Source organism: Myxocyprinus asiaticus, chromosome 3 (assembly GCF_019703515.2).
Source record: "Myxocyprinus asiaticus isolate MX2 ecotype Aquarium Trade chromosome 3, UBuf_Myxa_2, whole genome shotgun sequence".
NCBI classification, from domain to species: Eukaryota; Metazoa; Chordata; class Actinopteri; order Cypriniformes; family Catostomidae; genus Myxocyprinus; species Myxocyprinus asiaticus.
This window is the reverse complement of record NC_059346.1, coordinates 39762852-39907030: the sequence shown is the minus strand read 5'-3', so window position 1 is coordinate 39907030 and position 144179 is coordinate 39762852. Positions and strand designations below refer to the sequence as shown.

The following is a 144179-nucleotide window of genomic DNA, read 5'->3' as shown; positions in this document are numbered from 1 at the left end:
TCTCTTTTGATCTAATGAACTTTAAATGTTGACAAGTTTGCTCGAGTACTGCATCATTCCACACTCTCACAATTAGTCTGCACTTTTTAATGGCAAACTTGCTTCTCCAGAGATCTGTTACTAAGGATCCAATCAACTATTGCAAACCATTTTAACAGTAATCAATTTTGATATCTCATTACTTTTGTTTTGATGTCAGGGAAATCTGGTGTAATAAAAATCATAGTAGGGTCTTTGTCTCCCATGCTCCAGTGGGATCCTTTGAGGTGTCCACACGTCACAATACTTATTCATGAGAGTGGTGCCTGTGTTTGTAATCATTATTTCATATGAGCTCATGTTTCATGAGTCACTGGTCACATCTCAAACTCTGACACTGCTGAAAGGACATTTAATGCTGCCATGGAAAGATCTACTAACTTCTTATTTCATTCGTAAATTGATTTGTGTTGTTAAAGGGATAGTTCATCTCAAAACGAAAATTCTGGCATCATTTACTCGCCCTCAGATTCTAAAAGACAATTTTATCCTCACTCACCATTCACTTTCATAGTATAGAGAAAAAGAAAGAAAAAAACAATGAATCAAATTGAATGGTGACTGAGGCTTACATTCTGCCTTTTATCATTCATCTCCTTTTAGATTTTCGCACAGGTACTAAAGTCATACAAGTTTGGAACAACATGAGGGTGAGTAAATTACAGAATCTTAATTTTTGAGTGAACTATTCCTTTAATGCGCATTAATCTAACAGTGTATTTTCTAGTGATGTTTCGTTCATGAACGAATCTTTTAAGTGAACAAATCGTACTCGTTCACCTCCATACATTGACTCATATTCAGTGGTCGACCAATATATCGCCCACCGATTTCCAATGCGCTCTAGGTCCTCGTGGTGGCGTAGTGACTCGCCTCAATCCGGGTGGCGGAGGACGAATCTCAGTTGCCTCCACGTCTGAGACAGTCAGTCCATGCATCTTATCACCTGACTTGTTGAGCGCGTTACCGCGGAGACCTAGCGTGTGTGGAGGCTTCACGCTATTCTCCGCGGCATCCATGCACAACTCACCACATGCCCCACTGAGAGCGAGAACCACATTATAGCGACCACGAGGAGGTTAACCCAATGTGACTTTTCCCACCCTAGCAACCGGGCCAACTGGTTGCTTAGGAAGCCTGACTGGAGTCACTCAGCATGCCCTGGATTTGAACTTGCGACTCCAGGTGTGTTAGTCAGCGTCTTTACTTGCTGAGCTACTCAGGCCCCATTTTTAACTTTCTTGAAGGCAAATTTCAATACAACTTCTATTATATACCATCTGCAAATATGCAGATATCTAATTTAAACAGATGTAATTCATGTACCTCACGAAAATCCAGCGTTTTCTCCCCGTCTGCTCATCGCCAAGGGTGTCCCCCTGCGGTGACAACACCGGCTCCACCGCAGCCCGGGCCAACTGCCCAGCCTCGACGTAGAGCCCCCCACAGGAAGCTGACGCCCCCCGTCCCACGATCCGGCGCCAAGAACCCTAGGAAGGCTTTGAAGCACCCCTGAGATGGGCGACCCAGGGACGAGGAAACCCGCTGTAAGTTTGGAGGTGGTGGACAGACCACTTCATCCCCCAGTGGAGGGCCAAGAGGAGAATGTTTTGTTCCCTTTGAATTTGATTTCATGGATCACGCTCGCGCTCCTCGTGCTAGTCCCTCCCTGGCGAGTTCCCCTGAGGGAGGACCTCCTCTCTCAGGGACGGGGTACCATATGGCACCCGTGCCCAGACCTCTGGAATCTCCATGTCTGGCCCCTGGACAGGACGTGGAAGACCTAAGTGACTTACCACCGGCGGTGGTAGACACAATCTCTCAGGCCAGGGCTCCCTCTACGAGGCAGCTGTATGCCTTGAAGTGGCATTTGTTTACGAATTGGTGTGCTTACTGAGGTGAAGACCCCCAGAGATGTGCAGTCGGGTCGGTGTTTTCTTTCCTGCAGGAGAGGCTGGAGGGGCAGCTGTCCCCCTCCACCTTGAATTATTAAATTATTAATGAAGGTGTATATGGCTGCTATAGCGGCACACCATGACACGGTGGATCCTCCTAGGCCGCGCCTCATTCCCTCATGGGATCTCTCCATGGTCCTGCTGGGTCTGCGGAGAGTCCCATTTGAGCCCCTAGAGTCAGTTGAGCTATAGGCTCTCTCAATGAAGACTGCCCTCCTGACTGCGCTCACGTCCATCATGAGGGTTGGGGACCTGCAGGTGTTCTCTGTCAGTGACACCTGCCTGGAGTTTGGTCTGGTGTACTCTCATGTGGTCTTGAGACCCCGACCAGGCTATGTGCCCAAGGTTCCCACGACCCCTTTTAGGGATCAGGTGGTGAGCCTTCAAGCGTTGCTCCTGGAGGAGACAGACCCAGCCTTGTTGTTGCTGTGTCCGGTGCGTGCTTTTCACATCTACTTGGACCGCATGCAGAGTTTTAGACGCTCTAAGCAGCTCTTTATCTGCTTTGGAGGACAACAGAAAGTGATACCAGGCCCAGGGCGTGCCTTTGGGACTACGAGCACACTCACTAGAAGTGTGGCAGCCTCCTGGGCCTTGACCAACTGCACCTCTCTAGCAGACATCTGTAGAGCAGCAGGCTAGGCGACACCAAATACCTTTGTGAGATTTTATAATCTCCGGGTTGAGCCAGTTTCATCCCGTATGATGTCAGGTATGAACAGGTAAGTATGCGGGACAGCTTTCCAGGTGTACCACTTGCATACAGCGCCTTTACCCTCCCTGAGGGGAAGACGTGTTCTTTTCTCCCCCATGTGAGATCCCGAGACCGGTGAACCCTGGATGTCTCTCCTCCTCGGCCCTGTGGCAGGCGAATTCGGCGGAGAGATTCAATGCCGGGCCAAGTACATGTGCTAGTATGCCCTATACTGGGGTAGGTGCTCCACATGTGCTGGTTGCCTGTGGGTAACCCTGTGTGATGTATTTTCCACAGTACGGTTTCCCCGTTGGTAACCTACGTCTTCCTTGGGCAGAGCCCCCTCTGCCACCAGTCACCATGATTGTAGAGCTCCTCCCCTCCAGGTAGGACCTACGTGGGGGTCCGGTGCACTTGCTACGGGGCACTCGGTAGCTTGCCCGCACCTGCACCACCAGTCCACATGACACAGTTCAGCTGGTTGTGGCATTTTGTATAGGGACCCCTAGTGTCACTACATCGACACAATGTCGAGTGAGTGACAGATAGGGAATGTCTTGGTTACTGTCGTAACCTCTGTTCCCTGATGGAGGGAATGAGACGTTGTGTCCCTCTTGCCACAATGCTGAGCTACCTGCTGAAATGGCCGGGACCCTGTCTCGGCTCCTCAGTGCAAAACCTGAATGAGTGGTTGCGAGCCAGCTCCTTTTATACCCATATGTCCAGGGGAGTGGCATGCAAATTTCACTCGCCAATTCCCATTGGCCTTTTCTCAAAGATCAGAGGTGTTTGGAGCTCCCAAGACTGACCCCTAGTCTCACTACATCGACACAATGTCTTGTTTCCTCCATCAGAGAATGGAGGTTACGACAGTAACAAGATGATTTTGTACAAAACAGTGATCTGATGACAAAATACGGTAAGTGGCAATATATCGGTATTGGCCAAAAGTTATTTGTTAAAATCGGTATCGTATTTAGATAAGATAGATATGCTTTGTTGTCATTTGTGGGGAAACGCTTATGATGCTTAAACACTGCAGTGCTGAAGTCTCTTAGTGGAACTGTAGGCATGCAAATTTTAACTTGTTCTGGTGACTGGTCATGAATGGCTGCTTTTGGTTCAATGCAATTACTTAAAAGACGATCATTTGGCGCCATCTACAGGCGCAAAGGCATAACTTGCAGAAATGGTAAATGAATGAATCAATGAACTACTACTACCTCTAATATTTTCATGTCCACCAGCTTTGTAAAGGAGATGCTAGGCAGAATTAGAGCCTCAGTCACTGTTCACTTTCAGTGTTTGAAGAAAAAAAAAGATACAATGAATGTGAATGGTGACTGATGCTAACATTCTTCCTAACAAAGTCCTGCAAGTTTGGAAAATGAGGGTGAGTATACTGTATAATGACAGAATTAAATTTTTGGGTGAACTACCCCTTTAATGCATACAATCTTACAGTGTCTTGTTATGTCTACCAGCTTTTGTATGTTATCAAACCTGCCATTGCACTGTTCTACATAAGCATTGTCTTGTTTGTGCATGTTTTTAGCTTTGTTGGCTGTGCTCCTAAAGTCTTGGTGGCAGACAACCAGAAAACGTAGATGGGTACTGTACCACCCTGCCAAATGCAGGAAGCGCAGAGCATCTGTATGATATGGAAACGTCTTGGTTACTGTCGAAACCTCCATTCCCTGATGGAGGGAACGAGACATGTGTCGATGTAGTGACACTAGGGGGTCGCTCTTGAGAGCCCCGATCACCTCAGATCTTTGAGAAAAGGCCAATGAGAATTGGCGAGTGGAATTTGCATGCCACTCCCCCGGACATACGGGTATAAAAGGGAGCTGGAATGCAGGATTCATTCAGGTTTTGTGTTGAGGAGCCGAGACACGGTCCCTGCCATTTCAGCGGCTAGTACAGCGTTGTGGCAAGAGGGACACAACGTCTCGTTCCCTCCATCAGGGAATGGAGGTTACGACAGTAACCGAGACATTCCCCTTCTGTCACTCACTCGACATTGTGTTGATGTAGTGACACTAGGTGTCCCTATGGAAAAACACCACAACAGCTGAACCGTGTTACGTGAACTGCCGATGCAGGTGCAAGCAAGCTGCTGCGTGCGTAATAGCAGGTGCATCAGACTGCACGTAACCTCCCCCAATGCCCCAAAAGACGTCATGTAGTTCACCACATCCCTGGGGGGGGAAGTGACATAACTAGCATGGGAGCAGGCCGAGCCAGCCGTGGCCTTTTCTTTCTATGTTTTCTCTCCACAGAGTATTAGATTCAGCTGGGGCCATCTAACGCTATCATACGCATCGGGGAAGTTGTTCTTTTACTTTCCTATTCTTTCAGGGGGAAAAGACCCCACGGAGACCACATCCTGCCCAAAAGGGGAGGTCAACATGTGGCAATATGACACATGGGCTCAGCAGCCGCACATGGAAGAGGTGCGGTGGTAGGTCCCGCCACGATGAAGGGGGGGGAGCTCTGCAAACACAGCGACCGGGGGCAGAGAGAGCTCCCTGCCCAAGGGAGATGCGGGTCCGCCGACAGGGAGACCGTACCGCAGAATATACATCACAGGGGTTACCGGAGTAATCGGCACCTGTGGAGCACCTATCCCAGTACAGGGCATATTAGACCCTGTAGTGGGGCTGGCTGCGAACTCCTCCACCGTGAACCATAGGGCTAGGGAGGAAGGACATCCAGGGTCCACGACTTAGTGAACTCGACTGGGGGTAAAAGCGCACGTTTTCGCCTCAGGGGAGGGGAAAGGTGCTATACGCAAACGATACACCCGGCCAGCTGTTCCGTATTACCGTACTCTACCTGTTCGTACCTGAAAGAACACGGGATGAAAACCGGCTCAATCCAGAGATTGTAAAATCTCGCGAAAGTATTGAGTGTTGCCCAGCCCGCTGCTCTGCAGATGTCTGCTAGAGAGGTGCCATTGGCCAGAGCCCACGAGGACGGCACACTCCTTGTAGAGTGTGCACTAACCCACAAGGGGGTGGGCACGGCCTGGGTCTGGTAAGCCAATGCAATGGTGTCCACGATCCAGTGGGCAAGCCTCTGTTTGGAGACTGCATTCCCTTTCCGCTGTCCACCAAAGCAGACAAAGAGCTGCTCAGTGCGTCTAAAGCTCTGTGTGCGATCCATGTAGGTGTGCAAAGCACACACCGGACACAGCAATGACAGGGCTGGGTCTGCCTCCTCCCGGGGCAGCACTTGCAGGTTCACCACCTGATCCCTGAAGGGGGTCATGGGAACGTTGGGCACATAGCCCGGTCGGGGTCTCAGGATCATGTGAGAATCTGCCGGACCGAACTCCAGGCAAGTGTCGCTGACAAAGAACGCTTGCAGGTCCCCCACCCTTTTGATGGAGGTGAGCGCAATCAGGAGGACCATCTTTAAGGAGAAGGCTTTCAGCTTGACTGACTCTAGCAGCTCAAATGGGGCTCTCTGAAGGCCCAGGAGAACCACGGTGAGATCCCATGAGGGGAAGAGGCATGGCCTGGGAGGAACCTGATGATCAGGTCGTGCTGTCCAAAGGACTTACCGTCAACTGTGTCGTGGTGAGCTGCTATAGTGGCTGCATAAACCTTCAAGGTGGAGGGGATAGCCACCCCTCCAGCCTCTCCTGCAGAAATGAGAGCACTGACCCGACTGCGCATCTCTGGGGGTCTTCGGCTCGGGAAGAACACCAATTCGTGAATAAGTGCCACTTTAGGGCATAAAGCTGCCTGGTAGAGGGAGCACTGGCTTGAGTGATCGTGTCTACGAGTCCTGGTGGTAGACTGCTTAGACCTTCCAGGGTCCAGACATGGAGATTCCAGAGGTCTGGGCGTGGATGCCAGAGGGTGCCCTGTCCCTGAGAAAGAAGGTCCTTCCTCAGGGGAATCCGCCAGGGAGGTGCTGTCATGAGGAGTGTGAGGACCGAGAACCAAGTCTGAGTTGGCCAGTATGGGGCCACGAGGGTGACTTGTTCCTCATCCTCCCTGACCTTGCACAGGGTCTATGCAAGAAGACTCACTGGGGGGAATGCATATTTGCACAGCCCCCGGGGCCAGCTGTGTGCCAGCACGTCTGTCCCGAGGGGGGCTCCTTTCAGGGAATACCAGAGCAGGCAGTGGGAGGATTCCCGGGAAGTGAACAGGTCTACCTGTGCTTTGCCGGATCGACTCCAAATCAGCTGGACCACCTGGGGGTGGAGTCTCCACTCTCCGCTGAGTGTTGCCTGCCATGACAGCACATCCGCTGTGGTATTGAGGCTGCCCGGGATATGAGTGGTCCGCAGTGACCTCAGCTGCTGCTGACTCCAGAGGAGGAGATGGCGGGCGAGTTGCGACATGCGACAAGAGCGTACGCTGCCTTGGTGATTTATATATGCTACTGTCGCTGTGTTGTCGGACCGGACCAACACATGCTTGCCCTGGATCAATGCCAATAGCCTCCGCAGGGTGAGTAGTACAGCCAGCAACTCTAGGCAGTTGATGTGCCAACCCAGTCGCAGTCCTGACCAGGAACCGGCGATTGTGTGCCTGTTGCACACGGTGCCCCAGCCCAGTTTGGAGGCATCTGTGGTGACCACGATACGTCTGGACACTTGCTGTAGGGGAACTCCAGCCTGTAGGAACGCAAGGTCTGTCCAAGGGCTGAATAAGTGGCGGCAGAGCAGCCCGATACTCACTGCGGACAGGGCAAGCATGGCGGTCAGCTCTGCGTCGGCATCAGACTGGGCGGGCAGACCCGAAGGTGGCAGCTGGTCTCATTTCGGAACCGGATGGGAGCAAACGAGCGTGCTGGGGAACGGGAGGTCCGCGGGGAATTACCTGGCGAGACCGCGCCCATTGAACTCCCCAAATCGCCTCCAGCGCCAGCCGGGCCGGCCTCACACCCGTGGGTAGAAGGCACAGCATGGGGGGCGGCTAGAGTGACATTCCCTCGGAAGAAGGAAAGCCGCGACTGCAACGTTGCCATGGTCATATCCTCGCAATGAGAACATGAACCATCCACAAACACTGCCTCAGTGTGATCGCTGCCCAGACATGTGAGGCAGCGCCCGTGACCGTCGGAGGCGGAGAGATAACGACCGCATCCAGGAATCACACAAAGACGGAAAGGCAACTTTAAAAAGACGCGTCTTTAAAAAGATGTTCAACATCAATGTGTGTGCTCTAATAGAGAAAATATACTCTTTAGCAGGAATATACACACTTTTAGCACTGTCGAAGTGCCCAAGGGCGAAATCTGCACTTGTCATGCAGAAGGAGAGAAAGCCGCTGGAAATGTGTCGTATATCCAACAGCATACACTTCTTAAGAGGTGAATGGAACAGCAGTAGTATTCAGCTCACTGATAGTACAACCGCTCAGCTCTGAAGAAAAAATCTGAATGAATCCTGCATTCCAGCTCCCTTTTATACCCGTATGTCTGGGGGAGTGGCATGCAAATTCCACTCGCCAATTCTCATTGGCCTTTTCTCAAAGATATGAGGTGATCGGGGCTCTCGAGAGAACCCCTAGTGTCACTAAATCGACACAACATCGAGTGAGTGACAGAAGGGGAACTGCTGGTCAGCTGTTAATGTGCTCAGAACTTCAGACACTTGGCTCTGAAATATTGCTCATTTTGTGAAGGGTCCTGGGTGGGGCAGAAGAGGATTAGCTCACAGACGTTCATTGGTTCTTTATACACAGTACCATTACAGCTACACATATGATGGTTACGCTCCCTTACACACATACTCACATACTGAGTCAGAAACAAATAAAACAAATCCACAAATGATGACAATTACACACATGTATTGGGATGTATGTTGCAATGGCAAAGTTACAGGACTTTCCTCCACTGTTGGCCCAGACAACTGCCCTACATTCAAGAGCCTTGTTTGTTTTGGGATATTTCCCATTGCAAAGCACCGTGCAGCATATCAAATCAGGATCTCTTGCCATTACTTATCAAGAATAATCTGTGCACAAATCCCACTTAACTATTTGGAGATCTGTACTTCTAAGGGAAATGGGGCCAGCTTGGGTTTTATTTTAACCCTCCTGTTATGTTCGGGTCCTACAGAATAATGACTGTGTCGCTTGTGTCTATGATGGCCAGTGGTGGTTAGGCTTGGTTGAGGGCATCTTCGAGGAAAACATCGTGGTTACTGGTGTAACCTCCGTTCCCTGATGGAGGGAATGAGACATTGGTGTCGATGTAGTGACACTAGGGGTCACTCTTGGGAGCCCGAGACACCTCTGGTCTTTGATAAAAGGCCAATGAAAATTGGCGAGTGGTATTTGCATGCCACTCCCCCGAACATATGGGTATAAAAGGAGCTGGTATGCAACCACTCATTCAGGTTTTACGCTGAGGAGCCGATATAAGGTCCGGCCATTTCAGTGGGTAGTTCAGTGTTGTGGCAGGAGGGACCAAGGTCTCATTCCCTCCATCGGGGAACGGAGGTTACACCAGTAACCACGACGTTCCCTATCTGTCACTCACTCGATGTTGGTGTCGATGTAGTGACACTAGGGGTCCCTATACAAAACGCCACAAGGCTGAACTGTGGGCCGCCAGGTCTAGTCGGGGGGTGTTCCTCACAAGGGGAGGACACCGCGGAGACCACACCTCGCCCCAAGGGGGGGATATTTAAGTGGAAGAATACGTCACATGGTCTTTACAACCATGTGGAGAGCCTTCAAGGTAGATACTGCCCAATGGGGGAGGAGTTACTACAACATGGAGACTGGGGCAGAGGGGCTCTGCCCAAGGAAGACGCAGTTTGCCAGCAGGGAAATGAATTAGCGGAAGATATAGATCGCATGGGGTTAGCCTTACAGGGAACCGCCACAGGCGGAGCACCTACCCCAGAACCGGGCTCTTAGTTAGCGTGTGTACTGGGCCGGCAGCGAGTCTCTCCGAACACTCGACTGCCACAGGGCTCGGAGGAAGTCAACCAGGGAACAAATTTTGTGAACACTACTGGGAATTAACAACGCACGTCTTCAGCTCAAAAGGAGGTGGAAGGCGCTATGTGCAAGCGATACACCCGGCCGGCTATCCCGGGCTTATCCACTTATTGCGTGCCACTACCTGGGACAAAACCGGGTCCACCCGGAGGTTGTAGAACCTTGCAAAGGTGTTGGGTGTTGCCCAGCCCGCTGCTCTGCAAATGTCTGTTAGAGAGGCACCTCTGGCCAAGGCCCAAGAAGCCGCTACACCACGGGTAGAATGGGCTCGTAGCCCTACCAGGGGCGGCATGTTTTGGGTGAGATATGCCATAGTTATGGTGTCAACGATCCAGTGGACGATCCTCTGCTTGGAGACAGCGCTTCCTTTCCGCTGTGCACCAAAAGCAGGCAAAGAGCTGCTCAGAGATTCTAAAGCTCTGCGTGCGATCCAAATAGATGTGTAAAGCACGCACCGGACACAGCGACGACAGGGCTGGGTCTGCCTTCTCCTGGGGCAGCACTTGCAGGTTCACCACCTAATTCCTAAAAGGGTGGTGGGAACCTTGGGCACATAGCCCGGTCAGGGTCTCAGGATCACGTGAGAGTAACCTGGACCGAACTCCAGGCACGTTTCGCTGACAGAGAATGCTTGCAGGTCACCTACCCTCTTGATGGAAGTGAGCGCAGTCAGGAGGGCAGTCTTCAAGGAGAGTGCCTAAAGCTCGGCTGACTGCAAAGGCTCAGAGGGGGCTCTCTGTAGACACTGAAGAACTACAGAGGTCCGATGAGGGAACGAGGGGTGGCCTGGAGGGATTCAGCCTCCTGGCGCCTCTTTGAAACCTGATGATCAGGTCGTGCTTCCCTAAGGACTTACCGTCGACTGCATCATGGTGTGCTGCTATGGCAGCAACATACACCTTCAAGGTAGAAGGGGACAGCCTCCCTTCCAACCTCTCTTGCAGGAAGGAAAGCACTGATCTGACTGCACATCTCTGGGGGTTTTCCCGATGGGAAGAACACCACTTAGCGAACAGACGCCACTTAAAGGCATACAGGCGCCTCATAGAGGGAGCCCTAGCCTGAGTGATCGTGTCTACCATCGCAGGTGGGAGACAGCTTAGGTCTTCCGCGTCCCATACAGGGGCCAGACATGGAGATTCCAGAGGTCTGGGCACGGGTGCTGGATGGTGCCCCTTCCCTGAGAAAGAAGGTCCTTCCTCAGGGGAATTTGCCAGGGGGGAGCTGTCACGAGGAGCGTGAGGTCCGAGCACCATGTCTGGGTGGGCCAGTAGGGTGCTACCAGGACGACCTGCTCCTCATCCTCCCTGACCTTGCACAGGGTCTGTGCAAGCAGGCTCACTGGGGGAAACGCATATTTGCGAATGCCAGGGGGCCAGCTGTGTGCCAGCATGTCTATGCCGAGGCGGGCAGCGGGGAGGATTCTTGGGAGGCGAACAGGTGCACCTGTGCCTGTCGAATTGACTCTAAATCAGCTGGACCACCTGAAGGTGGAGTCTCCACTCTCCCTTGAGGGTAACCTGTTGTGACGGCGCGTCCGCCATAGTGTTGAGGTTGCCCGGGATGTGAGTGGCTTGCAGCGACTTGAGGTGCTGCTGACTCCAGAGGAGGAGACGGCAGGTGAGTTGTGACATACAACGAGAGCACAAACCACCTTGGCGGTTGACATATGCTACCGTTGTCGTGTTGTCCGTCTGAACTAACACGTGCTTGCCCTGGATCAACGGCCGAAACCTCCGCAGGGTGAGCGGAATTGCCAGTAACTCGAGGCAGTTGATGTGCCAATGCAGTCGCGGACCCGTCCAGAGGCTGGCGGCTGCGTGCCCGTTGCAAACAGCACCCCAGCCCATTTTGGAGGCGTTTGTCGTGACCACGACGCGCCTGGAGACCAGTTCTAGGGGAACACCTGCTCATAGAAACAAGAGGTCGGTCCAAGGGCTGAAAAGACGGTGACAGACCGACGTAATGGCCCGTCTCGGGACTCAAGTCTGGAGCCAGTGCTGAAGTGGCCTCATATGCATCAACCCGAGTAGGGTGGCCACCGCCGAGGATGCCATATGCCCCAGGAGCCTCTGAAAAAGTTTCAGTGGAACCGCTGTTTTCTGTTTGAACGCCTTCAAACAGGCCAGCACCGACTGGGCACGCTCGTTCGTAAGGCACGCCATCAAGGAGACTGAGCCCAACTCCAAACCGAGAAAAGAGATGCTCTGAACCGGGAGGAGCTTGCTCTTTTCCCAGTTGACCCGAAGCCCTAGTCAGCTGAGGTGTGAGAGCACCAGGTTCCTGTGTGCGCACAACACGTCTCGAGAGTGAGCTAAGATTAGCCAGTCGTCGAGATAGTTGAGAATGCGAATGCCCACCTCCCTTAACGGGGCAAGGGCAGCCTCTGCGATCTTCGTAAAGACGCGAGGAGACAGGGACAGGCCGGAAGGGAGGACTTTGCACTGATACGCCTGACCCTCGAACGTGAGGTCTACCGCTGCGAACCAATCTTGATGCCGGATGCTCGCTAGAATGCGTTTTTGCGTCAGCATCTTGAAAGGGAGCCTGTGTAAAGCCCGGTTCAGTACTCGCAGGTCCAAGATTGGCCGCAACCCACCGCATTTTTTCGGTACGATGAAGTAGGGGCTGTAAAACCCTTTCTTCATCTCGGCTGGAGGGACAGGTTCTATCACGTCCTTCCGTAGGAGGGTAGCGATCTCCGCGCAAGGTAGCAGCATTTTCGTCTTTCACCAAGGTGAAGTGGACACCGCTGAACCTGGGCGGATGCGCTGCGAAGTGAATCGCACAGCCGAGTCGGACGGTCCGGACCAGCCCTCATGATGGATTGGAAGGCGCAAGCCATGTGTCCAAGTTCCAAGCAAGGGGGACCAAAGGGTCAACGTCATCGAATGTACCGGCAGGTGGGGCCTCGCGGCGGGGCGGAGCTCGAGGTGCCACACCACGTCGTGGCCGTGCTGAGTTTAAGGACATCGAAGCACTTACCTGGCTCCTTGTGACCACCCCCGGAACAGCCTGGGACAGGGGAGGAAGAGGCCTGTCCTCGTGACCCGTGGAGACTGTCACATCGGGGGCGGATTTGTGCCACAGCTGGGCGCTCAGGGGTGGGAGACCGCCGCTGGAGCGCCAACCTGCCAAATGGAGTGGTGGACGGTGGTCATGATGCCAGCCGTACACACCGGATACGTGACCCAGGGAACAAGGAAACCACTCTTGCTGAGCTCTTGAGTACTGCAGCCACTTGGGCATGCAGCGCAATTAAATGCAAAAGGTAACAAAAAGATGAAGATCTGCTTACCAGCTCCAAAGCAGCGGGTTTCGTTGTCCCTGGGTCGCCCGCCTCAAGGGCGCTTTGAAGCCTTTCACGGGTTCTGGGCGGCCGTGAGACGGGTGGCGTCTGCTTCCTGCGGTGGGCTTCACGCCGGGGCTGGGCCGAAGGGGCGGGCTGCGGCGGAGCCGGTGCAGTCACTGCAGGGGGATGCCCTTAGCGATGAGTAGATGGGGTGCAGGATCTTGAGCCGCGCCGGGGCAGGATATGCCGGCTAGCATCCATCTACTGCTCTACCATCGAGAATTGCTGGGCAAAGTCCTCGACAGTGTCGCCGAATAGGCCCGCCTGGGAAATGGGGGCAGCAAGGAATCGTGTCTTGTCGGCCTCACCCATCTCGACCAGGTTGAGCCAAAGGTGGTGCTCCTGGACCACTAGTGTGGCTATCGTCCACCCGAGAGACCGCGACGTGACCTCCATCGCTCGGAGAGCAAGGTCGGTCGCCGAGCGCAGATCCTGCATCAATCCCGGGGCGGAACTATCCTCGTGCAGTTCCTTTAGCACCTTGGTGGACTTGCAGGAGAGCCATGGCGTGCAGGGAGGAGGCGGCTTGTCCAGTGGCACCATAGGCCTTGGCTGTCAGAGACGACATAAACCTACAGGCCTTGGATGGGGGCTTTGGGCACCTGCGCCAGGTGGCGGCGCTCTGCGGGCATAGGTGCACCGCGGGTGACTTTATCCACCGGGGGATTGTCGAATAACCCTTGGCCGCCCCACCATCGAGGGTAGTGAGGGCGGGGAAGCTGAAAAGATCGGGACTGGGCAGTAAAAAGTGCCTCCCGCGACCCTGTCAGCTCTTCATGCACTTCCAGGAAGAAAGGAACGGGGGCGGGGCATGGCTTTGAGCGGCGCCGCGATCCCAGGAACCAATCACCGAGCCACGAGGGTTCAGGGAAGTGCGGTGAAATCCAATCTAACCGACGCTCGCGGCTGTCCGGGAAAGCATGTCGTCATCTCCGCGTCAGCCTGTGACTGGGCGATCGACCCCGAAGGGAGGAGCCCAGCTGAGGCTTCCGACTGGACGAGCCCGCTCTCCGATGCTGCGCTCGAGAGCTCATCACTTTCGCGGGCTCCGAATAAGAGGTCGAACTCGCCGTGAGACGAGCCGGCGGACTCACCCGGCAGACGAGCGTGCTGGGGAATGGGAGGTCCGCGGGGGGATACCCGGCGGAGGCGGTCCCATTGGGGTCCCCAAATCGCCCCCGGTGCTAGCCGCGCTGGCCTCAAACGCGTGGGTAAAAGGACCGAGGCGGGAGCCTCTGGGGTGGCTCACTTTCTTACGAAGGCGAGCCGCGACCGCAACGTTGCCATGGACATATTCTCGCAATGAGAACATGACCATCCACGAACGCTGTCTCCACGTGAGCAGCGCCCAGACATGAAAGACAGTGATCGTGACCATTAGAAGGCGAGAGATAACGAGCACAACCAAGAATAACACACAATCGGAAAAGCATCTTTAAAAAGATGCGTCTTTAAAAAGACGTTCCGTGTGTGCGCTCTTTTAGAGAAATTTTTACTCTTTTAGAGGGGAAAAATGCTCTTTCAGAAAATATATTCTCTAGTTTTTCTGCCGAAGAGCCCAGGGGCGTTCTCTGCAGTGCACCAGTGCAGAGGAGGGAGAAGCCGCTGAAACGCACTGTCAGATCCAGCAGGTGAATGAACATTAGTATTCAGCTCAATGAGCATGACCGTTCGGCTCCGAAGAGAAAATTTGAATGAGTGGTTGCATACCAGCTCCTTTTATACCCGTATGTCCGGGGAAGTGGCATGCAAATACCACTCGCCAATTTTCATTGGCCTTTTATCAAAGACCAGAGGTGTCTCGGGCTCCCAATAGTGACCCCTAGTGTCACTACATCAACACCAACGTCTCGTTCCCTCCATCAGGGAACGGAGGTTACACCAGTAACCATGACGATTTCCTGTAAAGCTGCTTTGAAACTATGTGTGTTGTGAAAAGTGCTATACAAATAAAAATTACTTGACTTGAAATGACTAGTCTTATCAATGGGATAGGTTGTGCCGAAAAGGAGATCAATGTTAGCAGCAGGTTAAGATAGTCAGTTCAGTCTTCTTCTTCTTTCGGCTGCTCCCTTTGGGGGTCACCACAGCGGACCATCCGTGATCCACATATTTGACTTGGCACAGGTTTTACGCAACCCCCAGTGGCTGGGGGGCTATCACTCATACCTACGGGGCAATTTAGAGTCTCCAAATCACTTAACATGCATGTTTTTGGACTTGTGGGGAAACCGGAGCTCCCGAAGGAAACCCATGCGAACACGGGGAGAACAAGTAAATTCCACACAGAAAGGCCCCGTTGAGCCGGGACTCGAACCTGGGACCTTCTTGCTGTGAGGCAACAGTTCTTAAGATAGTCAATTCAGTCTAATTTGCCTAAATGTTTGCTAGCCGGATAATGGGCTAGCACTGCTGTGGAGGAAGCACCTGCTGAGAAGAGAATCTTCACTAAAGACCTATTTTGCTGTCAGCTATTCACCGGCTGATGTTTGATGATATACTGTGTTAGCAGTTTAACCTCTCTGCTGTTTATTTTGGTTTTATGGTGGATTTTGAAGTTATTGCATTTTTTTACACTAATTTTCACACTTTTCCTCTGAATCTGAGCCTACTGTAGCTTAGCCAAACTCTCCTGTCACAGGACAGATTATAGTCTAAGAGACCCAAATTGAAGAGACCCAAATTAACTATATATTTTAGTTTCTCCTTGATCTATTGTATTACTTTCAGTGCTGTTGTGTCCACTGTGTTACTGACTTAACATTAGGTGAGTCTATGCGTCACCCTTTAAACACTGGGATGCTCTTTTGGCAGGTGTTACTGTAAAGGCTTGTGTTTTTATCATGTTGCCGTAACTGGGCAGGGGCATTTTAAGTGTAAAATATGTTCTTGCTGCACACCATGGCTCTGCTCAATGAACTGAACCTGAATTAACTTTATGGCTACATATGCCATAAATGTTCCAGATGTGTACTATGGCTTATAGCCACATAAATCTAGACATGGTTTCAACTCCCAACTTTGGTTACTAATGAAATTGAACAGAGGGATTTCAAAGCCAAACCTGGAATTTCAATGTTCTGAAGAACTATACACATTTTGTCTTCAATATTAAAATGACATAAAATGCCTTTTATACACCTTATATTTTGTATGCCAAGCCTGGATCTATTCTAGACTGTTAAGAATAAGGGGGCAGTAACATACAATGAGGGGGAACGTAAAGATTGGTGGAGAAGGGGAGAACTACAAAACTTTTTAAAAGTTCTTAAGCCACATAGAATGATGACAATTTGAATGTAAAGTAAAACTGTCCTGTCAAACTAACTTTTATCTGAAGTGAATTGCCAGCTCCTTTTGTCATTTGAGATCATTAACATGGTTGACATAACAGACTGTCTTATATAGACTATCACTACACAGGGCACACTAAAACTTTAACATTTTACAGATCAAAGAAAATAGGGTGTACTAGGATCTCCTCAGTGTTGGGCAAGTTTTGTTCACTGTTTTACTGGGTGAGAAACTACTCCAAATGATTAAGCAAGTGAGAACAGAAGTGCTATGACGACAATGATTTTTAGTCTCTTTCACACAAATCAAGAGTAAAACGGCAGATTATCAGTTTATAAATACTTACTTTTTATCCTGTTCCTCACACAATGCTATCTTAAGACATATAAACACTTTAATTATAGTGCACATAGAACTTTTCTATTGTGAATTGTGACTGAGGCTAATATTCTTCTCAACATCTCCTTTTGTGTTCCACGGATGAAAGGAAGTTATACAGGTTTGGAACAACATGACGGTGAGTAAATGATGACAAAATCATTGGGGTGAATTATGCCTTTAAGAGCTTGTGCTTTCTCTTGCCATTAGACAAGTCAAGTTATACTTCAAGATTTTAGAGTGCAAAAAAGGCCTGGGCCTGTATTCACAAAGATTTTTATCTTACCACTAGGAGTTCTCCAAAAAGTTTAGCTTAAAACCTATTCACAAAACTGCTAAGAGCAAGTTTTACTAAGGAAATTTTAAGATAACAGTAAGGCGGATTGAATGCTATGGATGACATCATGTTTTATGAGCCCGCTCTTTTAAAATGTCCACAGTGATTGGTAGACAGGGAACCGCTATTTGTCAGCGAAGATAGATTGATAGATAGACAGACAGACAGACAGACAGACAGACAGACATAGATAGATAGATAGATAGATAGACAGACAGACAGACAGACAGACAGACATAGATAGATAGATAGATAGATAGATAGATAGATAGACAGACAGACAGACAGACCAGAGATGGATAGACAGACAGACAGACAGACAGATAGATAGATAGATAGATAGATAGATAGATAGATAGATAGATAGACAGACAGACAGAGAGAGACAGACAAACAGACATAGATAGACAGACAGACAGACATAGATAGATAGATAGATAGATAGATAGATTGACAGACAGACAGACAGAGATAGATAGACAGACAGACATAGATAGATAGATAGACAGACAAACAGACAGCGATAGATAGATAGATAGATAGACAGACAGACAGACAGACAGACAGACAGACAGACAAACAGACAGAGATAGATAGACAGACAGACAGAGATAGACAGACAGACAGACAGACATACATAGATAGATAGACAGACAGACAGACAAACAGACAGCGATAGATAGATAGATAGATAGATAGATAGATAGATAGATAGATAGATAGATAGATAGATAGATAGATAGATAGATAGATGCCCACAGTGATTGGTAGACAGTGAACCGCTATTTGTCAGTGAAGATGGATAGATAGATAGATAGACAGACAGACAGACAGAGAGACAGACAAACAGACAGAGATAGATAGACAGACAGACATAGATAGACAGACAGACAGACAGACAGACAAACAGACAGTGATAGATAGATAGATAGATAGATAGATAGATAGATAGATAGATAGATGCCCACAGTGATTGGTAGACAGTGAACCGCTATTTGTCAGTGAAGATGGATAGATAGATAGATAGATAGATAGACAGACAGACAGACAGACAGACAGGCAGGCAGACAGATATAGACAGATAGACAGAAAGACATAGATAGATAGATAGATAGATAGATAGACATACAGACAGACAGATATAGACACACTATACATTGTTGAATGATATGCGGTCTGGAGAGTTTGTTAGATGATTCTGCTGATGGATGACAGAAATTCCCAATTCATCTATGCCAGTATTTCCCAAACTGGGGTACGCATACCCCTGGGGGTTTGACGATGGGGATACACAAACAAAATTCTGAAATTTACTGTTCTTTTAATTTCATCCCAGTATAAAATAACATTCAAACCAAGATAATGTATTTCTCACTGGCAAAAAAATATATTTTGTGAGCCCTCAAGTGTAGAAACACCAAAATGGCTGTCATAAAGGTCAGATAAACAGCATGCAATGAAATAACCCTATCTTTTGTGGTTAAAAAATGCATTTACTCGTCTGTCATCAATGAGAGTGCAACATACGTAATGTAAGTTTCTTCTTTCATCAGCCCAGCCCCAAATGATAGCTAGTAAATTGGATACTTTGCTGTTTTACCAGACACGCACTTGTCAGTCATCCACGATTTTAGTTTTGCTTCTCTTGCACACCGGCAGCTCTTACAAAGTTCTGGTGCTGTGTCCTGCTCCTGTGACATGATGAGGGGGTAGTTTGTAAGTTATGCAGTTATGTCATATCTAGCACACCCATCTTAGTAATTCAGCCATTTATTCAATATGTATATGATAAATATAACATGTACAAAACATGTACAAATATGACATGCTTGAATTAAGGGAATTGTTTTACAAAGCTAATTGTGTGAAATATACATATTTTCAAAATACCTTGTGTGAATGTTATCTATGCGTTAGAGAGGGGGTACGCAAAAGGATGTTGAAGGTTTGGAGGGGTACATCACTGTAAAAAGTTTGGGAACCACTGATCTACGCTACAGTTTCATTTAGCCTGTGGCAGGGAGCGCAGAGTTGTCAAAACCTTTATTTCCGGTGTAATTGGGTTGTTTCAATTCATGGGAGAGGTAACTGCAACTCTAACTAAGTTTACAATAATGAAAACACACTCGCAATTCAGCCAATACCTTTTTTAAAGGTCAATGTCAACATTATAAAATGTATAATATTATGATATTATATTATTAAAATGCATCAACTCAATTATGATTCAGGCAACACCTTTTTAAACTGTCAATGTCATAAAAATATTCGAATACATTTTTTATGTGGATTGACGACAATAGCCATGATTTCGGATCATTTGTGAGTCACTTTTAGAGATTTACAAATCCTGAGAATGACTTCTAAGGTGTCCTGGGATTAGGAGCTACTTTTAGCATTAAAATGCTTCATGAATTACTCTTAGATGAAAATTGCACAAGTCCTAAAATTAGGAGTGAGATGCCCCTAATTTGTAAGAGTTTCTCCTAAATTTCCACATTATGAGCTACTTTTTGCCTTAAGATTTTTTTGTGAATATGGGCCCTGTTTCCTTTAAAGCTTACAACTATGTTACACCCTTAAGTACAGTATAAATAGCCGCAATTTCATGAATAAACCAATCATGAGAAAGCAGATAAATTGCCCAAACTAGCTGTCATAAGTTCCATGATTATTTTAGCAAATTGGATGCTTTTGTGTTTGTGTTGCAGTTTTGAACGAAATAGTACCCAACTCATGACATCATATGAGGTAGTCAAATACGTGTTTAAAACCCATAATATTACCATTTGGTACGTAAGTGCAAACCAATGAAATGTAAATGAAAATGAGTCATCCCTTCTGAGGTAAAATTTCCAGTCAGTTCAAACCAGAGACCCTTCCTCAAATTTTTTTTTTTTTTTTTTTTTTTTTGTGGAAATCATTCACCATGATGGTGTTTGGCTTGCATAACAACCCCTGTCTTATGTGTACTTTTTTTTCTGGGTGTGGAGCATATGACTCTGTGGTGCTTTAGTCTATGCAGTGGGGCCCTGTGGGGATGGAGGGTGTCTTTCTCACCTAGAGTCTGGGAATTGCCACAGCTGAGATAACTGTGACGGGGGAGTGTAAATCATCATCTGCCATGAACAGGTTATTCCCTTACCATTTCTCCCAATTGAGACTGCTAAGAAAACATCCTTAATGGACCACACATTCTCCTTGCACATCCCCATCCCTAATGCCTTATCTCTCTGTTGATAATGAGGTCTTTTTAAAACCCTGAGATAGTTTCATTTAGGTGAAGTGGGTTATATCTTTACCATGTTCCTGCCTTATCAATACAAGCTCCCATTAAGTAATCTGAAAAAATGGGTTATGCTAAGTGATGAACTGGTTTAAAGAGAGAGGGGGAGAAGGGAAAATTGTGGGTGTTTGTTGGATTGTTAGCTGGCCATAAATCTGCAGACAGCCTGATAGGTAGTCTGGCAGGCTTTGACATAAAACATCATAACACAGCAGGTACAGCAAAATGAAAAATCAATCAACATATTCAAGTAGGGTTGCAATACACTGTACTGGCCATGTATTGCAAGCAGGTGGAGAAGTTGCATAAGATGTTTACACTCAGTTCAACTCAACTTTTGTAGAGCACATGAATGCCGTTTTAATTTAATACTGGCTTGGTGGGAACGTCTGAGACTTGGTCACTGATGGACAGATTCATTTTGAAGAATTACAAGCTTACACTACATTTTGAGAAAGTAATATTTCCAGTCTTTTATTGCTTTTTCTCATTTTAAAGACATTTTAGATAATCTTTGTATAAACCTTGCTATGCATAATGTAGCCGGAACAAACAATACATTGCAGTCCACACATGCCACATCTCCTCTTAAATCTAAGCGGAGAACCATTAATGGCAGAAAAGGGCCGCAGTTCTTAAATGAGGGAGTCTGCACACAAAAAAGCAGGGTGATGGGCTCGCTCTCTAAGGGGAGGGGGAGTGGCCACAGTTGGCCAAGACTTCAATATAAGCCTTTTGTATGGACCTCTGAGGAGCCCAAAATTTCTTGTGGCACAGCTATCAACACCTTCACCTCTTCATCGACAACAACGGGAAGAGTGTTTTGTCTGTACTCTCCATTTTTGTTACCTGATTTCACTTATTTTTCCCCCTTTTTTAAATTTGTTTTTCCAGTCAAGAGGCCTTTAGGCAAGAAGATAAAAAAGAAGATGCTTGCCCTGCTTTTCTTGGTGTTACTTACTACTAGTCTAAATCTGCATATTGAAGCACAAGGTAAGAAAAACTTATGATGCTTTTGTGCATGAATAAATGGATGGATGGATGGATGGATGGATGAATTTACAGTTCAGCATTCATATGAAGCATATGAGTGTGGTGGATGATTTTAATAAAACTCAAAGATCCACACTGCACAGAAGAAACTGCTCATAACAAAAAAAAAAATAATAATTTAGTGTAACAGTCTGATGAGAATTAATAATAAGACAAAATAATAATAATAATAATATATTTATTATTTATTTATTAAAAGGAAAAACTATTTACCGTGGATGAATGTACTAATTTCCTCAATGTGATCACTTCAACAATGCAATCCCAATGAATCCCATTGAATTGTAAAATACTCCAAGACACCTCCCTTTATACACATGCACACACACACACACACACACACACACACACACACAAAGATTCTCATCAGCTATCCATTGGTTTTGCTTCAGAACCCAGATTTTACATTGGACATCAAGTGGTAACCCAACACAGTACCAAATTGTATAATTCACCACACAAAACACATTGTGGTTGTCACAAACCATGTTTATTCTCGCTGCAAGTGAACCCGTATTTTATGTAATCTTTTTGTAATTTTCTGGTGGTGCCTTACTGGGCTATATGCTAAGTGACAGAGTTGCACCAAAATTCAAAAGAACTTGATTCGATGCACAGCCTTTGAGGTCAAAAACAAAAAATAATAAAGCATTTTCTCCTCCCTTTTACAAGTTTATAAGCCTATTTATTTTGCTCTCCTAACTATTTACAATTAGATGTTTAGTTGCATTTTATTATTTGCATTTAGCATTGTTTTTTTTTGTGTGTGTTTTTTTTCAGTAGTTTGTGACCCTATTAGAACATTTTCGGGTCACGACCCACCAGTTCCGATCTAAACCATCTGACAAAGGTAATTTAACAGTTGTTTAATGGTATTTAGCAGTTGACAGTTAGTGGGGGAAGGAAGCTGTCACAGAACTGAGCATGAAATCTGGTGCAGATGTACAGTAATACCTTTTCGTTTGCTTCTGTTGGCCAATGATGTCAGCTCGCACTTAGGAGCCACACAGTGGACCTTTTTGTGCCCCGTTTGCAGCTGCGTGTTTGAGACTACGGGCATTGCCAGATCCTCTAAATTCACACAATTCATTTAGGCAAACTGAAGCCACTGAGTGTATGTAATCTGACAAGAACCAGGGCAAGATTAACAGCCCCTTGCTGAACAGTCCAAATGACTCTATCTTTTCCCTCTGAGGTAATGGTCTGTAAAGTCGGTGGGTTTGCTTGGATTGGGCTGGATCTGGGCTTGGGCTCAGGGAGAAGAGGTGGGGACAGGAGGCAGGAGGGAAAGTTTTGTATGGTTTAGAGCTCTTAGCGACTGCTCAAGACAGGCCTGATTCATGGATGCTCTGCTCAAGGCATAATGCAGCCATTAGTCAAGGATGGCTGAGTTTGTGTGGGGGGGGGGGGGGGTGATTGAGAAAGAGAATGGCTTTGTGTGTGAGGGGAGAGAGGAAAGGAGTGATAGTGAGGGAGTGAGAAAGAGGCTTTAAAATAAACTGACTTTAACACATAAAAGAACAGAAAAGAGAGCCTACATGTCAATGCACAAGTAGGATGGTTATGAGAGAGGGGGTCCCATCCCAGCTGTGTGCAGTAACTCATGTTCATGCCTCATGCTGACCTCTGCTTGCTTAGCAAAGTTTAGGAAGTAAATGTAGCCATTAGGACTGTTGGACTCATCTGGGAGGGAGTGTTTCCATGTGAGGCATGTATACACAGATGTGGAGGCCTAATCAGTGTATTTCCATGCATTTAGGATTGTATACCTCACAAAGAGGATTTTGTTGCATCTTAAAGGGCTCCAAAGCCACAGTTTATAAAGCAAATGCATTCAAGCTGCCAATGGGCGCCAAACATATATATTAAATTACCATGTTGAATGACTGTGTTAATGTAAATTTATGTCAGCCTCACTGTTTCTGTTGCAGTTTACAGCTGTTTCTGATGACTTGGTTTTATAACCAATTTTTCCCTACTGCTTTTTGATCTGATATGAGTCTTGCCTGTTTTTCACTCTGCATCACTATCTTGTCTTACTCTCTTACTTTATAAGCATAATTTCTTTATAAATATGTTTATTTCAGAAATTTAAAATCAGACATCAAATTATTTTTTCCCTAAAAATTATTGAATTTTTATGACACATGGTCAATTTAACCAAATATCTAAGGCAGCTACAGTATTGTGGTTACACCAAAGACATACACACACACATACACACACACACACACACACACACACACACACACACACACACAAACTTTTCATGATTATTCATTCTCTAGTCAGTCCAAATGTTATGTATGAGTGCTTCTTTTGTTCCATATGGTCTGTCTCATTTATAGTATTTTCAACTAAAAAATATATCAATTTCATAATCTATCCTGTCTCACACCAAATTGATGTGTACTTGGTGGTCGGGAAAGAGGCACCTTTAAATATTTAAAACACCGCAGTGCTTCCATTCTGCCAGGCAAAAGTAAACACTTTCCTTCTATTTGCTTATGAAAGCGGGAATAATGGGTGGGTGGAAATGGGGGATGGGGTGCCACAGGGATTGGTAGGAATTGGGTATATGGAGAAGTTTATGGGTATGTGGGTTTGGGTTGAAATTTAGGAGTTTGCAAAACTGATGCAAAATCTCCCTATCAATGATGTTTTGTATATTTTCTGCCAAAAAAAAAAAAAAAAAAAAAAAAAAGAGCTCTTTCTTTTAAGCTTTTGTGTGTGGAGCTCAAGTCCAAAAAGCTTAGTTGTAAATTTCAGAAACTGGTAGCTGCTGTCATCACTGTAGTGTGTGCTTAATCATTTGATGAGCGATTACTCATCTGTTTCCTCTGTTTCCAGCTTGTAACATTATCACACTGTGTCCTAAGTGAGAGTTTATTAGGAACAAAGTGTGAGTGAGAGAGTGCATGACTCACACTAAAGTGGTAAATGGTATCTGATCTGAAAATGAATGTAAGAGCTTCTTGAAAAATGTAGAGCTTAGTTTAATTACTGCTGGCAAGAGGGGATTCTCTCATCAGTTGCTCATAAATTGAATAACATGCTTCTTTAATGTAGCTATTGATCAGTGAAACAGATGGTGGAAGACTCCACTCATTGTAAGAACAGGAGGCGGGACAGTTACTTAGTTGGGGAGGTTCATGATCAGTTGAGTTCAGGGTAATAGTGGGCTAAGGTAAGTAAGTAGTTTGAAACAAAATGTCAAAAATTATGAGTGTCTGCTAATGATTTCCATCTCAGGTTCAAACATGTGGAAAAGTTTTTCTTAGTTGGAAAGGTTTTCCTGGTAGGAAAAGCTTTGGTGTGGTTAAGGCACCCTGTGGTAACGCTATTTCTTAGTGTAAAGGTTAATTGTAGAACATGCTGGTCAGAAGTATAACAGAGCCTGTGCACATGGTATTAAGAACGATTCTGGAAAGTCACAGGCAGAAAGAAAATAAAGTGGTTGAAGATATTCAATCACATCTTTCATCATTAAGGCACTTCCTGTACAGCATGATCAAGGGGGAAAATGACATATATAGCTTTAGAAGGTTCATGTACCCTGAAATCAACCCCATACTGCAAAATTTCTGACAAGTGCCATCCCCCACGACATAGTTTTTGATCAATTAGAACACGGTCCCATTGGAACCAGGAAGTAATCACGTTCACATAAACAATGATGTGTGCAATTTGAAGGTTGCATTTTCCCGCTATTACTACATTTTTACTCCAGATAATTAGGTTTAGGGTTGGGATTTGGGTTAGGTGGTAGAGTTCATAAAATATGCATTCTTGTATTAGATAATTTACAACTAAAAATAAAACTCGCTTTTGGCACCACTCTGTTGTCAGATTCACAGTGTGACCAGTCTGTCCTGTAACTCAATGCATTGTGCCTGATCAATGTCTAACTTTCTTGAAAAACTGTCAGAAGTTTCATTAGGTATTTAGGTAAATTAGGTGTCATTAGGTACTGTAATTGGTAAATTAGGTGTCATTAGGTAGACAGATGCTGTGTTACAGAGTAAGTTACTAAAAGTGAAGTGTTTTCACAACAGTGTTTTTCTTCCAGCAACAAGCTACTTTTTCCAACGAGTGCTACATCGCTTTTTTGTCACATATTGTGCACACAGTAATACAGCCAAGACAGTAATCAAATGAACGTACCTAAATCATACTCTATTGCACATATGAAGCGTTGGGAAGTACCATGCTATACATGGAATATATCATTTTTATCTAAAAATAAAAGAAAATCCAGGGAAAATGGAGAGAAACAGTATGGTCAATGGAAGTGGTAATGGTTTTATTATGTAAATAATTTTAAATGTTATAATTGCAGTTCATACTAGATGCTTGTTTCATTTGAAATTGTAGGCAAGTCCTTGGGACAAAAACTGTGTTTGTCTATTTTTAGTTTATGTGCTACCAAAGATAAATATGTGACGACAGATGTATAAGTGGCTATTAGTAGCACACCCTAAATTATAAATCAGCCTGGTCTTAGAAAATAAGTCTTTGTTTCTCAGATTGATGGGCCACAAAACCTATGCTTACACAAATCAACTGAAAAAGATAAACCTTTAATTGTACTTGATAATGTGGCATACACAGGCATTTAGTACAATTTCTCACTTGAATGATGATACGGGTTGAATGATTTTACAAAAAGCATCTGCAGACATTTTAAACCATGGAGAAATGGAGACTGGTTTTTTGCCTAAAGCAAAATGTAATCATGTCTGCTGCACAATGGACAGTTTGATAATAGAGTATACCAGATGAGGAGAAATCTTGGGTCATTTTTAGTTTCCTTGACACAAGGAACTGTGACGAACTGGGGCCTCTAGGACTCAAGCAGAGATCCGGAAACATCCTCAAGAGCCAAACGAGACAATTATGCCCCTAACCACAAGCAGACACAGCAACTACTACCAGAAATGTAGACGCAGCATCTACTAGCAGAAACTTTAGATGTATGAGGGGAACATTTGTCTTAATAGTTTGAAAAAATTAAATAAAAAATGGGACAATCTTTGGTAAGACATTTAATGAAAACAGATGAGCTGTCTGTGGTTCAACAGTGTGTTTGCAAGCAGATCATTTGATTCCAGTGAAACATAATTCGATTTTTTCCTCCAGTTGTGGTTTGTGTGGCACTGTGTCTTTCAGTTTGGTGTTCATCACAAAGTTATGTAGATCGCAGACTTATTCTCAAAACTTTAACAAAAAATATATGGATAACTATAAAACCAAATGAACAGTGGCTGATTCAGTGTAATGACAACTTTAGTAAATGATCACTAAACTGTCTTGTATCCAGTAAATGTCAAATAAAGCAATAAGCCACAAGAGGCTGTGCAAGTGAAAACATCTTGTATACATGCTGGAAGAAGCCGAGCTACAATTAATTTTTTTAAGTAAGTCTGTTTGTCTGAAATCAAAGTGGTACATTTTCAGATGGACTAAAGCATTGACATGACACTGTAAAAAGACAAATTTGTGAATGTAATCGTTGACCTACTGTGTGGTGTCAGTACATAGAAAGCCTTGTGAGAGACATCTCCATTGTTTAATTTCAGATAGTGGCTCAAGGACAAAGGTGTATGCCAACAGAGGTGACAATATCACTCTGCCTTGTCACCTGGAGGGTCAGTCCAGTTTGTTCGGAAACAGAATCAAGTGGACCAAAATTGAAGATGACTCTTCAGAAACCGATGTGCTTATCTCCATGGGATTCCACAAGAAGACTTATGGAAATTTCCAAAGCCGTGTTTACCTGTTGGAGGCAGATGACAATGATGCAACTTTGGTTCTGACTGACATAGATCTGAAAGATTATGGCACCTATAAATGTGAAGTCATTAATGGCTTGAATGACAAAATCATCGAAGTGGACCTTGAACTGCAAGGTAGCTTTTTTGTTCTTTCATGATGTGATACAAGCAAGATTTAGTAGCTATTTGAGACTAATTGAGATGATTATTTACATAACATTTTCATTTAGTAATTTAGAAGATGACTAACAAATGAAAATGGAACCTTAAAACTGAAGTGTGTAATTTCTGTGCCACTACCCTCATCAAATGGAATTGGAAAAATAATTTTCAAACATATTTGAGAAACCTAACCCCCCACCCCATCCCATCTTCACTTGCTTGTACAAACAGATAGTCCTTCCCCAAACTTACATCACTGGTTGAGCCAATGTTGCTGTTTTGCACTGGATAGGTCGCGCAAACAAACTTTTTTGATAGTGTCACAGAGCCACAGTGTTAAACTTTTAGGTGAAATCAACCTAAAAATGGTTTAAGTTGGAATATTAGAAATACTTTTTTAAGTGAAAAAATTACACACTTCAGTTTTAAAATTGCAACATAGTTATAATACAGTAGAGATTTCCAAAACACAGTTTGTGTCTTTATTGACTGTTATGCAGCAGAAACAGAAATCTGAAGCACATTGCCTGTAAAAAGCATGCCCAGAGCTTCACATTAATGCTTTAAATGTGAAGAAGATATCCTCTCACACTTATTGCCACTTATCATTTGCTCATTCTCCAGCAATATCTTGTAGTTCTTGCTTTTGGCCAAGACAACCATTGCAGACTTGGCTCCAGAGAAACAATGGGGATCTTTACACATAGAAGTGAGGTGCATGAGCATAATGAAACAGGCTGGCACAACCAGCCATTATTAACATTTGAACAATGGAGTAGAAACTGTAAAAAAGCCAAAGCCTTGCAAGTAAATTTATTTTCATTTAAATGCAGTTGTTCCCATGTTTCTGACACTGTATCAAGTAAATCTTTGAAACTAAGCAGTGAGGCATTGTAAAAGTAATAGGCTTTTACTAATATTGCTCTCATTCGCTCATTGATGTAGTGTCTTCGCCAAAACAATTTGATGTTAAACACAGTTGAACTTTTCCTTAGGGGAAGATTCACTTTCATTCACAGGGGTTGTTTTCCCATACTCCCCTCTTCGGGGACGTTACAACCTTAACTTCCACGATGCCGAGGCTGCATGCCTGGAGCAGGATGCTGTGGTTGCCTCCTTTGAGCAGCTCTTTGAGGCATGGAGAGGTGGCCTGGATTGGTGCAATGCTGGCTGGCTGAATGATGGAACCGTGCAGTATCCAATCACCAACCCCAGGGAGCCCTGCGGAGGCGCAAGGACCTCAGCTGGACTAAGAAACTATGGTCAGCAGGACAAGTCCAACAGTCGTTATGATGTGTTCTGCTTCACATCCAGCCTTAAAGGTGAGTTAAAGGGATAGTTTGCCCAGAAATTATTATTTACTCACCCTCGTGTCATTCCAAAATCTTATGCTGTTAGTTTTTCCATGGAACACAAAAGGTGACATTATTAAGAAATTGTTTATGAGAAAACAACGAAGAAGATGAAAGAGCTGGGCTTCCTGAGAGAGAAGTTATTAGCAAACTTAGGATGCAGCGGAAAAAGTTTCACGTTCATGAAACATTTTCAAGTCCATGACCATAATGGGAGGAGTGGCAGCTGAAGGTTTGACTGGCCATATTTAGTTATATTCCAAGGTATATGGGGGACGTGTCATTCAAAAGAATGTAAACACTTCCGCTGTGGTCCCAGAGGACACGTATATTAGAGGTGACATTATGATAACTTCACATTGTTCTCACAGGATGTTCCCAGGATTTGTGTGAATGCAGGCACAGATTACGGGAAAGCTCTGTCAGTGTGAATGAACAAAATATTGCAATGCCAGAACTGTTGCTGGAACAACTTTTCTGGGATTTTTTTTCTCCAGAAACTCTGTGTGAAGGGGCTTAAGTAAGAACAGTCTGAAGGTCTATGTCAAGTTTGGTGGATTTAGCCTGAAAGCTGTAGGAGGTGCTACATTTAATAATCTTTGTTTAGGGATTTTGGAAAAAATCCTAGTGAGGCTAAAATGTAGAACAGTATGTTGGCTTTTTTAAGCCAGCATAATTAAACACTATTTTCCATAGTGTCACAACCCTAAAAAACCTCCATCTATCCCTTTTAAATCACAGGACACTTCTACTATCTGATCCAACCAAAGAAGCTCTCCTATAATGAGGCTGTCCAGGCATGCAAGAACGATGGAGCTGAAATTGCAAAGGTGGGCCATATCTACGCTGCCTGGAAGCTGCTGGGATATGACCGTTGTGATGCCGGTTGGTTGGCCGATGGTAGCGTTCGTTACCCGATTGCCAGGCCCAGGATGAACTGCAGCCCCACGGAGGCTGCCGTTCGCTTTGTTGGTTTCCCTGACAAAAAGCATAAGCTCTATGGGGTTTACTGCTATAAATCTCAGGAGTAAACCACTTCATTTCTCATATCACCAACTAAAGAGCAACAATACCACATCAACACTTATGCAGGACTTTTTGCATGAACTAGCCATAACTGTGACAAATATTATAGGGAGGGATACTGTAAAGACCAGTTTCATTCTGTTAATTTCTCTAAACTAATTGTAAACACAAGAGTTATTTTATCTCTCATTTACTTTTTTATATGGATTCATACATCATACATATGAACAACAAAGCAACAGCACAATAACAAAATGGCATGTGTTAAGGATATTCAGCTGGAATTAAACATATCATTTTACAGGGGAAAAAATGTGTTAGTTTGTCAAGAATCAACTTGTGACTGGTCATTTTGACATTGCAATAAAATATTTTAATATTACTATATACTATATACTATAAGCTTAACAAAACATTTTTGAATCTTGCCTGAACAGAAAAGCAAATGCCACTATAAATGAATCAGACACCACTCTTTTCAGTCTAAAACCCTTGCTTGATCTTACATAAATGCATATTTCCTTAAAACTCTTTTTTTTTCTTCTCTTTTGTTGGTATATGACTGGACTGTGACCTACGTATCTACCTGAAATTCCGAATATTAGTGTCACCAGACTTTATTTTCATAACTAATTCTTTCATATAATTGCATTGTTTTATTTTAACACTATTTTCTACCCTTTTTTCACTATTTGTGATGCATTTTCTCAACTGTTACCTTTTCTCTTATGGTTTTTATCTTTAGAGGCACATTATTTCTCTCTCTCTCTCTTTTTTTTTTTTTTGTCTTTGATGGCCTTGGTGAAGGGTTTTTTTGTATTGTTTTGTTTTGTTTTGTTTGTTTGTTTGTTTTTTTACTCTGAAAAGATGTTTAAACATGTTCCTCTCTGTGTATAATTTAACAAGTATTTCATAACAGGCAGTGACAGAATTTTACAAACTGTTGCATGTGATTCATTGGACTTGTATTGTATTTGTATTGGCAGAGTAGTACAAACAGAACTTAAACAGAGAGGCAAGTGAGATTCTTTAAGGACCCAGTTGTCTATTTGCAACATTTCAAGACTAGCTTGAGCCTACTAGTTGCTTAAGCATCACTCCTGGATATTTTATTGCCACTGCTCTCTGAAAAAAAGAGAGTGAAAACAACACAAAAGCTATGTATTTGCTGAAATCATGCATTAAGTTTACTTCATTCAAGCTGTTTCTAACAGTAACATTTGAATGTGATGACAGGTACAGTGTGAAGGACTTCACAAAAGAGAGATCTGTCTTTACCGAATGCTACATTTATTACTTGCCACTTTCTATTGATATATGTTGTTTGTTTATGAGAGGAGAAAAGAGGCTCCTACTACAACTCAGCTTTGAACTTCAAAAGCCACAGTGCACATATGTACATTTTTGCTTCTTCTGTTTTTGTTTTTGTTCTTTTTTTTTTTTTTTTTTTCTCCAAGGCGCAGTGTACGGTTTCTGAATCCAATTTCAAATGAATAATAATTATAATAAAATAATAATGATTGGTTTTATTCTCCACTAAACTATGTTTTTATTCTACAGTGCTTATAACCACGGATTTTGAAGGTCCAAATGCTGAGTATGTAATGTTTGTTAAAGTATGCCTGCTGGGATCTTCCTGGCTTAAATTTCCCAATGCAAAACATATTGGGTTGAAATTACTTGAAATGAACTGCATGAGTATTGTTTAATTTTCCACTGCTTTTGGATGCAGCAAGTCACTTTCATAAGAGCCAGAGTAACTAAAATAATAATAATAATAATAATAATAACATACAAAAACATGAAAATAGAAACATAGTATAAAATGCATGGACATATATGAACATAATTTTATGATCTGTGAGAATATTAAATTATTTTTATATGTATTTGTTTTGTTTATTTTGAATAGTCCTATCTAAACTTGAGATCTATCAGAACCTCAGAGCTCTGAGAAACATTTACAGGAAAAGCTTGTTATAATTATAAAATGTTATGTGACTAATTCAAACTCTTTTGACATGCAAATCAATCCCAGTTGTTTAAAAAAAGGATAAATGCACGATTTCTGTAATGGAAAATGGCAAAGTGTCTTCCAAGTTATACTGTATGTGAGAAAACCATGAGTAAAAACAATGACAAAGCAATACATGCAGGGGAGTACATTCATGTGTAAAATTAAAATATGGCAGTGAGACTTTCAAAAATACAAGGCACTTCAAAGAGAAGGGTATAGCTACAGGTTTAGCTCCAAAAAGGGGTGTGAGCTCCAAATCACCATTAAAGATATAGGAGCCCCTAACCTAACCCTTTCCCTAACCTTAACCCTTTTGGAACTGGTGCAACCCCCTTTTGGTGTAAACCATCCCCTTTCAAAATAACCACGCCCTCTTTCGGAGATTCCGCCCCCATTTGGAGGTCTCCGACCTGCAGCTACACCTACTTGCACTTCAAAAGTCCATGGATCTGTTTTACTTTCTACATAAGATTGTGACTTTGAACAAACTGTATTTAAAACTATAATTCACACAGTTATGCAATTTGACAACACATATTATGTAACAAGATATATATGACAAGTAAGTTCAGTTAGGAAACTCTACATGATGAGGCTGATAGGTCGAACAGGTGCACCTCGTCCTACGCACCCAACCAGAAGCTTTTCCCTTGTGTCAAAATATATAAAGCTGCTACTCACCTCACGCAATACACCGGGAAATGGCTACAGCAGTGCAGTATGTGTAGAGGTCTCGTCCTGCACGGTCTCAACAGGATTCACATGCTGACTTTCTAGGTTTCAAGTTCATAATCCTGGAGGATTTTTTACCAGGAAAATATCTTCGCCAACCGAAACCTCAAGCTCTGACTTCGCCGAGACAACAAGTACCCATAACCAAGCCAGGGCAAGACAACAACACAAATGCTGCATCGGTACCATCTATTCATCCAGCTATAACATAAAACCTAGATACATCTTCAATAACTATCCAGTAGTTGCAGCAAGATGGAAATCAAAGAATCCATACTGTAGATTGAAGCACACGAAAATCGGCAAACGCAACTTCTTCAGCTGGCCATGTTGCCACCAGGATTTCCCATCAGACACGTTATATACTCCTACTCACGGGCTGTGATTTGTCAGATTAAAATTAACATACTTAACATGAAAGGGAGAGCCTACTATATGTATGAACATGGGTGGGCTCACGAAGCATTCGAACGGGATGGCTCTTATTGCGATTTGAACAGGAGGACTCTGGTTTAATATATAAATACACACAAATACGAACACACGTACATGTACGTACGCACACCCATGCAAATACTATTATACATGTACGTACGTGTACACATACGCATGCGTGCATGTAGGATGTATCGAGATGACGGTGGGTGGTGACATGAGTGATAGAGACAGGTGATACTGATAGGGGGATTATCTGATTAGTGATTGATGAGCTTTCCTGATGTGGATCTGGTGTAGCTGTGATATGCGTCTGAGGACCAGCGACCGAGAGATTTAATTTGTTGTTTGGCTGGGATGCCAGATTGGAGGAGGACTGATTTGAGGTGCTTTTGGAACATTTACATTTACATTTATTCATTTGGCAGACGCTTTTATCCAAAGCGACTTACAAGAGAGGAAAACATAAGCGAATCATCTTAGGAGACAGTGGTATAAAAAGTGCTGTATTACAAAGTATCTCTAGCATCATAATAGTATTCAAAATAGAATAACGTGCAACAGAAATTTTTTTTTGTTTGTTTGTTTTTTTAATGACTTGGTTAAGTGCTCATGGAAAAGATGTGTTTTTAGTCGTTTTTTGAAGACAGAGAGTGAGTCAGCTTCACGGATGGAGATGAGAAGGTCGTTCCACCAACGTGGTATGATGAAGCTGAAAGTCCGGGAAAGTGTTTTGGTGCCTCTTTGTGTTGGTACAACAAGGCGACGTTCCTTAGCCGACCGCAGACTTCTAGTGGTTCATAGCTCTGCATAAATGATTTTAGGTATGCTGGAGCAGACCCAGTAACTGTTCTGTATGCCAGCATCAGAGCCTTGAATTTGATACGTGCATCAACCGGTAGCCAGTGGAGAGAGACAAGGAGTGGTGTAACATGTGCTCTCTTTGGTTGATTAAAGACCAGACGTGCTGCTGCATTCTGGATCATTTGGAGGGGTCTAGTTGCACATGCAGGGAGGCCTGCAATGAGAGCGTTACAGTAGTCCAGTCTAGTTATGACAAGTGACTGGACAAGCAGTTGTGTGGCATGTTCAGAGAGGAAGGGTCTTATCTTCCTGATATTGTAGAGTGTAAATCTACATGATCTTGCGGTCTTTGAGATGTGGTCTGTGAAATTTAGTCTGTTGTCGATGGTTACCCCTAGATTTCTGACCGATTTGGAAGGCGTTACTGTAGTTGCACCCAGCTGCGCGGTGATGTTGTGTTCAACATCAAATCAAAATCAAATCAAATCAAATCACTTTATTGTCACACAGCCATATACACAAGTGCAATGGTGTGTGAAATTCTTGGGTGCAGTTCCGATCAACATAGCAGTCGTGACAGTGATGAGACATATATCAATTTACAATAACATCAAATTAACACAACACAATTTAAACATCTGTTATACACATAATTACACTCAACAATATACAAATAATAACATACACTGTACAGTATACAATACGTTTTTTTTTGACTATATAGATACACATTATTCAATAAAAATAAAAAATAAAAATATATATTAAAATAAAAAGTATATATATATATATAGAATGTACAGTATTGTACTGTATTGACATTCAGGCTGTCGGTTGATAGTCAGTTGTTAAGACAGAACATAAAATATTAATAATAATATAATTTATAATAGTCCGGTGTGAGATATAAGAGTAAGGGTAATAAAGTGCAGTGCTGATGTATTTTGATCGTGGAAGATCAAGAGTTCAGAAGTCTGATTGCTTGGGGGAAGAAGCTATCATGGAGTCGGCTGGTGCGGGTCCTGATGCTGCGATACCGCCTACCTGATGGTAGCAGTGAGAACAGCCCATGGCTCGGGTGGCTGGAGTCTCTGATGATCCTCCGAGCTTTTTTCACACACCGCCTTGTGTATATTTCCTGGAGGGAGGGAAGCTCACCTCCGATGATGTGTCTGGCAGTTCGCACCACCCTTTGCAGTGCTTTGCGGTTGTGGGCAGTGCTATTGCCGTACCAGGCAGAGATACAGCCAGTCAGGATGCTCTCTACAGTGCAGGTGTAGAACCGTGTGAGGATGTGGCGGTTCATTCCAAACTTCCTCAGCCGTCTCAGGAAGAAGAGGCGCTGATGAGCCTTCTTCACAACGACTTCAGTGTGGACGGACCATGTGAGTTCCTCAGTGATGTGGACACCCAGGAACTTGAAGCTGCTGACTCTCTCCACTGGTGCTCCATTGATGGTGATGGGACTGTGTTCTCTGTCTTTTCTTCTGAAGTCCACCACAAGCTCCTTTGTCTTACTGACGTTGAGGGAGAGGTTGTGCTCCTGACACCAGTGTGTCAGAGTGTGCACCTCCTCTGATGTTGTTTCATCATTGTCAGTAATCAGACCTACCACCGTCGTGTCATCAGCAAACTTAATGATGGCATTGGAGCTATGTGTTGCCACACAGTCATGTGTGTACAGGGAATACAGTAGTGGGCTGAGAACACATCCCTGCGGGGCTCCAGTGTTGAGGGTTAGTGATGAGGAGATGTTGCTGCCTATTCTAACCACCTGGCGTCTGCTTGACAGGAAGTCCAGGATCCAGCTGCACAGCGAGCTGTTTAAGCCCAGAGCCCGGAGTTTCTCATCTAGCTTGGAGGGCACTATGGTGTTGAATGCTGAGCTGTAGTCTACAAACAGCATTCTCACATAAGTGTTCTTTTTTCCAGGTGGGAGAGAGCAGTGTGTATTGTAGATGCAATGGCATCATCAGTGGAGCGGTTGTTGCGGTAAGCAAACTGCAGCGGGTCAAGATTGAGTGGCAATACAGAGCAGATGTAATCTCTGATTAGTCTCTCAAAACATTTGCTGATGATGGGGGTCAGAGCAACAGGACCCCAGTCATTTAAACAAGTTATTTTTGATTGTTTTGGTACAGGCACAATGGTGGATGTTTTAAAGCATGTGGGGACTACAGACAAAGAGAGGGAAAGGTTGAAAATGTCCGTAAAAACACCAGCCAGCTGGTTCACGCACGCTCTGATGACGCGGCCCGGAATGCCATCTGGGCCCGCGGCTTTGCGGATATTCACCCGTCGGAAGGATCGGGTTACATCCGCTACAGAGACGGAGAGTGAACTAACCTCTGCAGCTTCGGCCGTGAGAGCTCTCTCCGCGAGGGCGGTGTTATTTCCCTCGAAACGAGCATAAAAAGTATTTAGCTCATCTGGTAGAGAGGCAGCGGTGTTCATGGCGGAGTTTTTATTCCCTTTAAAGTCCGTGATGATGTTAATTCCCTGCCACATGCTTCTAGAGTTGGTGGTGTTAAACTGTCCTTCAATCTTGCTCCTGTACTGGCGTTTTGCTGTTTTGATAGTTTTTCGGAGGGCATAACTGGCTTGTTTATGCTCCTCCGCGTTCCCGGGATTAAAAGCGGAGGTCCGCACATTAAGTGCCGCGCGAACATCGCTATTGATCCACGGCTTCTGATTCGGATAGATTCTTACAGTTCTGATCGGAATCACTTCCTCTACGCACGTTCTGATGAAACACATTACGCTATCAGCGTAAAGCTCGATGTCGTCATCAGAGGTGGACTGGAACATCTCCCAGTCCGTGTGATCAAAACAGTCTTGTAGCATAGAGTCTGATTGGTCCGACCAGCACTGGATCGTTCTGAGGGTGGGTGCTTCCTGTTTCAATTTCTGCCTGTAAGCGGGCAGAAGCAGAATGGAAGAGTGGTCCGATTTGCCAAATGGTGGGCGGGGGAGGGATTTGTAGCCATCCCGGAAGGGAGAGTAGCAATGATCCAAAACCCGGTCCCCTCGTGTGTTGAAACTAATGTGCTGGTGATATTTTGGTGCGACTGATTTTAAACTGGCTTTATTAAAGTCCCCGGTCACAATGAACGCGGCCTCAGGGTGCGCGGTTTCCTGCTCACTTATAATCCCATACAGTTCCTTGAGTGCCCGGTCTGTGTCGGCTTGTGGGGGAATGTACACAGCAGTGATAATGACCGCTGTGAATTCCCTCGGTAGCCAGAATGGTCGACACAGAAGCATAAGAAATTCCAGATCAGGAGAACAGAAAGACTTGATGGAATGTACGTTCCTCTGATCACACCAGGATTTGTTGATCATAAAACATACACCACCTCCTCTAGTTTTACCTGAGAGGTCTTTCGCTCTGTCCGCTCGGTGCACGGAGAACCCCGTGGGTTCAATGGCTGAGTCTGGAATCTCCGCAGACATCCAAGTTTCTGTTAGGCAGATAATGCAGCAGTCCCTCATCTCTCGTTGGAAAGAGATCCGCGCTTTCAGCTCGCAGAGCTTGTTATCCAGAGACTGAACATTTGCCAGTAGAATAGTGGGTAGCGGGGGTCGATTTGCGCAGCGTCTTACTCTGATGAGAACACCGGCTCTGTTTCCCCTTTTCCTCCTGCGTTTCCGCGGCCGTGCTGCCCAGACAAAGGGCTCTGCTTACGTGTTTGTAAACAGCGGGTCGGCATTGAGGAATGTGAAGTCCGGTTTCGGTGTGAGATCACTGAACCAATGTCCAAAAGTGTTTGTCTGTCGTAGACAATAAGGCAGACAACATCCAAGACAAAAAACATAAGAATTGTGAACAAAACAAACAAAACATTGTATGTTGTGTCAGAGCTCGCAACGCAGCAGCCATACTCGGCGCCATCTTGAGTCCTAAACCAAGACAAAGGGGACTGGGTTGGCTGGAAAGACAAGGAGTTCAGTCTTGGCTGGGTTGAGTTGCAGGTGGTGCTCCTTCATCCAGGCCGAGATGTCCGCCAGGCAGGCAGAAATTCGAGCAGTCACTGTGGTGTCGTTGGGCTGGAAAGACAAGTAGAGTTGCGTGTCATCAGCGTAACAGTGGTAGGAGAAACCAGAATCTTGAAGCTGCATGGTTATTTTCATTGGCGAATAGCGGATCAAGAGGGACTTAGATTGGTAAGGTTGGATGGGAGTGGACAAGTTGAAAATGTTAATTGAATGTCCCTTTTAACTTGATCTGTTTGCTTTATTTAATGAAGAGTCTGATTGTTTTCTTTATCTATAATTTGCAGGTCTGAGAAGGTGGGATGAATGTTGGGATAGAACTGTGTATTGACAGTAATTTCTGAGCAACACAGAGTGCCGAAAAGGCTAGGATAAACATAGTGTTGAGCATGCAAGCTGTGTTTACTGAATGGTAACCAAGGCAGAATTGGTTTAGGAATGGAATGAAATCAAATGGATAATATGCTGTAGTAGAACCATTATTAAGTGCAATACATATAATCCCCCAAATTGGGTGAAGGAAACACCAAATCAAGGGCTGATCCTGGTAAACTGCATTGGAACAGCCAGCTTTTGGAGGCAGCCTCGCGCGAGGGCCTGCACTGGGTGGAGGGTTTGGATGAAGGACCTTTATGCGGCTATAGGGGGCTGTACCACTGATATTTGCATCTAATCAGCCAACTTACGGGGTAGCCTAACGTAAAGGCCCGATCCGGGTGGAAGGTTTAAATTAAAGGACCTGTGTACAGCCATAGGGTGTTGTACCGTAGGTATACTGTCAGATTGGCTGGCTTGTGGAGGCAACCTCACTCAATAGTCTACCCAGAGATGGGGAAATATGGTGCTTTGAAAAGAACAAGAGGAGGTGGTGACCGCCATCTCCTGTAATGCATGCTGCAGCTGCTGAGAAGCGTAGACAAAGGGCTTTGGCGGAAACATGGTAAAACACTGTGGCTGTAGAGTATGTGGGCCTCCTGCAGGAGCGGAGTTTGGAGTACTGTTGCCACAGTGGATTGAGTATTTGGGGGCATGGTAAAGGGGCACCTGTGGGAGCACTGCAGTGTTTCCATTGCTGTAGATGCACATCTATAAATTTATGGAACTTAAGAATTGAAAGAGTCTGTGGAGAAAATAGTAATAACTCTGTGTACACTCATTTGGCATGGGTGGGGCACTGTTGTGGCAGTGTCAGGTGGAGTGCTGTTGCTGCAGTATCAAGTAGGGCACAAATGACTTTATTAGATTTATCAACACCTGTAAGGGAAGCAAAAGGTTAGTTATGGAAAACATGTAAATTACATTAATATGCAGCTTTGAGGAAAGCAGATGATTTGTTATGAATACAACTTTATTACGTTTGTCATGATGTGAAGGTAAATGGGAAATGCTAAAAGGTTCATAAGATTACTGCACCACCACTGCGCTTGAATGGGAGATTTCATACTGCATTCGAGCGGGAGAACCTGTGGCCCAGATTGCATAGGTTCACAATGCGTCTGAATGGAAGAGCCCACATTGCATTTGAATGGCAGGTGGCGCCGAGTAGAGAACCTTGCCGAATTGTGGTTATCGATGTGTATATATATTTATGAGCTACACCCCTAGACTTTTAATAACAGGAAAACAGGCCCATGAATGTGGTGCTTGGACAGTGCATTTGTGCCGTTTGCAGGAATGACACCGCAGTTGTGGCACCTGTACTTAAAGTATGCGCTACTTTGCAGTGTCGGGGGAGTTTGTCATATGACAGCCCATTTGTGCTGCTTAGGGATGTTTTGAGCCAATGGTAGGAACACCGCAGTTGTGCTTTCTAGAAACTTAAATGGTTGCCGTCTTTGGCACCTTGGAAGGTAAGGGTGAAGTCTTGGAGTGACACCTAGATAGTGAAAGCAAGAGGAAAACCTGTGAACAATCCTGTGGAAGGGATTTTAGATGGGTTCTCGCGGAGACCTGCTGGAAGTATTGGTGAAATCCTTGCGGATGGCGCAATTTCAGGCATTTCTGTAGAAACTACAAAATATTCATATTTAGGTGAAATGTATATATACATTTCACAACCCTAAGAAATCTGTGAAAAGTTAGATCCACGGCCACTGGAGTGTGGGCTGCATTTGCACCGATAGAGGGGTAACCTCAGGCTGCTAATGCTTATTAGAGGGAAAAGCATGCAGTTGATGTTTAGGGTACATGAGTTTAGAGAGAAGAAAAAATTAATATTAGTAACATTTAGAAACAATGAGACCAGCAGCATAAATTATCTAGGAATAAAAGAACTATGGCTCTTTACTGCATACTGATATGCAGGAGAAATGGACTTGCAATCATTATTGAAGGATTCACTTGTGGTCATTCGCTCCTTAGGAGTATGACTGCCACCTGCAGTACAATATACGTCTTGCATAGGAAATGCATCGCATAGCAATAGGTGTGAACAGCATGAAATTATCTAAGAATAAGGAGAGTTTTAGCTCTACACTACATACGGAAATGCAGGAGAAATGGATTGATTTTACATGTGTGAAGCGTTTGTCCTGACGGGGAGGAGGGAAAGTCATGTTATAGTGTAGAGATGAGTGGAAGTTTGTAGCAGCGCTTGCTCCGTGTTATCGGGGCTGCGCCACGGGGCGAGCTCAGATGCTGAGAGGAGGCGAGACACATTGCAGGATGATTATGAATGAGTTGGAACACGGAACATGATCCGTCTCTTGCGGAGCCGAATTCGGCTTGTGTCTGTTCGGACAGAGGCGGTGTATAACTGAAGTGTGCTGTGGAATGGTCAGAGCGAGTGCTACACGGCAGCGAGCTCGCGCTAAAATGTCTGCGGTGTTTTGAAAATAAGTTGTAATTAGAGTATCGATTGATTGGAAGGAGTTCGCTGTTGCATGATTGCACCTGTGTTCAGAATGGAATTAATCACGCTCCGAAGGGCACTTTGGAGGAAGAAACAATTGTGATATTCATGTTAGAAGATGACGAATAATCGCTAGATAGAGCACGCTCTAAACGAGCTGCACAGCGAGGTAATGAGGCTGACAGGTATCACCTGTGTGGAAGAACCAGATTAAAAAATGCTGGGGAGTTGAAATGGTGGTTGGATTGAATTGTTAATCTTTGTTTCTGTCACTTTCGAATAAAAAAGGCTCTGTAATGGAATTCGAATGGCATGAAGCCGGAATGGCTAAGAAACACTTAGTTGAGAATAAAGGGGGGTAACAGATTTCAGTAACCTCTGTACTGTCAGATTTGGTGACCCTGCTGTTTCTCCATACTTCATCATATACCATAAGAATAAATCTATTAGAGGATAACACAGAAGAGATTAGACATCACCTGGATGAGTTTGGTGAACATTAAACACACTTAGTTGAGAATAAAGAGGGGTAACGGATTTCAGTAACCGCTAATATCAATATAATTTAATATTCCACTGTCAGCATTGGTGTACCTTATTTTCATAGACCAATGTGGAGAAATCACTAGAGTAAGTGTGGTGAATAGATGTAGGACGAAGGACAAAGACAATAATACAAATATTACAAATAAATGTAATGTATTTCGTGCACAAATAAATGATTAAAAATGGAATAATACAAGTAATTAAGAACAACAATATTAACAGTAAAACATACAATGGTATATGGATTGCTTGTCGCAGCATGCGTCTTTAAGAAATCTATTGGCATTAAACAGCCTCGCCCCCTCGACGCACGTGTTTCTTGCGTCACTTGTCAGCGTGCGGTGACGCTCACTGAGAACGAGCACCAGACGCGTTCTCACATGAAAACTTACTGAGCAGCGGCCTCTAGTCACCGATTTCGGCACACCACCTGGCATGTGTGCCGCCAGGTCTGTTTACATTGCAATGCAGCATTAAACCAGAAGGTCTAAACCAAGCGATTAGCCACCCGCTTCCCAGACTCAGGAGTGGTGATAATAAGTGACGGACAGAATGGAAGGCTCAAGAGGACCAACTATTATGTGTTGTACTATTACGTATGGGTAAGTAGCGGTTTTAAACATATTGTAATTATTTGAATGTTTGTACATAAATAAGAACGCTTTAGACAATTTTCAGTGATCATTTCCTAATTCACTGTATCATCCTATGAATTCATGCACATCTGGGCTTGCTTAAATGTTTGGAACATTTTAAAATAATATGACTAATTTGATTAGCCTACTACCTCCCCCAATTAAAGATGCAGCTCTTTTGGCAGGTTGGATATTCAGATTTAAGTGGTCTACAGACCGCCGAATCCCTTCTCTTGCCCTTGGTATAAGTCTTTCGCATTTTGAACACACCATCATAATCGTGTGTCTTGTGGGGCAAGGTATGTCAAGGCAAACTGATTATTATCTATGTGACAATCAGTCATTACTCAATATTATTTTAAAGGTCACTATTTGATTCCCTATTTCAATAGTGGTTTTGACTCAGCTGGACTGCATATTTAAACTTCATTTTTATTAACCAAATCAGGTTAATAATATTAGATCACTGGCACCTCCTAAATTTTCTATTCATGAATACTGCTGACAAAATATGAAGTCAGGGATGGTTAAATCCACACTCCTCTTGTGACCTGCTGCTCTTCCAACATCTATCATAATATTTGCTTATAGTCATTTGTTTTAACTTGTAATTTGCAACACAAGTCATTAGCCACCCTAGCAGGCACTCATTTCCATCTACGACTGAAGGATCCCAGCATCATTCGTTTCGCCCATCCGTCATCCAGCATTCTTTAATGGGCTAAAGGAAAAATTCCCCAAAGGCAAAGCTAAACGTTTAGCTCTCTCACTACCGTAACTGCGTAAGATGTGCATCGGTCAAGGTCCAGTGCTTTTGATGATCACACAACAGCTCTAGGATTCATTTTCCTCATAGCTTTATGGGCTTTAAGGTTTGGAGAATCCACATGTAATCTCTTTCATTCAGCCTTCTTTACACCTCATACTAGGATTCCTGACAGCTATCAACGTGCTGTCTTCCTTTTAGCATTCATAAACGGACATGGCATGGTTTAGCAATTGTTATAGCCCGTCCTTACACAAATTTTGTCCTCTCTCGCCATGTCCCGATACCTGTGATCCTGGTATTCCACCTTGCCTCGGATCCTGTCTTCCTTCTGGTGACAGGAACCTATGACGAATTCATGGTTGTCCTCCAGCTAAGCAACCATGTTTATAATTATAATTATAATTTTCTTTATTTATCACACATTATACATTTGCACATATACGGTGAAATTCTTCTTTTTCACATATCCCAGCTAGGCTGGGGTCAGAGTGCAGGGTCAGCCATGATACGGCGCCCCTGGAGCAGATAGGGTTAAGGGCCTTGCTCAAGGGCCCAACAGTGGCATCTCGGCAGTGCTGGGGCTTGAACCCCCGACCTTCTGATCAGTAACCCAGAGCCTTAACCGCTGAGCTAGAGACTTGATCCAGAAGCATACACTAGCTCTCTTCCAGGAGTGGAGCAGCAGCACCCAAGGTTCCCTCGGCCACAAAGAAATGTGACGCTGGTCTTCAGCAGCTTACGAACATTACATCATGCCCAGTTGCGAAGTCATTCTGAATGCTTAAAGCTATGAGTCTAATTCAGTCATTATACATTTGCTTAGGTTGTTGTTGGGGTGTCCTGTGCTCTTTTGAAATATAATATTCTTCAGTTTCATGCATGGTCTGATTAGTCAATTTGTTTTAATCACCCTTACACATAGTCATTCAGGTCACTAGATAAACCCATCAGGAACACATAAACAACACACTCAGGGATACACTGCTAGCTACACGCGACTGAAACACACCTCACTGCAGCTCACATGTCTGATGGTCAGATCTGCTGTTGTGTGTGTGTGTATGTGTGTGTGGGGGGGGGGGGTTCTTTTTTGTCTTTTATTTATTTTTTATTTATTTTTTTGCTTGCATTGGCTTCACAACAGCAGTATATTGACTATGTCAAGCAGCAGCAGGCATTAAGCAGATCAGTTGACAATTTAAATCCTATGCTAAATCAAGAGTCACTCATACACATAGTTTTTTCGGGTCACTAGATAAACCTATTGAGAATGCATTTAGGGATACATGGCAAGCTACACGTGACTGAAATCCACCTCACTGCAGCCCACGTCTGATGGTCTGATCTGTTTGGGGGAGGGGAGACAGGGGAGACATTGCTATTTGCTTGTATTTTCTATCTTTAAATATAGCTGTTGGGGGGCTTTATCTTGATGTTGGTACAGTAGCAGCAGCATGTCTCTTCTGTCTCAGCAGCATCACTTTCGTGCAAACAGCAGCAGCATTGACTCATGTTAAGCAGATCAGTCGTCAAGACCAAGCCTACTCCACTGTCTTGCATCAACTTAAACATTTAAGCTAAATAGAGTTGTCCTAACTAAAATGACAATTAAGTTCAGTTAGGAAACTCTACAGGGCACATGTTGCTCATAGTTAACTAGTAATTTAGTTCAGTCACTCATACACATACAGTTGCTACACAATTTAAGTCATCAATCTGCAATGGCACTTATTTAAGTTTTAAAATTTAAGTTTAGCATTGTAAGCAAAAATGTATTTCTATGCAAAAAATGCAATTAAAAGTCTCAAAAGCTAATAGAGGAGATTATTTCATTACACAAGAAAGGTCATGGCTAAAAGTACATTTCCAAGGCACTTCAATTTCCAATAGACAAAGTTGGCAGCACCATTCATAATTTTTTTTTTTTAAATATGGTACAACAGCAACCTTCTTGGGGTGTGGAATAAAGCAAAACTTCACCAAGAGAAATGTTGACTTGAAAATTCAAGAAGTAATAGGAAAGAAGTAGGAAAGACCTGTGGAGTCCTGGAAGAAGGTTTTATAGACGTATGACACAAAACTGAAAATGAGTTTTAGACCCATGGGTCAGCAGTACGTCAGGTGATGACAAGAACCCCCATAGTCAAGCATGGAGGTGGGTCAGTCCTGTTATGGGGGTGTTTTGCGGCTGCAGGAAACGGCTATCTTGACTATGTGACTGACACCATGGATTCTTTCAGGTGTCAGGCCATTTTGGCATGAAAAATGTGATGCCTTCAGTATGTAAATTGAAGCTCGGTGATCACTGGACTTTCCAGCAAGACAGTAAAACCAAGGATACATCCAAGTTGTCCAAAATCTGGTTCAGGGATAGGTCGTGGAATGTCCTTTAAATGGCCCTTTCGGCCCATCATTAAAATCCCATTGCAAACCTTTGTTGGGATTTCAAGGAAGCAGTGGCAGCACAGAAACCAAAGAATGTCAATGAGCTGGAAGCTTTTGCTCATGAGAAATGTGTAAAAATTCTAGTAGAGAGGTGTCCGAAGCCTGAGAACACTTACCTGAAACATTTATTTGCTGTTATTAAGGATAAAGGATGCTCCACAAATGATTGACTTTGGGGGTTGAATATTTTGACATGACATTTGTAGAGAGAATTAGTTATTTTTTATTTTAAAATTTGGGTAAACTGAACTCTTTGTTCTCAAAATCACTCAAATGTGTATTAAAAACTTACTTTGACTGTTTACTGAGGTTTTAGTTGATGTGTTTTAATTCACATCACCAGAATGTATTGCTGGTCAGGGGGGTTGAATAATTTCGATTGCAACAATAATTTTTCAGGTCACTAGATAAACCTATTGAGAATGCATTTAGGGATACATGGCAAGCTACACGTGACTGAAATCCACCTCACTGCAGCCCACGTCTGATGGTCTGATCTGTTTGGGGGTGGGGAGACAGGGGAGACATTGCTATTTGCTTGTATTATCTATCTTTAAATATAGCTGTTGGGGGGCTTTATCTTGATGTTGGTACAGTAGCAGCAGCATGTCTCTTCTGTCTCAGCATTATCATGTTTTTGTGCCAACAGCAGCAGCATATTGACCCATGTCAAGCAGCAGCATGTGTAAAGCAGATCTAGTCTGCCTAGACTAAGCTTACTTCACTGTCATTATAATCAATCAAAATCTTTAATCTATCTCCGAGAGTTGTCCTAACTGAATTGACAAGTAAGTTCAGTTAGGACAACTCTCGGAGATAGATTAAAGGTTTTTATTGATTATAATGACAGTGAAGTAAGCTTAGTCTTGGTGCACTAGATCTGTTTTACGCATGATGCTGCTGCTTGACATGAGTCAATATGCTGCTGCTGTTGGTACAAAACATGATGCTGCTGCTACTGTACCAACATCAATATAAAGCCCCCCCGTAAAGCAGAAGGTGGTGCTGGGGAGGTGGGGGATAATGCTACACATACTGCGCTGCTGTAAACATTTCCCGGTGTATTGTTTGAGGTGAGTAGCAGCTTTAGATATTTTGACACAAGGGAAAAGCTTCTGATTGGGTGCGTAGGACGAGGTTCACCTGTTCGACCTATCAGCCGCGCCATGTAGAGTTTCCTAACTGAAATAAGGTTGTATAGGTTAACATTATTTAATGCACTAAAGTAATTAACATTAACTATAAAATGAACAGTTATTTAATATGTATTAATCTAGATTAATGTTAATCTATTCTACTTAAACTAATACAATTGTAACATTAACAGTTGTTTTTCACATTATTTAATGCATTATGAGTTAACAATAAACTATAGTATATTATAAAATTTAAAAAACCCAAAACTAATAAATTATGTATAAAATAATTTTATGATACCTAATGCATTAACTAATATTAAAGTGTATAACCTTATTGTAAAGTGTTATGGATATATTTTATATTTTCCCTGTTTTGAAAGAAATGAGCATTGACCATAAACATTTGGGGGGAAAATGGATGAATGACACAAAGGGGTTACATTTTGGGGGGGTAAAATGTATCTAGCGTTTGTTTCACACATGTACATTTCCTCACATTCCTTTATCATCCCTTTATCAAAGATTTCCCCATCTCATACAGGTATGAATTGAGTCCCACTGCAGATAAGATAACCTTATCTATAAAGAATTTCCAACCCAAAATATTCCCCAAATCCTTTCCTGTCACATAATCCAAGCAGTTTTCCTTCCCACCCCTGCTAACCTGAATTTAGCTTGACATTTGAAGCCATAAAAATAGCAAAGATCAAATCTCACATGGTTCCTCAGGGTTGTATTCTGTCCTGTTCTTTTTCATCTAGAAACTAATTCTAAAAAATAGCAGTTTTTCCCTAAGTTTATGTTCAATACGAACTAAATTTGTGAGGGGTTGACTTTTCAAATTCAAACACATTTTTTAATCATTTAAGTGTTTCTATCTAATACTGCTTATGTTCATAAGTGCAATTGTCATCTTCAATGCACTGATCTACTTTCTGTCTCATCATGGTGATTCTTACCACCATGGTTTGCCAACTGTAAAACTCCCTTATGAGATTACCTGCTCTTTAGGTGCAGATATGCTCATTAATTTTGTTATTTGCATAGCTGACTAAACAACTTCGTATATATAGAGAGGTCTAGCGAAGGTTGCTTATGGTTAAGGATCATAAAAGCTGGAGGTTGAGTCCTATGCTATTCTAAACCCGAAAAGCTGTGACAAAGTGTGGAACCTAAATTTTTCATTTGTAGCCTTCCTAGTCTATAGGATACCGCTTGCCCGCTAACATATGTAAAACTCTCGATGTCAGATATAACATATGAAACATGCATATCTTATTTATTTATCACTGTTAACAATGGTATCATTCATGTTTGAGTGAAATCCTTTGGAACTGCTAATACAGCTTCACAAAACATAATGGGATCTGGCAGAATCGTTAAGTGTACTTTTGTTAGTGAAACATGACCATCTGGTGGTTCACAGTAGGCATTGCTGCTGATGAACTGCTTAAATTACTTCCACTAAAAATCATTGGAATGGTACAAGTGCAATTATGTACTTACAGTGTAATTTATTAATGTGACGGTGTATTTTATAGTTATTAAATTAGATTTTTATGTCAATGAAAAAAGTTCCAATGATGTTATATAAACAATGCTAAACATGCATCACAGTATCTGTTTTTGGTGCATTTATAAGACTTTTTTTCCTCCCACAGAAACCATAAAGTTACTCTAAATCAGAAGATAAAAATAACCAAGAATGCAAGTAAAATATAATAAACTTTGTTTGCATCTATGGTGACACATGAAAAGCATAAAAAATATTCCTTACATTCTTTTTCCTTTTGACAAACATTCCAGACAATCACATTTTACAATACACAAGTTATCCTATAAATATAAAAAGATATGTGCACTTAAAAAAAAAAAAAAAAAAAAAAAAAAAACTGACACAAGACCACACACAAGAGAAAACATTTTAAAAAAACAAATGCTTGGGACTAAACAAATGGCTGAGCGTGATTAACATTTCATGAAACAACAAATTGCTGCAAGTTAAAGCTGTTAATGTGAATCCTCTACTTTTGGTCCATATATACACCCTAAATGTCTTAATGAAATCCATATTTCTAACCTGCTAGTTGCATATTTCTTATGTCAGTCACATCAAGGACAGCTATTGAAATAAATTGTCTTTAGTAATATATTGAATTCTGACAGTGTGCAGTTTATCTTCAGCATGCTGCATTTTAATCAAACAACAAGAAGAAAAAGAGCAGCTCGAGGAATAAATTACAGGCATCTGGTTAAAAAAGGCATTCTCTTAAAGTACATTCTCAAGTACATTCTCTTTAAAGTAGTTTTAAATTGTCAAAGAATAACATAATGGTCTGAAATGGGTTGTAGTTTCTTTCTTTTATGTAAAAAATAATAATAAAAAAAATGGTGTAGTTAAAAGTAAGTGAAACAGTATACTCATTGTAAACACTGAAAAGAGACATCAAACAGAGGCATATAAATAATCTAAAGTCTACATGGCTTTTAATTTGTAACCCATCTAAATGTGTGTGTTTTTTTTTTTAAGTCAAGGTATAATGAGACATATTGTGTTAACGTTAGAATATTAAAACAATCCACTGCATTGGATACAGATTTTATATTTTATTTGTTTTTATTTTAAATATTATTGCCATTTTTCCAGCACAAAAACCACTGTGCTGACTCCATATGATTCATTGCTCCCTCTCTTACTCTTAGAACATTTGTGTGTGGACCTGCTGTAAAAGCAATCATACGGCAAAGTGTGAATCAAAAATGTTGACGGCCATGAACCAGACTTGATGCGCAGATTGTACAATATGCAAGTACTAATTGCACCAATAAAGCTCAGTTGCATTTGTATCTGAATATTGGGTTACTGTTAATGAAGGCACTTTGTATTCCCAAGTAAGCAGAAAGAAGTGGAGGGTATGTCAGATAGTCTTTTTGCTTTTTCAGAGGCCAGCTGAATGTGTCCTTTATGTAGTTAAGATAAAAACCATCTCTTTAAAATACTCGTAAAAATACTGAAAAAAGGCACTCTTTGGTTCCAGTGATATTCCACTCTATGTTGACAATTTTCCTTTGTCCTTTTGATAATCTTTTGATAAAACAGGCAGGTCCATCTCATGCTATCAAAAATACATTAGGAGGACCCTTGCATTAGGGCTGTGTTACCATAGCAACTGTTGTTTTGTCCTATTGTCTTTTACACCTTGGCGATGGTGTCGTCTGGGTGTGTCAACAGGCTTTTTTGCAGACCTTCTCCGATTGCTGCGAAAAACACTGTATGTCTGATATCTTTTTGTATATGTCCTTTGGAAGTTAGAGGCTGGAAAGAAAATACAGGTGCATTTAATTATAAACAAGCTATTTCTTCAAACAGAATAAATACATTTCATTTCAAATTATTAACAGTTAACCTCTATATCAGTGGTGTTCAATCTTTTTCAGGACAAAGGCCCTTTTAGCATTGAGTAATGGACCAGGGACTGTATTACATTGTATACTATACTCTACTGATAATAACATTCATATAGTATTATATAATATTAATTTACATACCTGCAAAGCCATTTAAATAATCATTATTGATGTACAGAGCCAAACGTTTGTACACTGGAGGGACAATGAAACATTTGACTGAACTTTAACTTATTAAATTTAGTTTTGGTTTAAGTTAACATAACATTTTATTTTTGTTTAATGCATTTTATAATTCTTACAAAAAAATAGTTTGAGATCAGACAATATTTGGCAGATCCTGCAGTACCCCTAAATACCCCTTAGGGATCGCAGACCTCATGTTGAAGATCTCTGGTGTCTACTGAATGTATAAATACTTTCTATTTGCACAGGTATCCATTAAAAATAGAGCCACCATATAATATTCTTAAAAACATGTTGGTCAGAATGATCATTCCAAGCTCTGTTAGGGTTGTTTCTTCATGAAAAAAATATTTTGTAGGATTGTATGTGATTTTCACAGAATACTTACGACTCATGCAGGAAATCCTGGGCAGATCCCATGAGCCATCTCCTCTGCAGCGAATGGTGGGAACATGTCTTTGGATGAAGCCGTCCATGCACTGGTACCTGATCAGGGAGTTGATCTCATAGCGTGGACGCAACCCAAATGTGCGTGCATTATGGACAAGAGGAGGCTGGCTGCAGGACACTGTTATGAATGACAAGAGGAGGAACCATTACTAATGGAGTACTGAATTGAAATTGTAACTACATTTAAAAAAAAAATTTTTTAGACAAATATGCTGATAATATAGTTTGTAATAAATGAATTTATAAAAATACATTATACAACTCTGACTTTTAAACCCCACTGTGCCTTGGGTGCAATAATCCAAAGTTTCAAGGATCTAATAAAAAAAACTTCCAGTTATAAAAATTCACTTTTTTTTTTTTTCTATACATTTTCCTCATCCAGTTGCTGAAAGCTCACCTGTGCCTTTCTTGCAGGTGAAGGTGAGGTGGTAGTTGCAGGGTACGTCATTCCACTGACCGTCCTCATGCCAGATCATTACCACACAGTCTTCCCCCGAGGAGAAGAAACTGTCCGGCTGGCTCGGTCTCCAGTTCTCATATTGCTGTTAGTATATAAGTAGAAAACATTTCTTTAGATATAATTTACAGATGAAAGAGCTGTTAATATGGTGCTTTTGCAAAGTTGCTTTTGCTTGCAATATTAATTTGTAAAATAAGAGTATATTCTTGGATAGTTTTCTGTGACATAAAATTAAGTTGACTGTTTAATCGCCCTTGCACCATTTAAACATATACTCTGCAATGTTGTGGTCATTTAATTTACAAACACACACACACACACACACACACATACATATAGTGTTTTTTTTTTGTTTTTTTACTGTGTGAATTACTAAAGCCATCATTTGTTCATATCGGATTTAAATAGAACCAGTTAATATGATGATAAAGGCATGATCCAATAGGGGGAGCTATCTACATACATCATCATGCAATATTTTGGAGGAGCTTACTAGCAACTCACAGAATACTCAAAAATAAATATTTGATTTAGTGGTCATGTTTGATTTATGGAGATCATGCCACCAAATGTTCTCTCTGGATGAAGTGGACTATTTACCTTTAAACAATTGAAACCAGCCTGCATATTATCATTTACCAGCAGTGAAGAAAGTCAACAACTGTGTATGCAGCTTGCAAATGACTGTGTAGCTGCTGCTTGTTAATGCATTCCCTTCCAAAAGAGTACATGTCTTTACATTGCATGACCTATGATAGTACTATGGTATCTTGGAGTACCAAGGTCTATCAGTAGGCTAGTTTAAGTTGACCAAGCTACTTTTGCCATTTGTCTTTAAGTGTAACTAGCTGCTTTCTCTAAAGTGTAGCTTTCAGCTTTTCAGTTTAATTTAGTTAATTCTGTTGATTAGTTGGTAGTTAGAAACATTTTTGAGTAGCTTGCCCAACACTGGATAGATCTCCTATTTTCTTTGGTATGTAAACAGTCATGATAACATACAACATGACTGGTTAGTGTACAGTGAAATAACACAATATGTAATGTCTACCATGTTACTGATCTCAAATTGCAGAAGTTGGGTGTACTTCAGATTCTCCATTCACAATGCCATCAGCAACGTCAATATTTATCAAGAGCATTACACATGCATTTATACCTAGATCAATACAGTTAGTTTGACTGGACCTTGTTTTAATTAACACTGTAATTGTCATAATCATATATGCTTTAATTTAAAAACTTTAATAGTTTTATAGTCACAAGTCAAAAATTGAACTGTTTGGCCATAATGACCATCGTTATGTTTGGAGGAAAAAGGATGAGGCTTGCAAGATGAAACACACCATCCCAACCGTGAAGCATGGGGGTGGCAGCATCATGTTGTGGGGGTGCTATGCTGCAGGAGGGACTTGTGCAATTCACAAAATAGATGGCATCATGAGGAAGAAAATGTATGTGGATATATTGAAGCAACATCTCAAGACATCAGCCAGGAAGTTAAAGCTCAGTCTCAAAGGGGTCTTCCAAAAGGACAATGACCCCAAGCATACTTCCAAAGTTGTGGCAAAATGGCCTAAGGACAACAAAGTCAAGGTATTAGAGTGGCCATCATAAAGCCTTGACCTCAATCCGATAGAAATTTGTGGGCAGAACTGAAAAAGCATGTGCGAGCAAGGAGGCCTACAAACCTGACTCAAGTTACACCAGTTTTGTCTGGAGGAATGGGCCAAAATTCCAGCAACTTATTGTGAGAAGCTTGTGGAAGGCTACCCAATACATTTGACCCAAGTTAAACAATTTAAAGGTAATGCTACGAAATACTAACAAAGTGTATGTGAACTTCTGACCCACTGGGAATGTGATGAAAGAAATTAAAGCTGAAATAAATCATTCTCTCTACTATTATTCTGACATTTCACATTCTTAAAATAAAGTAGTGATCCTACCTGACCTAAGACAGGGAATGTTTTCTACGATTAAATGACATGAATTGTGAAAAACTGAGTTTAAATGTATTTGGCTAAGTGTATGTAAACGTCTGACTTCAACTGTAACTGCACAACAGACTCATACACTGTTGTGTATAACTCTGACATTATATTACTCTTAGTGTAATAATATTACTTCTGACTTCATTTTAATGTGTAACTGTGGTGTTTTTATCCAGAATAACTTATTTTGGAAATTAAAACTGTGACGTATGTACATAAATGCCATATTAGATCCAATGGTGACAGCAAAGTTGAAACAGCTGCACCCTTTGTGTTTGGATATGTCAGCTGATTGGTGTGGTATGAAACACCATGTCTGAGTGCAGTCTATGTGGCTGCAATCTTTCAGCAACCTCTGTGCTCAAAGCACAATTTTCCCAATAACATGCCGGTCCTGTTATTAGACTCTAGCAACAGGAATATGCGTGTCCTGCTTGGCTACTGAAGTAATGCTATTTTTGTACACTCTGGACAACTCTCATAGCACATACTTAAAAAATGAACACAAGCATAAACTTTCCCATATACAGGAACTCATCTGTATACAGACAAAAATAGTGGTTGCAAACTTCAGTGGGTATGCATGTTTATAGCCACTCACAGATGCCAACAGGATGGAATGGTCACAGACACATGCTCATTTTAGACCTGGATTATCTCTAGTGCACCCCGTCCCAGGTGCTGCTCATCCTTTCCACTTCTGTCACCTGTCCACACCTGTCAGCTTCCTCTCCCCTTCTTCACTCATTTTAAACAGTGTTGCTGTTACAGTATCTTTGAAGTTAGCACCCAGTCAAAAGAAAATGGCTTCAAGGTGTAATTAGCCACTTTCTTGTTCAATGTAGGAACACCTCTGAGACCATTAGGGAGCTTGTTGCATGTGTCTCCTATTGTCTATCAGTCAGTATATTTAAATCCACAAAATTTATTTCAGTCAGACTAAAACAATATATATATTTTTTAAATGTGCTTTAGTAACATTTTGATTTCTGCATTATCTAGAACTAACAGACCTGGATAATGCAAATGTTGCTTGGCTTTGTCCAGCATGTATAGACATTAATCGGACCGCAACTGCCTTCAGCATTGTGCTCATGCTGTGGAAGACAGATATGACTTGCTTCAGTGCTTTAAATTCCTTAGCGGACATCCTTCCTTCATATATTCAATTATGCGTAGCATCAAGTGTAATTGGACAGACAGATTAAGACTGAAGCTCAACTACGCACAAACCCACAGTAGCTCAATTATAATTGTTCATGTACACGTATTGACTGTCAAACGTATTGACACACCCCAGCTACAAAATCCAGCTAAAATTCTTGATTGTCTTTTTAATTAATAGTTTAAAAAAAATAAGAAGCAAATGTCGGCAAAGGACATGATGTATCCTTCAAAACACCATGTAAAGTCCAATAAACACAAGATCCACATAATATATTATCCACTAATACATGTTTGTATTTACACCATCCTTTACATTTTTGAAGAATGTATTTGGAGAAGCTAAATGTGTAAGTTTTGAAGAATGCTCTTACCACAACACTACCATCAGTCCACCGGAAGTCATTCTCAAACATCTTATCATTCAGACCAATCCACTGGTAGTCATGGCCAAGGCCTACAAGAGGAGAGAGACAGATCAATTCAGCAGGGCTGGGGGCAGAGGCGCAAAAACTATATATGCAAGGTATGCAAGGTATGCAATGCATAGGGGCGCCATGTAAAGGGGTGTGCCAGCGGCTCACTAAAGGTGGTGCAATTGGCTTTCTCGACCTACAGATTACAGAATACATGCTGTGAAATGTAATTTATAACTTATTCCATTAGATTACTCAAGGTCAGAAACGTAATCTAAATACTTTGGATTACGTTTTTCACTTGTTTTGACTATAAAAAAGTTAATGAGTGAAAAAAATCTGTACAGTAAAAATAAAAACCATACAGTAAGACAAAATACGCTTATATTAAAAATACATTCTCTGAAATAAATTAATAAATAAACATCTTATGCATTGTTGCTTATAAAAAACACAGTAAATTTATCTTGTTTTAAGGGTTTTTAGATAGTTTTACAGGAAAACAATACAAGAATTAATACGATTTTTGCAGTACATCTTTGCCCTAATTTTAATGATTTTACTAGAAAAAAAATTATCTATTGTGGATTTTCTTGATAGAAAAACTATATATAATCGTGCCTGATTACAGGTGCATGTAAAAGTGCTAGAAATAGCATTTTAGCTTAGCATAAAGCTAAGTGTTCACATGTCGATTTACACAAGGTTAACTATTTCTGCTGTTCAAAACTTACTTCAAAACCTCACAGAGTATACACATCATCTTCTGACCATATAACATCATATCCACATTTTCACTCATAACAGTGTGAAAGTGCCCTCTTTCTGCTCGTATGAATGTAAAACATCATAAAAAAGTGTTTCACTGTTTAACGTTTCACTGTTCAAACACTCATCGGATCACATCATTTATATATATGTATTCCAACAAAGAAAACTAAAAATGTAATGAAACAAATGACAATAAAATGCAATGTAATCTCTTCAGTAATCAAAATACTTTTTGAATGTAACTGAATTCTGATTACCAACTATTTACATTGTAACTGAAGTAGAATACAGTTACTAATATTTTGTATTTTAAATACGTAATCCTGTTATATGTATTTTGTTACTCCCCAACCCTGTTCCTCAGCCATATTAGGAACTCTTTATCGGTTTTAAATCTTGGGCATTTTTGTTCTCATATATCACTCTTCCTTTATCTAGGGATGGGGAATAATTTGCCTCTATGTGGTTATAAACTTAACTCTCTTAGTTTAGTCCATGTTACTTCCTTAACTGCTTTGCAGATTGCTCTGTTTGATTCTTTGAAATAATAAACCCTGGATGACACTATAAAACTATTATAGTACTCAGACATTTTTGTGATATGAAATAGAAAAAAAAACAAACAAAAAAACAGAGCATCTAGTGTGTTTAATTACACATATCTAATATTATCATATTTAGGGCTATAACTAACAATTATTTTGATAATTGATTCATCTTTGATTATTTCTTTGATTATTATTATTTTTTTATTTGTATTAAATAGTAAACATAAATGGTAACACTTTACATTAAGGTTCAGTTTGTTAACAATAGGTAACAACAGTAGATAACATGAACTAACAATGAAAAATACTTTTACAGCATTTATTTATCTTGGTTAATGTTAACGTCAACATACAGTATAGTAATAAATGTTTTAAATCAAAAGTTAACATTGTTAACATTAGCAATATCAACTAACATTAAGTAACAATTAACAATTGTATTTTTAATAACTAACATTAACCAAAATTAATAAATACAGAAAAAAATATATATATATATTGTTCATTGCTGCTTTTAAACTAGCAACAAAGGCTTGAGCTGTACTCCCTTTCCCTTTTGCGATTGATTTGAATGATGCAGATGGATGCATGGAGACTCACTTGTGGTAAAGACAAACAGTTTTGCGAAATGGAAATATGGGCCTGATTTTGAATTCACAACAGTTATACATTATAAAAATGACAGTTAAATTTATGCGCTAGAAAGAAACAATTCTTAAGCTTATCAAACAACCCAAGCCCTCAGTCAATGCACCTGACGCAGCAACCAGTCCACATTAAACTGTATGCTTACCCTTTTCATAAGTAGGGTCTAAGTTCCCCTGCAGTGCCCCCTGGAGTGAGTTATTTTTGCATGTGACACTGCACAGCCGGTAGAGGTGGGCAGAGTGTAGAGAAGTATTTTTTTATTTATTTTATTTAAATTGTTTATTTCTTGTCATAAAAAAAAAAATACTGTATATAATATAGTATTTGTATATAACATTGTGCGTGTGTGTGTGTGTGTGTGTGTGTGTGTGTGTGTGTGTGACAAGCACTAATGTAAACAGACTTGGCTGCGTGCATCGGATAATCACGCTCATTCAGCATGTTTTCACTGTGAGTATACGAGTTTTAAACTTTTAACGTGGTGCTTTTGTAATATTTTGTCTGTCTGTTTCAGAAAACAAATGTATTTTATGCCTGAAAAGACTGTTTGAGTTGCTGTTTGTGTGAATGAAAACTGCATCTGCACCTAATAAGTAGACATGGCTGCATGCATGGGAAGATCACGTTTAGATATGATGGCTGAATATACAAACTGTGAACTGTTATCATGGTACTGTGGTGACAAATAGGCTGTTTGTTACATAAAATAAACATATTATGTCTACTTTTTGAGTAGCTGTTTGTTTGACGAATGACAACAACTACTAATGTAAACAAATGGCTGCACGCATCGGAGGAAGATCACATTTGATGTATTAGCTGTGCGCATAAGAGCTGTAAACTTTTTATTGTGGTGACGAGTTGGATGTATGCATATAAAATAAACATATTCTGTGATTTAAATGACTGCATGAGTAACTGTTTGAGTGAATATAAATTACAGACGCCTGACCAGCGCAGACTGTGATGGCGTGAAAGCTGATTTGAATCTGGCAGCTTGTAACATAACTGGCTATTGCAGAAACATATATGTGTGACGCTACTCTGCGGGGCCCAGGTACATATGAAAGGGTTAAGATTTTGTTTAAAGTGTTTATAAGTGCTCCCTGGTGCTGGACAACTTGGGTTATGTTTTTTTGTTTTTTCCGCTTCAACTTGTCTCCGTCATTTTTCCAACTAATTATGCAAACACATTTTTGACTACTGTAAAGTGACATCACTGATAGAGCTCCGTGCATACCACACATTCCCATTTAATCGACAATGAAATTTGGTTTAGATTATTTTCATTAATGATTATTATCGATTTTATTGATTAGTTGTTGCAGCACTAATCAAATTATCATTCCTTATAAATAACTATAGTCAGCTTCTATAGAAATATAACTGGAGATGTAAATAAGAGTTGTAATGGACAGAATCAAAAGGTACCATAACTTGATTTATTGGACACTCACGATTGATGTATTGCTGCTCTTCGTGGGACAGGATACTAGCAAGGTGTGCCCCCTGTAGACGACACTCACGTTCGGCTGTGTCCCAGTTACGTCGATGAGGAAAGTGTTTGTAGCAGTGGCCCTGGAACTTGTGCCAGCCGTAGTTGCATGTTTCAGTGTCTGTGGAAAAAGCATGTGTGTGTGCATTACTGTTTATGTATTGCTCAGACTTGACAACTAAACCGAGACACTGGAACTGAGATGATGCCATTGCTGGAAGTGAAAAAAGTAGAAGATGCTTCATGTTGTCTATACTTAATTTATTTTTATAATGTTTTTTAACCCTTTGTCTTTCAAAGTCTACTGTTAGTCTGCTGTTAACAAAACAAAAAACTGAGCCACTTTATATTAGGTGTCTTTAACTACTATGTACTTAAGCATTTGATACAATGTACTTATTATGTACATACTGCATAATTTGGTTAATTGTACTTACGTTTAATGTACTTGCACTTAATTTTATCTGTAATTAAATTAATTGTAACAATGTTAACCTTACCCCTAGTCCTAAACCTTACCCTACCCCAACCGTTACCATAAACCCAAACCCTATCCATAAACCTACCCATACCTCAACCTCAGAAGCAACAAATGTGAATCCTGTGAGAATTTTGCAGAACCACATATAGTTACACAATAAGTACATTGTATTGTCTGTATTTGAATGTTAGTTCATAATAGTTAAAGACACTTAATATAATGTGGGACCCAAAAAACAAAAAAAAATTTGTTCAGTTTCAGAACAACTGGCCTTTATTTTCAAGTGAGAATGATATCACACTCAGACTGGACCTGAGGGAATAAGTTATAACTCCCTTTCATTCTCATTTTAAATTACATGTCAGTTAAATGAGCTCACACAGAGCAAGAGCTGCACCCGTTCGTCCATCATACATTATCAGGTAGCCAATTTATTCTGCATAAGAATGTCTTCGGGGCTGTGGGGAGGATTGGCATTGTTCAAGGGGAGGAGAAAAATGTTGTAGTAAAGGAGGTTGTAAAACAAATTGCCAGCTATATGGCTTTAACCCTCTGGGGTCTGAGGGTGTTTTTGGCCCTGGAGAAGTTTTGACATGCCTTGACATTTGTGCTTAATTTCAGTTGCTTAAAAACATATTAATGGCTAAAGTCTGATAACACTGTATTCAGCACAAACTGGGCTACAATAATATGTGAGCAACATGTATGTACATGTTTGTATTTTTGAGAAAATTACGTTTATGCATGGTTTTTGAAAAAACGAAAATTTTAAGTCACTGAAATAAGGCCATATAACACATACTAAGCATTTGTTCACAAGACTTTTGAGGACTGGATGTTGTATCCTAGAGTTTTTGCTATAAAATGATGTGAAAACCATCCTGATCACTCATTCATACAAAACAATATAGTCATTTAACTTTTGTAAGACACTTTTAGTGTTAGAAAGGCCATATGCGAGGAGGCGTGGATGATCATGAATATTGATGTGATTCACACCTGAGGAGACAAAGACCCCTCCCCTGAGAGAGAATGAATATTTGTAGCTTATTCACAAAAGTTTAAATTAAAAGAAGTAATCTGACTATACATTTTCTTTACATAAATACTTTACTTTAGACCTACACTACCATTTAAAAGTTTTAGATCAGTACGATTTTTTAATGTTTTTAAAAGAAGTCTCTTCTGCTCACCAAAGCTGCATTTATTTGATCCAAAATACAGCAAAAACAGTGATATTGTGAAATATTTTTACAATTTAAAATAACTTTTCTATTTGAATATATTGTAAAATGCAATTTATTCCTGTGATCAAAGCTGAATTTTCAGCATCATTACTGCAGTCTTCAGTGTCACATGATCCTTGAGAAATCATTCTAATATGCTTATTTTCTAATATGGGCATATTTACAGCACATTTTACACATTTACACCCAAACAGATATTTGCAAGCACAAGCTTCGTTGATGATAATGAGGCAGCATAAACACTAGTAAAAATATAATCTAAACATTCATATTATTTTTATATCATATTACATATCATATTTATATCATAAAGCATACAATTTATATACCTGCTTTAGCCGAAACAACATTTAAATGTAACTAAAACTTGCCTATTAGGACATATTTAAAATTTCAATACTTTGAATACTGGCTGGCAAGTCTGGATATAGTCCAACTAGTAAAATATGTACATGTTTATATAAAATAGCATGTCAACTAATGTAAGTAAAGACTTACTCATCCGAAATTGTATCCTCAGCTGGATCAAGACGCTCTTAAAAATGCAAATGTTCCTCATCGGATTCAGAGCACGCAGAGCCTTAGAAGCTCCGAGCAGCGCTTTGTTTGCTTTGGTGGACAGCGGAAAGGAAGCACTGTCTCCAAACAGAGGATCACCCACTGGGTCATCGACGCCATCACGATGGCATATCAGGCTCAGGATGTGCCACCCCCTGCGGGGTTATGAGCCCACTCCACCAGGAGTGTGGCGGCCTCCTGGGCCCTGGCCAGTGGCGCCTCTTTGGCAGACATCTGCAGAGCAGCGGGCTGGGCAACACCCAACACCTTTGCGAGGTTCTACAATCTCCGGGTTGAGCCGGTCTCATCCTGTGTATTGGCAGGCATGAGCAGGTAAGTTCCGGGACAACTGGCTGGGTGTACCGCTTGCGCATAGCGCCTTTCCCCTCCCTTGAGGTGAAGACATGCGCTCTTGACTCCCAGTCGTGTTCACAGACTGTGATCCCTGGATGACTTTCTTTCTTAGCCCTCTGGCAGCTGAGTTTGCGGAGAAACTCACTGACCGGCCCAGTACGGGCGCTAATGAGCCCCTGTACTGAGGTAGGTGCTCCACGTGTGCTGGTTCCCCGAAGGCGACCCCATGTGAAATCTTCCGCAAAATTGTTTCCCTGACGGCAAACTGTGTCTTCCTTGGGAAGAGGCCCCTCTGCCCCCAGTCGCCATGCTCTGTAGAAACTCCTCCCCCTTCGGGTAGGACCTACCATGGGACCTCTCCACATGACATACTTCCGACAAGACTCGGTAAGACCATGTGACATATTCCACTCAAAATACCCCCCCCCCCTTTTTGGGCAGGGTGTGGTCTCCGCTGTGTCTTCCCCTTGGGAGGGACACCCCCGACACAGACACTTATGGCTCCCAGTCACTTAACAAATTCCACTCTTTTTGGGGAGAAAAGAGAGGGAAAAGAGGCCTCGGCTGGGCTAGCCTGTCCCTATAGTTGGGCAGTCGACTTGTTCCTGATGGACCTTCGATGCTCATAAGAGCTTTGGGGGAGGTTACGTGACGGCTTGGTGCGCTGGCTACAAGGCACACAGCAGTCTGTCCATCACACACCGCCAGTTCACACAACACAGTTCAGCTAGTTGTGGCATTTTGTATAGGGACCCCTAGTGTCACTACATCGACACAATGTCTAGTGAGTGACAGATAGGGAAAGTCCTGGTTACTTTCGTAACCTCCGTTCCCTGATGGAGGGGACGAGACTTTGTGTCCCTCTTGCCACAACGCTGAACTACCCACTGAAATGGCTGGAACCTGGTCTCGGCTCCTTAGCACAAAACCTGAATGAGTGGTTGCATACCAGCTCCTTTTATACCCGTATGTCCGGGGGAGTGGCATGCAAATTCCACTCGCCAATTCTCTTTGGCCTTTTTAAAAAAAAGCAGAGGTGTTTGGGGCTCCCAAGAGTGACCCCTAGTGTCACTACATTGACACAACGTCTCGTTCCCTCCATCAGGGAATGGAGGTTATGAAAGTAACCAGGACGTTTTAAATTTGAATTGTTTTATTTAAAAATAGACATTTTAAGCTTTCTTTAGACATATGTTTTATGTTTGTGTGATAAGTATTCACAGAGTTTCACTTCATTTTTGTGACGTGTTTCAGAAAGATGCTCGTGGAGACAGAGACGGCTGAAAGCGCACCCTGTTTATTTTCTTTATTTTACAAAAGCACAAGGTTTTGTTGTTATTGTGAGTGTACACAAATAATAGTAGACCCTTAATAGTTTCTAATGATGTCTTACACTTATCTGTATGCCCAAAAATGACGGAGTATTTTAAGTTCTTTCCGCTGTTATGCGGAAAAAATCCAGCAGGACACGCCGGCACGTCCGTCGACCCCAGAGGGTTAAACTTTTTGGAGGACTTGAGGAGTTTCAAAGCATATTAGCAACACATCGGGCTATTTGTTCTTTTGATCATGTCTGGTATGGTTCATGCAGTATTAACAGTAAAGATATGTGCAGAGTTTAAATGTCTGCATTTGAAACTATGGGGGCATTACATTTGCAAATAAAGTGTGTCCTATCAATCACACTTAATGTTAGTGGACCAGCCCTGTGCTGCTCTAAGTCAGGCTGATAGCTTTGATTACTTTTTTGAAATCACTATGATTAGAGCAGGCTTGCACTGGCAGAACCACTAATCTGTTAAACCCTCTGCATTTTAACAGATACGAAAGTCTGCTGAAGCCACAAAAAGCTGTAGTTAACAGTCAGGTGATGGCATGTCACTACTTTACATACAACATAATAAAGTAACATTTTTTTTTACTGATTTTGAGGTTACTGATCAGAAGGTCGGGTGTTCAAGCCCCAGCACCGCCAAGATGCCACTGTTGGGCCCTTGAGCAAGGCCCTTGACCCTATCTGCTCCAGGGGCGCTGTATCATGGCTGACCCTGCACTCTGACCCCAGCCTAGCTGGGATATGTGAAAAAGAAGAATTTCACTGTATATGTGCAAATGTATAATGTGTGATAAATAAAGAAAATTAATTAAAAATTAATTAATTAATTAATTAACATTCCATTTGGGTGAACTATCCCTTTAAAAAAATGTCATGCTTAAAAGATCAAATATAAAAGATGAAAATGCATGAACCAAAGTTGACCTATGACTTGACAAAATGACTTTAAAGTATAACTTAAATTCTCTTAGATTCTATTTAGTATTGTAGTAGTCAGTACCTTGCTGTTTTTTATTTTTTTTTATTTGGTAAAATAATCTGAAAGCAGCTGTGTCTGAAAATTTAGACACTGACCGAATCACTGCTGAATCACTGAGTGACTTCAGCATTTCTGTGTAGTTTCTGTGGACACATTGATGCAGGAGACACTTCCTAGTATCTTTATCTGTACTAATGCAACATTCAACAATCTTAAGATGAAGAGCACTCATCAGAGTGGGTTAGTAATGCACTCATGCCGTCACTTTTTATTTTTTATTTTTTTTATTCTGACAAAGACCAGATGTGAGTTGGGCTGAGAAGTTTTGTATAAGGTTATGCTATTTGTATTTGTATTTTCTTTTTTGGAGTATTTTGATATTAGTATGAGCGCTTTCAATATTTTCAAAAGGATTAAACTCTCAAGAAAGTGATGTCATCCATGTAAAACTGTAAATTAATGTCTAAAATAGAGGAAAAAAGTGATGTTCTTAACAGCTGTGCTCAAATGAGCTGTGAGAAAAGGCATCCTCTTAAACTGGAAAGTATAACATCATTATGCCAGTCTACTTCATTCAATGTTTTTGGAACACACCAAGCTTATTACATCAAGCCTATTATCTATCAGGATCTAGTCAGATCCACCAAGCTCATGTCTGTGAAATACGTCTGAGTATTTTTGTATAAAGAGGCAGATGAGGTGCATCTCGACAACAGTTTCTACAGTAGCTTTATAGCATATCAGATTAAGTTGTCAGATCTAGTGCTGTAACTGCAGTGATTATTTGAACCCCTGTATAATTGATATGGCTGGTAAAATTGGGCATTTGCCAGCCACTATGGCTGATGGGCAAAAACATAATTTAATTTCATAGCCTTTAAATAATACAGTATATCTGCAAGCAGCAATTACAGGGCCAAGAACATCATTGGCAACAACATCAATAATATTAGATTGTCTAAAATGATCACTAGATATGATATGATTAAGGTGGTTTAAAAGCCATTAGTAGAATTATTTAAAATGTCAATCAAACTGCTTGTACATTTTGACCAATAAGTGGCACTGTCACCAAATTTATATAGTATGGTCAGGGGCAGGGGCAGGGGCAGGGCATGGCCACAATGACACATGCAAAGTTTCATGTCAATATGTAAAAGCATTGCTGAGATACAGCCGCAGATCCTTTTTGGCGTCTTGCCATCGAATTTAATGATGTGTTACACGAGAATGGTTTGGTTTATTAAAACGCTTTTAATAATCTTTTGCCAGCATGGTCTGAAGATCTGACCAAAATTTGGGGAAGATATGATGAACGCTGAGGAGTTTGAAAAAGTATATTTTTAATGAAATTCAAAATGGTTAAATTCGTTAAAGCGTTATATGATAATGGTTTGGTCTATCAAAAAGCTATTTATAATGTTTTGAGGATATCTCTAGATGATTTGCACCAAATTTATTGCAAACTGGATGTAAGTCCTAGGAGGATTTTGAAAAACAAATTTTTTTTTTAAAGACAATTTTAAATGATGGAAAGATTTTAAATGATGGAAAACATAGTTGAGCAGAAAATATTGGTATGCATTCGACTCGGCATAAGCCAAGTAATCAGTGGGAGAATAATTCTGTTTCAAGGCCTTGGTTCAAAGTTATTAGTATAAACAGAAGTGCAACCTTGAGTTGTTGGTGGTGTTAAAGGATTTTAGGTAAAGACTCTAAATTTGCCACCAGCAATGATTCTCACCTAAAGAGATTGTTTCACTTTAGAAGACATTGATTTAACCAAAAGAGTCATATGGATTACATTTATGACTGTCTGTGCTTTTTGGAGCTTTAAAGTGTTGATCACCATCCACTTGCATTTTATGGACCTACAGAGCTGAGATATTTTTCTAAAAATCTTTGTTTGTGTTCTGCTGAAGAAAGAAAGTCATACACAATTGGGATAGCATGAGGGTAAGTAAATGATGAGAGAATTTTCATTTTGGGTGAACTATCCCTTTAAGGGTAATGCACTCATGGCATCACTTTTGACAAGTAAGATTCACCTCTGTCAGTGTGCCAAATTTCACAGCTTTTTTACCTTATGATATAATGGGCTGTCATGGACTCACAGCCAGAAATGGCAGAATAATAATAATAAAAACACTAGCAGATCCAATACATGCCTACGCACCTTTGGTGCTTGTCCCCTAATAATCTTACCTTGCTCACACAGTTGTCCTGCATAACTTGGTAGACATAAACAGGTGAAAGAGTTCAGGCCATCAATACATGTTCCTCCATTATGACATGGGTTTGAGTGACATTCATCAATGTCTAATAAAAAATAAATAAAAAGGTATTTAATGTGAGTAAATAATGTACTTGAGCATATTAAGATAAAGAAGCAAGTTCAACAGTCTGCTGAAGCCACAAAAAGCTGCAGTTAATAAATGAATGGTTCACGTAATTCTAAAATTCCATACCTATTTCACAACGTTCACCACTGTATCCAGATGGACAGCTGCAGATATGAGCACCACCCACATTTACACAAGAACCTCTATTCAAGCAAACATTGTCAGAACAGGTGTGAACACCTGTGGTAAAAGAGGGAGGATATAGACATGTCATTGGGCAAATACAAAATAAGTATATTGGTATATGTATAGAAAATACAAATTCCTTTTTTATATCCTACCTGGAATGTCAAATGTCCCAATAATTGTATATGCAAGGTCTGCTGCACTGCGTGTTGCACTTTCCTTCTGTGTAGTTGGAGGTGAGCTTTTAACTAAAGTTGCTTCAGAAACATCATCATAAGAAGAAAATGGTGTTGCAGTCTCTTTCTGAATTGTAGGCATTAAAGTTTCTTCTGTTTCCTGAACTGGAATCTCAGTCATAGGCGTTACATCTTCCTTAATCTGACCAGCTACCTCTTGTTTACTTGAGGTGGTTTCCTTACTGACAAACTTCACCTCAGATTCGGGTGTCCAAAGCATGGGTGAAGTTGTTATAGTGGACAGAATCACTGTCTCAACCTCATCAGACCATGGGATGATGACTGAATCCTCAGAGCTGCTAATTGAGCTACTAGTAGTTGCAGAACCTTCATATTTAGGTTGTGGGGTGGTCATGAGTCCTATATCATTTCCTTTGGGATGGGCTGTATACTCAACTCTTTCTTCACTTACAGCAGCAGAACTTACAAGTGCATGTGTGACATCGAAAGGTTTCGTCAAGGTGTGATTTTTAATGGATGATATGGTGTTTACCTCCTCAAAAGAGCTGGTCCTTGAATCACTTGAACTACTAATGCTTGTTCTACTCAATGTGTTTGGTGAGCTGGTAACTGAAGTCTCACTCTCAGTTCTTGAGGCACTCACAAAGGTAGTTTCACTCTCAATGTTTGGTTGTATGGTGGTATTGATGCTTGTTTCAGTGTCAGGCAGAGAGCTGGTCTCAAAAGTACTCAAAACTTCTGGTTCTGTACTTCCAACAATACCAGTTGTACTGTCCTCCTCAGGTCTTGAGGAGGTCTCAGTGGCAGTGACCATTTCTGTTTCTGAGTTAGTATCAACACTTGTTTCAAAATCAAGTAGCGACATGGTCTCAAAGCTCTCCTTACCTTCAGTTTGTGTGATGTCATCAATGCTTGTCTCATCTTCTGCTGCTGATTCGGTTGTGTTAATTAAATCTGGTATAATTTCTATTCTGTAAGGTTCAGTTTTTGCTTCATAATTTGCTACATCATTCTCAAATGAAAGTGATGTATAATCAAAACTGTCTGGGGTGTTGGTTAACTGTGTAGGTCCTGTTCTGTCAGTCACCCTTGGTATGTGTGTAGATGAAAGAAATTGTACCATTGTTGCTGTCTCTGTAGTTGTATTCAATTTTGATGCAGACATAAGAGGTATAGAAATGGTTGTTGATGGCATTGGCACATCTGCATTTGTGCTAGTATCTGTGTCTGGCTTATGTGTAAGTGTCATCTCAGACAAAGCTTGCTGATACGGTTCGCCATCAGTTACTGTAATTCCTTTAGGCATAGATGTTGTTGCCAAGTGAATCATAATATCTGTCTCCACAGATAATGACACTGAATGGTTTAACAAAGTGGATTCTTCATCTGTTGCTGTTAATGGAAAGACTGTTAAATCAGTCAATCCTTCTGTAAACATTCCAAAGGTTTGGTCACCTGAGCCATCGCCTGTTAATGAAAATAATGGACTTTTAGTTTCCTCTGAAATTCCAGAGATGGGTGATCTGTCTGTGCTTGTTAATTCACTTCCCTCAGTTACCTCATCATAAGAGGAACTACTGGGTTTGATGTTATCAATGCATGCTGATGTTTCCTCCGTTTGATCTGTTAAGTCTATTACATCATCTGTTACTGCTGTTTCAGTGTATGTACTTGCTGTGAGTTTAAAAGGTTCAGCCATGCTTGTGCTCAATGAATTTGTGACAGACATATGATCTGATGTGGCATCTGTATGGAAGAATTCAGTGCTTGCTAAATCTGATTCTGTAGAGACTGCTGACTGTTCAGATTCTGTGATCTCATCTGGACTGTCTATAGAAACAGTCTCTACATGACTTGGTGAAGCAGATGTTAAGCCATCTCCAGTAAAGTTATTTACCTCCTCAAGTGAAACAGAATCAACATAAAGAGAACTACCTGTAACAGCAAATGACGAAGTAAAACTTTGGCTAGACATAGTTGTTTGAATTGGTTCATCTTGTTCTTTAATGTCACTTGAAGCTTCCACCTCAGAAGATATAGGATGCAGAGGTAGATGTGTTGTCAATTTGGAAACTACTCTTACTAAGGATGTTGGTGACATTATATCCTTTTTGGTTATGAATGCTTGTGTTGATATGGTCTGAACATTTACAGCATCCTCAGAAGTGTCCTTTTCAGTTGGGACCATTTCTGTGACTTTGCCTGTATACATGGTAGATGCATGAGATGGCTTGGGAGTTAAAGTGAATGTTTTGACAGTATAATCTTCAGTAGATACGGTGTCACCTGAATAATCATCAGTCAGTGTCTCCATTGTAATTTCTGTGGATTCTCCAGAGGTCTGACCATCTTGTGTGTGTTCAGGTACATCAGCTTCAGTAGTCTCAGGAGTTTGTGTTTGGGTTGCTTGGGTTCCCTCATCTGCATATGTTGATCTGCTCTGCAGGACATCTGGTGCTGATGTTGTTTGTTTAATTGATATCCCTTCTGTGGATGTTTCATATGATGCATGTAACTGATTTAACTCAGTGCCATCTATTCCAGGTCCCTCTGGTTCTTCTGTCATAATTCCTGAGGGCTGTGGTGTCATGAAAATTGCTGTTATGCCAGCCGCCTCTTTTGTGATGATTGTAGGGGCAAAAGGTGAAGATTGCTCTAACATAGAAACAGTATCTGCATCAATCATAATGTCATCTTTAGTGATAACCTCTGGTTTGATTATGTTATCTCTCATACTCTCTGTTACTGCTGAGGATAGCTTATCTTCATCCTCCTCATCCTCAGTGAATATTAAGACCATGCTTGTTGGGGTAATAGTTGTAAATTGCTGATCAGTATGGTCCTTATGGAAGACAGATGGTGCAGGGGTGGAAATAGGACCTGATGACGTCACTAATGTAGGCAATGTAGTGTGGCTGATTACAACATCAGAAGATGTAAAATATGAGTGAAGAGCAGTAAAGCTAGTGGCTGTTGACACTAAGTTGAGTCCAACAGAATTGTCCTGCTCTGTCTGTGCTGTCACTGAAACTATAGTGGACCTTTCAGCATTTGTGCTTGATAACACACTCTGCATTTCAGGTGCTGTGGTTCTGTGTGAGCTCGATAGCAAAGGTCTTGATGTCAAAGGAGTTGTGTCATCACCTGAACCATCATCTTCTGCTCCATCACCCTCAGTTGAGTCTTCTGTTATATCCCCACTCCCATCGTCTGAAATGGAAGTTGCAAATATTACAGTTGGCTGGGTGGAGCTAAGAAATGAAGGAGATGGGGATGAAGATGACTGATGTATAAAATGTGTAGAGCCAGTGACTGTTTTCTCCTCTGCCTCATCAATTTCTGCTTCATCAGTTCTTACAGTCAGGTCTTCATATGTTTTAGTCATGGGTGTTTCTGTTGTCACAACAGCGGATCCTTCTGGTGAGGTAAATTGTTGGATATCCTTAGTGGTTGATAATTCCGACCCCTCTAAGTCTGTTTCTGTAGTGTTTGACTGTACGGTACTTTGTCCCTCTAAAAATGATGCAGCCTCAGATGTGCTTGACAGTGTTGGATCAGATGCTGCATCTTCGGTTGAATGTGAAACTACTTTCTGTGTGATTGTGGTTATAGATGTCTTGTCCTCTGATGGTGAAGCTTTAGGAAGTGACTCATGACCTGCAGGGGATATTTCACCACCAGAACCATCATCTTCATCTATTTCAATTTCATCTGTGATTTCACTGCTTCTTTTAGTAGGTGAGACTGTCACTGCTGTTTGGACTGTGATAGGCAGCATTGTCGATTCAGTTGTGAGGGATGTGGAATGGGTGGAACTTTCAAATCTCAAGACAGGCTCTGATGTGTGGTTAGCATAACTGATTTCTGCCTCATCAGTGGCCACAATGTAATTATCATACATTTCTGTTGTTGGCGTCACTTTGGCCTCTTCACCAGAACCCTCTAGTTGAGTGGTCTCCTGGTCATCTTCTGTGACACCCGAGCCCTCTATGTCTTCAAAGGCAGGTGTGTTGGGACTTGAACTATGTGTTATAGTGATGTCCCTGTCAAGTGCTGTAAAGGCAGCACTGGTCATACCTACTGTGGGAGAACCAGTCTGAGGTTTGATGGGTGCTGATGAAATATGCATGTGAGGGGACTTCTCTGTAAACTGCTCCCCTGATCCTTCATCATCTATTGTGTCATCCTCTGCATCTACAGGTAAAGTTATTGAGTGATTGCTAGATGACGTAATTTCTTTTCCTGTGCTTAGATGAGCCGAACTTTTTGTGTAACTGGCAGTGACTGTAGATGTATGGTCATGCTTAAAATAATCAGTCGTTCTTTGGCTTACTCTTTCTGAAGGTGTGGTGTGGACAGATTTTATTGTTGTTGCTGAAGTGTAGCTAGGTTTGTTTGATCCAACTGCAATATTCATAATGGATTCTGTGGTATGTTTAATCATTTGTGATTCTGTAATTGAATGATACGGTCTTGCTGATACTGTGGGAACATTTGACTCTGTGTGCTTAGTACTAACAGGCTCTTTTGTTGTGTAGTTTGACATGTGTTGTGGAAATTGTGTTGTGTGACTTAATCTAACTGATTCTGTTAGGATGCGGGCAAGTCCAATTTTCCCTGCTGTGGTGTTGCTTGATATAAGTGAATCTGTTGTTTCGAAGCTAATTCTAGTAGGTTCCTTTGTAGTGTAGCTAATCCTTGGAAATGTTGTTGTTGGGGAGACAAGCTCTGTTACAATACCTGCAGTAGTTTTGGCTCTTTGAGGTGTCATGGCCTCTTGACCTGTGATTGTTTTTATCATAGATGAGGGTGGTGTGGTGAAAATCTCTAGTGTCTGCTGACCTAAGCCTTCCTTCTCTGTGAGAGTAAAAAATGAACTTGATCTACCTTCTCCACTCTTTACAGTTGTTTGAATTGTGTTCTCTAGTGCATCCTTTGTAGACACTGATATTGCTGTCAATTTTTCTGATGGCTGAGCTTCAGAACCAGGAGTTGACACAAGACCAACAGCAGTTGTTTCTTCCTCTGATGGTATAACTTGGGGAGGAATTGCTTCTACAACAGCAGGGGACATTTCACCACCAGAGCCATCATCATCAAAGACTTCATTTTCAAAACTGTTGGCACTAAAATGTTCAGAACTAGTGACTGTGTTTCTTGTGCTCAAGGATCCAGATGTCTGAACTGTGCCAGTTACAATGGAGTCAAGAGTGGTAAAAGGCTCTTTGCTATGTTTCTCAGTTTTCTGATGTCTTGTAGTCTCAGCAACTTGTGAGCTTGGCACTGAAGTTGTTCCTGTTGTATCAGATGCAATTTTGGTGAGGTCTTGGTCTGATGCGGATGTGGTGAACAATGAAGAACTTGTTGTGGATTCTTTGCTAAACATATCAGAGGTCTCATCTCCTGAACCGTCAGATTCTAAAGATGGCAAAACTGATGTAAAACTTGACTGTGATAGGACACTTTTGGAAGTTGTCTTCACTGGTGTCATTATGACAGTACTTTCTGATAATTTATCATCTAAATGTTCTGCCTGAGTAGAGTAGTACAGGGCCTCTGATGCATCAATGATGGTAGACTCTGATGGCTTTACTGTGTCACTTGCTGTGGTTAGTGTACTGAATGATGAAATACCATCTTGACTTGTGACTGTTGTTGTTGTTGTGTACAAGGATCCAAATGTCTGCACAATGGTAGGCACAGTAGAGTCAAGATTGGTAGCAGGTTCTTTGCTATGTGTCTCAGTTGTCTGATACCTTGTAGTCTCAACAAATTGTGAGCTAGGCACTGAAATAGTTGCTGTTTTCTCAGAAGGAGTTTGGGTTAGTTCTTTCTCTGATGTGGTTGTGATGAACATTGGAGAACTTGTGAAGTCTTGGGTAAGCATATCAGAGGTCTCATCTCCTGAACCATCAGATGATGGCAAAGCTGATGTAAAACTTGACAGTGACAGCACATCACTTGCTGTTGTCTTCTCTGATGTCATCGTGACAGTGCTATCAGATAATTTATCATCTAAATGCTCTGTCTGTGCAGAGAAGAACAGAGCCTCTGATGCATTGATGATGGTGGACTCAGATGGCTTTGCCATGACACTCGCTCTGGTTGTTGTAATATGTGATATGATATCTTGACTTGTAACTGTGGTTGTAGTGCTCAGTGATCCAAATGTATTCACTGCTTTTGTTATAGTAGGGTCATGTGTTTCAGCTGTCTGAAGACTTGCAGCCTTGGCAACTTGTGAGCTAGGCTCTGAAATTGTTTCTGTTGTATCAGTTGCAGTATTGGTGAATTCTTGGTCTGATTTGGTTGTAGTGACCAGTGAAGAAATTGTTGTAAACAAATTAGTAAATATATCGGAGGTATCATCTCCTGAACCATCCCATTCTGAAGATGGCAAAACTGATGTAAAACTTAATGGTGACAGCATATCTTTGGCTGTTGTCTTATCTGATGTCATTGTGCTTGTGAAAGTGCTTTCAGATAATTTCTCATCTAAATGTTCTGTTTGTGTAGATGAGAAGAGAGCCTCTGATATATCAATAATGGTGGATGACTTTGCTGTGACACTTGCTGTTGTTGCGCTGTGTGATGTAATATCATCAACAGTGCTTCCTGTACTCAAGGATCCAAATCTATGCACTTTGCTAGTTACAGTGGAGTCTAGAGTGGCAACAGGTTCATTGATATATGTCTCTGTTGTCTGATGTCTTGCAGTCACAGCAACATGTGAGCTAGGCACTGAAATTGTTCTTGTTGTTTCAGACTCTGTTTGGGATATTTCTTGGTCTGATGTAGTTGTGGTGAACATAGAAGACATTGTTGTGAAAACTTTGCCAAAAATATCAGAGGTCTCATCTCCTGAACCATCAGTTTCTGAAGTTGTCAAAACTGATGTAAAATTTGACAGTGTCATTGTGCTTGTTATAGTGCTTTCAGATATTAAAGCCCTGTGTGGTGTAATATCTTGCCTTGTATATACTGTGCTAGATACAGTGGAGTCAACAGTTGAAACAGGTTCTTTTGTATGTGCTTCACTTGTGTGATCTTTTACAATCTCTGCATCTGTTGAGCTAGCTACTGAGATTGTGGTGAGTTTTTGGTCTGACTTGGTTGTTGTAAACTCTTTGATAATCATATCAGAAGTCTCATCTCCTGAACCATCAGTTTCTGAAGATGGCAAAAATGATGTGAAACTTGCCAGTGACAGCACATCTTTGGCTGCTGTCCTCTCTGATGTCATTGTGACAGTGCTTTCAGATAATTTCTCATCTAAATGGTCTGTTTGTGTAGAGTAGAATAGCGTGTCAGATGCATCAGTGATGGTGGATTCGGATGGCTTTGCTGATAACTCTTTTTCCTCTGTGACACCGTGTGTGGTTGCTGTGCTCTGTAAAATAATATCTTGACTTGTGACTGTTCTTCCTGTTGAGTACTCAGTGATAAATAATCCAGATGTATGCCCTGTGCTAGTTACAGTGGAGTTAAGAGTGGTAACCGGTTCTTTGCTATGTGTCTCAGTTGTCTGATGTCTTTCAGTCTTATCAGCTAGTGAGCTAGGCACTGAAATTGTTCCTGTTTTATAAGATGCTGTTTTGGTGAGTTCTTGATCTAATGTGGTTGTGGTGAACAATGAAGAACGTCCTGTGAATTCCTTGGTAAACATATCAGAGGTCTCATCTCCTGAGCCAAATGCCTCTGAAGATGGCAAAGCTGATGTAAAACTTGATGACTGCACATCTTTGGCTGTTGTTCTTCCTGGTGTAATTGTGCTTCTGAAAGTGCTTTCAGATAATTCATCATCTAAATGTTCAGTCTTTGCAGAAAATAACAGAGTCTCTGACACATCTGTGATTGCGGATTCAAATGGTTTTGTCGATGTCTGTTTTTCCTCTGTAACACTAACTGTGTTTGTTTCCCTGTCTGATGTAAGGTCTTGATTTGTATGTACTGTGTAAGTTACAGTGGAGTCAAGAGTTGACACAGGTTCTTTGCTATGTGCTTCACTTGTCTGATCTTTTGCAAGCTCAGCATCTGTTGCGCTAACCACTGAGATTGTTTTAGTTGTAGGTGTTTTGGATAGTTCTTGGTCTGATTTGGTTGTGGTGAACAATAAGGAACTTGTTGTCATGAATTCTTTGCTCAGCATATCGGAGGTCTCATCTCCTGAAGCATCAGATTCAAAAAATGGTAAAACTGATATAAAACTAGACAGTGACAGCACATCTTTGTCTGTTGTCATCTGTGATGTCATTGTGCTTCTGGCAGTGCTTTCAGATAATTTATCATCTAAATGTTCAGTATGTGCAGACGGAGCCTCTGACGCATCAGTGATATCAGATTGGGTTGGCTTTTCTGACATTACTTTTTTCTCTGTCACACCCTCTGTGGTTGTTGCTCTGTGTGATGTAAAATTTTGAATTGTGACTGGGCTTCTTGCTGAGTACTCAGTGCTCAATGATCCAGATGTATAGACTGTACTAGTTACTGTGGAGTCAAGAGTGGTAAAAGGTTCTTTGTTATCTGTCTCGGTTGTCTGATGTCTTGAAGTCTCTGAAACTTGTGAGCTAGCTACTGAAATTGGAACTGTTGTATGAAATGCTGTTTTGGTAAGGTCTTTGTCTGATGTGGTACTGGTGAACAATGAAGAACTTGTTGTCAGTTCTTTAATAAACTTATCAGAGGTCTCATTTTCAGAACCATCAGATTCTGAAGATGGAAAAACTGATGTAAAACTTGATGGTGACAGCTTATCTTTGGCTGTTGATTTTTCTGATGTCATTGTGCTGGTTACAGTGTGCTCAGATAATATATAATCTAAATGTTTTGTTATTGCAGAAGAAAACAGAGTGTCTGACACATCTTGAAGGGTGGATTCAGAATGTTTTGCTGATGTCAGTTTTTCCTCTTTTACGCTCACTGTGGCAGTTTCTCTGTCTGATGTAATATCTTGACTTGTATGTATTGTGGTAGTTACAGTAGAGTCAAGAGTTGAAACAGGTTCTTTGGTATGTGCTTCATTTGTCTGATCTTTAAAAATCTCAGAATCTGTTGAGCTAGCCATTGTGATTGTTTTGGTTGTATCAAGAATTGTTTTGATGAGTTCTTGGTTTGATGTAGTTCTGGTTGAAAATGAAGTCCTTGTTGTTGTGAAATCTTTTTCAAACACATCAGAGATCTCATCTCCTGAACCATAAGAATCTAAAGTTGGCAAAACTAATGTAAAAATTGATGGTGATGGCACATTTTTGTCTGTTGATTTGGCTGAAGTAACTGGGCTTGTGACAGTGCTTTCAGATAATATGTCATCTAAATGTTCTGTTGTCGCAGAAGAGAACAGAGTCTCTGACAAATCAGTAATCGTGGATTCAGATGGTGTTTCAGATGTCTGTTTTTCCTCTGTCACACTCACTGTGGTTGTTGCCCTGTCTGATGTAAGGTCTTGATTTGTATGTACTGTGTAAGTTACAGTGGAGTCAAGAGTTGACACAGGTTCTTTGCTAAGTGCTTCACTTGTCTGATCTTTTACAAGCTCAGCATCTCTTGAGCTTGTCACTGAGATTGTGGTGAGTTCTTGGTCTGATTTGGTTGTAGTAAACAATGAAGAACTTGTTATAAACTCTTTTTTAATCATATCAGAGGACTCATCTCCTGAACCATCTGTTTCTGAGGATGGCAAAACTGATGTTAAACTTGCCTGTGACAGCACATCTTTGGCTGTTGTCCTCTCTGATGTCATTGTAACAGTGCTTTCAGGTAATTTATCATCTAAATGATCTGTTTGTGTAGAGTAGAATAGAGTGTCGGACGCATCAGTGATGGTGGATTCGGATGGCTTTGATGATAATCCTTTTTCCTTTGGGACACTGTGTGCGGTTGTTGTGCTCTGTAATATAATATCTTGACTTGTGACTGTGCTTCCAGTTGAGTACTCAGTACTAAATAATCCAGATGTATGCACTGTGCTAGTTATAGTGGAGTCAAAAGTGGTAACTGGTTTTTTGCTATGTGTCTCAGTCGTCTGAGGTCTTGCAGTCTCAGCAACTGGTGAGCTAGGCACTGATATTGTTCCTGTTTTATCAGATGCTGTTTTGGTGAGTTCTAGGTCTGACTTGGTTGTGGTGAACAATGGAGACCTTGTTGTTGTGAAATCTTTGCCAAACAAACCAGAGGTCTCATCTCCTGAACCATCAGATTCTAAAATTGACAAAACTGATGTAAAACTTGATGGTGACAGCACATCTTTGTCTGTTGATTTGTCTGAAGTAATTGGGCTTGTGACAGTGCTTTCAGATAATATGTCATGTAAATGTTCTGTTGTCACAGAAGAGAACAGAGTTTCTGACAAATCAGTAATCGTGGATTCAGATGGTGTTTCAGATGTCTGTTTTTCCTCTGTCACACTCACTGTGGTTGTTGCCCTGTCTGATGTAAGGTCTTGATTTGTATGTACAGTGTAAGTTACTGTGGAGTCAAGAGTTGACACAGGTTCTTTGCTATGTGCTTCACTTGTCTGATCTTTTACAAGCTCAGCATCTCTTGAGCTTGTCACTGAGATTGTGGTGAGTTCTTGGTCTGATTTGGTTGTAGAAAACAATGAAGAACTTGTTATAAACTCTTTGTTAATCATATCAGAGGACTCATCTCCTGAACCATCTGTTTCTGAGGATGGCAAAACTGATGTTAAACTTGCCTGTGACAGCACATCTTTGGCTGTTGTCCCCTCTGATGTCATTGTAACAGTGCTTTCAGGTAATTTATCATCTAAATGATCTGTTTGTGTAGAGTAGAATAGAGTGTCGGACGCATCAGTGATGGTGGATTCGGATGGCTTTGATGATAATCCTTTTTCCTTTGGGACACTGTGTGCGGTTGTTGTGCTCTGTAATATAATATCTTGACTTGTGACTGTGCTTCCAGTTGAGTACTCAGTACTAAATAATCCAGATGTATGCACTGTGCTAGTTATAGTGGAGTCAAAAGTGGTAACTGGTTTTTTGCTATGTGTCTCAGTCGTCTGAGGTCTTGCAGTCTCAGCAACTGGTGAGCTAGGCACTGATATTGTTCCTGTTTTATCAGATGCTGTTTTGGTGAGTTCTAGGTCTGACTTGGTTGTGGTGAACAATGGAGACCTTGTTGTTGTGAAATCTTTGCCAAACAAACCAGAGGTCTCATCTCCTGAACCATCAGATTCTAAAATTGACAAAACTGATGTAAAACTTGATGGTGACAGCACATCTTTGTCTGTTGATTTGTCTGAAGTAATTGGGCTTGTGACAGTGCTTTCAGATAATATGTCATGTAAATGTTCTGTTGTCACAGAAGAGAACAGAGTTTCTGACAAATCAGTAATCGTGGATTCAGATGGTGTTTCAGATGTCTGTTTTTCCTCTGTCACACTCACTGTGGTTGTTGCCCTGTCTGATGTAAGGTCTTGATTTGTATGTACTGTGTAAGTTCCTGTGGAGTCAAGAGTTGACACAGGTTCTTTGCTATGTGCTTCACTTGTCTGATCTTTTACAAGCTCAGCATCTCTTGAGCTTGTCACTGAGATTGTGGTGAGTTCTTGGTCTGATTTGGTTGTAGTAAACAATGAAGAACTTGTTATAAACTCTTTGTTAATCATATCAGAGGACTCATCTCCTGAACCATCTGTTTCTGAGGATGGCAAAACTGATGTTAAATTTGCCTGTGACAGCACATCTTTGGCTGTTGTCCCCTCTGATGTCATTGTAACAGTGCTTTCAGTTAATTTATCATCTAAATGATCTGTTTGTATAGAGTAGAATAGCGTGTCGGACGCATCAGTGATGGTGGATTCGGATGGCTTTGATGATAATCCTTTTTCCTTTGGGACACTGTGTGCGGTTGTTGTGCTCTGTAATATAATAACTTGACTTGTGACTGTGCTTCCAGTTGAGTACTCAGTGCTCAATAATCCAGATGTATGCACTGTGCTAGTTACAGTGGAGTCAAAAGTGGTAACTGGTTTTTTGCTATGTGTCTCAGTCGTCTGAAGTCTTGCAGCCTCAGCAACTGGTGAGCTAGGCACTGATATTGTTCCTGTTTTATCAGATGCTGTTTTGGTGAGTTCTAGGTCTGACTTGGTTGTGGTGAACAATGGAGACCTTGTTGTTGTGAAATCTTTGCCAAACAAACCAGAGGTCTCATCTCCTGAACCATCAGATTCTAAAATTGACAAAACTGATGTAAAACTTGATGGTGACAGCACATCTTTGTCTGTTGATTTGTCTGAAGTAATTGGGTTTGTGACAGTGCTTTCAGATAATATGTCATGTAAATGTTCTGTTGTCGCAGAAGAGAACAGAGTTTCTGACAAATCAGTAATCGTGGATTCAGATGTTGTTTCAGATGTCTGTTTTTCCTCTGTCACACTCACTGTGGTTGTTGCCCTGTCTGATGTAAGGTCTTGATTTGTATGTACTGTGTAAGTTACTGTGGAGTCAAGAGTTGACACAGGTTCTTTGCTATGTGCTTCACTTGTCTGATCTTTTACAAGCTCAGCATCTCTTGAGCTTGTCACTGAGATTGTGGTGAGTTCTTGGTCTGATTTGGTTGTAGTAAACAATGAAGAACTTGTTATAAACTCTTTGTTAATCATATCAGAGGACTCACCTCCTGAACCATCTGTTTCTGAGGATGGCAAAACTGATGTTAAACTTGCCTGTGACAGCACATCTTTGGCTGTTGTCCTCTCTGATGTCATTGTAACAGTGCTTTCAGGTAATTTATCATCTAAATGATCTGTTTGTATAGAGTAGAATAGCGTGTCGGACGCATCAGTGATGGTGGATTCGGATGGCTTTGATGATAATCCTTTTTCCTTTGGGACACTGTGTGCGGTTGTTGTGCTCTGTAATATAATATCTTGACTTGTGACTGTGCTTCCAGTTGAGTACTCAGTGCTCAATAATCCAGATGTATGCACTGTGCTAGTTACAGTGGAGTCAAAAGTGGTAACTGGTTTTTTGCTATGTGTCTCAGTCGTCTGAGGTCTTGCAGCCTCAGCAACTGGTGAGCTAGGCACTGATATTGTTCCTGTTTTATCAGATGCTGTTTTGGTGAGTTCTAGGTCTGACTTGGTTGTGGTGAACAATGGAGACCTTGTTGTTGTGAAATCTTTGCCAAACAAACCAGAGGTCTCATCTCCTGAACCATCAGATTCTAAAATTGACAAAACTGATGTAAAACTTGATGGTGACAGCACATCTTTGTCTGTTGATTTGTCTGAAGTAATTGGGTTTGTGACAGTGCTTTCAGATAATATGTCATGTAAATGTTCTGTTGTCGCAGAAGAGAACAGAGTTTCTGACAAATCAGTAATCGTGGATTCAGATGGTGTTTCAGATGTCTGTTTTTCCTCTGTCACACTCACTGTGGTTGTTGCCCTGTCTGATGTAAGGTCTTGATTTGTATGTACTGTGTAAGTTACTGTGGAGTCAAGAGTTGACACAGGTTCTTTGCTATGTGCTTCACTTGTCTGATCTTTTACAAGCTCAGCATCTCTTGAGCTTGTCACTGAGATTGTGGTGAGTTCTTGGTCTGATTTGGTTGTAGTAAACAATGAAGAACTTGTTATAAACTCTTTGTTAATCATATCAGAGGACTCACCTCCTGAACCATCTGTTTCTGAGGATGGCAAAACTGATGTTAAACTTGCCTGTGACAGCACATCTTTGGCTGTTGTCCTCTCTGATGACATTGTAACAGTGCTTTCAGGTAATTTATCATCTAAATGATCTGTTTGTATAGAGTAGAATAGCGTGTCGGACGCATCAGTTATGGTGGATTCGGATGGCTTTGATGATAATCCTTTTTCCTTTGGGACACTGTGTGCGGTTGTTGTGCTCTGTAATATAATATCTTGACTTGTGACTGTGCTTCCAGTTGAGTACTCAGTGCTCAATAATCCAGATGTATGCACTGTGCTAGTTACCGTGGAGTCAAAAGTGGTAACTGGTTTTTTGCTATGTGTCTCAGTCGTCTGAGGTCTTGCAGCCTCAGCAACTGGTGAGCTAGGCACTGATATTGTTCCTGTTTTATCAGATGCTGTTTTGGTGAGTTCTAGGTCTGACTTGGTTGTGGTGAACAATGGAGACCTTGTTGTTGTGAAATCTTTGCCAAACAAACCAGAGGTCTCATCTCCTGAACCATCAGATTCTAAAATTGACAAAACTGATGTAAAACTTGATGGTGACAGCACATCTTTGTCTGTTGATTTGTCTGAAGTAATTGGGCTTGTGACAGTGCTTTCAGATAATATGTCATGTAAATGTTCTGTTGTCGCAGAAGAGAACAGAGTTTCTGACAAATCAGTAATCGTGGATTCAGATGGTGTTTCAGATGTCTGTTTTTCCTCTGTCACACTCACTGTGGTTGTTGCCCTGTCTGATGTAAGGTCTTGATTTGTATGTACTGTGTAAGTTACTGTGGAGTCAAGAGTTGACACAGGTTCTTTGCTATGTGCTTCACTTGTCTGATCTTTTACAAGCTCAGCATCTCTTGAGCTTGTCACTGAGATTGTGGTGAGTTCTTGGTCTGATTTGGTTGTAGTAAACAATGAAGAACTTGTTATAAACTCTTTGTTAATCATATCAGAGGACTCACCTCCTGAACCATCTGTTTCTGAGGATGGCAAAACTGATGTTAAACTTGCCTGTGACAGCACATCTTTGGCTGTTGTCCTCTCTGATGACATTGTAACAGTGCTTTCAGGTAATTTATCATCTAAATGATCTGTTTGTATAGAGTAGAATAGCGTGTCGGACGCATCAGTTATGGTGGATTCGGATGGCTTTGATGATAATCCTTTTTCCTTTGGGACACTGTGTGCGGTTGTTGTGCTCTGTAATATAATATCTTGACTTGTGACTGTGCTTCCAGTTGAGTACTCAGTGCTCAATAATCCAGATGTATGCACTGTGCTAGTTACCGTGGAGTCAAAAGTGGTAACTGGTTTTTTGCTATGTGTCTCAGTCGTCTGAGGTCTTGCAGCCTCAGCAACTGGTGAGCTAGGCACTGATATTGTTCCTGTTTTATCAGATGCTGTTTTGGTGAGTTCTAGGTCTGACTTGGTTGTGGTGAACAATGTAGACCTTGTTGTTGTGAAATCTTTGCCAAACAAACCAGAGGTCTCATCTCCTGAACCATCAGATTCTAAAATTGACAAAACTGATGTAAAACTTGATGGTGACAGCACATCTTTGTCTGTTGATTTGTCTGAAGTAATTGGGCTTGTGACAGTGCTTTCAGATAATATGTCATGTAAATGTTCTGTTGTCGCAGAAGAGAACAGAGTTTCTGACAAATCAGTAATCGTGGATTCAGATGGTGTTTCAGATGTCTGTTTTTCCTCTGTCACACTCACTGTGGTTGTTGCCCTGTCTGATGTAAGGTCTTGATTTGTATGTACTGTGTAAGTTACTGTGGAGTCAAGAGTTGACACAGGTTCTTTGCTATGTGCTTCACTTGTCTGATCTTTTACAAGCTCAGCATCTCTTGAGCTTGTCACTGAGATTGTGGTGAGTTCTTGGTCTGATTTGGTTGTAGTAAACAATGAAGAACTTGTTATAAACTCTTTGTTAATCATATCAGAGGACTCACCTCCTGAACCTTCTGTTTCTGAGGATGGCAAAACTGATGTTAAACTTGCCTGTGACAGCACATCTTTGGCTGTTGTCCTCTCTGATGTCATTGTAACAGTGCTTTCAGGTAATTTATCATCTAAATGATCTGTTTGTATAGAGTAGAATAGCGTGTCAGACGCATCAGTGATGGTGGATTCGGATGGCTTTGATGATAATCCTTTTTCCTTTGGGACACTGTGTGCTGTTGTTGTGCTCTGTAATATAATATCTTGACTTGTGACTGTGCTTCCAGTTGAGTACTCAGTGCTCAATAATCCAGATGTATGCACTGTGCTAGTTACAGTGGAGTCAAGAGTGGTAACTGGTTCTTTGCTATGTGTCTCAGTTGTCTGAGGTCTTGCAGTCTCAGCAACTGGTGAGCTAGGCACTGATATTGTTTCTGTTTTATCAGATGCTGTTTTGGTGAGTTCTAGGTATGATTTGGTTGTGGCGAACAATAAGGAACTTGTTGTCGTGAATCCTTTGCTCAGCATATTGGAGGTCTCATCTCCTGAAGCATCAGATCCAGAAAATGGCAAAACTGATACAAAACTAGACAGTGACAGCACATCTTTGTCTGTTGTCATCTGTGATGTCATTGTGCTTCTGGCAGTGCTTTCAGATAATTTATCATCTAAATGTTCAGTATGTGCAGACGGAGCCTCTGACGCATCAATGATGTCAGACTGGGTTGGCTTTTCTGACATTACTTTTTTCTCCGTCACACCCTCTGTGGTTGTTGCTCTGTGTGATGTAAAATTTTGAATTGTGACTGGGCTTCTTGTTGCGTACTCAGTGCTCAGTGATCCAGATGTATAGACTGTACTTGTTACTGTGGAGTCAAGAGTGGTAACAGGTTCTTTGTTATCTGTCTTGGTTGTCTGATGTCTTGAAGTCTCTGCAACTTGTGAGCTAGCTACTGACATTGTAGCTGTTGTATGAAATGCTGTTTTGGTAAGGTCTTTGTCTGATGTGGTACTGGTGAACAATGAAGAACTTGTTGTCAGTTCTTTGATAAACATTTCAGAGGTCTCATTTTCGGAACCATCAGATTCTGAAGATGGGAAAACTGATGTAAAACCTGATGGTGACAGCTTATCTTTGGCTGTTGATTTTTCTGATGTCATTGTGCTGGTTACAGCGCGTTCAGATAATATATCATCTAAATGTTCTGTTGTTGCAGAAGAAAACAGTGTATCTGACACATCTTGAAGGGTGGATTCAGATGGTTTTGCTGATGTCAGTTTTTCCTCTTTTATGCTCACTGTGGCAGTTTCTCTGTCTGATGTAATATCTTGACTTGTATGTATTGTGGTAGTTACAGTAGAGTCAAGAGTTGAAACGGGTTCTTTGGTATGTGCTTCACTTGTCTGATCTTTAAAAATCTCAGCATCTGTTGAGCTAGCCATTGTGATTGTTTTGGTTGTATCAAGAATTGCTTTGATGAGTTCTTGGTTTGATGTAGTTCTGGTTGACAATGAAGTCCATGTTGTTGTGAAATATTTTTCAAACACATCAGAGATCTCATCTCCTGAACCATCAGAATCTAAAGTTGGCAAAACTGATGAAAAACTTGATGGTGACGGCACATCTTTGTCTGTTGATTTGGCTGATGTCATTGTTCTTGTGACAGTGCTTTCAGATAATTTATCATCTAAATGTTCTGTCATCTCAGAAGAGATTAGTGTCTCTGTCACCTCAGTAATGGTGGGTTCAAATGGTATTGCAGATGTCTGTTTTTCTTCTGTCCCACTCATTGTGGGTTTTAACCTGTCTGATGTTAGGTCTTGACTTGAATGTACTGTGTAAGTTAAAGTGGAGTCAAGAGTTGACACAGGTTCTTTGCTATGTGCTTCACTTGTCTGATCTTTTACAAGCTCAGCATCTCTTGAGCTAGCCACTGAGATTGTGGTGAGTTCTTGGTCTGATTTGGTTGTAGTAAACAATGAAGTACTTGTTGTAAACTCTTTGTTAATCATATCAGAGGACTCATCTCCTGAACCATCCGTTTCTGAATATGGCAAAACTGATGTTAAACTTGCCTGTGACAGCACATGTTTGGCTGTTGTCCTCTCTGATGTCATTGTAACAGTGCTTTCAGGTAATTTATCATCTAAATGATCTGTTTGTATAGAGTAGAATAGAGTGTCTGACGCATCAGTGATGGTGGATTCGGATGGCTTTGATGATAACCCTTTTTCCTCTGTGACACTGTGTGCGATTGTTGTGCTCTCTAATATAATATTTTGACTTGTGACTGTGCTTTCAGTTGAGTACTCAGTGCTCAATAATCCAGATGTATGCACTGTGCTAGTTACAGTGGAGTCAAGAGTGGTAACTGGTTCTTTGCTATGTGTCTCAGTTGTCTGAGGTCTTGCAGTCTCAGCAACTGGTGAGCTAGGCACTGATATTGTTCCTGTTTTATCAGATGCTGTTTTGGTGAGTTCTAGGTCTGATTTGGTTGTTGTGAACAATGGAGACCTTGTTGTTGTGAAATCTTTGCCAAACATACCAGAGGTATCATCTCCTGAACCATCAGATTCTAAAATTGGCAAAACTGATGTAAAACTTGACTGTGACAGCACATCTTTGTCTGTTGATTTGTCTGATGTAATTGTGATTGTGACAGTGCTTTCAGATATGTCATCTAAATGTTCTGTTGTCGCAGAAGAGAACAGAGTCTCTGACACATCAGTAATGGTGGATTCAGATGGTGTTTCAGATGTCTGTTTTTCCTCTGTCACACTCAGTGTGGTTGTTGCCCTGTCTGATGTAAGGTCTTGATTTGTATGTACTGTGTAAGTTACAGTGGAGTCAAGAGTTGACACAGGTTCTTTGCTATGTGTTTCACTTGTCTGATCTTTTACAAGCTCAGCATCTGTTGAGCTAACCACTGAGGTTGTTTTAGTTGTAGGTGTTTTGGATAGTTCTTGGTCTGATTTGGTTGTGGTGAACAATAATGAAATTGTTGCCGTGAATTCTTTGCTTAGCATATTGGAGGTTTCATCTCCTGAAGCATCAGATTCAGAAAATGGCAAAACTGATACAAAACTAGACAGTGACAGCAAATCTTTGTCTGTTGTCATCTTTGATGTCATTGTGCTTCTGGCAGTGCTTTCAGATAATTTATCATCTAAATGTTCAGTATGTTCTGACGGAGGCTCTGACACATCAATGATGTCAGACTGGGTTGGCTTTTCTGATGTTACTTTTTTCTCCGTCACACCCTCTATGGTTGTTGCTCTATGTGATGTAAAATTTTGAATTGTGACTGGGCTTCTTGCTGAGTACTCAGTGCTCAATGATCCAGATGTATAGACTGTACTAGTTACTGTGGAGTCAAGAGTGGTAAAAGGTTCTTTGTTATCTGTCTCGGTTGTCTGATGTCTTGAAGTCTCTGCAACTTGTGAACTAGCTACTGAAACTGTAACTGTTGTATGAGATGCTGTTTTGGTAAGGTCTTTATCTGATGAGGTAGAGGTGAACAATGAAGAACTTGTTGTGAGTTCTCTGATAAACATATCAGAGGTCTCATCTCCGGATTCTGATTCTGAAGATGGGAAAAATGATGTAAAACCTGATGGTGATAGCTTATCTTTGGCTGTTGATTTTTCTGATGTCATTGTACTAGTTACAGCGCGTTCAGATAATATATCATCTAAATGTTCTATTGTTGCAGAAGAAAACAGAGTGTCTGACACATCTTGAAAGGTGGATTCAGATGGTTTTGCTGATGTCAGTTTTTCCTCTTTTACACTCACTGTGGCAGTTTCTCTGTCTGATGAAATATCTTGACTTGTATGTATTGTGGCAGTTACAGTAGAGTCAAGAGTTGAAACAGGTTCTTTGGTATGTGCTTCACTTTTCTGATCTTTTAAAATCTCAGCATCTGTTGAGCTAGCCATTGTGATTGTTTTAGTTGTAGCAAGAATTGTTTTGATGAGTTCTTCGTTTGATGTAGTTCTGGTTGACAATGAAGTGCTTGTTGTTGTAAAATCTTTTCCAAACATATCAGAGGTCTCATCTCCAGAACCATCAGATTCTGAAGATGGGTAAACTGGTGTAAAACTTGATGGTGACAGCACATCTTTGGCTGTTGTCTTCTCTAAAGTCATTGTGCTTGTGACAGTGCTTTCAGATGCATTATCTAAATGTTCTGTTTGTGTAGAGGAGTACATAGTCCCTGATGCATCAGTGACGGTGGACTCGGAAGGCTGAGCTTTTTCCTGTGTAACACTTTCAGTGATTGTTGTGCTGTGTGATGTGATATCATATTGACTTGTGACTGTGCTTCCTGTTGAGTATTCAATGCTCAATGATCCAGATGTTTGCACTGTGCTTGTTAATGTTGAGTCAAGCGTAGAGTCAATCTCAGCATCTGTTGTGGTAGCCACTGAGATTGTTTTAGTCATATCAGAAGATGTTTTGGTGAGTTCCTGGTCTGATTTGGTTGCAGTGCACAATGAAGAACTTGTTGTGAACTCTTTGCTAATTATGTCAGTAGTCTCTGTGTCAGTTGAGCTTCTGTTATGCACTAATGTGTTTGGAGCCATAGACGACTCAGTATTGTCACGATTATCCAAAGTGGTCTGTAATGGTTTAACCGTTGGTTCCTGAGCTAGGTATACTGTTTTTAAAGATGAGTGTTTTTCAGTTGAGGCAGAGGATGAAATGCTTGGCATAATGGTTCCTTCTGCTATGAGAGTCTCCTCTTTACTGATTTCCATGGGAGTTGATGGTGGAGTGGACTCAACTACTATTGATCCTTGGCCAAATTCATAGTCTGGATTAAGGGTGGTGGAGAACAAGGGGGATACCACTGAAGATCCTGACACCAGGTATTCATGTGGTGTTTTGCCAACTTCTCCTAATGAACTATCATATTCAAATATTGTTTCCCTTTGTTCATCGATTTGTGTGTAGTTGTGTGTGGCAAGGGACTCACTTCCAAACGTACCTCCTCTTACTTCTGACGGATCATGTTTGGGCTGAAGTGTCACCTCATGCTTGCCATTTATGAAGCTCAGTGTTGGGGACATGGTGACCGCTAGAGGGGAGAAGAAATCAGAGTACCCACTTGCAACAAATGGCTCACCAACAGTAGGACCAGACTCATCAGGTACCTCATGGATGACTGCCACCTTTGAAGTGTGTGACTGTGGCTCTTCAAATGGCATCAGATTTTGAGTAACTGTTGAAAAAAGAAAATGCTTTGTAAAGTAAGCAAAGTAGTATGTGAATAATTCATTATGTTTTTATGCACTTTCCTTTCTGAAGCCAGGTGCACACTGTACAATTCTGACCACGATTTTGCCATCTGAGACACATTTTAGAGATCGCAAATGATTTCTATTGTAGCAGGGCAAAATCGTCTTTATCGCTTAGTTTACATGTTCACAGATGGTCGATTAAATGCATTTACGATTAATCTTAGCCTCTGCCTAAGTTGTGGCAGTGCTAAAAATTTGGAGTTGCAGTGTATGGATCGTATGATTTATGCGATGTGGATTCGTGGAATCCAGTCATAAAAAGTGATTAGCAATAACATGTGGAATGTCACATAATTTGACATATTTGGGATAAAATTAATGTATGAATGCACAAAAAAATAAAGTAAAATCGTGATATGTCCTTGTGTGGTAACAAAAGCACTAAAACCTGAGATTTAATGAAATACATATAGAATCTGCATGTGTTGCGTGCTTCAAAGTGAATGTGTGAAACCGGCCGCTCATACGCTGCATCATGATCATCATGCACGCTCTGTGTGTGTGTGTAGATGACAGAGAGCATTCATAAACCTTGAAGTGCGTAGCATATGCATATTATATTTTTATATAATTAAATCGAAGTATTTTGTGGTTTAATAAGCACAATCAGCCAACTAGTGAACTGCTTATCTGAATGTGTGAAGCTATCGTCAAAAACAAATGAAAGTTCTTCATTCGTTGTTTACTGAGGCAGCCACAGTCACTATTTACTTCTATTGTATGAAAAAATGATGCAATGAAAGTGAATGGTGACTGGAAAAAACATACAAACTTCTCCTTTTGTGTTCCACAGAGGAAAAAAGTAATATGTGTTTGGAACAACATGAGGGTGAGCAAATAATGATGGAATTATCCCTTTAAGAGCCTTGGGGTAATGAAGACAAAAAGAGATATCAAATGTTTGTGGTAAATTATCTTTTAGAAGTTGATGAACTCAGAACTACACTGAAAGAAATCATCAAACAATACAATTGGTCTTTCCATGGTCCTGTCCACAAAATGTCCTGACAGTAACTGCATCATCAAAGCCCAGAGCAAAGACAGACATCCTGTTCCTACCTTCCTCAGTAAACAGGACATACTGCAACAAACTAAAGCCCTATAGATCCACCAGATCTAACGTTTCTATAGATATCTCCTTACAGCAACATTGAATGAATGAATGAATTTTACACTTACAGTATATACACTTTTCTGACTCTACACTCAAAGCACTTTACATAGAGAACAGGGGACTCTCCTCAACCACCATGCGACGGCAGCCATTGTGCTTCAGTACGCTCACCACACACCAGCTATTGGTGGAAAGGAGAGAGTAGAGTGATAGATTCAATTCATGGATGGGGATTATTAGGAGGCCATGATTGATATGGGCCAATGGGGGAAATTGGCCAGAACACCAAGTTACACACTTTGGCCTTCAGATAAACACTCCCCACAACTGCAGATATATAAATTATACTACTGATATACACAACTGCTGATATACAAGCATGCCTGTTTCGAGATTGGAAAGGTACCGATATTTCACACAAGCTGAACTTGATTAGTGGATGAGAACTTGAGAAGTTGGAACTGCAGGGGTAGATGTTCAAATATGCAGACACCTGGTTAAGCCAACGTGAATCTGGATAGACAGAACCCCTCAACCCCCTCCTCCTCTCTTTCTCATTTGCCGTTTATGGCCCAGCTTTCAGACACAAGGCAATGGCCAAGCCCAACGTTCCCAGCGTCATTTAATGCAGCTGAAAAAAATAGCCATCACTTATTAACAAGCTGGAGTATGCTAAAAAAAGGGGAGCAGTGCAGAGGGCTGAATGCAGGCACAAATGTGCTTTTGTGCCTAAATCATTACCTCACTGCACTTAGCAATCCTGGCCAACATCCAGCCTGAACTTATTAGTTTAATCTTTATTTCATAATATTTTTACATGAAATGTGTAATGCTTCGTTATTACATCCTTGCTGTCCTTTGGTCCTAAAAAAAATGTAACCAAACAGGCATGGCCAACTGAAGAAAGCCACATTTACACTCCCTTCACTTCCAGCTTCTGGCAACTCAGCTGTCTCCACACAGAGGAGACTCTGCTGTAGAGACGACATCAGCCATGCTGTAGCGTCCAGACTTCAGTGCCCCAACAGACCTATATGTTTATGCTGGTAAGGGTCCAAGGTTACATTTAGCCAAACTTGCACTCACTGACAGAGAGCACTCAGAGAACAGATTTGTTAGGGCATCCTCTAAGACAGTGTTTCCCAACCTTTGCCACGGCACACTTTTTACGACTAAAAAATTATACGGCACACCATTATCCCACATAGGCTAACCATCGTCAATATTTTTCCTTTTCAAGAATTTGTCCATGTTTTCTGTCCATCTTAGTAGTGTGTTTACTTGTAATGTATGAAATTCGGCTATGCAAAAAAAAAAAAAAAAACAAGTCACAGAGGTAGGCTACACTGTGTCTAGATTTATCAGATGTTATGTCTTGAATATTTGACAAAAGAATTATTTGTGAATAATGTAGACAAGCCTATTTTTGAAGCATGGGGGCAATTTCAGACAGATTGAGAAAGTAAATGTAGTTAATTTCAGAGTACACAGAAAAAAGACATACTTCATCCTGTTCAGGACCCTTGTGTGTGTTTTGAACAACAAATGCATTGTAGTCTTTAAATTTTAACCGGATGCACTGTGTGAGGTCACAGGTGGTAAGAGCGCTGAATGGGTAATGAAAAAACAACAAATTTGCTTCTTTTCTAATTTGTAGATTTGTTCTTGCAATGTCACAACAAATTACAGGGATGCAAACTCATGAGGGGCGAAAAAGGTAAGACAATCACTGGTCCACGAAAACATTTTCTGGGGAATTTTTTTTAAAGAATAAGCTAAAAGCACCAATTCCAGCTATTTTAGTGATTCAAGTTAATTCAAGTTTACAATTGTGCAGAATTAGTGGCAAAATAAAGAGTATTTTGGTGAGGTTTGCTTCTGTTTCACAAATTTGTTCACTGATTAGTTCAGTGACCCCTTCTGGAAATGTCACTAGGTGGCAACAAATGAGCATCTTATGTGCTATGAGTGAGTCAGTGAATCATTTTGAGTCGTTCATGACCGTAATCTACCAAGAGACTTTATAGTGTTTAAGCATTAAAAGAACAAAGCAGATCTATAGTCTTCCTTCAGTCTGAGCATTATTTTTCATCCAAAAAGACAACAATAATAGTTTAATAATAGTGAGTTTCAATAACGTCCTTACCTTCTCCTTTATTAAAACTTGCATGGCTACAAATCTATTGACTTCAGTGTAAGAATTATAAACACAAAGCAGATCTATGGTATCATTTTCCTACAGTAGCCTATTTAAACTGCTGAGCATGGCTTTTATCAGAAAAGACCACAATAATAGACAAATAATAATAATTTTGAGTTTCAGTAATGTTCTTTCATCATTGTAAAGCGCATTTCACACGAGTTGAGTCGAGGCATCAACGCTCCGTTCAACGGCAGCGTCAAGCGCCGCATTGCCCTCCACATGATGAGCATTGCAGAAAGCGTCACAGAGGGGCGATTTTACGAGCTTGCCACGCAAGAAAGTGGGTGGTGTGCACAATAAACATTGAAAACGTATTTGGAAGAGAGAAAAAAAGCTTGCAGTTGCTTTGATAGCAGAAAGTAATAAAAGGACTCGTTTATGTTTAAGTCTAAACGTTTTCTTGGTGAATTTAAATTAGTTCAATAATTGGGGTCTCTGATATTCGTAAACGATAAGGTAATATTTAATTAAAAGAAATTATGAGACATTCAATGTCTCTTCACAAATTTGGACAGTTTTTAAATATTTCTTGTTGCTTAGTACTCTCAAAGACATTATTGGTGAAGCAAAAACGTGTGTGTGAAAAACAATTTGGTGTAAAGTGGCGTCACTTCATAGACTTCAATGTATTCTGCAGCGCTGACGCAAGTCATGTGAAAGACCCTTAATGCGTATAATAGTAGTCACTTTTGCACATTAATCATCGCTCTTCACAATCACAAAAGTGACCGATTATGGTTTCAAAACGGCGAATTTCTCAGAAAGGTGAGGGGTTTGGATCCCTGAAATTATTATTATTTTTTTCATGCATTTATTTATTTTGTGGAATTTTATAAATTTCCATGGCACACCTGACAATCTTTCACGGCACACTAGTGTGCCACGGCACAGTGGTTGGGAAACACTGCTCTAAGAAACAGGTCTCAGAAACGAAATGGTTCAACATCATCTGTCATGTGACCATCTATGCCAGATGGAAGTAAATAGCCTACCATTAGATCACACTAACTATCTAATGCTGCACCTGTTGTGTAGTGTAAGTCCTGGAGCTTAAAAGTTAATTCCAGCATGAATAAATCATTTTGGAGTTTTACTAGTTTTATGGATGACACATGTGTGTGTTTTTTTGGCGTCATTACAGATTTTTCTTTGATTTTCCATTTTATGTGCTAAGACCTTTTGAATACAACTGTAGTTACCAGTTTGAATGACAACACTTAGCAAGAAAGTATCCTTTATTCTCACAGTATCACATTTAGGCCTGGATGATATATTGAATATTCACAATGTAGTCACAATGATTTTTCTTATGATATAAAATTATGCAACATTGTTAATATCGCAAAGATGTTAATGCACTTATTATTTGGCCATTAAGTTTTAATAACCTAGGCCTTGTGTGATTATTAAACCACAATTTAATTAAACAATCTGTGTGTACTTCAGAATAAATGGAGTTTGCATGAAATGATGGTTCATCTGATACATAAATATTGAGATATATATGACATATTCTAAAAAAAAAAAAAATATTGAGATACAAATTTTGTTAGCCATATAGCCAAGTCCTAACTACATTGTCAAGAACCACTTTAAATGGGCCCATTAAAAGTGTCTCCATTAAAAGTATTCCAAATATAAATAAAAATAATTTTGAGCAGTCTATCTAGATTTATCAGATGTTATGTCTTGAATATTTGACAAAAGAATTATTTGTGAATAATGTAGACAAGCCTATTTTTGAAGCATGGGGGCAATTTCAGACAGATTGGGAAAGTAAATGTAGTTAATTTCAGAGTACACAGAAAAAAGACATACTTCATCCTGTTCAGGACCCTTGTGTGTGTTTTGAACAACAAATGCATTGTAGTCTTTAAATTTTAACCGGATGCAGTTTGCATAAGTGCCTCTCATAACCACCACAGAACTTTGAGAGTTTTCTAAGACTACTGTTTGTATAACAACAATTCTTAAACTAAAAAGTTATAAGTATCATACAAAATGATTTTTGAATCTCTTTCAGGTAATTTAATGAATTTGTTTTTTTTTTTACACATAATTAAGAATTGACTGAGCTGCAAAGGGATTAAAGAGCAACATTCATTTCTATGTTATGTACGACAAAATGCTTCTCTCTATACATTTGCAATGTATAGAGCAACATTTTCAGGACCTTGGACAGCACTGTTATCAGTACTATGATATACAGTACTAGGATCAAAATTTTAGTGATCAGCCATCATGACAATATTCTTTCTGTGCTGCAAAGATACATTCTAACTTTTGGAACCATGGAGGATGATTTGCCTTTAACAGTCCTGTTAGAGAGACATTTCTGAACCATAGGTCTATCAGATAGAATCCTTGATAGGTATCTGATGTAGATGTAGATTCTGTTACTGAAAACCACTAATGAAGAGAAACATATAAAGCTCCCTACATGTGATATGTACCCCTTTACATAAGGTAGATCTGTAAATAATCCAACTATTATAATTTGGATCAAAATGTGTTCATGATGTAGCAGCCCTACTTTGTGCTTCTGGGCCCAGTTACAAGAAACCCCTTTGTTATTATTGTAGGTGTATTCCCATTAAGAGTTTTCTTAAGGGGTTTATTGCAACCGACAGCTGTTCATTAACCTTACCTAGCAATTGGACTGAAAGGTCTCTTTGTTCAGACCACATGTGAACCTCAAAGCAGTGGAAATCATACCTGATGGGAAATATTTGGCATCAAAATCAGAGGTGGTGTTTTTGCCCTCTGTAAGCATCTCCTTGGGTGTCTCTGAAGAAGCTGAAGCTGATGGTGAAGCAACTGTTCTTGAAAAAGGCTTAGTCAGACCTGGTGACTTGGTAACATGGTCTGTCGATTCAGCTGTTCCACTTTCTGAATAGCTGGTGGATGATTGTAACTTTTTTTGTGTTAGATTGGAGGTTCCTGTAGAAGATGTTTCTCCAGGTTGTGTGTGATGCATAGAAACAGTGGATGTAATAGTAGAGCCAGTGATTGTAGTACTTGTAACTCCATTGGAGGACTTTGAAGGTTCTGGTTCTGGGCTGGTTGAACTGTGTGTGAACACAAGTGGAGGTTCTGCCATAACAACACCCTCAGTGCTAATCTCATCTTCATACTCAGAGAACACAGTAGACTTAGCACTCTCAAGAAAAGTAGCCTTTGTTGCTATTGTGAATGATGAGTGTGTGAAAGTAGGTGATTCAGTTTCATTTTTACCAGTATTGGTCTCACTAGCTGTGTGAGTCTGAATCTGGAATGGGACTTTATCATCATCAGTTTCAGTGATGGATTTGCTAAGGGAGGATGATTCATCAATGTTCACTAATGTTACTGGTTCTGTCATTCCCATAGTCTGTTCTGTATTGGGCTTTGACACTTTTACTGTCTGGAGTCTTGAGTCTGGAGTGATACTGGTCACCACTGGTTCTACAGCAGAGAAGACTACAGTGTCATCAAGGTCAGAAACTCTGTCTGTTGTAACCCCCACCAGGATAGCTTCCTCTGTTTTCCCTACTGCAAACATGGGTTCTGTGCTTGGAGAGGCTAAGAGAAGGACATCAGGTAGAATGGTGCCCACTTCAATGATGCTCTTATCCTCTGTTTCCTCAGTTGGTTCCTCTGTGGCAGTGGGGACTGAAGTAGTAGGTTCTCCATGGACTACATCTCCACGAACTTTTGCTCCCTCGTCAGCCTCCTCAGTGCCAAAATCACTAATATCAAACTCTGGAAGTTTTGTTGTTGGAACACTTTCCTCAGATTTCACACTGACCACTGCTGCATATGACGTGTGGACGGATTTTAGACTGTCAGAGACATGGCTTGTTCGTGGTGGTGCCATGCTTGTAGAAAACATAAAAGGGGCATCCGTTGGTGCCTGGCTTTCAAAAGTATTTGTTAAGGGCTGGTCATCATCGGAGGTAGCCTGAGACACTCCAGGCACTTGAGAGAGGCTGGAATCAGGAAATTGAGTCTGGCCTGTGGTGGTGACCTCTGTGGTGGAGAATGTGGTGTTGGGCTCCGTAGTGGTACCATCCTTGATTGTGACATCCACCCAAGAGGACTGGTTGAATAAAAGCTTATAACCTAAAAGAAAAAATATAAATATTCTGTCAATATTTGTAGACAAAATTTGTGACAGTATTTCCCCCAAATTTTGTATTACAGATATCCTGCTCTAAAATAAGTAGGTTGCAGTGAATTAAATCCAATATACACATCATAATGCAAAATAATATATATATATATATATATATATATATATATATATATATATATATATATATATATATATAGTACAGTGCAAAAGTTTTAGGCACTTGTGAAAAATGTTGCATAGTGGTCTTATGACGTAAATAGTTTTCATTTATCATTTTATGTCATACAAAGTCCAGTAAACATAAAAAAGCTAAATCAATATTCTGTGTGACAACCTTTGCCTTTAAAACAGCACCAATTCTCCTAGGTACACCTGGACACAGTTTTTCTTGGTTGTTGGCAGATAGGATGTTCCAAGCTTCTTGGAGAATTCTCCACAGTTCTTCTATCTATTTAGGCTGTCTCAGTTGCTTCTGTCATAAAGTTGCTTTATGTAATCTCAGACTGACACGATGTTCAGTGGGGGGCTTTGTGGGGGCCATGACATCTGTTGCAGGGCTCCCTGTTCTTCTATTCTAATTTTTCTATTTGCAAAAGTAATGTTTGGGAGTCTAACTTTTATATTTCCTATTGACACACTAAAGCTGAACATATAAATAACCATCTTAAGACAAATGCTTTTGTGAAACATCTTATGTGCCTAAGACTTTTGCACAGTACTGTATATAAACTCAGCAAAAAAAGAAATGTCCCTTTTTCAGGACACTGTATTTTAAAGATAATTTTGTAAAAATCCAAATAACTTTACAGATATTACATGCTTCCATTCCATTCCAAATATTCCATGCTTATTCAATGAACCATAAACAATGAATGAACATGCACCTGTGGAACGGTCGTTAAGACACTAACAGCCGGTAGGCAATTAAGGTCACAGTTATAAAAACTTAGGACACTAAAGAGACCTTTCTACTGACTCTGAAATACACCAAAAGAAAGATGCCCTGGGTCCCTGCTCATCTGTGTGAACGTGCCTTAGGGATGCTGCATGGAGACACGAGGACTGCAGATGTGGCCAGGGCAATCAATTGCAATGTCCGTACTGCGAGACGCCTAATACAGCGCTACAGGGAGACAGGAAGGACAGCTGATTGTCCTCACAGTGGCAGACCACGTGTAACAACACCTGCACAGGATCGGGACATCCGAATATCACACCTGCGGGACAGATACAGGATGGCAACAACAACAGCCCGAGTTACACCAGAAATGCACAATCCTTCCATCAGTGTTGAGACTGTCTGCAGTAGGCTGAGAGAGGATGGACTGAGGGCTTGTAGCCCTGTTGTAAGGCAGGTCCTTACCAGACATCACCGGCAACAACGTTGCCTATGGGCACAAACCCACCTTCGCTAGACTAGACAGGACTGGCAAAAAGTGCTCTTCACTGACGAGTCATGGTTTTGTCTCACCAGGGGTGATGGTCAGACTCGCGTTTATCGTTGAAGGAATGAGTGTTACACTGAGGTCTGTACTGTGGAGCGGAATCGATTTGGAGGTGGAGGGTCTGTCATGGTCTGGGGCGGTGTGTCACAGCACCATTGGACTGAGCTTGTTGACACTGCAGGCAATCTCAACGTTGCGCGTTACAGGGAAGACATCCTCCTCCCTCATGTGGTACCCTTCCTGCAGGCTCATCCTGACATGACCCTCCAGCATGACAATGCCACCAGCCATACTGCTAGTTCTGTGCATGATTTCCTGCAAGACAGGAATGACAGTGTTCTGCCATGTCCAGCAAAGAGCCTGGATTTCAATCCCACTGAGCACGTCTGGGACCTGTTGGATCGGAGGGTGAGGGCTAGGGCCATTCCCCCCATAAATGTCCGGGAACTTGCAAGTGCCTTGGTGGAGGAGTGGGGTAACATCTCACAGCAAGAACTGGCAAATCTGGTGCAGTCCATGAGGAGAAGATGCACTGCAGTACTTAATGCAGCTGGTGGCCACACCAGATACTGACTGTTACTTTTGATTTTGACCCCCCCCCCCCCTGTTCAGGGACACATTATTCCATTTCTGTTATTCACATGTCTTTTCAGTTTATGTCTTAGTTGTTGAATCTTTTTATGTTCATACAAATATTTACACGTTAAGTTTGCTGAAAATAAAAGCAGTTGAAATTGAGAGGATTTCTTTTTTTGATGAGTTTATATATATATATATATAGAGCGAAATCTTTGTAATGTGTCTGCCCGCCTCCCGGAGTCATTACACTGACACACATGCCACAAATAGACAGCGCCAGAGCCCTTCTACCAGCCTACAAGTTTTATTATGTGGCATTACACGGTAGTCCCATAGACATTCTATGGGCGGTAACCAGGACACTCCGAATGCAGCCTTCGAATGCGACCTTCTTTCAGGGGAATTCGGAGGATGCATGAGGTGTATCCTTCGTGGGCACTCACAACCCACAATTCTTTGCTTCAATGGAAATTAACATCATTTGTCTAAAAAAAATTACGCCAATTTGCCCATAAATATGATGTTCAAATGCAAGTAATGTTAATTCCCAAGTTGAAGTATCTCAGTAGACAGGTGCAGAGTATATAATACATATAATTATAGTAATCTATTTTCTTTTCTCTCTACATCATAATAACTCTTCTAAAATTTCTCTCATACATTCACTTCCAATCGGACTTTGTTCCCTTCTCACTCAAAGTGCTCATGCTTGTTAAAGAGTGGCATGCTGTCATAGCAACCATGATAGGTTCTGTTTCTGTTTGTCCTACAAAGGCCGCCTCGTTTAAATGAAGCTTGTTTAAAGGAGGACGATTGGTATACCGCTGCCTTCAAAGGATGCGTCTTAGCTAGCATGCAGCCTTCTAAACGAGACACAGCTAGTGATAAAATGATAAATGCTATCTGATGTACAAAACAAGCCCAGATTGGACTTGAAATAGAAATCAAGTATTGTTCAGCCAATGTAAGGCGCATTTTAATTACCACAGAAGCCCACCAAATCTGAACTATCACCAAAACGCTGAATGAGACGTTTTTGTCTACAAGCGCTTTTCATGGTAAGTTAAAAGCGGTGCTCTGACGCGAATCTTGAACGCAGCTTCACGATTGCTGTAACAAAGTGGATAGCTACAGTCTACTGGCAGATTAATATTGGGGAGGATGAGAGTTTAAGAGATTTAATGTGCATTACAATGAAATATGCAACCAATGGGGAAACTAGTTCTTTCAATTAGTCAAACTCCCACTTAGATTTTGGGAAATGTTTAATGTTACTTGAATTGGTGCTGTTTTAGTGCATTTCTTCCTTTATTCTGTGGAAGGCTTTGTTTGGTAAATGTTAATAAAGCATTATATTGTTACATATTGTTTTCTTTTCTTTCCTAAGATGGAAATAAAGGCATTTTGACCCAAAAAATACGTACATTTAGTGTCAAATTTTAGCAGTTTCAAAAAAATGATATATATACTGGCTTAATGGACAACTTTGGTATCTATAATCATTAATTAGATATGTGTATATCTAAGACTATGTAAACAGGAACTCCAGATGAATATTTGCTAGGGGCATCTTTTATGGCAGCTTGCACTGTCAGTCAAAAAAAGATACAGTATATATGACTCCTTTTTCACTATTTATCTTGACATCACCAGTCTCCTTGGCAATCATGATTTCAAGCTCGATTACACTGCATAGCGCCATCTAGTGCTCTGCGCATGCAGACTGCACTCATATGAATTCGTACGACTTTCATGACAGCCAATGACGTCGCTAGACATCGTTTCCATATAATACGTGACAATTACTTGCTTCTGTCACACACAGCTTCCTATCATGTTTACACACTCTACTAATCGGTTAGGTTTAGATAAGGGGTTTGGGTAAGGGCATAATATTAATAAGCATGTCCTTAACGGCTCATGCGCGGAAATTGCGCTTACTTCTGCATTAAATATCCGGGCATTTGTATGTAATGAAATCATACTAACTTATAAGAACAAAATCGTATATAATCATACGAAATAGCCAACTCGTGAAATAAGTACGAATTTTCATGAGATCGGGTTGGATTAAAACACTGGAGTCTTATGGATTACCTTTATGCTGCCATTATGTTCTTTTGGAGCTTGAAAGTTTGGTCACCATTTACTTGCATTGTATGGATCTATTCACATCACATCTCCATCAAAATATCTTCGTTTGTGCTCCACGGAGCAAGAAAGTCTTTTGAGTTTGAGATGACATGAGGGCAAGTAAATGATGAGGGAGTAATCATTTTTGGATGAACTGTTCCTTTAAAGGAATATTCTGGGTTCAATACAAGTTAAGCTCAATTAACAGCATTTGTGGCATAATGTTGATTGCTACAATAAAAAGCAAAAATCAGTGAGGTTACAGTGAGGCACTTACAATGGAAGTGAATGGGGCCAATCCGTAAATGTTAAAATACTCACTGTTTTAAAAGTATAGCCACAAGACATAGACATTATTCTTGTTAACATGATTTTAGTCTAATAAAATTGCTTTCTAACCTTTTCTGTGGAAAGCTATAGCCACTTTTACAACTTAGTTGCCATGACGATGTAATGTCGACAAACTCTAAAACCCTAAAATGATGATTTAAACGACTACAGCTCAAATAATACACAAGTTTTAACTGAAGAATTAATGTAAGTGCTTTTATAAAATCATAAGCTTCACATTTATGCCTTTAAACCTTCTACAAAATTGCCCCCATTCACTATTGTAAGTGCCTCACTGTAACACTGATTTTACTTTTTTTTTAGGTAAAGGACAGACAAGTCACATTATTTTTTGTAATCAACATTATGCCACAAATGCTGTCGACTGAACTTGTATCGAACCCGGAATATTCCTTTTAAGCTTTTCAAATTGTTGACTTCTAAAGATTTTTGTCATTTTTTCAAGCTTACTATGGTAGATACAGGCTGCTCTTTGAATATTTCATTGAATGCATTGTCTGGATTTAAATATGTAAATGTTATCTTTGAATGGCACATCAGATTAAGGGTGTTTTCACACTTCGTTTCAGGGGTCTGAGCACGGTTTGCGGGATTGTTTGCCCATATGTGAACACTCCAAACAATCTCAGATTTAGAGTGAACCGAACCGAGACCATCTCGGGAGGTGGTCTGAGTACGGCTTGCTTGCAGCCTGCGGTTCGGTTCGCTAATAACGTGCATTGAAAACACAAAGTGCTCCAGGCTCACTTGATTTTCCCTTTCTCGTAATACCAAACAAGTTTGGCCCTGTCAAGTTACCGTACTCCAGTAATGACGACGCGCAGAGACGTGATGAGCCGCTTGTTCTGTTTCTATGGAGATGACAGAGTTGCTGATGAAAACTATTTAAACTCCACACAAAAAAACAAAAAAATCTTTCTTCAGTGTTCTGTGCAAATGAAGACTCGAGGGTTTAACCGGACCGCATTGGAATATAGCGTGACAGTTAAGAGATTGCAATAGGAATATATTACTACTGTCTTCAATGAAGGGATGTTGCCCGAGGCTGTACACACTGATAAAACCATGATCAGTTGTAATTTTTGTTGGTAATATGACTAATCTATCATAATCCATGATTGAATTTCACCTCTAAATACAGTATTATTAATATAAAAAATGCTATGCATTCAGTTTAATGCATTGCTTTCCCCTTTGAATTTATAAAAAACAATATGTTATATAGAATTTAGACTATGTAATGCAGTTCTTTTTTTAATCTAGATCAATAAAATATGTTTTATTGAACAAAGACACCTGTACTAATGCAAATATTTAAACATTAAACATGCTTAATAATCTCATAAATTAATATGTAGAACTAATTGTACTCTTAACATTTAATATAGCCATAATAATAATAATAATTATCATCAATTATGTCTTTTAAAAGGTGGTCTGGGTTCCACAAAAACAACACAGTGTGGATGCAAAATTTACTGAGACCCCGTAACGGGTCAAGTGGACCAAAAAGAGATCTGAGCCCACTTTCAAGGTCACAAATAGTGTGAATGCAAACAGAACTGGGTGCTTTTTCACTCAGTCCACTTTAGTTCTTTTAAAGAGGACCCAAGTTTGAAAACACCCTTACTCATTTGTATGACCTCAAGCTATTCAGCTTCATTTTATTGTGGATATATTTTATACAAATGATGTCAGAATGGTTATTACAACCTTACCATTATTTTGCTAATTAAACTGCATTCGTATAAACAGCTTACATGGCTTACTGACTGTTTAGCCCTCCCAATTAGCCTTTGTGTTCACACACACACACACACACACACACATGTTGGTGCGGCTATCCTTATGAGGACTCTCCATAGACATAATGATTTACCCTAACCCTACCCCTAAACCTAACCCTCACAAAAAACTTTCTGCATTTTACATTTTCAAAAAAACGTTGTTTAGTATGTTTTTTTTTAAGCTATTTGAATTATGGGGACGTTAGAAATGTCCTCATAAACCACATTTACAGTTGAAGTCAGAAGTTTACATACACCTTAGTCAAATACATTTAAACTCATTTTTCACAATTCCTGACATTTAATCGTAGAAAACATTCCCTGTCTTATGTAAGTAAGGATCACTACTTTATTTTAAGAATGTGAAATGTCAGAATAATAGTAGAGAGAATGATTTATTTCAGCTTTTATTTATTTCATCACATTCCCAGTGGGTCAGAAGTTTACATACACTTTGTTAGTATTTGGTAGCATTGCCTTTAAATTGTTTAACTTGGGCCAAACATTTTGGGTAGCCTTCCACAAGCTTCTCACTATAAGTTGCTGGAATTTTGGCCCATTCCTCCAGACAGAACTGGTGTAACTAAGTCAGGTTTGTAGGTCTCCTTGCTAGCACATGCTTTTTCAGTTCTGCCCTCAAATGTTCTATCGGATTAAGGTCAGGGCTTTGTGATGGCCACTCCAGTACCTTGAGTTTGTTGTCCTTAAGCCATTTTGCCACAGCTTTGGAGGTATGCTTGGGGTCATTGTCCATTTGGAAGACCCATTTGTGACCATGCTTTAACTTCCTGGCTGATGTCTTGAGATGTTGCTTCAGTATATCCACATAATTTTCCTTCCTCATGATGCTATCTTTTTTGTGAAATGCACCAGTCCCTCCTGCAGCAAAGCACCCCCCACAACATAATGCTGCCTCCCCCATGCTTCACAGTTGGGATGGTGTTCTTCGGCTTGCAAGCCTCACCCTTTTTCCTCCAAACATAACGATGGTTGTTATGGCCAAACAGTTCGATTTTTGTTTCATCAGACCAGAGGACATTTCTCCAAAAAGTAAGGTCTTTGTCCCCATGTGCACTTGCAAACTGTAGTCTGACTTTTATATGGTGGTTTTAGAGCCGTGGCTTCTTCCTTGCCGAGCAGTTAATATAGGACTTGTTTTACTGTGGATATAGATTCTTGTCTACCTGTTTCCTCCAGCATCTTCACAAGGTCCTTTGCTGTTGTTCTGGGAACGATTTGCACTTTTCGCACCAAACTACGTTAATCTCTAGGAGACAGAATGCATCTCCTTTCTGAGCGGTATCATGGCTTCGTGGTCCCATGGTGTTTATACTTGCGTACTATTGTTTGTAAAGATGAACGTGGTACTTTCAGGAATTTGGAAATTGCTCCAAAGGATGAACCAGACTTGTGGAGGTCCACAGTTTTTTTTTCTGAGGTCTTGGCTGATTTCTTTTGATTTTATCATGATGTCAAGCAGAGGCACTGAGCTTGAAGGTAGGCCTTAAAATACATCCACCACAAATTGACTCCAATTAGACAATTAGCCTATCAGATGCGAATTGGCTAATTGCCTAAAGACATGACATAATTTTCAGGAATTTTCCAAGGCACAGTAAACTTAACTTATGTAAACTTCTGACCCACTGGAATTGTGATATAGTCAATTAAAAGTGAAACAATCTGTCTGTAAACAATTGTTGGAAACATTTCTCACATCATGCACAAAGTAGATGTCCTATACGACTTGCCAAAACTATAGTTTGCTAATATGAAATCTGTGGAGTGGTTTTAATGACTTCAGCCTAAGTGTATGTAAACTTCTGACTTCAACTGTATAGCATAATTTTATTTTATTTTTATTTTATTCATTTATTTGTCAGGGACCATGCACAAAAAAACATTAATCTCACAAGAGAAGAGATGCTTTGCACCAGATTTAGCTACTAGCTAATTTCCATCTGCAGTCCCTGGGCAGGTAAATAAAATACTATAAATAAAAAACATGCAAATATATGTACATACATACACACATATACATTAACAGTAAAATACTAACATCGTACAAAATTAATGATGACAATTTTGAAGTCCTAAAAGGCCATTTTTAACATTTCTGGAGAATGTATAAAAATCTACACAAATTTTAAGATCATCGGGTAGTTTATTCCATTCTTTAATTGCCTTGTATGAAAAGGCAGATTGTTCAAATGCAGAATTTCTTTTAGGAATTCTGCAATAGATCTACAAACCCTTGTCATCTGTTCTGAGCAAAGATGTACAAATCTTTTAAAAGGGGGAGGAGCAATGTTATGAACTATTTTAAAAACAAACCTAACATTTGAATAAACAATTAAATTTTCAAACCTCAATAACCTGTATTTACTTAATATACTGCAATGATGGTACAGCAAAGATCTCCTATCTAATACTTTTATAGCCTGTTTATAAAGTGATATAATGGGCTTTAAAATGTTCTCGTTTGCTTGTGACCAACAAGAAATACAGTATTTGATATGGGAAAATATCATTGCATTCAAATAAACCCATGATGCCTCGTAAGTAAGAGAGTTTCTAATATGTAATTACCAGTTTGTAACCTAAAACATTGTCCTCGTAAACCACCCAACCCACCCACCACACACACACACACACACACACACACAGCAAAGCCACATCTTCAAACGTTTCTTCAATACAACAGGCCAACAGCCAAGACCACAGCTTTTTTGCATTATCTACAGATCCTCTTTATTCAGATTTGTCTGATGTCAGCCATGAGGTACTTTTTCCTTTTCAAAAAATGCCCCTCATCCATATGATGCGTTGTCTAACTGTTCATGGGATGTTAGAATGTGTAAATGTCTTATTTTCCTTTTTTTTTTTTTTTTTTTTTTTTTTGTAAACCATTGTTTTGCTTTAATTAGAAAAAAAAAATATTCACTGGGATGCGTTACATATGCCAAACTTCTGTATGCATTCAGGGTACAAAAAATTTAAAATAAATAACTACATGAATAAATAAAGTTTAGATGTGATTTTATGTCGATCTGTCACTGTATCTCACATTTGTAGTTGTTCCAGGGCAGACATATGTGAGAACGAACTCTTCACGTAAGAGGAGACACTTGAACAGCACTCAATGCCACATGGATCAGAGAGGACTGACAGAGCTGAAACAGGCCAAATAAACAGAGAGGTCACAGTGTCCAGTTTAGGGTGAACCCCAGGTCCATTACTTATCGCTGCCATTCTGGGTGAGTGCCCTGCCTGGTAGGGAGTAGGTCATCTAAATTAGCCTCAGTTGAAAAGATAAACCCCCCAGGTCAGGGGTTAGCCAGACCCACTGATTTTGGAGCTCTGGTAGTAGCCCTCTCTTTTATCTACATGTCTGTTCAGATAAGCGCTGGTGTGAATGACAGGAAGAGGGGAGTCTGACAGCATCAGAGACAAAAAAAGAACTTTTTTATGTTTATTGATTGCTATAGACCTGCTATATACAGTGCATCTGAGTTGCTGCAAATGTGCGTTATTTATGAAAATGTTATCTGGTGGACCAGCAAAACTTAAAGAAGCTGGTCAGTGGGGCCTGGGTAGCTCAGCGAGTATTGACGCTGACTACCACCCCTGGAGTCGCGAGTTCGAATCCAGGGCATGCTGAGTGACTCCAGCCAGGTCTCCTAAGCAACCAAATTGGCTCGGTTGCTAGGGAGGGTAGAGTCACATGGGGTAACCTCTTCATGGTCATGATTAGTGGTTCTCGCTCTCAATGGGGCATGTGGTAATTGTGCGTGGATCGCGGAGAGTAGCATGAGCTTCCACATGCGGAGTCTCCGCAGTGTCATGCATGATGAGCCATGTGATAAGATGCGCGGATTGACGGTCTCAGAAGCGGAGGCAACTGAGACTTGTCCTCCGCCACCTGGATTGAGGTGAGTAACCGCGCCACCACGAGGACCTACTAAGTAGTGGAAATTGGGCGTTCCAAATTGGGAGAAAAGGGGATAAAATATAAATAAATTTAAAAAATTAAAAATTAAAAAAAGAAGCTGGTCAGCAGGCATTATCTCTTTGGTGAAGCTGGTTGACCAAGGAAGTTTTGCAAGTTAAGTTCGTTAAGATGTTTGGCAGGGGACACAAGCACAGTGTGTGCTGCATCTTTTCAACAGGGCTGCCTGGTTGCATAATATTATTATGATGAGATCATCTAAGATGATGGGAATTTTCACAGTTTTCTCAGTCTTTTTGAAGTGCAAGTACCTACAACACCACAAAGCAAAGTCTGACAAGAATCTGTCATTTTATAAAATGGACTTTTAGTCATGAAACACTACAGTGGCATAAGTGAACTCAGAGTGTTTAAACCCTCTTGTTAACCAAGCACAGTCTGGTTTCTGTGGAAATAGGCGGCAACCCAGAATGTAGCAGAGTGAGGTCAGTGAATCACTAGAGAATGAGCTACTCTCATGTAAACTTTTCCATACTCTGTGTCTCAACTTAAAAGAACTTCAATTAACAAAAGGTGGTAAAAATGTTGTTACAAATAACACAACTGTGTGTAGAGGTGCACTCTAACAAATATTCTGCTTTTATTTACTGCTCTTATAAATCACAGTAATGCAGGGAATGTTACTGTGTGTCATGGGGTGGGGGCTTGATAATGCACATGCTGAGAGAAATGACTTCAATGTGCCAAGGAGCTGACAAAATGACCACTGTCCTATTCTCCCAACCACTCAGTTATTATTTTATAGCACCATAAACAAATCATAAGTACAGTGTATAGTTTTTACCTTTGAAACAGTATGCTCCTAGCTTCGTATTGGAATCCGGGAAGCCTGTTTGGTTTCGGTAGCGATACATGGTGCGGACACCCAGCAGACCACCACCACACTGAATCCTAGGTATTGAGACAGGGTGGCGTGCACTGCCATCAGAAAGCCATCCATAATCGCATTGGTCCAGGCCCATTCTCCAGGCAGTGTGGAGTTGACCGGGTGATGCCAACACTGCATTCCTGCTTTCACACTCAGCTTTGGCCTCATCAAAGGTCATCTTACGCATTGTGGGGGCAAAGTAAACATTACCTAAAGCAAAAACACAAAAGACACATTAAATATTATTGTATCAGAAATGTGCTACATTTTGAGTTTGTCATAAAAAGAACACTAATGTTCAAAAGCCAGATTTTAGATGTGGGTAGAGGAGTTCCTGAAAAAAAAAACGTAAATAATATGATGACTGCATATTCATTAAACCGTTTTTCAGAAAAAAAAAAAAAAAAAAAAAAGAAAAAGTTTTACATCAGCAAACGTGGTGAATCTAAAATAAAAATAAAAATTAAGGATTTGTTTTTTGCCCAGCCCTGGGTGTTGCTGTCAAAAACTAGTGCTGAGGTTTTCCTTACGTCTGAGTAATTTACAACAGTAAAACTGTAAAGACATCCCAAATCTTCTTTCATGAGGGAATGAGACATATTAAACACCACAACATAGAAAAGGGTTTTAATTTCAGAAATCCATTTGCCAGCTGTTTCTGAAGTTAGCTGTATTTATGCCATACTGTCGTGGCACAGATTGAAAATACTATGATTACAGTAAGTCCCCTGACAAGATATTCTACAAATAACTAATAAATATTTGGCTTTTTGAGAAATGGTGTTTGCTGTTTAAATGATTGTGTTGGCTCAATGGGAATTGTGTATATATTGCAAAACCTTTTCTCATGATTAGTAATTGAAAGGAACTTTTGCTGCTTTTAAGCCATATCTATTAGCTTTAATTGTAATGTCGAGGCACAAGCAAGCAGGAACAGGAGCAGAAGAGACGAGGCCGATGATGTAAAGTAGGAACCCAAGTGCAGTTTATTGTCCAATAAACAGTGGAACAAAAAGGCAGGAACAAACACTACACTATACTACACTACACCTTGAATAAACCATGAAACAAAAACAAGAACATGGAACAAGACCATCAACAAGCACTACAGAACATTAAACAACCACAATATCTGATAAAGGGAAAGTGAGCATGAGGACTTTAAATACACAGACTAGGGAGAACATCATAACAAGACAACCAATGAAAATACAGAACTGATAATGAGCTGATAAGATGAATTAACCAAGAACCAATAAGAACAAAACACATGAAACAAGAGGGTCACATGACACAACCAGTTTATCACACGACAGACAAGAAACAGGAACCAAACTTCAAAATAAAAGACATGAGCAAAAACAGCCATAAACATGACATTAATATCATCGGTAACACTTTACAGTAAGGTTCCATTTGTTAACATTAGTTAATGCATTATGCATCATGAACAAACAATTAACAATATATTTTTTACAGCATTTATTAATCTTTGGTAATGTTAGTTAATAAAAATACAATTGTTCATTGTTAGTACATGTTAGTTCATAGTGCATTAACTAATGTTAACTAATGTTACTGTAATACAACGTTTGATTTTAAAAATGCAATAGTATATGTTGAAATTGACATTACCTAAGATTAATAAATGCAATAAAAGTATTGTTGATTGTTAGTTCATGTTAACTTATGTTGTTAACCAATGTTAACGAATGGAACCTTATTGTAAAGTGTTAAAATATAATCTATACGCTAGTGTACTCGTAAACGTTGACAAAATTACTTTTCAGAAGATGAAAGCATTTAAAATCTGCAGTCCATCTGTTCTGGCTAAAAATACTCAGGAACATTCATGATGTCGCATAAAGGTTGAGAAACAATGCTTTCTAGAAAGTTTCTGTCTGTTTTAACTGATGCTGATCATGTCTTTGCAGGGCAGTTTCGTAGGGAGCACAATCCATGCTGTAGGGTTGTTCCAAACATATTTTCCAAAAAGAATCATCTATTCCCTTCGAAGGGAATAGGGCATAGGGATGATAACTTCTGAATGGGATGTGTCAACGCGGGAGCAAGATGCGAGGAAAGTTGCTGGAGTTTATTTATATATATTTTTTGTGTAGCCGGAGGTTTCTTGGGATGTACAGCTCATGTAAGTGTTCTTTATTATTTATGCTTAGTGTATTGTGATTCAAAACATGATGGAAATATTATCTTTTACTCTCTTGTTTCTCATTCATCTGCACTGGACTTGCACAACAGCTCCAGCCTCATCGTAAACCATAGCAAGGACAGCGATGTGCTGTGTGCATTTGTGGGCTGTTTATAGATTAATGTTATCAGTTAGATCATTGTTCATTTCTCAAGTCTTTGGAAAAGCTGGCTGGTATTGAGAGCAGCATGGTGAAATATGTGTGTAGCTGTTAAATAAAACCTATTGGCTACTTTGTAAAATGGGATGAGTCATTCGACATGTCCACTTCCTACTACAGGAGGAAATACATCAAAACACCAAATCGAACTGTGCTCATCAAGGCCCTTCACAGAGATTTTAAATACAGGTAAAATTGAAACATTCTAAACAGCATTTTAGAGGAATATAGGTACTTAAGTCAAAAAAGCATTAAAGACCAAATGGCACAAATTCACATTGAAATAAAATACAGATTTGCTAATAAATAGCAGAGCTTAAACTTCTCTTCCGTGGCAGCAAAAGTTTGAAAGCTTCCCCTTCAACGCTTAATACCACAGTTCATGGTCAATATGGCTGATATGCATATTTGGTCATGACCGCAGTCTGAAACCACATTAAATGTGTCAACATAGAGCAAATACAACAGATTAACTGCTGCTTATAAAAATGTTTTTATAATACCACATCATTTTTGGCCTCTTCAACAAGGTTTGTTGAAAATATCTTTGCATTTATAAACGTAAAGTTGTAAGAAATAACTTAGTGAAGCGTACCATCAAGCTTGTCCACATAGCAGTAGACATCGAAAGTCTCTGTGGGATAGCGTTTGCCATATGACCTGATACCAGGCTTTCCAGGCAGATTTCCAAAGCAACCAGGCCTTGGTCTAGTGATTGGATATCTAGATAGATAGACACAATCAACACAGTAATAAGGAAAGATTTTCCTCGCACGATGAAAGTTTCTCATGACTTAAGTGTTAAAAAAGCATACACAATTATTATTTGTATAGCTTTTGCATTTTACTTTTATATCAACATGTTGATGTATCATTTTGTACTTATTGTTAAAGGAATAGTTCACCAATTACAATTTTGTGATAATTTATCACCCTCATGTCATTCCAAACCAGTATGACTTTTTGTATTATGTGGAGCACAAAGGAAGATGTTTTAATTAATATCTTGGTCTGTCGTTTCAATACAATGACAGTGGATAATGCCTCACTTTAAAGTTTTAAAAGGACCAAAAAATATATCATAAAAGCAGTTCAGTGCATTTATCTTTTCCATCAATTTCCAGGTCTTCTGAAGGCATACAATAAGTTTTGGTAAGAAACAACCCTACATTTAAGTCATTTAAATGTCCATTGTACGTTCATGAATGCATGACATTAGCTCATTTATAGTGACACACTGAAAAATGACGTGTATTTCTGGTTCTCACCAAAACCTATTGTACGCCTTAAGAAGACTTGGGATATGAAGTACAAATCACATGGACTACTTTTATGACACCTATTGGTCCATTTATTATGGACAGATTTTGCTAGAAGGAGAAATGGAAGCATTACTGCTTCAGTTTGTGTAAAGCTGAAGTCATAAGTTTACATACATCTTAGCCAATACATTTAAACTCAGTTTTTCACAATTCCTGATATTTAATCATAGAAAACATTGAGTGTCTTAGGTCAGTTAGGATCAATACTTTATTTTAAGAATGTGAAATGTCAGAATAATAGTAGAGAGAATGATTTATTTCAGCTTTTATTTCTTTCATCACATTCCCAGTGGGTCAGAAGTTTACATACACTTTGTTAGTATTTGGTAGCATTGTCTTTAAATTGTTTAACTTGGGTCAAATGTTTTGGGTAGCCTTCCACAAGCTTCTCACAATAAGTTGCTGGAATTTTGGCCCATTCCTCCAGACAGAACTGGTGTAACTGAGTCAGGTTTGTAGGCCTCCTTGCTAGCACATGCTTTTTCAGTTCTGCCCACAAATTTTCTATTGGACTGAGGTCAGGGCTTTGTGATGGCCACTCCAATACCTTGACTTTGTTGTCCTTAAGTCATTTTGCCACAACTTTGGAGATATGCTTGGGGTCATTGTCCATTTGGAAGACCCATTTGCGACCGAGCTTTAACTTCCTGGCTGATGTCTTGAGATGTTGCTTCAATATATCCATATAATTTTCCTTCCTCATGATACCATCTATTCTGTGAAGTGCACCAGTCCCTCCTGCAGCAAAGCACCCCCACAACATGATGCTGCCACCCCCATGCTTCACGGTTTGGAAGGTGATCTTCGGCTTGCAAGCCTCACCCTTTTTCCTCCAAACATAACAATGGTCATTATGGCCAAACAGTTACAATTTTTGTTTCATCAGACCAGAGGACATTTCTCCAAAAAGTAAGATCTTAGTCCCCATGTGCACTTGCCAACTGTAGTCTGGCATTTTATGGTGGTTTTGGAGCAGTGGCTTCTTCCTTGTTGAGCAGCCTTTCAGGTTATGTCGATATAGGACTCATTTTACTGTGTACGTATATAGATACTTCTCTACCTGTTTCCTCCAGCATCTTCACAAAGACCTTTGCTGTTGTTCTGGGATTGATTTGCACTTTTCGCACCAAACTATGTTCATCTCTAGGAGACAGAATGCATCTCCTTCCTGAGCGATATGATGGCTGCGTGGTCCCATGGTGTTATACTTGCGTACTATTGTTTGTACAGATAAACGTGGTACCTTCAGGCATTTGGAAATTGCTCCCAAAAATGAACCAGTCTTGTGGAGGTCAACAAAAATGATGTCAAGCAAAGAGGCACTGAGTTTAAAGGTAGGCCTTAAAATACATCCAATTCACCTCCAATTGACTCCAATTTGCTTATCAGAAGCTACTTGCCTAAAGGCTTGACATGATTTCTGGAATTTTCCAAGCTTCTTAAAGGCACTGTTAACTTAGTGTATGTAAACTTCTGACCCACTGGGATTGTGATATAGTCAATTAAAAGTGAAACAATCTGTTTGTAAACAATTGTTGGAAAAATTACTCATTTCATGCGCAAAGTAGATGTCCTAAACGACTTGCCAAAACTATAGTTTGCTAATATGAAATCTATGGAGTGGTTAAAAAATGAGGTTTAATGACTTCAACCTAAGTGTATGTAGACTTCTGACATCAACTGTATGTGAACAGTTTGTGTGAGTGTTGTGTTGTGTTGTGTTGTGTCTTTGTGTGTTGTTTCTTACCTCACTGTTTGATCTGCTAGCCAGCCAGCATCACACTGGTCAAAACCATCCGCATAAGCTGCTCTCAGCTGTTCTGCTGTAGCAATTGTGGCTCCAACATCGCTGCAGGTTTGAACAGCTTCAGCATAGTTCAGGGTGTATCTGCTGACCCTGGACCTGTAGTGAAACACCACGCCTGTTCAAAAGAAAAAATAAACAACAAAAATGAATATGTCCTAACAAACACTATTCCATCCATTAGCATTACACATGTTAGTTTCATTAAATGGGGGCATAATTCATTACTGTCACTGGTATCAGTGACTGCTATAGATATGTAGCCTAAAACAAAACCACTCAAACTGCTTTAGACTTGTATCCGCAAGTTGCTTATAAACAAATTAATAAACCAAGCAGTGCTGGGACATTCATTTGAATGAGGGGACATTCCATCCATCCCCATAATTGTTGCTTTGAAATAAATTAAATGAGTGATGGATCTCATTAAAATGGCAGTGTGTCTTAGCTGTAAGCAGGGTGGTGCTCTGATTCTAGAGCCAAAGCAGTTCAGGGTTGACCCATCCCATCCTTTTACATGGCCTATACATAAATCAACCTCCCAAAGCAAGTTGTGTCCCAGAATCATAGCACATGCATGCAGAAGGAAGACATTAAGAGAGCATAAGTTTACTGGAGTGCTTTTCACTTTTTACACTGTACTGCAATCTGGGAGGGTCCAAAACAACCGTAGAATCCCCCAACAATTTAGATAATCTGTGCTTGTGGGTTTTCTCACATTAACAGACCCACTTAACAGACTGAATTTTCATTTATGTGTAATTTACTTCAGTTATGATTGTCAGTGATCAAACTTGCTGTAAGAAATATTCCATATTGACAGCATATGTGCTTAATCTACAACCATGATAGACAGACAGACAGACAGACAGACAGACAGACAGACAGATAGATAGATAGATAGATAGATAGATAAAAACAGAATAACAAATATGCTATTTAAAAGTTAAAGTTAGTTAGAAGGACACAAGAGTTAAACAACATGATGAAATCCTACCATCAACATCCAAACTGACTGTGTCTTGTGTGTCTTCAATCCCATACATGACTTCACAGCGGTAAGTTCCAGCATCACTTGCCCTTAGCTTCACCACAGTCAGAGAAGCATCCCCAATGTCTTCCGGGTGACTAGGCACAGATACACGACTTCTGTAACCCGAACCAATCTTAATGACACCGTTTTGGGCAACAAGAACAGTCGACTCCATATCCCTCTCAATTTTGGTCCATTTGATGCGCAAGTAATATGTTGCTGGGGCTGTGTTGTTGATTGGTGCAACAGTGGGGATGATGGAGAAGTGACATGGAAGGGTCACCTTGCCAGACAACAAGCCACTGACAGGACGCATCATTAATACCGTGCTAGAGACTGAGAGGATGAAAGCCATGAGCTATATAAACACAACTCAACTGCAAAGCACATTAAATCATGCCTCAATGTGTTTATCATAATTGGGCTAAAAAAAATTTTTTTTTATTATTATTATTGAAGCCTACTGGTGAGTAGGCTTATACAAGGTACAATTTTCCTATAGAAGAGCATTTAACAATAAATGGGGGACCTGGAAAGAATCGTAACTGTCAAAATAGTGGTATCATCCTATACTCTAAACAATGATGTGAGAAATGTTTTGGACAGGTGGGATTATCCCTGAGGGTAGCACACCTCCGTGTGTGCATGGCCTCTCAGAGTGATGAAGTCAAGCCATCTGTTTGCACCAGACTACAAGAGCACCCTAATTAAAAGGTATAGGTGCCTGGAAGTGAACCATTAGAGACAGCTGGGAGACAATAGTTTGTGGGAATGCAGAGTTAAGGTTAACTCCAGCACAGTTTGACCAAGAAGGAGATACAATTTTAAATTAAAGTTTACAATTGAGATAACCCACACATTTGTTGTCTTTTTTTCAGGTATGATTGCATGAATTAGGTGCATCTGTATTTCATGAATTGAAACTGAATTGACCCTTAAAAAGTTCACCCAAAAACATATAATTCTGTCTGCATTTACTCATTCTCATGTCATTTATAACCTATGAGAAAATATTTTGAAAAATGTTGACACTTCTCTTTTTATACAACAATGAAAGTGAATGGTGACCGAAGTTATCAGTCCATAACATTTTGCCTAACATCTCCTTGTGTGTTTCATTTAAGAAAGAAAGTCATACGGGTTTGGAATGACATGCGAGAAAATCATGACAGAACTTTCGTTTTTGGGTGAACTATTCCTTTAAAGAAAACAGCTCACATGCATAAACCAAATTTACATTCTTTCTGCCAAAAGTTACTCATACTCATACGCATACTAATATTAATAGACCAACACTTTTGAGATGATATGTACTGTACATACATTTAAAGAAAATGCATACAAACTTACCAGGTCCAGTCACTGTGTAGTATATGCAGATTAACCAAAATATATGTTTTATATCCAGCAACATCCTCTGTCTAGGAGAAGAAATAAAAAAAAACATTAAATCACTAATAGTAAAAGTCTGATGTCCGTCACCAAAAAGTACTTGTATGCAGAAATGAATGACTGAGACATTTGCTATCTATCAAGGCTCACGGCTTCACTCTGACTATGCAGTGGCCATATATAGTAAATGTTTCCTCGCAGAGGATGGGTGGCAGAATTGAGTATTTAGTTGCTAACTTGATACAATCCACTGGTGAGACACAAACATTTGCCACCGCACCACCACTAAAGAGGGGCTCACCAGTCTACCCACTTAACAACATATTTGGATAAAATGTGACTATAACAGCTCAAAACAAATAGTTTGGTCTATACTGATTTTAAATATCGTCAAAACAAAGAAATAGTGAAAATTAAAAGACATTTTGTCTGTGAAATGTCTCATTTATTTATCAATTCACTTATTTGTTTGTTTGTTTATTGACTTACCGTAGTGCATTTGTTCGTTCATTCATTCTTCATTTACTTCATACGCTTCAGATGCAACAATTAAAATTCGTCTACCTCAAATGAATTAAGACTACTCAGATTTTTTTTCCTCAGAAAAGACCCTCATTACGACAACATGGACAACATGCTAGACTAAATCGTAGCTAACGTTTTTATAAATGAGGCATTCATGCATTATAATCCTCAAGCTCATCCAGCAAGTCGCCTTAGTTCTTATTGACGCCAACCATCCATTCATTTAAACAAGCGCAAGGATGTCTGCGCGCTCTCTCTTTCTCGTTCCTGTACTCCTGTTTCTCATGATTCTATGAATGTGAATACAGATCATCTTGCCCTAGATTTCGGCTACATTGACCTAATTACTATAGGCTACACAGTCAGCATCAATGATGTGAATGATGCATAGCTCCATAGAACTGAAAGTTCTGGTACTACATCAGATCAACGATTCACTTCGGATAATTCTCTTGTATCCTTAACTTCGAGAGGTCATGGAAACTTCGGAAACTTCCGTGACACATACGAATATTGTAAAACATTATTTTCTTGATATCGACTTGTAATGCTGTAAAATATAATAACCAGAAAGCAAATAATGAATATTAAAATAATAAATGACCAGAATGTTGAAACTGAATTTTAATGAATACTCATAACGTTTAGCCTAATATTAATTGTCGTGATATAGCCTAACGCCAAAAGTGACTCTAACAGAATGTTTTGCAATTAATGACTGAATCACTTTGACCGACCACACAATCATAACTTAATATTATTTGGATTTATTTTTTCTTTGCACATCTTGCAGAGAACATGACAAAAATAGCACAAATGACATAATTAAATACTGTATCTTTCCAGAAAGTTATAATTCCACCAAAATAATAATAATAATAATTATTATAATAATAATAATAATAATAATAATAATAATAATAATAATAATTACTTAATCCCAGTTCACAGTCCTCATGAAACCTTGTGTGTGTCCTTATATCAGTATAGCAGGCTATACTTAATGTCCCCTTCTCCACTTGAACAATCTCTCTGGACTGTATGTTGCTTGTTCTGGTCTGGTAAAGATCCTGACAAAATGTGAGAGCTAACAGCAAATTCAAAGCCATTTTACACCCTAAATGACTTCGTCAGGGATTAAGAGGAGGGGCTTACTGCCCAACCGAAAAGTGAGTGGACATCACATCACAGAAGGGAGGTGCGGAGAAAGTGAGTGGGACACGTCACTGGTGTCCCAAAGACACTTTTCGTAATTATTATTATTATTATTATTATTATTATTATTATTTATTTATTTATTTATTTATTTATTTTTAAGCAAGGGCATAAAATTTACAACTAATTATAAATATCCATAAGTTATCAGTGCACTTGAAAGTTTAATCTAAGAGTACACTATCGAACAATGAGTGTTTGTTTTCCAGTTAGAATTTGTATTATGGGAGCATTTAAAAAAAAAAAAAAAAAGAAAAGAAAAACATTAACAGGTGAGATGCTGACCTGGATGTCTCTCTCTCTCTCTCTCTCTCTCTCTCTCTCTCTCTCTCTCTCTCTCTCTCTCTCTCTCTCTCTCTCTCTCTCTCTCTCTCTCTCTCTCACGTGGTGCATGCTGGGAGGTTGTGGGTGAGAGCAGTGTTGGGCGAGAATGAAGCTGTGAAAGTTCACCTGTTTTTTTCTGTCTTTTTTTTCCTCTCTCTTTTTCTTTTTGCATGGTTTGGTTTTAGTTTATTTTTTGTGAAAGAAGTGGGAGTTGTGTAAGAGGATAGGAGGATGGCGTTCCACATGGAGACGCCATCCATTTCTCTGCAAAATGGATTTAGGTGTATGCCGGAGGACGGAGTGATGGTGGAGGATGATCTAGTTGTGGTAGGAGAGAAGGTAGGCCATGAGAATATTTCCTCTGCTTCCAGAATGAATAAAGCCTCAGTCGTTTTTTTGAAACAACAACATCTTGTTAATCAAGTGATCGAAACAGGGCTTGTCATTAAAGATGAATTGGTGCAAGTCACACCGCTACATAATATATCTAGTAAAGTAGTAATTTCAAATGTGCCGCCGTTCATCAAGATTGCGAGTCCGTTCAGAGCGATTTCTCTGTGGTGTAAGAACCCGGCATTGAAGTATGTTATGTCTTTTAGGAGACAGGTTTACATGTGTTTAGAATCACCAGATCGTACACTTAACGTCTCCTTTCGTATAAAACATGAAGGAGGATCATATATGATTTATGCGACTACCGGGAATTTGCAGTGCTTTGAATGCGGTGATGTCGGCCATAAACGGCAGGTGTGCCCGCATAAAGAGCGTGGACAGGAAAACATTGGCCCAGGGATAGAGGCTGATGCTCAGGCTACTTCTATACGTACGGGTCAGGAGGAGACTTCAGGCCTCACGGAGGTGAGACACTCAGAGATTAATATGGATTTAAATGTAGCGGCGAATACTTTAGAGATACCAGTGGTAGCGGCAACAAGTTCAAATACTGATGTCGATGATAATGCTGTTAAAGGTAAAGAACATTTAGTGGTTGAACAGGACAATGAATGTGACGAGAATGTGTTGCCAAGTACTAGTGCTGATCAGTATGGGTGTGATGCAGAGAAGAGTCGAACAGAATCACTGATGGCAGCAAAGGATGCTTTGTCAGATGAATCTGCTTCAATGCAGGATATGGACTCCTGCTCACAGTGTGGGTTTGAAGAGAACTCTCAAGATCCTCAGAAGGATCTCTCTTTGTATACTTTTGAGGAAACTGATCAGTTTCTAGATAATACTTTTGGAAAGCAGGTTGATGTTAGGGAATTTTTTCTTGATGTAGAGAAGTTTGTAAAGTCAGTTACATTTCTTCAGAAGACTGTGGGGGTTGATCTTTTGAATGAAAAGAAGCGATTCCGTCTAAAGAAGATACTTTTGATAGAAAGTATCAAAAAATAGAGAAAAAGAGAACGTCAAAAGTACTTATGTAATTGACCTTCCATGCATCACATGGTGTCTTTTTCTTTATTTCTGCTCCTTTCTGTCTGTCTGCTCTTTCTTCCAGTTTTTTTTATGGAAGTAGTAAGGTTTGGTTCACTTAACATTAATGGTGGAAGGGATGAACGTAAGCGTGCTCTGGTTTCTGAAACAATAGAGCAAAAAATTTAAATGTTATTTTCCGTCAAGAAACGCATAGCGATATAGTTAATGAAGTTGAGTGGGGAATTTGGTGGAAAGGGTAGTATGTACTTAGTCATAAAACAAATGTGAGCACAGGGGTGGCAATCTTATTCTCTCCAGATATAAGAGTTAATGTTTTAAAAACAGAGGAACTTGTAAATGGTAGACTTGTTGTAGTGAAAGCTGATATTGAAGGAGTCCTTTTTTACTTTGTAAATGTAATATGCACCTAATGTGGGGCATGAACGAGTTAGCTTTTTCAGTATGTTAAGTAATGTTTTAAATCAGTGTTCTGGTGGAAATATAATTATGGGAGGTGATTGAAATTGTACTGAAAATTTTACTATTGATCGCAACAATGAGGAACCTCATTTTCAGTCTTCATCTCAATTATCGAAAATAATTAAAGAAATAGATATTTTAGGTATGTGGAGGATTAAACATCCACAAGTGAGACAATATACTTGGATTAAAATGATGGATAACAGAGTTAGTGCTGCTCGACTGGATAGGATCTATGTGTCCAATCATTTTAGTAGTAGGATTATTGATTGTTTAATCATTCCAGTAGGGTTCACAGATCATCATTTGGTTTCTCTTACTATAAGTATGTCCAAGTGTATAAAAAAGTCTTCTTATTGGCATTTTAACACTAAATTGCTTCAGGATATTAATTTTTGTAAACATTTTGAAACTTTTTGGCAACAGTGGAGATTGTGTAAATGCACTTTTGAAAATTTAAAACAGTGGTGGGAAATAGGGAAGACAAATATTAAATTGTTTTGTTTGAAACATACTGCTAATTCCACTAATAAATTAAGAGAAACTATTCAGTTAATTGAGAAGGATATATCAAATATGGAGGTGGATCTAATTAATAGATATGATCCTAATTTGCTTAATAACCTGCAAGAAAAAAAAAAAGAGAATTGGGGTTGTTTTTGAATGAGAGGGTGAAGGGAGCTCTTGTAAGGTCTCGGTTTGTCTCTGTTAATGACATGGATGCCCCTAGTGCTTATTTTTTTAATTTAGAGCGCAAAGTGGCACAACAGAAACAAATGGCATGTCTTCACCTTCCTGATGGAAGGGTGACCAGTAATATTATGGAGATGAGGCGTCATGCAGTGACTTTTTATTCCAGTCTGTATACTGCTGATCATTGTGATACTGATTGTGCCGAACAGCTAACTCAAGACTTGCTTCAAATAGACTCAGACTCTAAGACTGCCTTGGACATTGAGCTGTCTTTCCAAGAACTTACTGCTGCAATTGGTCAGCTTGGTATTGGATGATCTCCTGGTATTGACGGGTTGCCGTCTGAATTTTACAAGCGATTCTGGAACTGTATTGGTGAAGATTTATATGAGGTTTTCTGTGAATGCAGTAAAGATGGTTATTTGCCTATATCATGTCAATGTGCCGTTTTATCTTTATTACCAAAAAAGGGGGATTTATCTCTTTTAAAAAATTAGAGACCTGTTGCATTACTGACCACTGATTATAAAATTTTGTCTAAGTGTCTTGCTAACAGACTTAAAAAATATCTAAACTTAATTGTACAAAAAGATCAAACTTATTGTATTCCAGAGAGAATGATCATGGATAACTTGTTTTTAATTCGGTACATTTTAGACATTTGTAAAGGTTTCGAAATGAAAGTTGGTATAATTACTTTAGATCAAGAAAAAGCCTTCGATCGGGTTGATCATTGTTATCTTTTTAATGTTTTAAAAGCGTTTGGTATTGGTGACATTTTTTTAAACCTGGTCAAATTGCTGTATACGGGTGCTGCTTGCATTGTGAAGGTGGGAGGTGGGTTAAGCCAGCCAATCCCAGTTTCAAGGGGCATCAGACAAGGTTGTCCTTTATCAGGGCAATTATATAGCATTGCTATTGAGCCTCTTCTTTTTAATTTACGTAAAACTTTGTGTGGTTTCATTGTTCCTGGATTATCTCAGAGTTCAAGTATCACTGTAAGTGCTTATGCTGATGATGTGATGGTGTTTGTCAATCGTGAAAAAGACATCAAGGCCCTGGTTAATGCACTTAATGTGTATGAAAAAGCTTCATCGGCTAAAGTTAACTGGGACAAAAGTGAGGCTTTTTGGGCAGGACAGGTTTCTTTTGAAAACCTTCTACAGTTGCCAGGAGATCTTACATGGAAAAAAAGAGGGATTGAAAATTTTAGGAATTTATTTTGGCTTAAGTGAATTTCAAAAGTTAAATTGGGAGGGTTTAGAGGAAAGAGTGTGTACCCGATTGTCTCTCTGGAAATGGCTGCTACCTCAGTTGTCCTACAGGGGAAGAGTTTTGGTCACTAATAATCTAGTGGCTTCTACTCTTTGGTATAAACTGAGTGTACTGCAGCCACCTATAGGACTAATTCAAAGTGTTCAAAGGAGGCTGGTGATCTTTTTCTGGTCAGGACAACACTGGATTCGATCAGCCGCTTTGTATCTTCCAGTACAAGAAGAGGGGCAGGGCTTGGTGGATATCAAGTCTAGGATAATGACTTTTCGGCTACAAACAGCCCAAAGACTATTGTACAATAAAAACTCTGCCTGGATGGACACTGCAATAGCTTTTTTAAGGATGGCAGGTGGAATTAATTTTGATAAGCATTTGTTTTTAATGCAGCTGAAAGAGACTGAAATGGTGGATCTTCCCCCCTTTTATAGATCTGTGCTGGAGGCCTGGAAGGTTTTTGTTGTTTCAAGATCATCTAATACACCTGCTGGGTCTTGGTTATTAGAGGAGCCACTGTTTTTGAACTCCTTTTTACCTTCAAGACTGTTGTCCTCTGAAAATGTGCGAGCACGACTGTTAGCGGCTGGGTGTAAGAAGCTGGGACATATCCTGAGAAGCAATGTGCAAGATTTGATCCAAAGAAGCGGTGTGAAATCGATCCGTTTTTAACAACAGTGCATTGCAGAGATATTCAAGGACTTGAGAGCAGATTATCAAGTTTTTTTGAAAAACCCAGCTGTCCTAAATGAATGGGTGGAGGGGCATGGTTATATCTTTCCCTCAATCATTGTAAGCGCGGCTGTGGAAGACTGGGCGGAAGATGAAAGCTGTTTACTGTCTCTGAGTACCCCAGTTAAGTTTTGAATCTGCTGGAAAGAAATCTCTTTACTTGATATGTGTTAAAGTTTCCAACATGCAATTTTTGAATGGAGTTTCTTCAACAAGATGGACACAGTTTTTTTGGATCTGACTCTTCTCCTAAAGGCTGCTGGTGTACCCTGTACAAACGTCCGATTGACAAGCGGACAGGTGACCTCCAGTGGAGGATTGTACATGGGGCAATAGCTACAAACAGACATGTGGTACACTTCAATCCAAGTGTTGGTGTGGGTTGTCCCTTTTGTTCTGAGGCTGAGTCAGTTTTTCATCTATTTGTGCAGTGTTCACGATTGGGTAATATTTTTGATTTATTAAGTAATTGGTTCTTGTCCCTGGGTGAAGAATTTTCTTTTCAATTGTTCATTTTTGGGCCAAAGTATTCAGTTCAAAAGAAAAATGTGTCAGTTTTAATGAATTTTTTATCTGGCACTGCAAAATTGGTCATTTGGAAGACAAGAAGAACAGACTGTTGGGGCAAGGGGCAATAAGTGTTGTGCCTATGTTTTTAGGTTTTGTTTCCTCTCAATTGAGGGTGGAGTATGCATACTACAAGTTGATGGAATCTCTGCCAATGTTTATAGAATTATGGGGACTAAATGAAAGTATTATGCATACTGTATAATAATGAATTGTTTTTTTAAAAACATTGTTTTGTTTTGTTTTAGTTTTTTGTTGTTTGTTTATGTAAATTATTTGTAAACCTTTTGTAATAATAGTAAGTTTTTTGTAATAATAAAGGTGAACTTAAAAAAATTGCAGCCTTCCAAATGAGACACAGCCTCTCTCTCTCTCTCCTCGTCTTCTTCTTGCGTCAGTGTGGATGTAGACTGTTGTTGGAGCTGTTCCCAATAAATGAAGAATCATGTCTCCTGCATACAAAAAGTGGCAAGTTAAAAAAAATATAGGACGGTAATTTTTCCCCTGTCATCAGTTGTTTCCATGTTAAAACGCTTTATTCAGCATTATCAATTATTCCTAATGAATCCCATAATCATTTTATTTCCACAGTTGTTTGGCGGAGATCAGGTTGTGCTGTTACCAACCTCCACATGGGGGAGAGGCCCCGTAGGACCAGGGAGAGATCCCATGAGGGAATGAGGCGTGGTCTGGGAGGGTTCAGCCTCCTCGTGACCCTAAGGAACCTGATGATCAGGTCGTGCTTCCCAAGAGACTTTCTGTTGACTGCATTGTGGTGCACCGCTACACCTTCAAGGTGGAGGGAGACAGCCGCCCCTCCAGCCTCTCCTGCAGGAAGGAAAGCACTGACCCGACTGCGCATCTCTGGGGGTCTTCGCGTCGGGAAGAACACCACTTAGCGAACAGACAAGCGTGACATAGAACCAAGTCTGGGTGGGTCAGTAAGGTGCTACTAGGACGACCTGCTCCTCGTCCTCCCTGAGGGAACGCATACTTGCGTAGCCCCCGGGGCCAGCTATGTGCCAGCGCATCTGTGCATAGTGGAGCCTTGGTCAGGGCATACCCGAGCGGGCAAACAGGTCTACCTGCGCTTGACCGAATCGACTCCAAATCAGCTGGACCACCTGGGGGTGGAGTCTCCACTCTCCCCTGAGCGTGACCTGCAGGGACCAAAGAGACAATTGCATCAGACGTACCGGCAGGTGGGGCCTCGTGGCGGGGCGGAGCTTGAGGCACTACGTTGAGGGGGCTCGAGCACCGAACCCGTGGCCATGCTGAGTCTGGGGACGTTGAAGCACTTACCTGCTTTCCACTCTTTTAGAGGAAAATATACTCTTTCAGGGAAGAATATACTCTTTTAGTCTGTCGAAGCGCCCAGGGGCGTTCTCTGAACTCCACTGGTGCGAGAGGGGAGAAGCCGCTGTAATGCGCCGTAAATCCAACAGCTTGTAGAGGTGAATGAGACAGCGGGGAATTCAGCTCAATGAAAACACAACCGCTCGGCTCCGAAGAGAAAATCTGAATGAGTGGTTGCGAGCCAGCTCCTTTTATACCCGTATGTCCGGGGGAGTGGCAAATTCCACTCGCCAATTCCCATTGGCCTTTTCTCAAAGATCAGAGGTGTTTGGGGCTCCCAAGAGTGACCCCTAGAGTCACTACAGTGACAGATAGGGAACCGAATCCTCCATTGATCTGCATCCTGACTAGAGCTGAGAAAAGTAACAGTTGCCAAGTGACAGCACTGTCAATTTGCTGCTATAGCAGCGGTCTAGACCTCTGGACAGTAATTTACTGAATAAAAAAAAACTGACAGCTGCAATAATTCGTACCTTTGGATGGAAACCCACCCCAGCAGTTTCTATACAATCATTTCTCATCCAGTGATATTAGACGACTGTGATGGTCCATCCTCACCAGCGCTAAGAAAAGAAACAGGTGCCATGTAACAGCGCCATGTATGTGCTGCTTCAGCAGTGGTCTGGACCTCGATATTAAAACTTTTCGAATAAATATTGAATTAAATGCACTGCACCAGATCGTGAACTTGTCAGATGTGAACTGACTTAAAGCAATTTTTTTTAAATGCAGTTGTGTGTTGTTAAGTTAGCTTAAAATTTTATTTTTGAATATAACAAATGTACTGAAGTCCGGACCTCGGTGAGGTAGCTGGTTATGGTCATAATCACGCCGCATGCGCAGAATGCAGAGACTGCCTATTGATTTCAAAGTGATTTTTTCAACACTTTGTATCCTCAACTGTGTAGATTTCAATATGTACAGTGGCTCTCCAATTATAATATCAATATTATTTATTAAATTTCCCTTTGTCTCTGATAAACTGTAAAAGATGTGAGAAAGGTACATTTAAGTTGCACTTAATGGACTTAAGGCCGGTTCAAAGCTCTTGTTTAACTGACGAACGTTTTTATGCACTACTTAGAAAACAATGCTTTTGTAAAACGTGCCGTTGAGGTTAAGTACTACCAAAGTCCCTTTCAGGGCAGGTCAGTCCACTCGGCCGCCATCTTGGGAATGCTCCCAGCCCAGGCAGATGTTTTCTATGGATATAATTGGCATGAATGTACAGCTCCTATCTACTTGAATTGGGACAGACAGATGGTCAAGATTACAATCAAATAGCATATTTCAAATCATCAGTAAAATCTCAAAACAAAGGTATCATTAATTGTGCTTCTTCAGCTCAGATCACGGTAAAACACGCTATTTGTCAGGGCCTCATTTCCCAAAAGCATCGTAAGCCAAAGTAGATCGTAGAATCCATCTTACGATCGATCTTAGTTTTGCGGTCCGTTTCCCAAAGCCATTGTAACTTAAGTAGTACTTGAAAATGGTCATAGATTAACGAGTGCTCCAGAGTAGTCGTAGATCGCTAAGTGCATCTTAAGCAATGAGACTCAGTGGAGACACCAGCAGGCCAACCCTAAAAACTACATGGATGCATAAAGGTATTTTAGATGAAAAAGAGAATGATATATATATATATATATATATATTAAGCTTGAACTGGGATATTTTTAAATTAATTACACAAATTTGGTGCAAACAAGATTTGATCCATTTATTTGGTTGGTTTGTAAAAAATGTATCACTCAAGTTCACATGGAGTGAAAACATAATAGAAAAAAACATAAGTCATTTAAGACAGCCTAGACATATATATATATATATATATATATATATATATATATATAGATATATAGATAGATAGATAGATAGATAGATATAGATATATATATAAAGCATTTATTACATGTTGGCATGCTTCAAAACCAGCAACAGGGGATCGTGGTGTGGTCTCAACTGCCCATCTTCAAATTCATCCTCCTCGGTTTCTTCCTCCAACTGCTCTTCATGAACACTCAAGGGTGCTCTAGCTCTCACTGCAATATTATGCAGCACTGCAGTTACTACAATAACTGCACAACACTTTGGAAGGGTCAAACAGCAGACCACCACCCAACTTGTGGATGCACCTGAAGCATAATTTCCATTGGCCAATCATTCTTACAACGGTACTCTGGCCACGCTTCATTGTACCTTCCTCCCTCTCGTTTTGGGGGTTGGCCACAGGAGTAAAAAGATAAGGCCTCAAGGGATACCCACTGTCTCCAAGGAGTCGCCATTCATCTCTGGAAGCATGTGCCTCCTGGCCAAAAGAAGAGTTGGAAAAAAAGAATGAGTCGTGGCTGCTGCCAGGCCATCTCGCCACAATATCGGTTATGAGCCCCTGATGATCACACACAACTTGGCAGTTAATGGCAGCATACCCCTTTCTGCATATGTATGCATGGCCCTCATTGGAAGGGGTGTGAATAGGAATCAGTGTTCCATCAGTGACCCCAATGACTTGGGGGATACCTCTCTGGAGGTGGGGAATTTTATGTGCTCTGGGATGTGCCAAAGCAATGCAGTGGTGACAGCCTGCACAGACCTTGACACTGAGGCCTTGGAGAGCCCATGTCCATTTCCAAGAACCTCTAGGAAGCTTCCCGTTGCATAAAATCTTAGCGCTGCCAAGAGCTGGGTTGCAGGGGTCAGTGCAAACTTCCTCTTGGTTGCTCTCATCGAGTCTGCTTCACTTAAATTGAGAAGCATCAAAATCTCTGTCCTTCACAATTTATACTTCTCAAGGACTGCTGAATCATGGCTGGGATGCCGCCGTCGTTGTAGCTCTCGCTCCCTTTCCCTCAAATGAATTACACAGTGTATTGCAGCCATGTCTAGTTTAAAGAAGCAGTTAATGCCTCCCCTTTATATACTGTGAGAATGTAATGGATGGGCCTGTGATTCAGACACATCTGACACTCATAATGAGTATTACTGATTAACCATTAATAGGAGAAGAGTTGATGAACCATTCCAAAATAAATGATTCCATGTTGAAGACATGTTGTGTTTATTACTTATGATGTGTTGTAAATATCATGTCATTTGTGGCCAATTTGTGAGAATCAGGATGTTGCAAACATGGTCTTGGAAAGCCTGTTGGCCTGTTATTGCAAAATTTAAGGTAAGAGTACAGTCAACAACACCAAAAAATAAGACAGTAAAGGTGTTTAAATTGAGATGCTTGTATTTGTACATTAAATTCCCTAGGCTGCTAGCTGGGACATGGCATTTTTGTGATACCATTTATATGCATGATTTTTAGCCTAGTTGAAGTTCAACCAAGTTCTAAATATAGGACTCAGTTGATAATATACATTCGCCTATGGAAAGTGAAGTACCAAGAAGTGTTAAAGAAACACCAAGGCACAAGAAATTTGAGGAAATCTTTGTTTTATTTGTTGGTTTGTCCTCCCTGCTCCTCACGTGGATCTATAAGAAAGATAAAACATGTAAGGTTTGGACAGGCAACTTCATATTAAAAATTATTGTAGTGAACACACTGAATATATGAAACAATACACATAAAATTCAGCCTTTACTTCACCAATTAAAAAAATACATTGTATGCTTAGGCTACAAGGTAACCTTGATATTACACTACCAGGCACAGAAATGGAGGGCCTAGCAAACTTTAATTCCTCCAAAGCGAGTTTCTTATCCTCGATTTGAAGGCGAGCCCTCTTGATCCTGAGCACCTCCTCCTGGAATTTTGCATCTCTTTCAGATGCCTCCTTCAGTGTCTTCTGGATATCTTTTATCTGGATAGCTCAACCAGATCCTGGCTACAGGCAAAGGTGGCCTCAAAAAAAATTTTATGTTTGGGGAAACACTGAGGAAGTGTGCAGCACAGGTGGGGTACCAGGGGGGACAGGAAACTCAGGCTGGGTGAGACATGGGGAACCTGATATTCCCTCCTCAGAAGTTATTGCCACTATGGGCAAAACACCCCCATGGATATCCACACCCCCAATAATGCCATCTGTGGAAGTGGCACCCATTATACTCAGGGCCCTCTCCTCTTCTGCAGTAAGAGAACTGACACAGCCAGTGCCACCCCCAGTTTGACTTAAGGAAGATTTATTGCAGACCCCTTCTTTTTGGCAAGACTTGAAAAATCTTGCCATTTTTTCCTTATGTTTTGACCGCTTCTTTTCACACTTTTGTCTGCTGTAATTTTTGAAGCAATTACTTCCCAAACCTGGCACTTCTCTTTGTTGGTGTGGTCACCTTTAAATCTAATGAACAAAACCATTTTGTGGTTGTCAATTTCTTCCAGCATAATCTGAACTTCCTCAGACCTAAAAGCAACCTTCTGCTTTTTCTCACTCGCCATCTGTCTTTCATCAAATGGTGTGCGTATTACTTAAGCATTTTATAGATGCATCACATTGATTGTAAAGCCATGATACCTGCTGTATGCATACATCATATGTGAACTATTTTTAACCACATACAATATAAATTGAAAACGATAATAATAATTATAATAAATGTAAACAGTTTTCTGTACCGACAGAAAATAATAATTTTAGTGTACCTTGATTAATCAGTTATTTTGGTTAAATTTTATAAAAAAAAGTCCTGAAGTCCATGAAAACGGACAGCGTCTTGTTAAGTAGTACTTAAGAGACGTGTACAAGCATTCTTGTTACGAGCATGTTTGGGAAACGCACGTAAAAAATAACGAACATTCATTAAATCGCTCTTAGAAAACGCTCTTAACAACTAAGATCAATCGTTATTGGGAAACGAGGCCCAGGTTGGTCCAGCTAATGTGCATGCGCATTCTCAAGTTGACTGACAGGTGATGTCTGTATCTGTGTATTGTGAGGCAGTGCATCCCAAATGATCAGTGGACACAATGTATTCATGTAAACAGGCATTATGTATGTAAATACAGTAAATAAGCATGCAATATATGAAAAGAATATCTGTAACTGTATTTTATGGTACTTTTTCTAACTTTTTATATATAAAGTTTTTATATATAATTTATAACAAATAGTTTTAGTAAATAGTGAGGAAGGTTTGTAGAGTGTTGTAACGTTTCTGTCATGAAAAGTCTGTATCTACTCCTCATTTTTATCACACCTTTCATCTGTCTATATCACTCACTCCATAACATTGTATTGTTGATATCTACCACCCCAGTGGCCCCCTATACACATTTTTAGATGCTATGAATACTCTTCACATTATCACAGACAATACCTCACCAATACTTTCTGATCAGTCTGCTGATTTTGACACTGTTAACCATAAACAGTTAAATTCTAAACTGGCAGAGATGGGCATTTCCAGAATCAGTGCTTTTCTGGTTTACAATCTTTCCTAGATAACATGTTTTACTAAGACAGCTGGAAAAACGCACTCTCCTCACTCATACTCTTACTACAGGGATCTGTGCTTGGACCATTACTCTCCTCCACTTACACAGATGACTTGAAATGGTCATTCAGTTGCATCTCAGAAAGTTTATTTCTCTATATGCTTCTCTGTGTCACAGTCACCGTGTTTCCAAGGACTCTTATTTTGAAGTGGTTTTCGTCCTCTGTCTTCTGTTTCCCCCAGACTACATTTCCCAGAATGCACTGCCCTCATCACTGCCATCTGTTCCCCATAATTCTCACCTGTTCTCGTTTCCCTCATCAGCACCTTGTATATAAATACCCTCTAGTTTGGTTCCATCCTTGTCAGTTCTTGTTTGTTTGTTAACTAAAACAACTGTCTTGTTTTGTAACCCAAGTCATCCTCTTCTGTGTATCCTTGCCTTCTTGTCATTGTTAATTAAAGGATTGCTGCACTTATATCATGCTCTCCTGCCTCATCTATACAACACATGACATATCAAACTGGATGTCCACCCATCATCCCAAACTTAAGATTGAGCTCTCTTACCAAATATCATTCTATCTTGGTTAAATTTTAAACAGTTCTTGCCTCCAGGTGTTTGAAAACACATGGACTGTCTTTCAAAAACTAGTACACTGACACATGGAAAGCTGTCTATATACACACTTATGGAAACTCGTTGGTAAACACATTGATTTGAAACACTTTCTTGGTGGAAAATTAAGGTCTTAACAGTCATTCACACATGACATGCAAATATGTTAGCATGTAGCTAAGTTAGTGATTCCAGGAAGCACAAAAACACCTAAATACTGAATGAAATTATAGATTTTTTTATTGGATGGAACTATTCCTTCATAATTCAATATCTTTTAGTTACCCATCATTTTGGACACATATTATGGCATAGGTTTGTCAAATGTTGTGGGTAAGGTGTTAACATTAATAAAGATTAATAAAGATGTGTCTTTACATGAAGCAAGCAGCTTAACATGACAAGACTAGATCACAAGATACTTGGTGGGGGACCCTATGGGGAGAGCCTTTGCATCTATTTTTTATTTCTACCTAATCTGACCCTTAAAAATTAATTTCGTTGGTGCAGCCTAATGTAGTCAAATTGATTCAGTCATATTAAGTCAGATTTTTGACTTAAATAAAGTGGTTACAACATAAAATAACATTTTGAGGTTACCTGAAAAAGCATTTTTTTTACAGACTGAAAAAACATTAAACAGTCTTCTCACAGTTCACAGAATGTTGCAGATGTTTCAGATTTTACTTTGCTAATCATGCTCTGTTAGCTCCATTCTCAATTTCCTTAGGGCATAATAGGCAACAGAAAGCTTGGAGATTACGAAAACTAGAGAGTTAATTTGTGCTGTACTTTCCGTGGGAACGGGAGCTACATCATTACAGGCACCTGCAGCCACAAAATATATAAATCACTTGGAGTAGTTAGGATACCAAGCGTAAAATAAAGTAGATGAGCCAGACAGAGATAGAGTGAACATGTTATTCCTGCAGGTGTGGTGAGAGAGGGTGTGGGTCTCGTTCATGTAACACGAGCAGAACGTGTTTCTGTGTAAATCATTCATTGAACTATTCTTGTGTAAATGATCACATTCAGTGATGATAATTATATAAATATCTAATTTTATGGATAAGTGAGTGCAAAAACTAAAGCAAAAATAGTAAAAAAAATAAAAATTAAATTAAAAAAAACAGTCATATAGATATAAAACAAAAATAAAAGAAGGCTTCGATACATTTGAATAATTAAAATTAACTGTTAATATTTTTTTCACAGTCACATTAGAATATTTTTTAAATGAAATGATAATTTCTTTAAAAACTACTTTATGATTTTATTTTATTCTGAAGCAAACCACTCTATCATACACACACACACACACACACACATATATATATATATATATATATATATATACACCGATCAGCCACAACATTAAAACCACCTGCCTAATATTGTGTAGGTCCCCCTTGTGCCGCCAAACAGCGCCAACCCTAAAATAAATACTCAAACCAGCCCGTCTGACACCAACAATCATCCATGCGATTATCTAATCAGCCAATCGTATGGCAGCAGTGCAGTGCATAAAACCACACAGATACGGGTCAGGAGCTTCAGTTAATGTTCACATCAACCATTAGAATGGGGGAAAATGTGATCTCAGTGATTTGGACCGTGGCATGGTTGTTGGTGCCAGATGGGCTGGTTTGAGTATTTCTGTAACTGCTGATCTCCTGGGATTTTCACACACAACAGTCTCTAGAATTTACTCTGAATGGTGCCAAAACAAAAAACATCCAGTGAGCGGCAGTTCTGCAGATGGAAATGCCTTGTTGATGAGAGAGGTCAACAGAGAATTGCCAGACTGGTTCAAACTGACAAAGTCTATGGTAACTCAGATAACCGCTCTGTACAATTGTGGTGACAAGAATAGCATCTCAGAATGCTATTCTGAGATGCTTTTTGGCACTGTTTTGGTGGCACGAGGGGAACCTACACAATATTAGGCAGGTGGTTTTAATGTTGTGGCTGATCGGTGTGTGTATATATATATATATATATATATATATATATAATGTATAATTACTAGATATAAATGCATAGTCAATCCAGGTGTTATTTAATCATTCCTGAGGGAATTTACTCAATCCGATCATTCTCTCGATGTTTGTTGGTGGCAGAACAAGCAGACTGTTCTCACAGTGAAATCGGAAGCAGTAGGTTGACATTTATTTAGCTAAAATCGTTCTGTGCTTATTACAATTGGAAACACGTGTTGTTGGGCGTATGGGCATGTGTGAGCTCCATTTTCTGGATGAAATGTCCACGGAGGAGCGCCAAATGTGAGTTGTGAAGCAAGTTGTTTTCAGCTGTACAGGCTTTAATACAGTGAAGAGGAATGCATATTTGATAAACTGTAGACCCCAACCCAAACTCCAAAACTAAACCTAACCATCAGTAGAGTAAAAATCTAATGTAAGAGGGGAAAATGCAACCTCTGAATCGCTCGCGTCACTGATTAAGTGTACACGATTATTTCCTAGTTTCAGTGTGGGATTCGAACCCAGGTCTTCCACATTGCTGATGCAACACACTTCCGGTCACACCACAGGGGAAAGTAAACACACTGGAGCCGATACAAAAATGTCTGATAGTAGATGGCGCTTGTAATTTATTCAGCATAATGTGGCCAATCCTAGGGTACTGGAACTCTCGGAAACAACATGCAGATATCACGTGTCCTGAGCACCAGCATTGCCAGCATTTCATTGAGCTTACTTTAGATTAAAAGCTCTAATGTGCCCCTCCATTTGACATCTGGTTCATATAAATGGTTAAATAAATGTATGTATCCTTGCATATAAAAATTACAATAGTACTTTATTACATAGTCATGTCGTGATTGATCAACACTAGAGGTCTTCACGGGTCCAAAAATTTGTGCCCGAACATAAAGAGACCCGGAAATGTACTACCCGAACCCAAACTGGACCCTTCTATTATTTGAAAGCTTGGACCCGTACCCATGCAGAACCGAGAAATGCCAGACCCGAACCGGACCCGTCTATTATTTGAAAGCTGGGATCCGGATCCGGCCGGGAGACACAGACTCGATTGACACCGATTTCACAGCTGATTGCTATTAACAAGTTAATTTAAAAGTTGTGATAACAAAACTTTGTGTCTTACCTAATGTAACATTAGTAGTCTTCTCCACTGTGCCTGGCTGTGACGCATATAATCCATCCTCCCTGCCAAGAAAGTTGGTCAAATACATCCAGGTTTTCTGTGATTCCTTTCTTGCTGATTGAAACAGCATAGCTAATCCACTCATTATTTCAGCTTCAAAAGTCCACTTGCTGTCACGGTGACTGATGACAAACGCGACTTGTTTAGAATCAGCTTTGCAGTTTTTTTGTATCTCGCATAAGATAACTTCGACTGTTTGCCCTTTTGAACTATAATAACGATTGCTCGTTCATTGCCACGGCTGCTAACATTAGCATTATTTTGCTATCGTTATTTCCTGCCCGCACTTTCTCATCCTAATTTTACAATGTTGCAATTTAGTTACAACACACACACACAGCACCATCATCACCAGCGGTGTTCTCGGATCGACTCGGGTATTACACATAATGTTAAACAGACCCGGGACCCGCAGCAACAGAATGGGACCCGACCCGGACCCAGCTGACCATATAAAACGTGGATCCGAACCCATGCGGATTCCGGATCGGGTCTCGGGTCTTCGGTTTAGGGTGGACCCGTGAAGACCTCTAATCCATACTAAAGATAACTCACAAGAACTATATTCTACAGTAGATTCCGCATTTTGCTTCTGGAACAAAAAACAATGCATTTAAAGTAATAAAGTCTGTTACATTATTTAAAAGGGATGGAAACTCATATCCTGAAAACCAGACTTGCAAATGGGTGAAGGTCCACAGACAAAACATTTACTTGCAAAACCATTACCTCATGAAGCTGTTGCTACAATGCCTATTGCAGTTTACCAAATATACATAAAGCTCATAGTTATAACTATTTAAACTGAGCATAATCAGAGACCAATTTAATGCAGTTTTTCCATGATGCAAAGGATTAATAGTCACAGAAAGGTGGAATGATTTTCTTCACAGAAGCAGAGCCCTGTATTTTCCACTACAGTTTCTTCTACAGTATGATTGCTGCCACTTTGTCCCCATATTATCAAATACCTGTGAAGCTGTTTGCCTTTGTCTTTGTCTGGTTGTGTAAATCATACAGCTCACACTTGTAGGAATGTCCTGTTTGCTTCTTTCACTGTGGTTGTAAAGCAATTAAGGAGTAATTAGAGGGTGGAGACCAGAGAATAAGGCCTAGAGCTACAAGAGATCAAACTCATAGACAAGACATACATCTATATTTTAACCCAAATAAACATGTGAAAATTGCTGTATAATAAATATGTAAGTTCTCCACTTATTGTTGAGTAAAGCAAGACTGTTGTTATCTGACACAGATAGCATCATTTTGTTACTGTAGTGTTTTCTCTCTTATTTACTTTTCATTGTCTTCTTTTCATGGTTCCCACTCATGGAAAAGGCCACAGAAATGTAAATTGTGAATATAAGATTTTCTAGTTATGCTCAGTTCTAACATATTTCAGTTGCTCTGTGTGAGTACAATCCCTAAAAAAATTTATTTTAAAATTCCTAATACACTTGAATGGGAACTAGAATAATATATATATATATATATATATATATATATATATATATATATATATATATATATATATAAATCACCACTAATAGTCATTGAGCTTAAGAAAATATTTGAATATCCTTTCTCAAAAAAAAAAAAAAAAAAAAAAAAAACTAAAAATGTCTTTGTAGAATTCATTTTAAGAATGATGGGGTGAAACAAAGGTTATCCAAATTAGTGTCCTCAGCTAAATTACAGCAGCTTGCACTGTGAGGGATATCTTTTTGAGATTAAGTGGAGGGTGACCTGAGATAACACCACCGACACCATTTTGCCTTCTTCTTTGACCTCAAATTCAGGCTTTGACACCCTTCCAGAGAAGCATTATATCTTGCAGTCCATAAATATAGGGGTGAGATGTAAGACAAACAGTTACAAACATAATTTGTATGTGTATAAGGCATGGAAATCAGACAATACTGTCAGATTCAGACACAGGGTTAACACTATCTACCCACACTAGTGTTTACATTTATTAGTTTATTTTTGGCTTTGTTTTGACTCTCAGTATTACTGTACTTTCATTCTGTTTGTATTGCTGTTTTTGCAGAATATTAACTCTACATTGCTTTTTTCAGCTGCATTGACAAATTAATTCAGCCATGTGAAAGAAAGGGAGTATTTTCTTGTTTTTGTGAAAATCATGGGAGGGTAAAGTTGGGTTTAGGAGAACCTGAGTGATCAGTACCAAGGGGACAAAGTTTTGGGGGGATATCCTTTTCTAAACCCAACAACTTTGTATCAATTCAGACTTCATGCAGTCAGTACACTGATTCAGTAATTGAAATCTATGTGCATTTATTATTTTGAAGACATGAGAACGTATGACACATTTCTTGTTACAACAAAGGTGCACAAAGGCCTGGTTGTTTTATTTTGTTGGGGCTGTGTGTGCTTTGAGCATTACATCAAGCATTTCACTGAGCTCATTTGCAAGACATTGCATCACAGCACCGATATCATTAGGTTCCTCCCTCGTTCCCAAAAATGACTCAGTCTTACAGTATTTAGCTAATACTTTTTTCTCTATAGGAAAAAGTGAAAAAATATTGACCACAAGTTTGCAATACAAATGAGCTGGAATTGTCTGGTGAGATGGGACTGTGGTATGATAATAGTCAAATCGCATTATGTCTTAGCTTTTGATGAGCAGTTACAAAATTGAAACATAGCCTAAGTGTCTTTATTTTAAGGTCATGATAGTAAAAAATCGAACATTACAAAGACTAGACAAAAGAAATAGATTTTGTCTGTTTTATAGCTAAAAGACACATCAAAATTATAGAATGCATTAAACTGTCCAAAAATTACTGACTTGGGAGACAGGAATGTTTTTGTCTCGTGATCAAATTTGAGGGCAATAAAGAGGCCAATTAAGAAACTTGTGTGCTAAAGAAAGTAATTCATAACAAACCAGGGGAAATGCAAAGAGGAAGCAACACTTCATTTCCCAGTAAAATTTTAATGATTTGATTGTTACTAATTGTTAGTAATAGCATTTTGCAAACATTGGATGGTTTAATCAAGAATGCCTAAAAATTAGCAGAACTATGATCATTTTGGTACGAAATCATACGAAATAGCAACTTGTAAAATTTGTGTGAAATTTCATGAGATCAGGTTGCATTTTACATTTACATTCAATTAGGTCTCCTTTCTATTTGCCTACCACCAGGACAGCTAAAGTAAAATTTGCACATCTTACCACAAATTCCTATAATGTACAAAATTAGAGATTGTTTTAAAGTTTAAGTGTGTGTATGTTTCTGACCTGGTTCTATTTTTGAGGAAAAATACTTGAAAATGGCCACAGAAGCCAATCCAGTATTACAAAATGTTAGATCAAATAGTATGTTTAGCAGTCAAATTCCCCCCATTGGCCCTTGTCAATCATGGCTTCCTAATAATCCCCATTTATTAATTGGTTGTATCACTCCATTCTCTCCTTTCCACCAATAGCTGGTGTGTGGTGAGCATACTGGCACACTATGGCTGCCGTCGCATCATCCAGGTGGACGCTGAACACTGGTGGTGGTTGAGGAGAGTCCCCTGTTCACTGCGTAAAGCGCTTTGAGTGTAGTGTCAGCTTTCATTCATTCATTCATTTCTATATAAAAAAAACAAACACTGTCCATCAGTGACACCATCAGACAAAGTTTCAGAGGGAGGCAGGGTCTCTCTTTCTTCCCTTGTGTTCATTGCGTTCTCAGAGATCCTAAAATGTGATGTGAATGTGAGGGGGAAACTGTGAAAATTCATATGAAAGGAGGCAATGCCTTCATCCCAATATGGTTTATTACCCTGTCATTCTGTCAATGTGGCAATGCCCACATCTAATTTTTGCAGTGGGCCCACAGACCACCTTGAATGGAGCAAACGTGTGGAAGTGGACATTATTGAGGCAAAGTCTCTGTTGTAAAATTGTTTTATTTTAGAAAGAAGAGTAGTTTTTTGCAACTCTCTTGACACCCGCTATGGCTGAATGCAAAACCATAAGCACAGATTTTAGCGGAAATACGTAGGCTGCCGTGCATAGAGTCCATTGACCCTTCACTAAGTTCCGCCCCCCTTGGTTACGGCTGCTCACTCTAAAATGCTTTGCAGAATGTGTCTCTATAGTAATGCACAGGGTTTTTTCACAACTGGCAGTATTTGATGCCTTAGGAGTTAAAATACATTTTGCCTCTTCTTTTTAAATGTCCAACACATGCCTCTGGTGTATTGCAAAAAAACACATCTCAGTCACTGATGAGTTTTGAGATGAATAGGCACACGTATTTTAATATTGTCAGCTGCTCTGAATTTGTTACTTAAGTAAACTTTAATTGATGGCATTTCTGTCCTCAACATGTTTGTGTTAGAGATATCAAGGATTGAGGAGCATTTCATGAGTGATTTAATCTCTTCACTTTTGTGTATGGGTTTATAAACAACATCTCTACATCTCAGACTTTAGTAAAGCCTTATTGATATGGAGTTGAGAGCATTGCTGTGTGCAAACAAAGGGGTCATGCAATGCTCTTTTCTTATAGTTTTATTATCTTCCGTGTGGTCCACTGATAATGTTATTATAGTTTTTTTGCACCAAAACAGTCATCATTTTGAAATATTTGATCATGTTGCACCCTGTCTCTGGCCTTCTATCTGAAATGCTCAGTTTTGGCATAAGCGTCTCATTTAAAATTTCAACGTAAACGCTCACTGTTATGATTGGCTAACATTGTGCAACCCCTCGAATAGAGACATTTTTGAACCTCAATCAGAAGAGAATGAACCAACTCAGCAACATTATAAAACTAAATATCAGGGTTTACACATAAACCACATCCACTACATTGCATCTGAATATATAACTGTTCATCTCAAGCACAACTATTAACACTCACACCCTGTCTACATCGGATGGGAGAGTCGCGTCAAAAGCAATAGAACCCATCATAATCAATGATGATGTCTACCATGGAAGCGTCCTTAGCGGCATGTCACGTCAACAGTAAACAGATGTCCCATTCCATTTTGCGCTGCATGTGCTGGCGCTACTACTGCCAACAACACAAATAAATGGCTTAGAAAGTTTGTGTCGATGCGCCTAGTGTAAACAGGGAGTCAGCACCCTGTCAACTCTCACACAGTCGAATATACAATCCACTCTAAAATATGCTGAAGACACATCCACATCCAGTTTCCTTTGGGTGAGAAACAGACCCAGATTTTAGGCATTATTCACTATAAATCTTGGCATCTGGCCCAATTGGAACACAGTGCAGTTTCAAGATGGTGATGCTTTGAAGATGCACACAGTTTCCAGGTACTCAATCCCAGTATCATTGTACCTCGATGAGACATGGCATTTTTATTTTGGGGTGAACTATCCCTTTAGTGGGCATAGTGAGATTCAAAAGTTGATCCACTTGTCAAAATGTTTCTGTTTTGTATTTTTCTAATTAATACAGTTTTATTTATTTCAAATAATATTATTAGTATAACAATTTATACACTGTTAAAATATTACTATAACAAGTATTTGCTATGTCCCCTTGTGCTTTAATTACAGCGTGCACTCAAGCTGGCATAGACTCCACTAGTTAGTGCAAAACCTGATGATCCATGTTATCCAGCATGATTTAAGAATGTTCCAAAGAGCTTCTTGTGTGTTTGCATGCTCAGTTACAGCTTCAGACTAAATCTGTAGTGTTTAGAAACTCAGACATGCTACCATAAATTAAAACATTTACAAAATTTAGCATCATGGTTCAATGGTAAAAAGTAGTGAGAAAATAAGCTAATGTCATGGTTTACTCCCCCCTCCCCCACACACCCACATAACAGATGAATCTTTTTCTGAGATGACTGACTCCTCTAATGAAGTTTAATTTCTCTCTGTTTGTTTGTCTCGCTCACTGACCCATTTAATCTTATCCTTTAAACTTTGACAGCTTAACAACATATTTCCATTGCTTTGCCATGTAAACAGAAGACCCCATGTGTGCCCAGAAACATCCACAAACACCATACTCGAGGCAGATTTTGTACTGTGGTTGAGCCTAAAGAAATGAAAATTCATAGACATTCATAGCAGACTCATACTGACAAGCTGATAGGGCTGTTGCTGTAACCAGTGACATTAGGCGAGGTAATTGGGGCCTCTCAATAAATACCTCATTGTCTAATGCTGCTTTAAGGGAAATGAAGTCAGCTTGCTGCCACAGGGTGGGAGTCTGTTCTTAGTCTCATTTCAGCACATAAAAACCTGGACCTCCTTCTAGAGTTCCATTTCAGTTACTAGAACTGACCAATATTGAGACTGAAGATTTGCAAAAAAAACAAACAAAAAAAAGTGACTTCTCATGCTTCAACAAATGAATGTAAAGCAAATTGGAATTAAAGCAAATCTGTTCTGTTATACAGATATCATAATATCCATAGTCTTTTAACTTAATGCATTGAGAAACATAGAACACTCACAGGTCAACAAAACTTTAGAAACCACTAAAGCTTAGCTTCTCATGGAATCATTAAATTTCTCTCTTTGGCCAACATTCTCAGTAGCCAAACAGACTCTCCGCTACTTGTAGCTCTTGTCTTCTCTGTTCCTCTCTGCTCTCTTCTTGTCCACAGCTGTGCAAGGCTCTTGTGCTATGATATAAGCTTAATATACTGAAAATGGTTCATCAGACGTCAAGGATCAGGTGTAGTACAGTTGGATGAAAGAGCAAAAACTCTTGATTTTCTAAAATAGCTATAGTGCTGAACATAGAGTGTTTCTGGTGTGTGTGGGTGAATGTGGGTGTGTTCTTGAGTGCAACACCATATACAATTTGTTTTAAACAGATTTATAAGGGTACAAAATACAAGCAATTTCAATCATTGGCAATCATGCTTAAATCCCCCCAATAAGCAGACATAATCACATTGAAGTAAACAGAACATCCATCCCAAACATATTAGACAATAGAGCTGGTGATACCCACTACTTTTGCGCGAGAGAGAAAACACAACCATTATTGTGTGTTGATTACAAATATATCAAGATACAATAAATTACTATTTTAACAATCTTCTCCTGGAAGAGGAGACCACCCAGCTATATAAATAAGAGTCAGTCCAGGAACCTGTTCTTTCTTGTTCCCTCAAAAACACACAGAACCCCATAAAAGAGGATGTATTAAAATGTCACCAAGTGATCCACTACAGAGAAACTAATGCTCTCTTAAACAGTACATTTCATACAGGATAAATTCTAGGATAACTCGCACTCCCTCTTCCCCAAGATAGAAGCCCCACCTCAGAAATTTTATTACGATATTCTAAACCTTAAAGGTTAAGTTAACCCAAAAAATTTAATTATGTCATTATTTACTCACTCTCATGTTGTTCCAAACCCACATAACTTCCTTTCTTCAGTGGAAAGCTCAAAGTATAATTCAGTCAGACATAAATGCTAGGCGTCTGCGTACAGGACACGTGAGGAAAATTTATTCATCAGCAGAGTGCTCAAGCATTGAACACGTGTGGCACGATTTTTCAAAACACGCATACTCTGAACGCACAGTATGCGGATGCACCTGGAACTACTTCCACTAATTAGTCATCCCACAAGGTGGCAACACTCACAATTGAGCCATTGCTGTCACAAAGAAGCGCTATAAGATGTAATCTTCACCGTAAAACATCAGGGGACGAAGGTAGAAGCAAAAACAGGGGATGTACACGTCAAGATCGCATGTGTGAGTAGGTCAGGAGATACCTGCATTTGTATAACTTGAGTCTGAATTAAAATAAAGACATCTTTGCTCCTAAAGCTAAATAGCAGTTGTAGCATGCATGTGGCAACTGCCTGTGTTTGTACGCACAGTCAAATTAAGTATAATTTGAAAGGCTAGCGTTCGACTGTATGCAGACAAAAAGCATTCACATCAAAACCAGAGTATACTTTGGACTTAACACATGAGGAGAAATTTTGACAAATGTTAATGTTCTTTCCCAAAAAGTGAAAGTAAATGGTGGTTGTCAGTAGGCTTTTAAAAATTTACAAATTGATTTATTTCAATAAATATTATGTCTTGAAATAGCTATATATATATATATATATATATATATATATATATATATATATATATATATATATAAATATAAAAATATGTAATATATTACATGTTTATTACATGCATTATTTGTACTATTTACAAGTATTTACATTGATTTGTAGAACACATGCTAAAACGGTACTGTCTCTAAAACAGCAGCAGTTCAGTTAGCATCTCATCTTTGTGTGTTTGGGTTGAGTGCATATTAACGAGAGTGAAGTGGCACGGCTACTTTACCGCATCCGTACTAAGTGAGATTAAAACGTTTTTTTTTTTTTTAATTTTTTTTAATTTTTTTTTACCAAAACTGGCTGTAAATAAAATAAAATAATATTAAAAGAGATATTATTCAATGAGAAATGTGTTGCCTGGATCTCGTCTTTGGACACACATTACACAGAACAAGTCAAACCAAACTTTTATTTTTGAAATGATCTTGGTTCTGAACTTTGTCGCCTCTTTACTACTCAATCACTTTTTGTGTTTCACAGAAGAAAGAAAGTCAAAGGGGTTTGGAATGACTTGAGGATGAGTAAATGTACTCATATGGGGGCACATATGAGGGCACATATCCAAGTAATAGGAGACTTTGTGTCATCTGTGTTTAAACAGGGGGAGATGTGTTTAAGACTCCCTGCCTACTCCTCTAAAACAAGGCTGGCCTGGGAGGATGTACTGACCTAACATTGCTTCTCAAGAGGATGATTAGTGCCAACACACATATGCCTGTTCACACATGCAGAGACACACAAATGAACATACACATACAGTATATGAACACAAAGGATATCATAGCAGTGACAGAGTTTTGTCATAATACAATTATGTAAAACCATATAAAAAGCTCTGTCAACACTGTAAACATCTGAAGATGAAATACTAGGTGTCATGCTAACAATAAATAATCATAACAGTAATTTATGGACGTTTGCAAGAATTCCAGGCATAACTAAACCATAATCACATTCAATGTGTTTGGATGTGGGGCTGGCAGTTTCTGAGTTTCCTGTTGGACATAGACGACAAACCCTTCCCTTGAGACACAAAAGTCCCAAGAGTCCCCATCAAGTCCTGTTACAAAGTTGTGAACAACATAAACAAATTTTATAACACAACACTGTTCTCTCTCCAAACCAATACATATTTTCCTATCTGATATATATATATATATAAATATCATATTATCATTGTTTTCAGTGTTGAATTAGACTGAGCCATCTCAAGCTCTCACACAACCCAGATACTGAACCACACAAAACTCCTTTCATTGATTTATTCAAAACAGATGCACCACCTTGAATTTGCTTTAATCACCATGGTAATGAACTACATGTGACCATAGCTCAACATGTTGATACAAACTACGGTACCCTCTTGGCTGAGTTAGTAGCCAATCAAAGTGCATGAGAACAAATATTGCATTGTGTCAATAGACCATGGTGTCACAACCCTCTCATCTGCAAAGGTTTGGTGTTTTCTTGTTCTTTGGAGCTGCTTCAATGACTTGCAAATGTGGCAAACTTTCCACATTCAAAATACGCCCAAAACAGTCAGAACACTCAACACAGAACAGAAGCCTGCTCACATGTCTTGAATACTTACACACAGACTAGTAAATGACTGAGAAGTAATAACTTAGGATAGCAAGTTATTGCTCCTCGTTCATTGAGAAGGTTTGTTGTGTCCATTTTTATATTTTTCAACTATGCACATTTAGTTGTAATTTCCCAAAGTTTGATATCTTCCCAAATGGTTTTTACAAATCCATGGGTTGTTAATGTGTCATGTGTATTTTGTTGATGCATGTTTTTCATGTCTTTTATTTTGAAAGTTATTTCCTGTTTCTAGTCATGTGATTTCATGTTTTCCCGCCATGTTCATGTGTCTTGTTTTCATTGGTTTATTGTCTCATTATCTTGTTTTGAGTTCTCAGTGTTTATTGGTTATCTTTGTAATGTGCTCTCCCATGTTCATGTATTTAAGCCTCATGTTTTCCTTTGTCCATTCTCAGGTATTGTTGACTGTAACTTTGGTTGTGTTTGGTGACGTAGTCTTAGTTTATGTCAAGCCAAGTCAAGTTCATGTTTATGCTTATGTTTCATGTTTAAAGTTAGGGTTATTTGGATATCACTTTTGTTTAGTAAATTGCACTTGGGTTCTTCATCACATATCATTGTCTCTTTGCCTTCGTTACAATATGCACTCTACACATTTCAAAACCTCCAAGTTTGCAACACCCATCAACTAAAAGGTCATGATCAACATTTTTGGCAGGTCAGCTGGTTATGGGTAGATATCTGGAGAGGCAAAAAAAACATTTTACAAGCTGTTAGAGGGTGAGGAGACTCCCAAAAACTGATGAACTCATACTTATTTGTACATGCCTGTATTTTGCAGGTTTTCTTAATGAACTATTTCATTTATTTTATTCATGACAACTCTCAGAAGATTTTACATATTAATGTGGGTATGAAACATTGATAGAATATTGGTCTTGGTGAACTAGATATACTGTGCTGCTGCTGCTGCAGAGCAAGTACGGAGACTTGCTACTGCTAGACCATACACCGAGACACTGAGTTAAGCATGTGGACATGCTGATGCTGCACAATTAGAAAAACTCAAGACGGAGACTTGCTACTGCTAGAACATACACAGAGATAAGAGTTAAGCATGTATGACATGCTGCTGCACAGTTAGACATAAATACAATCCCTATGTAACCGCTCTTGACATGTTACACTGGAGAGGTGGAGGGTTTCAGAGAAAACTCATGTAGCGTGCTGCAGTGAAACCGGCATACTTGCAAATTTAATTATTAGGCAAAAAGCATGCAAGTTGGTTGGCTACCAACTTGCATACATACATGACTAATACACATCAAAGAACCTATATGCTTAAATCATGTTAGCCGATTGGCTCGATATATCACATGTGAGTGAGCTGACTGGCTAACAGATAACAAGTTCAAAGAACCTATCAGCTTGCGACATTTCATGCCTGAACTTAGTCATTAATCACAGCAAGGACATACAGTACCTGCTCTGAATTACACAGGGCTATACATACTTGCTCAACATACCCTAGATGTTGAATTTACCTGCTAGGTAAGATAAATCTTTAAGGGATTATTCTAAATTCAAATTAAGCTTACATAAGTATAAAACACCTGGATACTCTAAAAGCATAATCTTATCATACAAATTGAAACAAAGTTCAAGTCTTGGTTTTACATATACTGTAAATAATATTTTGTGATAATCTTGCAGAGATAATTATTTTCAGAGTTAGAAAACTAAATATCTGCAATTATAGGCCAGATAAATTGTGATAAGCTCCGTGATTTGCAGTCACCTTGACCCAGACTCATTTTGAGTAATACACTAAAGTAAAAAGCAAAGTCTCAAAATTGAATTGATTATGTCTCGCTAACATAATAATTATATCATTAGAAAGCTGAGACTTTCTATTTTACTTTAGTGCATAAACTCGTGTTTTTGGGTCAAAGTTAATCAAAATGATGGAGGAGGTCACAATTAATTAAGTTAATAATTAGAGCCCAACCTATATGGGATTTTTGAGACCGATACCAATACCGAAAATTCACCCATTACCGATATGGTGGCAGATATAGTTAATTTGAGCTGAAATGAAAACAGACCTTTTCTATGTGAATTTTTCACCGATTTTGCACCGATATGACTATGCAAAGATACTCAGAAGGCTGCTTTCTTAAATATTTTATCAAAGAATATTTGACATTATAATTATACATTGTCAAAAAATTCTGAATGAACACAGAGAAAATAAAGAATAAATAGCTTAATAAACATCAGTACTGTATGTTTAGTATAAGTCAATTGCTTACCATTAAAATAAAGAATAAATAAAAATAAAATAAATAGCTAAATAAACATCAGTACTGTAGGTTTAGTACCAGTCAATGGCTGACCATTCAAATAAAGAATAAATAAAAATACAATAAATAGCTAAATAAACATCAGTACTGTATGATTAGTATCAGTCAATGGCTGACCATTCAAATAAAGAATAAATAAAAATACAATAAATAGATAAATAAACATCAGTACTGTATGTTTAGTATCAGTCAATGGCTGACCATTAAAATAAAGAATAAACTAAATAAAATAATAGCTAAATAAACATCAGTACTGTATGTTTAGTATCAGTCAAATGCTGAACATTCAAATAAAGAATAAATAAAAATAAAATAAATAGCTAAATAAACATCAGTATTACTGTTTAGTATCAGTCAAATGCTGACCATTAAAATAAATAATAAATAAAAATAAAATAAATAGCTAAATAAACATCAGTATTACTGTTTAGTATCAGTCAAATGCTGACCATTAGAATAAAGAATAAATAAAAATTAAAATAAGTAGCTAAATAAACATCAGTACTGTATGTTTAGTATCAGTCAAATGCTGACCATTAAAATAAAGAATAAATAAAAATAAAATAAATAGTTAAATAAACATCAGTACTGTTTAGTATCAGTCAAATGCTGACTATATTAATACTGCCGAGTCAAGATAAACGGCAGCAGCGGTGTTACACCGTATTCTGCTATACAAGTTCAGAGGAAACTTTCAACGGTGGAAAACCAGACTTTTAAATATTACATTTTGTAAATGCAATGACTGGAATTGTTTGGTTGAAGGGGGTACCAAACTGTGAATCCTGAACAAAACAGTTTGTTGAATACATGTTTACACATTAGCTTCCACTCAGCTGACAACAATGAAAGTTGCTTCATGATTAGCTAGTTAGGTATAAGCTTGTTCTCACGGAGAGTAAAAGACGGATGTTGTTTATTTTACTTTCCAGCATTGTGTCTCACCAACTAGGTAATAACATAGCGTGAAATCAACACTCAACAGACACAATCCACCACCGCACCATTGTCTGCTGAGCTGCAAAAAGATGCTCTGATGTTTACCTTTCAATCTGCTACATTACTTACTGCAATGACAAACTATAACTGGCTAACATAGCAAACAATAGCAAACATAAATATGAGCGACATGGTTGTCAGGGACAGGGTTAATGTTATATTAGTAATATTGAAAAGGGAAAATAAAAATACAGTATTCTTCTCAGTTTAGTTGATTTGCATTTTGTAAAACTTCATAAGATTAATTTTTACTGTTTGGTGGAAGATCCAGTTTTGAATTCTAATCTATTAATGACAGAGAGAGGAAGAGGACAGTTGTTGTGTGGCTCAGGATGATTGCCCACACTGTTCCACTCCAATTAGTGGCATAAATCAGCCTTTATCAATGTGCAGAATCTGTGGCCTTTAGAGCAGCTGAGAGAGGACTGGGAAACCATAGGTGTGAAAGAAAATACATTTAGCCCATTAACAATGTTACCATAACACTCAGTAGGTGCAAGAGGAGAACAGCATTCTTCATCAACAATTGAGTCATTACTCATTTATTTAATTCATATAAGATTTCGGATCATCCACTCCCCAACATAGATAGCATGTCACTCGCCTGGAACCATTTACACTGGGAGAACAAGTCAGTGATGTTAGTACACTAGCAGAGCAATACATTTCTTAATCTCCAAATAGCCAAATAAAGTAAAT

General features: G+C 40.1%; 2 protein-coding genes across 3 annotated transcripts; one reads left to right on the top strand and one right to left on the bottom strand.

Annotated features, from left to right (window-relative positions):
- The first annotated feature begins 21076 nt into the window (after positions 1-21076).
- On the top strand, positions 21077-31808 carry LOC127419316 (hyaluronan and proteoglycan link protein 1-like). Of its 2 annotated transcripts, none has more exons than XM_051660648.1 (4): positions 21077-21305; positions 26945-27274; positions 28321-28623; positions 29395-31808. In XM_051660648.1, exons 1-4 carry the CDS (start codon positions 21242-21244, stop codon positions 29682-29684), a joined length of 987 nt encoding a protein of 328 aa, XP_051516608.1. In that variant the 5' UTR covers positions 21077-21241; the 3' UTR covers positions 29685-31808. The 2 variants fall into 2 exon arrangements, with proteins under 2 accessions (XP_051516608.1, XP_051516598.1); XM_051660638.1 differs by having other exon boundaries at positions 28297-28623.
- Positions 31809-47319: 15511 nt separating this feature from the next.
- On the bottom strand, positions 47320-114223 carry LOC127419258 (versican core protein-like). Its single transcript, XM_051660524.1, has 13 exons — positions 114165-114223; positions 112664-112734; positions 111278-111649; positions 110224-110398; positions 107750-107877; positions 104702-104995; positions 65009-65122; positions 64746-64859; positions 57548-57706; positions 54082-54164; positions 50490-50634; positions 50028-50207; positions 47320-49361 (listed from the first exon to the last, which is right to left on the bottom strand). Exons 2-13 carry the CDS (start codon positions 112725-112727, stop codon positions 49204-49206), a joined length of 1986 nt encoding a protein of 661 aa, XP_051516484.1. The 5' UTR covers positions 112728-112734; positions 114165-114223; the 3' UTR covers positions 47320-49203.
- Between the last annotated feature and the right edge of the window lie 29956 nt (positions 114224-144179).

What these genes read in the sequence shown, in the direction of transcription:
- LOC127419316 (XM_051660638.1), top strand. Translation starts at nt 21,242, where the DNA reads ATGCTTGCCCTGCTTTTCTTGGTGTTACTTACTACTAGTCTAAATCTG. An exon ending in TCTGCATATTGAAGCACAAG is followed by an intron (nt 21,306 to 26,944) that starts GTAAGAAAAACT and finishes GTTTAATTTCAG; the next exon opens with ATAGTGGCTCAAGGACAAAG. An exon ending in AGTGGACCTTGAACTGCAAG is followed by an intron (nt 27,275 to 28,296) that starts GTAGCTTTTTTG and finishes ACTTTTCCTTAG; the next exon opens with GGGAAGATTCACTTTCATTC.
- LOC127419258 (XM_051660524.1), bottom strand. Translation starts at nt 112,727, where the DNA reads ATGTTGCTGGATATAAAACATATATTTTGGTTAATCTGCATATACTAC. An exon ending in TGGTGAACGTTGTGAAATAG is followed by an intron (nt 64,860 to 65,008) that starts GTATGGAATTTT and finishes ATTTTTTATTAG; the next exon opens with ACATTGATGAATGTCACTCA. An exon ending in AGAGCAGCAATACATCAATC is followed by an intron (nt 54,165 to 57,547) that starts GTGAGTGTCCAA and finishes CTCCTCTTGTAG; the next exon opens with GCCTTGGCCATGACTACCAG.